The sequence below is a fragment of the Meriones unguiculatus genome, chromosome 5 (genome assembly GCF_030254825.1).
Source record: "Meriones unguiculatus strain TT.TT164.6M chromosome 5, Bangor_MerUng_6.1, whole genome shotgun sequence".
NCBI lineage: Eukaryota > Metazoa > Chordata > Mammalia > Rodentia > Muridae > Meriones > Meriones unguiculatus.
The window spans coordinates 13,597,459-13,733,278 of NC_083353.1; the positions used below are offsets into that span (position 1 = coordinate 13,597,459).

The 135,820-nt window shown below is 47.2% G+C and overlaps 1 protein-coding gene, 1 long non-coding RNA gene and 1 pseudogene across 10 annotated transcripts; 2 read left to right on the forward strand and 1 right to left on the reverse strand.

Annotated features, from left to right (window-relative positions):
• Positions 1-651: 651 nt before the first annotated feature.
• On the reverse strand, positions 652-59,803 carry St3gal5 (ST3 beta-galactoside alpha-2,3-sialyltransferase 5). Of its 8 annotated transcripts, none has more exons than XM_060383538.1 (7): positions 59,597-59,803; positions 22,970-23,093; positions 20,431-20,542; positions 12,379-12,722; positions 8,174-8,360; positions 6,478-6,636; positions 652-1,829 (listed from the first exon to the last, which is right to left on the reverse strand). In XM_060383538.1, the coding sequence occupies exons 2-7, from the start codon at positions 23,089-23,091 to the stop codon at positions 1,581-1,583; spliced, it is 1,173 nt and encodes a 390-aa protein (XP_060239521.1). In that variant the 5' UTR covers positions 23,092-23,093; positions 59,597-59,803; the 3' UTR covers positions 652-1,580. The 8 variants fall into 8 exon arrangements, with proteins under 8 accessions (XP_060239521.1, XP_060239520.1, XP_021509727.1 ...); XM_060383537.1 differs by lacking the exon at positions 59,597-59,803 and adding an exon at positions 48,253-48,442 and having other exon boundaries at positions 8,174-8,351; XM_021654052.2 differs by lacking the exon at positions 59,597-59,803 and adding an exon at positions 48,253-48,440.
• On the forward strand, positions 48,579-52,731 carry LOC132654190 (uncharacterized). 2 transcript variants are annotated; one of them, XR_009591828.1, is made up of 5 exons: positions 48,579-48,883; positions 49,392-49,496; positions 51,566-51,635; positions 52,029-52,153; positions 52,608-52,731. It is a non-coding gene; the product is annotated as an uncharacterized LOC132654190 (long non-coding RNA). The 2 variants fall into 2 exon arrangements; XR_009591827.1 differs by lacking the exon at positions 52,608-52,731 and having other exon boundaries at positions 52,029-52,442.
• Positions 59,804-105,060: 45,257 nt separating the features above from the next.
• Positions 105,061-105,285, forward strand: LOC110566114 (small ribosomal subunit protein eS27-like; annotated as a pseudogene).
• The last annotated feature ends 30,535 nt before the right edge of the window (positions 105,286-135,820 follow it).

Genomic DNA, 135,820 nt, shown 5'->3' on the forward strand with positions numbered 1-135,820 from the left:
ATTAGGAGCTGTGGCCTTGTTGGAGATGTGTCGCTTGGGGTAAGCTTTGAGGTTTCAAAAGCCCCCACTCCCAGTTAGCTCTGTCTGCCTCCTGCTTGTGAGCCATGAGGTCTCAGCAGCTGCTCCAGCACCAGGCCTGCCCGCCCGCTGCCATGCCTGCCCACTGCCCGCTGCCCTGCCTGCCCGCCTGCTGCCATGCCTGCCCGCCCACTGCCATGCCCACCCCGCTGTCATGCCCGCCCACTGCCTGCTGCCATGCCCACCTGCCCGCTGCCATGCCCACCTGCCCGCTGCCATGCCCACCTGCCCGCTGCCATGCCTACCTGCCCGCTGCCCTGCCTGCCGCCATGCCCACCTGCTGCCATGCCTCCCTGCCTGTGCCACGCTCCTTGTCATGGTGGCTACGGACTCACCCTCCGGAACCCTGAGCCCTGAATGAAATGCTTTCTTTTAGTAAGTTCCCCTGGACCTGGAATTTTGTCAGTGTTAAAGAGTAGGCACCCACCACCTCTCAGAGGGGCCTGGACTTGGGTCAAAGGCCAGGAATGAGGCACCCGACTCCCCCCTCACTATGCAGCATCCACGTGACGTCTCCACTTCGTGGAGAAGATTTCCCAGTGAAGGAATAAAGAAACAGTCACAACACCGAGGTCACAGGCCTCCTCAGAAGCTTTTATTTTCTTCCACTTTTTTTTTTTTTTTTTTGACATTGCTTGGTATACACTGTCAGCCATTTGAAAATCTTTTTATTAAGTTACGACAATGGGAGGATTTCAGTCCAGTGCTTCAGAAACGGGACCATCCCTGGAGAGGGATCACTCCTCATGGCTCTGGATGGCAAAGGCTTTGTCATAATTTTGACGCTCCCCACCTCTGACAAACGTCGCTGCACTGTGAGTAACCTGTAAGTGCTCTGGAAGGGCAGGAAAGAACACTCCTCCGGAAGTTCAGAAGTGCCCTGCGGGTGCGGGAAGAGTGCTCCCGCAGCCCAGCCGGGCAGTGCGGCCTGCAGCGGCTCGCCCGCCAGCAGCAGCCTCCGCGACAGCTGCCCTGGGTGAGTCCCGGAGGCTCCTGGCAAGGCGGCTGCGGCCCCAACTTCCTGCGCCTTCCAGCGGTGAGGCGGTGAGGCGGCGAGTTTCTCTGCCAGCAGCTCCACCACGGAGAGCAGCAGAACCAGGGCCATCCCATAGGGCAGCGGCAGCAGAACCCAGGGCCATCCCACAGGGCAGCGGCCCCGCCCACCTCATCACCGGCTACTCACTTGCGGAATACAAGAGTACAGTTTTTGCAAATTAAATTACTTCCTTAAAATACAATAAAGTATCATTCCATACAATTCTCTTTGAAAAGTCTTTCCAATCCCAGTCTTAGAATTAACTTATAAAAATGTGCAAAACCCAACACTGAATTCAAATAAATAGGACAAAGGGGGAGGGGCTAAATTTCTGTTGTTCTTTTTTTTTTTTTAATTAATATTAAAAACTCCAGCTGCGCGTCAAAGCAGCCTCGGGGCGAAATGCGCGTGGAGGCTGTTGGCTCATCCCGGCTCCCGCCGCATCTCTCCGTGAGGTTTGCCGGGCTCAGAAGGCACGATGGATGCCCCCGCTGAGGTCCGTCACCACGCCCTCCAGGATCAGCTTGTGGAGGAAGCTGGTCTCTGTGGCCACGTTGTGCATGGCCTGCAAGTTCATGGCGCCCATGCACTGACTGTCATAGTAGTGCAGAGGGGTCCGGGGCTGGCGGAGGTCATAGCCAAAGCCTACCAGGCTGACTTCATCACACAGGTGTGTGGCCAGGACTACGGCAATGACTCCCATGGTGGGCACGTTCTGCAAAAACACAGACACATTTAGTCAATTTACTAATTTCTTTAAGAAAAAACTTTCTCTTTCTTTCTTTTTTTTTTTTTTTTACTTTTTTCGTTTTTGAGATTATAATATAGTTACATTTCCCCCTTCTGTTTCTTCCCTCCAAGTCACCCTACATACCTCTCCCGGCAATCCTACAAATTCATGGCTTCTTTTTTCACTAACTGTTATTGCACGCACGTGTGTGTGTGTGTGTGTGTGTGTGTACACGTGTACATTCCTAAATAAAACCTGCTCGGTCTGGACGTTACCTAGATGTCTGTGATAAGGGTCTATCAACTCCACTTCAGGGAGGACCCTCACTGGTGCTCCCCAGGCCCTGTTTCTGGAGCCCACCCCCTGTGGGCACCCTCTTCCTACTTGCTGACAGCGTCCCACTTACAGCTGCCACTGGCTGGTCTCAGACCATTCTCCTGTTTGTGGTTGTAAGCTCATCTCTCCAGCCCCTCAGGCCACTTTCACACGCCCAGCAGCTAAAGCAGACCTGAATTAAGGGCGTGAACATGCTTTGATCTTTAAATTTCAATTAACTAACTTGACTGTCTTTTGGTACTTTTAAGATATGTGTGCGCATGTGTGCACGTGTCACTGGGTGTGCTTGGAGGACAGTGGACAACTTTCGGAAGTTTGCTCTCTCCTTCCACCACATGGGTCTGGGACTGAACTTGTACGTTACCCGGCAGGTGACACACTCATCCCTTTTGGTTTTGTTTTTTATTCTGAGACAGGGTCTTGCCATGTAATCCAAGCTGGCTTCTACCCCCTGAGGGCTGGGTTACAGGCGTGAGTCACTCTGCCTGGCTACATTTACTCCTTTCAAAACAGATTCAATTACCTTTGGCCTTGGAGGCCCATTTAGCTTCCCACTGCTGACACGCCACACCCTCTGTCTGCCTGGCATCTTGCCATGGCTCCTGGGATGTGCAACCCTGGCACAAAGCTCTCTGGATCTTCGTTAAGTTTTGGGTAAAAGCAGCACCATAAGACAAGTCCAGAAAGCCTGTGGTTGACAGCCCTCCCTGAGGGGTGGCACTTGTCCTGAGGCAGGCTATTTCCTGCATCTGGAATTCGCGGGTCCGAGTTTCAGGAATTTCTTCGGTACTTGTGTATGCTCAGTAGGACATCTTGGGAATAAGACCCCATGCACTGATACTCTGTTGAATATCACATATGCCCTACACTACAATTTCATATGGTATTTTTAGCATGTTCACACTTTCATTATGACCTATCACATGAACTGAAGTGTGGAATTTTCCATTTATGACATCATGGTAGCTATCAGAGAGTTTTTGATTTTCACATTCAGGACGTGTTTCTGGGCAGCTTTTGACCTGCAGATGTTTCTCTCATTTTAGTGAAGGCTGTAGCTTCCATAAACACCCCTTTTCCGTAAAAAGGATGAGAGTCGCCCAGAGCTCAAAGGTTCTGGATCGGGAATGCTCCCAGGAGCTTGTCATTCATTTTCGGCTGCTTCCTGCTCCATGGGCACTCACTTCGAAAAGCCAACCTGACTGCTTAAAACCCCTGCCACAGCCAGTCTGCATGCCCGTACACAGAGGCCAAGGGGGATGGCTGCCAAGGACGCCTCCATGCGATGGCTGCGGTGCTGTCTTGTGCCCTCCAGCAAGTGACACACAGGACAAGCAGCACACAGGGAATCCACATCCTGTGCCTGGGCCATTGTGCGTCAGATCAGCTGTTCGTGGGAGCAGTGATGGGGAGAGATGGGAGAGGACTGCAGGAGGCCAAGATGGTTTAGCAGGCAAAGGTGTCTGCAGCCAAGCCTGATGACCCGAGTTCAATCCCCAGGACCAACAAGGTGGAAGGAGAGAACTACAGCTGCAAGTTGTCCTCTGACCCTCACAAACACACAAACAAAAACAGAAACAAATAAATAAATGTATCAAACAGCCCTAAGACCAGTGGCCCACAAAACTTCCGCACCTGACGGAAGCGCGTGCACGAGGAGCCTCTGACACGAGGGTTTTCAGAGCTGACCCAGGCTGGCCTTGAACTTGCCACGAAGTAGAGGAAGGAAGCCCTTAAATTCTCGGCACTCCTGCCACTGCCTCCGGGGTGCTGCAAGTGCAGACATACCTGGCTTGTGCGGTTTCGGGGATCAAATCCAGGGACTGGTTAATGTGGACAGCACTCTATCAACTGAACCACGTTCCCAGCTCTAAAAACGCGTTCTTATGATAAATATTTAGGCTATGTTTCATTCAGCATTTTGCTACTGATGCCATGGTGAACATTTTTAACTGCCTGATAGTGAAGATTCCTCTATTTTTTTTTTTTTTTTTTATAATAAAGGTTTTAGAATAACATTGCTGGATAAAAGGAAATTCATTCTGTTTGAGGCAAGGTTTCACTCTGCAGCTAAGTGTGGCCTTGAATCTGCCTTAACTTCCTGAGCACAGGGATGATGAGTATGGCACAATACCTGACCAAGATAATTCTTACTTTAGAAGTTAAAAAGATTTTATCTTTATTATTTGTGTGTATGTGTGTCTGAATGTAATGTGTACGTATGGTGTGTGTGTGTGTGTGTATGGTGTGTGTGTGGTATGTGTGTGTGTGTGTGTGGTATGTGTGTGTGTGGTGTGTGTGTTCAAGTGTGTACCCGAGGAGGCCAGAGGAAGGTATCAGCTGCTCTGGAACTGGAGTTCCAGACAGCTGGGAGCCACCTGATGCGGGGGCTGGGAACTGAAATCAGGTCCTCTGAAAGAACAATGCATACTCGTAACTGCCACCTCTCTATCCCTGACCATCTGTATTTTAAGTTAAAGTGTGCCACTAGTACAGGGAAAAGGCCAATTTATTCTTCATACATACTGCATACGAAGAGCTTGCCAAGCCTTTAAACTCTGCTAAGAAGGTGAGCAAAACACCAGGCAGGTGTGGTGGTGCCTGTGTGCAATTTCTGCACCAGAGGCAGAGGCAGGAGAGTGAGGGAATGTTGAGGCCAGTCAGCTCTGCACATTGAGTTCTTGGCCAACCAGTGTCACTTCGTGAGATCCTATTTCAAAAACAAACTAAACCACAAGAAAGTGAGAGCCTCTGTGGCTCTAAATGCTTCTACTTACTGGGACTAAATAGTTTATTACGCATTTTTGTTTATTTTCTTCTTTTGTCAAATGTATTGCCTGTATGAATGTTTTGCCTTCATGTACACAAGTATATCATACACATGCCCTCTGAGTCCAGAGGAGGCGCTGGGGCCCCTGAACCTGGAGTTACAGACAGTGATGACCTGCTCTGTGAGTGCCGGGAACAGAGCTCAGAGCCTCTGAAGTGCAGCCAGTGCTCTGAACTGTTGGTAAGTGCTGAGCTGTGTCTCCTGCTCCACCCTGCCTGCCTGCCTGCCTGCCTGCCTGCCTGTCTGCTTCCTGTCTGCCTGCCTGCCTGTCTGTCTGTCTGTCTGCCTGCCTGTCTGTCTGCCTGCCTGCCTACCTGTCTGTCTGTCTGTCTGCCTGTCTGCTTGTCTGCCTGCCTGCCTGTCTGCTTGCCTGTCTGTCTGCCTGCCTGCCTGCCTGCCTGTCTGCTTGTCCATCTTCTTTTTGTTATAGCTCTAGGAAGAATTTGTATTTTGGGCATTGTTATTTGGTCATACATGTGCTAAATCTTGTTTAAGAAGGATTTCCAAGCCAGGTGTAGTGGCACATGCCTTTAGTCCCAGCCCTGGAGGCAGAGGCAGGTAGAGCTACATGAGTTTGACACTCGCCTGGTCTACAAAGCAAGTTCCATGACAGACAGTGCTATACAGAAAACCTTGTCACAAAACAAACAACCAACCCCAAACCCAACCCCCCCAAAGGTAATAAAAGCATTCTCCATGCCACCCCCTTCCAGTGGCACATGTTAACTGCAGGTTAACAACTTACTCAGTGGACAACCTAGAACAATAAGGTTTTCACATCAGGATCAAAGCACACCATCTGGGTAATTTTGAAAATCCCCACATGAGGATCACAACACTGACCAATGAAGTCTGAATGTCTGAGATGGGGTCAGACTCCAAAGTGCTGGCTTAGAGGGCAGACTTCATTTACCACCATCTGTGAAGTGCTGCCAAGTTCCAACTCTCAGTGTCTCGCAGATACAAAGTAGACGGAACCTTTTCAGATGAACAGAGTGCCTGTAATACGGCCGTGGGGCAAAGATGCCTCAACCGACACCTCAGTAACTAGGCGTCGCCATACAGGCCAGGGTAAGGGACCCCCAGGAGGAAGGCGAATTCAGAGAAGACCACACGTGGACTTCTCTGGTCGATGAGCGGGTTTCCCTTCTACAGGGCAGTGGTCCTCAACCTTGCTAACGCTGTGACTCTCTAATACAGTTCCTGGTGTTGTGCTGACCCCAACGGTAAGACTATTTCAGTGCTACTTCAGAACTCTAACTTTGCCACTGTTACCAATCACACTGTGAGTATCTGATATGCAGGAACCTGATATTTGACCCCTGCGGAAGGGCCGTTTGGCCTCTAAAGGGGTTGCACCTACAGGCTGCGAGCCGCTGCTCTAGGGGTACAGATGTGCCCCCACAAAACGTGAAAACGTCCCTTCCTGTCCGCAGAGAACAGTCCGCTGAGTAGTGACAAAAATACCTTGTCTTGGCCCCAGAGCCTCGCACGAGGCTCGGCGTACTGAAGGATGTCGAAGGCGGTTTCTTTGATGATAACTGGGTTCAGGATCCTGAAGTGCTTCGGCTGGAGAGGGATTTTCTCTGCCACCCGCTTCCAGAAGAAGAGCCGTACCCAAAACGGCTGAGGAAAGAACGAGAGCAGCCATTAGGGACGCTGTCAGAGAGGCGGAGGAGACGCTGTCCAGCTGTCCCCCCGCTGACCTGAGCGCACTCAGCAAATGCATGGATGCCCAGCAACCTGGGAAGGTGGCACAGGCCTGAGGGCAGGGCAGGAGCCAGCCTGCGGGGATGGCCAACCACCGTGGTCCCAGAGAAGAGCAGCGACGGGAGGGAGCCACAGTGCTGTGACGAGGGCCTGTGACAGTCCTCACACCCATGCCACTTCCCAGTCACATCAAATCGCTTAGCACCTGCTGGAGGTCACTTCCTTCCCCAGCAGGGAGTCCAGAACATCGAAACGATCTGCAGACCCGGGCTCTGGGGCACGCACCTGCTCCACCACATAGTAGGCCCACTAACTTAACACATGTGCATTTCAACCAGAGTGTGTGTGTGTGTGTGTGTGTGTATGACTGTGAGAGTGTGTGTATGAGTGTGAGTGTAGGTGAGTATATGTGTGAGAGTGTGTGTATGAGTGAGTACGTGTATATGAGTGTGTGTGCATATATGTGTATGAGTGAGTGTGTATGTGAGAGTGTGAGTATGAATGTGTGTGTATATGTGAGAGTATGTGTATAAATGTGAGTGTATGAGTGTGTGAGAGTGTGAGTGTGTATGTGTATGACTGTGTGTGTACTTGAGAGTGTGTGTGTGTGTGTGTGAGAGTGTTCGTGAGTGCGTGTTGCCCAGCCCCTGTGTGTTGGCAGAGGACGGTGCCTGGGCCTCCCCTCTGCCGTGCAGCTCGCCGGGGCTGAACTTGGTGGCCGTGGCCTCTGCCCCCGCTGAGCCTCGTATTGAGACTGCTGTGAGTGCCGGGCATGCGGCGGCGGGCGTGGCCGCTGGGGCCTCTGCCTTCCCGGAAGGCCTGGGTTTACTCCAGGGGAGGCAGCGCTGCTGCGAGCACACACAGTCCCAGCTGGTTAACTGCACCCAGGCAAAGCTCGCTTCGTGAGCGAAACGCCACGCAGGTGCACTCTGGAGGACGAGGTGCCGGCCTCAGGACAGCAGTGTGGCCCCAAAGTGGACACGCCCTTGTAGCAGTGAAGACCACAGAAAAGCCTCCTCGCTCGGGGCATCGGATTTGCTTCTTTCTAAGCCAGGGCCGCAGGTCTCCCAGGCTGGCCTCAACTCCATGGAGCTGAGGGCGACCCAGAGCCAATCCTCCTGCCTGCGCCTCGAAAGTGCTGAGGTTATAGGTGTGCACCCCTCCACCCGGTTCTAGTGGTGCTAGGAATTCAACCCCGGCCTTTTGTTCGCCAGGCAAGCACTCTACAAACTGAGCTGCAGTTTCAGGTCCATGTGCCAATTCATAACCAGGTTCTGAAAGCATTTTGCAGCTGGAGTCCTGAGGGGTTTCTACAAAGAGGGAGAATATAATTTGGAAGACAACACAAAAGTATGTATTCTACTGTGTCTAAAAAGAAAAGCCCATAGTTGCAATCCCAGGTGCCCTCACTTTTTCACCAATGTCTGACTGCCAGGAGAATTTCGGTTCTTACCAGGGATTCGTTTCTTAGCATTGCTTGAAGCCACTTGAAATCAACACTCTTAAACAGAACGGTGACGAACAAGTCATTGGCGTAGTATTCAGCATCCGACAGCGGCGCGCCCTCTGGGTAAGTCATTCTTATAGTGGTTTTATTTCCAACGTGCTGAGAATAACCCTCGACCGGAGCACTGTTTAACCTCATCAAATTAAAAAAAAAAAAGAGGAACAACTGACAAAGGAAGCCATCAACCATCACACCATGGACACCCCAACATCCTCCGCCATGTCCTCCATGAATGGGGACACTGTTGGAGTAGGCTTCCCTCCCAGAGGCCTCGGTGCGCTCCTCAGCACTGTCCTCCAGGTTCCGGCTGAACGCAGGCTGCCGCCCACGGCAGAACACCAGCAGAAAAGCCTAGACGGTCAACCTCAGCCGTTCTGCCAGCTGAAGCTAGCCCAATCATATAACATCTGGGGCTTTCCTGGGTAGGATTTTCTTTGAAAATCTCCTGTTTACTCACATAATTAAGAGTTGTTGCCTGAGTTCTAGAGTCTCCTGAGTACTTGGGGTTACAGGGGTGTGCCCCTGTGCCCAGCTGGTTAATGGTCTTCTGAAACCTCATCAAAGCATCTGCCACACAGCTGTCTGACCTTTCTACCTCACGGCTACTTCCTCTTCCAGGTCTTAAACACCTAATCCCGTGGTTATTAAATTAAGCTACCCAAGAGGACACCTAAATGCCAAAGCACGCCACTGGCCAGATTGCTTTCTTTCTTCTGATGTGAAAACAAAAGGCATTGTTTATATACACAGTTAAATGTGAGTAAAGTCTGCAGATTAGGTCCGTAAGCATTAATGTAGGGATACAATTTATTAACTGTATATAATAGCTTTCTGATCCTGAGTATCGTGTCCCTGTTCTCAGGAAAGTCACACTCAAGGTTTTAGGGCTTGTTACTTGCAACGTTCATAAAGGGGTCAGCAGAGGGGACTGGTACAGATGCCTCTGACTTTCAAGTGGCCAATGTAACATCTTTCACCTCCAGGAAGGTCCAAAGCAACGTGCATTTGATAAAAACCCAATTTTGAACTTTGGATCGTGGTTGTTTCCTGGGCTGTGGACATACGTTTTTATGATGCCACAGGGTAACAGACACGTGGATCACCAGGGGAAATGATTGGCATCCTTCACTTTGCTTTATGACCCAGTAGGGTTGCCCAGTAGGCTACACAGTCAATGTATCTCACTCCTCCCCTCCTATGCACGAATGGGCTGACATGGGGAGCTTCCTCAATGGCTCTCCACCTTATTGATGGAAGTGAGTGTGACTAGGCCAGCCAGCTGCCTCGGGATGCCCTGCTTCTCTCTGCCTCCTGAGCCTGGAATTACAGAGCATGAAATTTACGGCTGGGCTGCCATGCCTGTGGCATGTACTCAGACACTGGGGACCCAAACACCAGTCCTGCAGCAGGGACCTTCTGCATCGAGCTACCATCCTTGCCCCGAGATGCATTTTCGATGGAAATGTTTGCTGGGAGTGCAGGCGGGAGCCTCTTTGTGAGCTCAGGAGCATCTGCATAGAAGTCAGCCAACGCATGAAGTGTGGGCAACCAGGGAGCCGGGAGAAGGCAGATGGGAGCTATCCTCACTATCTCCACAAGACTGTGAAAACAAAGATCCTTCTTAACCAATCTTCCACCTCCTAAAAGGACATCGAGCCCCATTTCTGCCCCTCCCAGCTGTCCCGGTCCTGTCCCCACACCAGCGAGGGTCCCTCACTCCGCCATCCCACCCGACCCCTCTCAGGGAAGAAAGGACACTCTGTCCTTTAAGGCAGCTGGTGTGCAGCCTCCTCTAGCCACCCGTCCTGGAGCTGGAAGCCTGCACTGTCTGCGCCAGGTCTGCCTTCCTCCCCTTGGCCTAACCGTGCGCGGCTGGCTAGGATGGGCCGGGGTTCCTGGCCCTGTCTTGCACAGTGCTACTGACACACAGGCATTACTTCCTCTGCTCAAATGGGGCCAGGTGCAAGGTTTAGAAGCCTCAAGACCTTGTACTTCAGCAGGTAGGCACTGATACCTTGTGTCTTCTGTGACACCAGCTACTCAGGACGTCATTTCTGAGAAGAAAGCACTTAACACTGCTGGGCAACAAGAAGCACGAATGGATGACAGCTGTCACATGCGACAGACCCCTGCAAGCCCTAGCCCACTTGGCTCGGCTCTCAGTAGCCTGCGGCTCCCTTCTGCTTCCTCCTAGCTTTTTCCTTGTCCCTCTGAACACCCAGTCTTTCCTAAGAGGCCTTTGACCCAGCACGCCCTGTGCCGGCCCTCTGCTTTCTATGCGCTCCTGAAGTAGCTGCGGCGCTGAGAAGCCTACCACTCACTGCTTAGTACTTTATACCCATTCATGCATCCTGTCTCCACAGAGGACGAACCCTTCTGCTTCTGGGCTACAGATGAGGAGACTGAGGCATCATGGAGTGGCTGACCAAATAACAGACGTCCCATGTGAACATTATCGCTTTGGGGATCAAAATGGCTAGAGTGTGTTTCGTCAGGTCCCCCGATAACCAGTTCTTTCCACTTCTGGGTGTCTGATAGCAGTTCAGCTAAGGCCTTAGACCCCTGGACTAGAAATCTTGCTATCACTTGACATTAGTTTTCAAACCATTAAAAGGGGCTGTCAATTACTTTTCAGTATGACCCCCAGATTGTCTTCTGAAATGCTTCCACTCTCTGCGTGTCACTCCCAGCCAGATATGTCACACCCTCATCTCTAGGCTCTGCTACATTCTCCTGTCTTCCATCTGCCCGTGTATCACCGCAGGATACACAGACCGAACGAGGACCTCGCTCTTGTGGCTAATTTACTGCGGTGTACCCAGGGTTGGGAAAACAGACCCCAGGCCCCGAAGACACCAATTCAACTTGTCTAAGGACCTCATCAGGACTGGACAGAAAGACACGTGCATAAATACACAAGTAGTTTCATAATAAAAATGAAATATCCTAAAGTATGGCAAAAGAGTCACCAAAAAAATTATCTTCTACAAGCATTCTAAGATACTAAGGACCTCAGATACTATTCGTAAAATATAAGTTCAAAACACTTCACAAAGATACAAAATGCAGGGCTGGAGAGGTGGCCCGGGGTGGGCAATGCTGGCTGTTCGTCCAGAGGACCACGGTTTAGTTCCTGGCAGCCCCGCTGGGCGGCATCCAATGGCCTGTAACTTCACTCAGGAGACTGTGACGCTCTCTTCTGGTCTCCGTGGCCACCCGCATGCATGTGTACGCATACACACAGACACACAAATGAAAACCCAAAACCAATCTTTAGAGAGAGATAGAAACACAGAGGCCCATGTCCAGAGCAGGAGTGAAAAGCAGCACAACAAATCAGCAGTGCTGGGTACGCGTGCTAGGGGTCGCTGATGTTTTCTTCCTAAGAAAGGGTATATTTTAAGTTTATAATTGGAAAACCTTTTTTTCTCTCCTGCGCTACCACTAAATGGAGGGCCTTGTGCCTGTAAGCAAGCATTCTACCATTCATCTATCCCCTAACCTACAGAAATAACTTTTAAGTACCTTGCCAGTGGCACATGCCTTTAATCCTAGCACTCGGGAGTCCCAGGCCAACCTGGTCTACATAGTGAGTTCCAGGACAGTCAGAGCTATGAAGACAGACCTATCTCATAAACCAAACAAACAAAAAATCCAAAAATCCAACCAACCAACCAACCAAAAACCAACAAAAGACCCACAAAACAAGCAAACAACAATCCAGTTAGCAAACAAACAAAGCCCCATTTAAAGAGTTAGGCAAGTCAAAAGCCCAGGATGGCTGCCTACTGCTTGTATTGAGGTCTAGCTGCCCCTCAGTGCTGACCCCAGGTCCCACTACCCCAAACTCCACTCCCAAAGCCAGGTGTTCCCAGCGACCTCCCAGCCCACATCACCTAACAGTACTGTTAGCAAGACCCTCCTCCCCCATCCTTCCAAACCTCCCTCTTCTGAAAGGCCTGGCAAGTGACTCCAGCCACAGCACACTGAATCTAGGATAACCACTGCGTAGTTTGGGAACCTGACCATTTGTGGTTTTATGTCAACACCCCAAGAGTCGACCCAGGGCTGCTGAAGAGCTGCCAGTGTTCTTAGTGCACTGAAGTACAGGACCCAGTTCTAGAGCAGAGAGGCTGGTTTTGAGTAGGTACCTTATTACCACATCGAACTGGTTGAGGGCGTGGCCCAGCTCTAGTCCACGCAGGATGCCCCCGTTCCCAATAACCACGCAGCGCTTGCAGTCCTTGGCTCTCAGGTGCTCAGGGAAGTCATGCTCAGGCAGCATATCCAAGAGGGTCTGGACTTTACTGGAGAACTCCCGGAATCCAAAAGGAGGGTCATACTTGAGCTCGGCTTCGCTGGCCCTGGGGACCTTCTGCACAAAAGGCTCCAAGTCCATGTTGTACCTGTGCTCAAATAACTGAGCCATGGTCATCTTCGCGAACCTGGGCCGGCATTTCTTCTGTATGACTTGCCAAGCATGTCTCTGAGCTCTCTGGAGGGGAGAGCAACGTAGGCGTTAAAACCTCTCCAACATCAGAAACAGCACCGTCTGACACTCCTATGATGGCTGGACTCACTCCCTTGTTGATCATCATTGGGCAACACAGGACTTTTTGGGCTAATTTTTTGCTCAGGAGCAGGAAGGAACCGGGGGTTCCTTGACAGGAAGAGAAACTCTCTGGAGGTGTTAGTTATGCCAATGAGACAAACCTGTCTTAAGAAGATGGGCACTAAGATGACTGCACTTCCCTGCAGTGTGCAAAGTGATCAGATTCACAGACGCCAAGGAGAACGGTGGGACCAGGCACCGAGGAGGAGCGGCAACGAATGTGTCTAACATGGGGTTTGGGTTTTGCAAATTGAAAGGTTCTGGAGGTCCAGCAAGATGGCTCAGTGGGTAAAGGTACCAGTTGCCAAGCCTGGTGTCTGAGTTTAATCTCTAGGGCCCATAGGATGGAAGGTGAGGGCTGACTCCCAAAGGTGGTCGCCTGACTTCTATACTATGTGATCCACCCATGCGCGCACACACACAATAAAGAGGAAGCTCTAGAGGTCTATGAGCTTAGTGGTATGTTTGCCTGGCAAACTGCAAAGTTCTGGTTTGGTTCTCAGTACCCCAAATGGTTACAACGGTAAACTGAGTTATGTGGGTTTTGTCTTTTACTGCAATAACGGAGAGCTTCATAATTTCCACCCAGCAGGCTAAGAAGCAGTCTTGTTTATCAGTAGGGTTAATTGGCTTTGGTCTGGAAGACAAATGCCCTTCAGCGTTATCAGGGAACAAGTGTCCTGAGCACAGGGAACCTGCTGGTTCGTGCGCATTTCCCTAGTGCTGATGGCTCCTATCAGCAAAGACCAGCTGCTGAAGGCCACGTCAGGAAACTGCCCACACGTGGCTCCTGTGTCTTCTTGCTTTCTGTTTAACAGCCTGCCTGCTCACATGCTGGCTCCCAGGCAGCTTCCTCCTGTGCACACACGAGTACATGCAAAGGTGTGGCATGAGGTCCTCTATTTCCCAGGAACTGGTCTTTAAACCTGTCAGTGTACCATGAAGATTCCTACTGCTGTAGTTTTAAACATTACCTCAGCTGTTTTTCCTCAGTCTTATTACTATTTTTACTCCATTTCTTATTACACTTCATTCTGTGTGCAAGTGTGTGGGTGTGGATGCATGTGCCTTTGTGTGCAAGGATGTGTGTGCGGGTGTCTGGGGACAGTTTATGGGAATCAGCTTTCTCCTTCCCTGACCTGGGATTAAGGGGTGGACCGGTTGTCAGTCCTGGCGGGAGGTGCTTTCCGCACATGGCTCTACCTCACCAGCCATTATCTAATTTTTGTAGAATATGTTTTTAAGGGGAACATACTTCCCTCATTTCAGTAGAAAGCCTTTGAAAAGGGCTTGAAAGTACAGCCTTGAAAAGTTACTTAGTGTCTGTAAAGGGCATAGCATGTGCATTTTGGGGATTGGCATCACTTTGGAATGGGGGACTGACTGATAGTCTCACTGATAGATTCACACCCCTTGTGGCACTCTAAAATAAGGTCAGTACTAGTGAGCATCCTTTGTGGTTTCAAGGCGGCACCCGCAGCAGAAGGAATGGCTGAGCTGGGCTGCCCACTGCCAAGGCCTGAAACAGCAGCTTCTACACCTACAGGAAAGAAATGACATTCCAGACTTGCATTTTCCCTGAGCAGTCAGTCAGAAAGCCAAGCAAGGAATCTCTCATGACCCTGTGTCCTCACAAACACTAAGCACATGAGGCTCCATCCATCCTTAATGCCAAAGTTGGGGAGGTGAAACAAACAGAAAGACTCCTGCTACAGTCTTCATATACCCTATAGATTTCAGGCCTGGCGGTCAAAGACAGACATTTCCGGAGTTCCAAAGGCCCAATTCACCCCAAGGATTCCTGCCCAGCGCATGGTTTCCCGGGTCACCTAGGACGCAAAGGAACATCTGCAAATTGTCAAAGGAGACCCGGGAAGCGTCTTGCTACCTGGACAGGAGGGGGTTGTAAGCAAGCGGGAAGTGTGCGCCCGGCTCTCTCTGCTGCCATATCTTTTCTGTACAAGTCTCCTTTGGAGAGGAGTGAGATTCCACTCCACCCCGTCCTGGAAAGGCACTCAGTTTCAGGCTTCAAGTTTACTCTCTCATATTGAGAGCAAAGCCCAAGACCCAGCTGTCACCCTCCCCTTCGGTGCCCGCCACAGCCCGGCCAGGAAACCAGAGGGCGCAGGCAGGCCCAGCTCAATGGCACTGCTGATGTCAGAACCCCCGCCCGTCCCTCCCCACTTGTTTCCACTTGTTTAAACACGGGCTGCTCTGAAGGTGTCAGCAATCATGTGGGATAACTTTTCTAACTACAATGTACTTCGCTGTCTCTCTCTCTCCTCTTTCCCCTGCTAATGGGCTTCACAGCTTAAACAAACAAACAAAAATAAAAAATGGAACAGCTCACTTTAAGGAGCTGGGGTACTTAGAATGGGTAGTGGTTCCTGAACACGGCAGCCGAAAAGAAAAAGGGGGGGGGGCTGACTGGAAGGCGCCATCTAGGCGGCCCTGGGATGCAGAAAACCATGACACTGTGTCAAAACTTGGGATGGAGATGAAGGCTCTGGTTCTTCAAAGCCATCTGAGCCACACTTTCAGTGTGTCCAAGCCTCCTTTCAGAGGCTTCTATTGGTCTTGTTAACAACTGGCATGTTAATGGACACGAAAAACAAACAAACACAACATAAGCTCCACAACTGGGCAGCTGCTCTCCCTCCCCTGCAGAATGAATGGCGGTTGGGCCCAGTGCAACCGGGAATACCGACAGGGCTGGGCAGGGTGCCACTCCTGCTTCCAGATGCTGGACACAACCACCGAAGCCAGCAGGGCTCACTCTGCTGAGCCAACACACGTATAGTCATTGAAATCCACCCTCACGTAGGCCAGGTGTCTGGTGCACATCTGCAGTCCAAGTCCACTGTGCACAACAAATAACAGATGGGTGCCTGGCTGCTGCGGCTTGGGACTTCCTGTCTGTCCCACTTCCCATCTCTTTTCCTGCTGTGCCCCACCCCAAGCCCTCCATGACGCGCTGCACACACCAGAAGGGGGCCATCTTGTCAAGACCTTTCTGAAAAGTGGGGCCATCTGAAAGGGTTAGAATGGTTTTGATGTTGCTGCTGTCTTGTGTCTCCAGGAGGGTGGGAGCAGTGAGCGGGCCGAGCAGGTAAATGTGCTCCACAGGCCGACACCCCGAGTTCGGTCCCTGGAACCCACATGGTAGAAGGGGAGAAGACCTCTTGTAAGTTGTCCCATGGCCTGTACGTGTGTGCTGTGGCAAGCGTGAGTCCACACACACAAATAAAGACATGTTTTTAGAGTTCACAGTGAGCCCGAGCCACATGTGACCTGCCTTTGAAAACGTCTCAGGTAGTCGAACAAAGGCAAACAGAACTTGCCTCCAGCTTCACCATGGCTTTCGAGGGTTAAGTACACAAAACAGTCCCCTACTCTCTTCCCCAGTGGAAAACTACAGCAAACTTTCTCTTATTCTTTCCTGTGTTATTTGAAATTTGAGGATTTTGCTGTTGCTTAGTTTTAGAACCAGGGTCTGACTACACAGCTACATGGCTCCAATCCCAGCTCCAGCCTCTTGAGTGCTGGGATCACCACCATGGGCTACTATGTTCAGCTCCTGTGTCCAGTTACTATGTTAGTTTTCAATTGGAAAGATGAACACAGTATGCTAAGTGCAAAAAGCCAGCAACAAAAGGCGGTGGGCTGTGTTTACATCAAACAGGAAACAGCCCTAGAGCAGAAAGGGATTCTTGGTTGCCTGGACCAGGGAGCGAGCTAACAGTCCTGCAGTTTCTTTAGGGGATGATGAAAAGGCTCTGTACACACATCACCAGGCAGCACAGATCTGTAAATATGTAGAAGGCCCATGCCATACGCTTTAAGCGCTGAATTTTATGATGTGTGAATTGTATCTCAATAAAGTGGTTAGAGAGAGAGGCTGAGAGGGAACAAGGGAGCAGCTGCACCCTGTGCGCCAACGGAGGCCACGCTGGGATGCTGCAAGGGGGAGGTAGCGCTGGGATGCCTCAAGGGGAAGCCGGTGAGGGGCCATGCAGTCACACGGGGATGGAGGTGTCGCCATGTACTCCTGAAGGTAATGAGACTTCTGGGGGAGGTGACACTGCAGGTTCAGTGTTTAGAAATCCTACTGTCCAATGACAGGGCACACCCAAGGCAGAGACAAAACAGAGACAAGAGATGGGAACACAGAACCCCTAAGAGCCACCTTGGCATGCAGGCCTTCCCGAGACTCTCAGGAATCGTGTGACCTCAACCTACTTGCAAATACTGCACAGTTCAGACACACTGAGAATATACTCACATGAAGCAACATGAGGGGGGTGACGAACGGCAGGAGACCTCAAGCCCTTCCCCTGCAGTATGTAGCCAGTCCAATATGCCTGTCATTAAAGCCACCGAGGCAGTCCCACCATTTGCCCGAAAGCAGATCTTTCAGGCCGTGTAAGTGTTCCCACCTTTTCTCTGATGCCTCAGAGATGCATCCTCGGTCTGTTTTTGGTCTTTATCTAAAGTCTCTGAAGAACGTTAAAGAGCAATAGCTCCCGCCATCACGGCTCAGTCGTTAAGCTGAGCTGTTAAGCTGTCCTTCCAGAGGACCTGGGTTAGATGTCCAGCATTCATCTGGAGGCTCACAACCATCTGTAATTACAATTCTAGGTGCTCCAATGTCCTTTTCTGGCCTCTGTGGGTACTGCACACTTATGATATACAGACAGACATGCAGGCAAACATCTAGCTGGGTGTGGTAGGGCACACCTTTAATCCCAGCACTTGGAAGGCAGAGGTAGAGTTCGAGGTCAGCCTGGTCTACAGAGCGAGTTCCAGGACTACACAGAGAAACAGAGAAACTGTCTCCAAAACCCAAAACAGAACAACAAAAACAAAAACCTAGATACATTTTTTTTTTAATTAAAAAAAAAAAAAAAAAGAGTAACAGCTACCACAATCAGAGCAGGAGCCGGGTGATGGCTGAGTGTCAAAGAACTTGCTGCACGGGTTGAGGACACAGGCCTGGTGGCATGTGCACACACATTCACATGAAGGCAGCTGTCTGACCTCTAAAAGGACAAGGAGACCCACCCCAGGCTATTCCTGTAGTTTTGGGGGAGATAATGCTCACGGGCAGCCAGGCCTCTATGTCTGCCAGGTGGGCTCCACGTGAGGCCTTATGGAAACTCATCCGATCTGTGCCCGAGCACCGAGCACCTCCTCACAGACTCCAGAGCCATCATCTGGCAGGCAGGCAGTCGTGGTACATGTGATTCAAAGAACAGGGAAATAAGATGCATGAGAAAGTGGGGAAGCTCGGCAAAGAGCAGGGCAGAAGAACCCAGAGTGACTCGGTAACCCATACTAAACCCATTATCTTAGGCCTTTCCCAGGGGACAGAAAACAATAGGACGTCAAACCCTGGTGCAGGAGTGCTGTGAAAGGCCTTGGAACTGAACGGGCTTCTGTCTGCAAGGCCAAACCAATCTGCAGAGGAGGAGGCTCCAGGCAGATGTGGAATCCTCACGAAACAAGAGGAGACAGGAAGCATCTGAGGAGGGAGGCATGCAGGAAGGCAAAAGCCTGTGACTAAGCCGCTGAGGCCAAGTGGCTTCCTTAGCTCGACCACAAAAACGGAAGCATCTGAAGAATACAGACTAAAAGAGGAATGAGAGAATCCAAATCCAGCAAGGAAGGAAGCATCTAGAAAGGAACAGACATGCACCATTCCTGATACTTCCCAGTTGAGAAAACTTGGGCCCAGTGTATTCAGTACCATTGGGTTTGGTTTGGTTTGGTTCGGTTAGGTGAGCAGGCCTTGAACTGGCAGCAATCTTCCTGCCTCTGTCTCCTAAGTGCTGGGACTACAGACTGGTCAGGACCCTGGCTTGATTGCTTCATCTCCAATCCCCAGTCGCCTCAGCTGTGACAGGGAGGATGACATGCTACATGCCAGGCGATCTTGAGGACTCTCTGAGCCGAGAACATGTTACAGCTGCAGCAGGACCCCTGACACATACCAAGCACAGAACAAGGGTAGCTACACTGGCTACTTGGGTGAGATGTCGGTGAGCAGGTCATACCCACAGGCCACTGTCTGTAGATAGACAAGAGGCTGGGATGATAAGGAAGAACGGCAGAGTGAGTCACAGTCCGTGTAACCGTCTGTTCCTACTGGAGCTCACTCCCACCTCACCACCCTGGTGCAATCACTTTTTTTTTTACCCTGGGCTGAACACTGCAAACCTAACCACTCACTACTTCACCTATCAAACAACTTAGAAACATCAACAAAAACTGAAAGAAAAACTGAATGCAATACTATGTGAAAATCTTTCAGGCTAAAACCTGTCTTTGTACTCACAGATACGCACCTGGAACACCAGGATTGTTGAACATGCAGTGTTGTCTCTTCAGTGGAAGAAATGCATCACCTGTTTCCCTCCCGGAAGGCTGGGAATGGAGGTTGCTAGTAGCCTAGGTGATCCTTGAGCTATCTGTATGGCCAGGGGCTCCCCCAAGCTCTTTCAACCAGGACTGGGGGTGCTAATAGCTAGATGACCTCTGTACCAGCTGTGTGAACAAGATGACACCAGAACCTCCCCATGACCCTTAGGATAACACATGCAGCCTGTCTTTATCTTCATGGAAGAAGTGACACGTACTTTGGGAAGAGTTTCAATGTAATCATGCCTCCTTGTGCACATGAGGAAACTTTTTCCCAAACTGGACTGTATTTAAATGTGCCTAAAGTAAACTGCCCAGTGTCAAGAGTTGAGACGTTTGAACCAACACCGGCTATGGAGTTGTGCTGAACCAGATTTCCTTCTTGCTCACACGGATCTTTCCTCTGCTGGTTGTGGTGTTTGCAGAGATCCCACAAAAACCGAAGCCCAGGAATGACACATCACATCAACAGAATCATCATGACGAATGAACTCCATGGAAGGTGCTTCAACATGTGTCCAGTAGAGTCCACTAGTAAATGGACACTAATTCTGCAGGATGGAAAGGCCGGGTGGTGGGTGGAAAAGGGGGGTGTCTGGTTTTGGAGTGCTAAGACAGAGTTTTCCTTTGTCCTAGCTTGCTTGAACTGTCAACAGGACTCAGCCTAGGGTCACCTGAGAAGGGAGTCTCACCTGAGGGACTGCCCAGGGCAGACTGGCCCATGAGCATGTCTTGACTGTTACTGGCGGTTTAGGGGCCTGCCCACCGTGAACAGTTCCATTCCCTGCGCAGGTGGTCCTGGGCTACATAAGGAAGTTAGCTGAGCACGAGCCTGTGCCAGCCAGCAGGCAGTACTCCTGCATGCTTGCTGACACACTGCCTTGGGTGTGAGCGAGTTCCCTGGTTACAGGGTAAATCTGAATGGAATGGCAAGCATACCTTAGCATTGGGCCTTGACTTCTCTCAATGATGGTCTGCAGTTATGTGACCTGAAAGAAAGCCTCCCTCCCCTAGGGTGCTTTTGGTGAGAGCACTTTGTCACAGACCACAACTATGAAAGTAGAATGCTTCTTGAGGTTTTCACTGGTATTTCTCTGGCATACAGCAGAGATGGGGTTGCAGCCAAGGTGTGTGTGTGGACACGTGTGACCTTAAACCACATACAGCAGCTCACCTCTTTGTGGTCAGGCTTCACCTCGTACATTCCTTTCATGTCACATTCTTCGACAGTGTAGTTTACCTTGAGGATGTACAGGAGCCACAATCCAAACCCAAGAAATGCACACCTGGATGGGCGGAATCAGGTTTAGTAATGCAGTCTGCGACACCCAGAGAGAAACATAAACTAAGGCAGTCCTAAGTCAAATGAAATAAAAGTAGATCTACGGCAGTGGTTCTCAACCGGTGGCTCACAACTCTTTTGGAGAGCTGTTCAGCCCTTTCACAGGGATCACAGATCAGAAATTCTGCAGCGCAGACATTTACATCACAGTTCATAACTGTAACAAAATTACAGCTATGAAATAGCAGCGAAATAATTTTATGGTTCAGAGTCACCACATGCACCCTGAAGAACTGTATTAAAGAGGTGTAGCATTAGGAAGGTTGAAACCACCGATCTACAGTTACCATACAGTGAAAGGAAGGTATCATTTCCTGATGAGATAAAGTAGTCATTTAAGAGTCTCTTTTTTATAAGTAAATATAGAATCACCATGCCCAATGCCTCTTTTTGCAGGGGCAGAAAATCCAGATAGTAAAATCTAAATCACAATGTTGATGATGGAACTGTAGTAGCAGTAGAACTACAGAATCTTTTTCTGCATCTTTAAATATTGTCAGGTGTTTAACAAAGAAACAGTCCAGGTGCAGGGGGAGGTGGAAAGCCTAGATGCAGTTTTTTTTTTTTTTTTATTAAATTGACAGCTGATTTTATTCTTTAGGAGAAAAATTATTCCATTTGTCTTGTTAGAAAGAACATTGCAACTGTACAAACAAAAAAGATGATGAAAGCTCTCAACACACAGTTCTCTAGTTAAGAATCTGATTTTCTTTTGCATGTTTGGAATCACCATATGCCACTCCAGCGAAACTGCTTTTTTTCTTTTTCTTTTTTATATTTAATTACAGTAGACTGGATGCAGTTCTAATGCACGAGGTTCTCACGGATTTTAAAGAAACAATCTCCCACGGGGCCAACCACCATCTGTAACTCCAGGCCTAGGGGATCCTCTCTGGCCTCTGGCACTGACACACGTGGTACAGACATTCTTGCAGACAAAACATTAAAAGAAAAAACCTACTAAGCTACTTGTACTTCTAGAGAATCCTACCAAGGAATGCGCGATTAGAGAACACCAACAGTTACCCCTAAGCACATCGAAGACTGTCTCTACAGCTCTCATAAATTCACACTTGCTTAGCATCATACCATGCACACATGAATGCACACACGAATGCACACAGACAAATGGACAGACACGCAGTTCCTGGAGGAAAGAGAGTGGTTAGTTTTGGCTCGAGTGTTTAGTTTTGTTTGGTTGGTTTTGTTTTTATGAGACAGGGCCTTTCTAATTAGTTCTGGCTGTCTTGCGGCTTCCTATCTAGGCAGACCAGGCTGATCTCTAGCTCACGAAGATCCTCCTGCCTCTGCTTTCCATGCACTGGGATTAAAACTGTACACCACAAGGCCCCGCCAAGACCTCTTTTCAGTAAGTCTCCAGCAACACTGATAAATGAAATGTCGAAATGTCTAAGCCACAATTTAAGAGCCACTGCTTTACATAACATTCTTAAGACCTATTTACTTGTATTTTATGTGTGTGAATATTTGCCTGCATGAATGTACATTCACCACATGTGTGCTCAGTCCCCAAGGAGGTTAGATGAAGGTGTGAGATCCCATGGAATTGGAGTTACAGGTGGTTATGAACCACTACACACACGATCAATATCAAACCCAGGCAGTGAAGGAAGCACTCCAATCTGCTCTTCTGAAAACAAAGGTAAAGAGTCATCTTTTGAGAAAAATAACGTATTTCCTTTTTTCTTTCTTTGTGCTTGCAATCTCAATGCATGTGAATACCCATATACATACTATGTAATTTAATTTAAAAAGAATGAGAAAAAAGAAGGAAGAAAAGAAAGGAAGGAAGGAAGAAAAAAGGAAGAAAAGAAAGGAAGGAAGAAAAGAAAGGAAGGAAGAAAAGGAAGGAAGGAAGGAAGGAAGGAAGGAAGGAAGGAAGGAAGGAGGAAAGAAAAAGTTTCAAGTTGGTTTGTCTGGTACCAAAGAAACCTGCCAAGTTCTTCCTTTGCTAATTTTCCTGGGTGCTGGGATGTAAGAGTCCCCTGGCTTAAACACCTGTCGTCTCCAGTGTTCAATATTTAGTGGCATTCAGGAGTCTTCTGGAGACGTTAATTTGCCAGTTTACATTATCGCACAATAGCTAAGCACACCTTTTGTTAGGCAATGGCACACTAAGTTACTCTCAGGCACCCAAGCTCAGAGACTGAGCAGCAGCTGGCAATGGTGCTCCCATCAAACCCATCTATCAAATACAAGCGGTGCATAAACTCATTCGTCTATGTACTGAGCTTTACCTGCTCCTTGGACCCAGTGTTCGCCTCTAACTTCGGGTACGAACCTCATTGAACACTTCTAACCTTATGCTGTTGACCTGGAGGTAGTCTTAGGGCCTGGGGCTTGTGCTTACTTGCGGATGTGTTTTAGTAACGAGCTGGGTCTTCTCATCTTGTGCTGGGTTCGGGTGTACCATTGCAGGGAGTTCCTTGAGCAATCACTTCTCAGCTTTACAGAGGTGAACTCACTTGGCATTGCTGGGAAGAGAGAGGAAATGGGGGAAGGGAGAAGTGTTAGATGGATGATACTTTAAGAGACTTTAAGTTGATACAGCCGAGATTGGAGGGCTACAACCACTGATAAAACAACTTGCGCCAAACTAGAGGGAGTGACGTTGAGATGAATGTTAAAGGGTCACACGCTGTATGAGACCTAACACTCTTCAGACAACAAAACCACAGAAGCAGAGAGCACAGCAATAGATGAAAGAAATTACTGGGAGGAGAGGGTGTGCTGGGACACACCTATAATCCCAGCTCTGGAGAGGCCGAGGCAGGAGGACGGTGAGTGCAAGAGCTATATACTCTGTCTCCGGGTGTGGCATCGTGGGGGACCCTGAAGTGACAGAAATGTTCTGGATCTTGACGTTTCCTGCTGCCATGCCTGTTGAGACACAGCTCTGTAGTTTTGCACAATGCCATGGTGGGGGAAAGGTATAGAGAATCTACAGATTGTCACACATGAATCTAAAACTACTCCAAAATTTAAAACTTAATATGGGTGGGAGCTGGCAAGATGGTGAAGTATGTAATTGCCAGCAATTCTGATGACCTGGTTTTGAAGTGCTTGGACACTTTCTGAAGTGCTGGAGGCTGTTGTTCATACAGAATAAAAAGCCCCGTGTTTTCACTTCCCTAAACAAGCCTGGTTGATTCCACTGCGCAGCCTGATGCGCCTGATCACACAGTGGAGGTGAAAAAGATGTAGTCAGGAAGTACTTCAGGATCTATCCCTTCCCTTGACTGGGCCTGCTGGAAAATATGTGGCCTTATGGGTTCTGCCTATATAAGCTACTGCAAAATGTGACTCGCTGCCGTTTTCTGTGAACCCCAGAACGGTCCTGGCCAGAGTCCATCATCTCAGCCAATATTTAATTAAAGCTTGCTTTAAATTTGGCTCAAAAATTTCTGGGAGTGGTCAACTTCTCGACCAGTGGGATTATACCCTTCCCATGCTGGAGTTCCTGCTATCCCTCCTGGACTTCAGGTTGAAACGAAAGAAGACACCTATTCAGACAACTGTTAGTTCAGTGCTATACCCTGAAGTTCCCAAGGAAAAGGCCACACAGCTGCACTGAAGACTCTAAACCAGCTGTGTGGTTTGAACTTTAAAACCTAGCAGAGCTGTAATGCTGCTGATCCAGAATCCAGATAATCTTGGGCTATCTTAATAACCCCCGTAGCCACTCAGTACCCATGTTCTGCACCTGATTTAGTGCGTCAGATGCAAGTCAACTTTCAACTACCAGGCAAAACCTTGGAACATATGAACTCACAAAAAGCTAATACTGTCATCGGACAGCACCTGAACCTGCAGCAGAGATGCCCCCACTCTGATGTGACCCACCTACCACGCGTTTGGTAAATCCCTTAACTCATGAGCTTCTTTTGTTCTGTATCTATAAAAAAAATCCACATAACTGTTTCCATGCTTCCTGAGCAATGACTGGCTGTTCCGCATTCTCTTTGAGGTGTGTCGCACTTACTTTCAGCTGTCAACAAGACACAAACTTAGTCATCTGGGAAGAGAAACATTAACTGAAGAACTGCCCCTCAGGGACTGGACATGTCTGAGAAACATTTTCTTAATTCTCAACTGATGTAAGAGGCCACCGTGGATGGTGCGATCCCTAGGCTGCTGAGAAAGCCACAGGGGGCAAGCCGGTAAGCAGCATTCTTCTGTGGCTTCTGCCTCAGTTCCTGCTGCCTGGTTCCTGCCTTGACCTCCTGTCCTGGCTTCCAATCGTGATGGGCAGCAAGACTAAGCAGACCTTTCCTCCCTAAGATGCTCATGGTGCTTATTACAGTAACAGTAAAATCAGAACAAGGTCAGAATGGTAGGTACCAATAAAGTAATAACCTATCTTGTATGGGCACCAGTTGCTATTATGATAAATTTACATATTTAGTAATATGTTTACCATATTTAGTGTTTCTGACTGAAAGGCTAAATATACTCAGTCTGTCCATTCTGTCCCCCACCCCGCCCCAACACCCATCTCCCTGGGGACTGAACCCAGGGCTTCAGGTGGCATGTGCCAGGTCTACTGAGCTACACATCCTAGCCCTCAAGTTGTATCTCATGCCTCTGATTACTTCCTTTGCAGACAGGATCTCACTGGGAAGCTCAGGCCCACCTTGAACTGGTAACCCTACGGCCTCACCCTCCCTAACACTGGGACTGAAGGCTGCACCACCACACCTGACTAGACTTTTGTCGTTTTCTTTGAGGAAAAAAACTTTTTATTTTTTTTTCCTGGTTTGTTTTGGTTCTGGTTTGGTTTTTGTGAGACACAGTTTCTTTGTGGAATTGACTATCCTAGACTCACTTTAGAATAGGCTGGCCTCGAACTCACAGGTATCTCCCTGCCTCTGCCTCCTTGAGTGCTGGAACTACAGGCGTTCGCTGCCACTGCTGAGCCCAGCTGAAAAACCTTTTATTATTTATTTATTTATTTATCTATTTATTTTTTAAATTATTTATTAATTACACTTTATTCACTTTGTATCCCCCCCTGTGGTTCCCTCCCTCCTCCTGTCCCAATCCCTCCCTTCTTCCACCCTCTGCATGCAGGCCCCTCTCCAAGTCTACTGAGAGGGGAGGTCTTCTTTTCCTTCCTTCTGATCCTAGTCAATTAGGTCTCATCAGGAGTGGCTGCATTGTCTTCTTCTGTGGCCTGGTAATGCTGCTTCCCCCTCAGGGGGAGGTAATTAAAGAGCAGGCCAATCAGTTCATGTCAGAGACAGTCCCTGTTCCCATTACTATGGAACCCACTTGGACACTGAACTGTTATGGGCTACATCTGTGCAGGGGTCCTAGGTTATTTCCATGTGTGCTACTTGTTTGGAGAATCAGTCTCAGGAAAGACCCCTGTGCTCAGATTTTTTGATTCTGTTACTCTCCTTATGGAGTTCCTGTCCTATCTAGATCTTACTGTTTCCCACTTGTTTCATAAAATTCCCTGCACTCTGCCCAAAGTTTGCCCTTAAGTCTCAGCATCTGCGTTGATAGTCTGAAGGGCAGAGCCTTTCAGAGGTCCTCTGTGTCAGGCCCCTGATTTATTCCCTCTTTTCTCCTTCTTCTGATGTCCATCCTCTTTGCCTTTCTGGATAGGAATTGAGTATTTTAGCAAGAGTCCTCCCTCTTGACTAGTTTCTTTAAATGTACAGATTTTAGTAGGTTTATCCTATTTTATATGTCTATATGAGTGAGTATATACCATGTGCATCTTTCTGCTTCTGGGATAGCTCACTCAGGATGATCTTTTCCAGATCCCACCATTTACCTGCAAATTTCATGATTTCCTTGTTTTTTATTGCTGAGTAATATTCCATTGTGTAGATGTACCACAATTTCTGTATCCATTCTTCAGTTGAGGGGCATCTGGGTTGTTTCCAGCTTCTAGCTATTACAAATAAGGCTGCTACAAACATGGTTGAGCAAAAGCTGTACTATAGAGCAACAATACTAAAAACTGCATGGTACTGGCATAGAAACAGATTGGTGGATCAATGGAATCGAATAGAAGATCCTGACATAAATCCACACACTTATGGACACCTGATTTTTGACAAAGGTGCCAAAACCATTCAATGGAAAAAAAGACAGAATCTTCAACAAATGGTGCTGGTCTAACTGGATGTCTACATGCAGAATAATGCAACTAGATCCATCCTTATCACCCTGCACTAAACTAAAGTCCAAGTGGATCAAAGACCTCAACATAAAACCAGACATGATAAACCGCTTAGAAGAAAAAGTGAGGAAGAGCCTTGAACTCATTGGCACAGGAGACAACTTCCTGAACAGCACAATTTCCTGAACATACCAACAGCACAGGCTCTAAGAGCAACAATCAATAAATGGGACCTCATGAAACTGAAAAGCTTCTGTAAAGCAAAGGAGACTGTCGTCAGAACAAAACGACTGCCTACAGATTGGGAAAGGATTTTCACCAACCCGATATCTGACAGAGAACTAATATCCAGTATATATAAAGAACTCAAGAAGTTAAACAGCAACAAATCAAGTAATCCAATTAAAAAATGGAGTATAGAGCTAAACAGAGAATTCTCAATAGAGGAATATCAAATGGCAGAGAAACACTTAAAGAAATGTTCAATGTCCTTAGTCATAAGGGAAATGCAAATCAAAATGACCCTGAGATTTTACCTTACACCCATCAGAATGGCTAAAATAAAAAACTCAAGAGACAACACATGCTGGAGAGGTTGTGGAGAAAGGGGAACCCTCCTCCACTGCTGGTGGGAATGTAAACTTGTACAACCACTCTGGAAAGCAATCTGGTGCTTTCTCAGACAACTAGGAATAGCACTTCCCCAAGATCCAGCTATACCACTCCTAGGCATATATCCAAAAGAGGCTCAAGTACAAAACAAGGACATTTGCTGAAAAACCTTTTTATCTTAAACTGACCTCGAATGTTAATCCCAGCACTCAGGAATCTGAGGGAGTAGGACCGTGAGATCAAGGCCAGGGTGTTACTGACCTACACAGTAACACCCTGTCTCAAACATAAGTAAACTGACCCTCGGTTATTTCAATTTTTCTTTTTCATTTCCCTGCTACTGTAGATAATCTTTCAACTGGAGGGTTGTAATCAGAGAGATACCAATTCTAGACTTAGAATATTTAATACCTCAGTGTATCATTCTACCATGTACGTTCAAAAAACAGTGCCAAAGACCTCATTAGGGAACTTTGCTGAAGCTAATGCTGAAGCCTTAGAGGAGATGTTACAGCAGAGACCCTGGCAGGTTTCAAACGCTACAGTATGTTCAGCCGGCGAGCAGAGGCGGGCAGCAAAGGCTGGCTTTAGGGGCTATTCCAGCGGAGTCTGGCTGACACAGGCACAATAAATACGAAGACAGTGGAGGCCTGGCTCAGGAGCTTGTGGAAGGGACAGAGGCAGGGGCCATAGGTGTGACGTTTCACCCAAGAATCTGGCTTTACTTATCCCATGTCCTGAGAATCTTGGAGAGAAGTTAAATTTAAAGATAACAGTCTAAGTTTTTGGCAGAACTTTCAAGGCAGAAAGGTGGTCTTCTGTGTTGAGATAAGCTCTTGTGTACTGTGTAAAGCTGTCCTGGTATTATTCAAAAGCTGAGCTCTGTGCCAGCAGAAAGCTGAGTACAGGCCAGACTTTGGCATTGGTATTTGGTATTGTTATTTCTTTAAAACATTTTTATTTATTTAACTTTATTTTATGTGCATTAGTGTGAAGGTGTCAGATCCCTTGGAATTACAAACAGTTGTGAGCTGCCATGTGGGTGCTGGGAATTGAACCCAGGTCCTTTGGAAGAGCAGGCAGTGTTCTTAACCACTGAACCATCTCTCCAGCCCCTGGTATTGCTATTCTTACTGCTGCATTGTATTTTGTAACACTCCCTCCAACACCTTCTGATTGGTTCAGTAAAGAACTGACAGCCAATATTCAAGCAGGAGAGAACAGGTGGGACTCTGGAAAGAGAAGGTCCTGGTGGGACCCAGACTCAGGCACCAGACAAGGAGGTAGAAACAGGTTCTGGTACTGAGGAGCCACGCAGCAGAACACAGATTAGTGGGAAGGGGCTAATTTAAGTTATAGGAGCCATTGAGAACAAGGTGGCCAAGCTTTCCTGTATTAGTAAAAAGTCTGTGTCAAGACTTGGGCAGCTGCCAGTGCAGGCAGTCCTGTGATAACTGGCACCCAACTGTTCTGGCTGTCGCCGAGCAACTGAAGCTGACAGATCAGCACTACTGCAGAGGCTGAGACGATATGGAAGTGTTTCTCAGGGTCAACACGTCTGGTACATCTGAGGTCCAACGGGGGCCTGCCCACACACCTCAAGCTGATATCAAAACTTGGCAGTGTCAAACCATCCTCCACATGGTTCCGGGGTTGAAAGGATAAAAGGATCCAAGACTGAGGAAGACGGAAAGCAACTGAGGCTAGGCACTCTAGGGCGGGCCTGAGGCGTTCCTACAGCGAGGCCAGGACACGTCAGAAACGTCATCGCATGAAGCTGTGAAGCCTTAGTTTCAGAGACCTAAGGATACTGAGGCTGTTAGGACGGTGGAACGTTAGTCAAGGAGAGCTACAGGCATGGAATGTAGCCAGCCTCAGGAAGAACCCATGTGCTGAGGTAGTAGAGCTGGAGCTTGACAGATTTCACCAGGAGCTCTAGATGGCGGACATGTTCCTGCAAGGTTTGGTGTTTTTCCTGGTGGATTTCAATTTTGTTTTGGTGGGACTGTTTTGTGCCATCCTTCCATTTTGAAATGAAAATGTTTGTTTTGTAGCAACATATAGCTTGATTTCTTTTTCTTTATAGAAGTCACAGTGAAGAGACTTTATATTTCTTAAAATGCCTCAATTTTTAAAGACACGGGGATTGTTCAAGCTGGCAAGTTTGCTATATTAACATGAGACTTTGTGGGTAAGGGGTGCCTTAAAAGCAAAGTGTCTTCAAGTCACACTGATGAGATTAGATCATGCTGGCATGTGGGCATGTCTGCGGGGATTAACTGGATTATGGTAACTGACGTGGAAAGGCCCCGTGGTGCTGGCACCGTTCGCTAGGCCAGGGTCCCTGGATCACCAGGAGAGCAGAATGCAGCTGAGCACAAGCATGCATGGACTTGTGTGCTTCTCTGCCTGCCTACAGATACACTGCGGTCTACGGTCCCGAGCCCCAGTCACTGTGACTTCTCTGCAAGAACAGGCTGTAGCCTGGAACTGTGGGCGTTAATGAACCCCTTCTGGGCTGATGAGATGGCGGGTAAAGGCTCTTGAGGCCAAGCTTGATGGCCTGGGTCCAATCCCGAGGATTCACATGGGAGAAGGAGATCGCTGACTCCCCAAAGTTGCCCACCGGCCTCTAACGTGGGCCATGGCATGTAGGCCCACCCCTGGAGGGGTAAGTGTAATACAAATACAGTAAAGTTTCCCCTTAGTTGCTTTTATCAAGAGCATTTTACCGCAGTAACAGAAACATAATTATGACACGAACAATTCAACTGCTAGCAGTCTGTTCAATTAGCAAATATAATGTGGAAATACTTGAGCTAGAATTACAGGCACTAGAGTTATGCTCCCACCTGCCTGCAGGAACTGCCCACACAGACACTGTCCTGCTCTGTGGGACATGCTGACATGCTTGTCAGACTTTTTTTTTTTTTTAATATAATTTGTCTGTGTCCCTTACTTGAACACAGTTTCTTCAGGACTAGCCCATTGTTCCTAGGCTAGTCCCTAGGCTAGGCTCCCTCCTGGTTTCCTACTCTTTCTCCTAAGTACTGGCTCCCCAGGGCATATCAATTTAACCCTATCCTTCCTCAGGCTACGGGGCCACAGCCTCTACTTTATAGTTTCACTAAGCACTTCACTTAGAAAAGGCTGATCTTTGAAGGCATTTTTCGGTTTGTACACAGTAATGGAGTTTTTTAGAGCTTATATGTTTAATAAGAAAATCCTTGTTAAAGCCCTGGTGAAGGAACATAGCAAAGAACACTGCTGCTCTTACAGGACCCCAGTTCAGTCCCCACCACCTAAGTCAGAGGGCTCCCAACTGCCTGCATCTTCAGCTCCAGGGGCTCTGACACTGTCTCCTGACCTCCTCAATCATGCAGACACACATGCACATGCGCACGCATGTGGGGGCGGAAAAGAGAAGTGGGGGGGGGGTAGAAATTAATCTTTAAAGGGGGGCACTCCTAGTTCCTATGTAGAATATTTTACCTTAAAGAAAATTTGGCCAGGCTGGAGAGATGGCTCAGTGATTAAGAGCACTGCTCTTCTGAAGGTCCTGAGTTCAATTCCCAACACTCACATGGCAGCTCACAACTGTCTGATGCCATCTTCTGGTGTGCGGATGTATATGCAGACAAAGTACCCACATACATTGAAGAAGTAAGTAAATAAATCTTTAAAAAAAAAATTAGCCAAACTTTACCAGGCCAACTATGTTTTATATATATATATATGTGTGTGTGTGTGTGTGTGTGTGTATGTGTATATATATATATAGATAGATAGATATACATATAGATATATATATATCACAAAAGGCAGTTGGAGACAGGCTATTTGGATGAGGGAGATAAAAGATCCTACATAAAATCCCAGTGTGGAAGAACAATGCTTAGCCTTTACTTGGAAAAAATCTACCTTGACGAAGTTGCGTGTGTGGGGGGGTATTAAGAAAAAAAAAATCTATGCAAGGTGTGGTAGCTCGTACTTGCAATCCCAGCAATCAAGAGGCAGAGGCAGGAGAATTACCATGAGTTACCTACTTGGGGTACAATGTGAGAATCTGTCACAAACAAAAGAAAGTGAAAGAGAAAATCTGTAGCTTTGTCAGGTTTAGATAACTCTGGAACTCTCATCATCTAAGCTGACTACTAGTTCCTGGACAAAATGTTCTTTGCATTGCTTAACCCAGGAGGAAGGGCCACCACAGAACCCCTGATGCCTCTACATGAAAGGGTAATTTGTCAGTTCCACTGGTCCTGCCAACACACAAGGCAAGGACGCAGAGACAAAACAGTGGCTGACTCCCTACTCTGGAAACCAACTGGCCAAGAGAGTAACATTATCTCAAGGACAGCTGTCAGGAGAGGGGACTGGCCGTCTGGCAGTGGTGTCTGCGCTGAGCAGAGCAGTCTAAGGCTGTCAGTGGCCAGGCAGGACTCCTTTTAGCAAGCAGGGGCTGGGCTGCAACAGGTGACAGTAAGTTCCAAATTAAACTCTTATATCCTCACCCCAAAGAGAGAGGCAGCTTTAGGTAATGATGGACAAAGATGCTTCCTGTCTGCTTCAACACGGAGGCCCAAGGGGAACACCATGCTGAGTGAAATAAACTGGACAAAGAAACCCAAGTCCCACATGAGCTTACTTACATGTACAACTAAAAACAAACACACACACACACACACACACACACACACATAAACTAAAAAATACAGACAGAATTCAACAGCAATTACTGTGGGCTGGGTCGGGGAAAAGAAACAACGCAGATGGAAGGACAAAGAATGAACAAGCACAGCTATCTAATGTGCTAGCTAGTAACGCTAGCTGCGTGTGGCGGCGCACGCCTGTAACCCCAGCACTGGGGAGGCTGGGACAGAAGGATTGTTGCAAGTATGACTCCGGCCTAGACTATACTTCACTGTGCCGAAGGCCAGCCTGAACCTGTCTCAAAAACCCAAATCAAAACGAACAATTTTTAGAAGTAGATAAAAATGAATGAGGGACTCTTGTTCAAAGTGTCCTTCAGCTGCTCTAATCACAGAAAAGTAACCGTGAGGTGACAGGTCCATTACTTAGTGTTACTGAGTGACTTTCCTCTGTTTATGTGTGGTAAAACACGTGGTAAACCTCACAGAGCCTCACTCGGGCACAGCAGCCCCGTGCCTTACCCATAACTTTCTTCTCATTCTAGACGCTGATCTACCCTTCCTTGCCCAAGTGAATTCCATCCCCAGCACAATCGAGGCAGCTAACCACAGGCTAGCTTTAGCAGTGTAACACACACAGCTTACTCAGAAGCCTCGCCTGTGAAGACAGAGACAAGGTATTCATTGGTCTTTCTCAGGTTTCATTTACCATTGGACGTTCAGCCAGATCTCCAAACCATCCCTCCTTCTGCTCCTTCTGTGTCAATCAAAAATGCCTCTGTGGGACTAGGGAGAAGTCTCCACTGAAGTTACCACTCTTTCAGAGGACCTGGGTTTGGTTCTCAGCACACGTAGGAGGCATCTCACAACCACCTGTGATTCCAGTTCCAGGTGATCCCATGTGCTCAGGCCTCCATGGGCACTGCACAAACATGACATACAAACTCACATGGGCAAACACACATACACACAAAATAAATAATCAATAACTAATCTTATTTTAAAATATCTCTTGGGCCAGCAGGAAGGTTCACTAGGTAAAGACACTTACTTCTAAGCTTGAAGTCCTGTGTTCAATCCCCAGGCCCACATGGTGGAAGAACAGCTCCCCGCAAGTTGTTCTTTGACCTCCAAACTCCTGCCATGGCATTCATGTGCACACATACACACACTGTTGTTAGTATAATGTTCTTGTGGAATGTATACACCTTACCCTTGTTCATTCAAATGCTGATTTCTCTCCCCAACTCTCTGGTTTCAATCCGGACATTGCATTGTGATATTTATTCTAAGCATCACCTGCCTCAGCTTTGTGTAAACATGCCAAAATAAAACAGCTAGCCACAATGTTGAGCAAGGGAAAGGAAGCAGGAAGAGAGGGAGGAGCCAGAGGACAGGAAGATGGAAGGCAGAGGGTGATAGAAAGGGGAAGAGGCTGGGAGAACAGAGGCAGGAGGAGAGAGATCTTAGAACAATGTGGAGAGATGGACTGGACCTAATATATCACTAAAAGCAAGTATAATGTGGGAAATCTAAATGTTAGGAGACTATGAGGGCTTGGAGGTTTAGGATGGAGTAACTATTGCCCAGCATTGTGTTCTAGGTTAATTAAATAAATCCTAGTCTTTGTGTGGTGATTTGGTTATACAGCTGTTTAGAACTAACAGCAGTATTAATAAAAGATAAACAATAGTAAATATTAATCGTCACCTACAACACACTGTTTCAAAAAATAAAATATAGTAATCTCTAAGTGTCCCTAGATGATGCCATATGTCCCTGGAGATAGAAGCACCCTGGCATTGTTGGGATAGTTATCACGCATATTAATCTGCCTCATTTGAAAGTCATGAAGGGTAATTAGACTTAAATGCAAGGCTGAAATCAAGAACTGAAACTAACAACACCCACATTTCAGTATCTAATCTGTGTTGAGACCAGTATGCACAATTTCAAGAGGTCTTGGTTTATCAACATGGCAGTCAGTGTGCACAGAGGTAGGCTAAACAAACAGGCCAACAGCAGTGTACGGCTGTGGGGGGAAGCACGCCCCCCAGATCCAAATGACTTACATTGGGTTCTTCACCTATCTCACTCCACACGCCCTTCCCTGCGGGGTGGGCAGGTCCTCATCTGACTTACACAAGTATGAAGTTTCCCCCATGGTATCAAAACCACAGGAAGTGTGGCTGAGGTTTCACCTAACAATTTCTGAGCCGAAATCTGTACACATAACCTCCCCTCCCTTTTATCTCAGCCAGGGCTTTGCAAGCTGACCATAAACAAGAACCATGAGGCAATAAAGCACGAAAATTCCTACACTTCATGCCCAGAACCTGCCACCTGGCAGGATTAGATAAGGTTGCCCATTTTCAAGCAAGTTCCCTCATATAGTATGGGCGCAGCTCTTTAAAAAGAAATCCTCCTTTTCAGCAAGCTTTTCGGCAGAAATAAACTCATGGGGGGAACAGGTTTCAGCCTGAAGGCTGCCAGGATTCTACAAACTGAGCCAAGATGTAAGGGTCTGTCTTCAATGAAGAACAAAACCATTGTTCTGGAAATCAGTGCCCTACTTGTTCAGGCTGATTAACCCTTCCTGATCCTGGGGGAAGTCTTTAAATCCACACCAGCAGAGATTCCTCTGAGGTCAGGGTGGCATCATGACCATCACTCAACTCCCTGTTCTTTACAACTTTAAAATATTACGAATTCTGAATGCTTGAAATAGTCTCTAAAAACATTTATTCTCCAAAACAAAAAGGGAACTGACAGCACAGACAGTGCCTCTCCAGGATTTTGCCTAGAACAGTTACTCCCTCGGGGCCTGGCTTTCCTGCCTTCTCATGTTTACCAAAGGCCCTTGATAAACAGCTTTTCAGCCCACAACCTGCTCATCTGCTCTACTGCTTGGCTTCCCTGCAGTGGAGAGACTGCCACTGAGAAACATCAGTCTATTTGCCTACTCCCCACACTAACATAGGGAATTCCTGAGTGAGGGTTCTGTCCAGTTTGTTCACTGTTTTAACTCAGGATCCTAAGCCCGCCAGTGTGAGAAAGGCACTCACCAAGCATTGGTTGGTTGAAGGGACTGACGAATGCACTGACCACCAGCTTGCAATTGGATCACACTGAAAGTGCACCCAAAGTCACCTGTAATCATCCAAATAAAACCACCACTGAATGTCTCTTTCCTATTTGTTATTTATTTTTGCTATTTTAGTTTTTTTTTTTTTTTTTGGTCGTCTTTGTTTTTTCAAGACAGAATTTCTCTGTGTAGCGCTGGAACTTGTGCTGTAAACCAGTCTGGCCGCAACTCAAAGATCTGGTAGCCTCTGCCTCCCAAATGCTGGGATTAAAAGTGTGTGCCACCACCACCCAGCGGCATTTTTATGTTTTTCAAGACAGGGTTTCTTTGTGTAGCCTTGGCTGTCCTGGAACTCACAATGTAGACCAGGCTAGCCTCTCAATTTAGAGATCTAGTGCCTCTGCCTCCCAAGTGCTGGGAGTAAGGGCGTGTGCTATTACTCCCACTCACTGGATGTTTAAGTGTCCAGATTGTACAACTAAAACCCCTTAAATGTCAGTTGCCGGCGGGGTAGGCAAACAGATCGGTGACTACCCCACACGCCAGTGGGGGTTTGCCTGTGACAAAAAGCAACCGTATCTGGTGATGCCACACCTTCCTAAGAAAACAGGGAAGAGTTAAAGTGCTCAACTATTTGTCAGTTTGATGTGGGCCAAGTCAGGGCTGAAGTTCAGTTTACTAATCTGCCAAAAACGGGGTTCGGCAAAAACTTTCTATGATTTTCTAACTTCCTGGGCCATTGGAATCCTCACTCATCTAACTTTCCAAAGAACAGCACATAGCTTGGCTGGCTGGATAGGACCTAAATTGCTGGCATCTGCCGGGAAAGAAAGAAAACAAGAATAAACAGAAATTAGATTAAAGACCCCCAAAAAGGAAAGAGTCGGGTTTACTACGGGCTGGGCTTGAGGGCAGACAGCCCTGAAGGTAGGGAAGGAAAAGGTTCTGGCAAGTGAACACTGGGAAGGAAAGGTAGAAAAGAGGAACAAAAATGCCAATCACAGTCTTCCTTCCCCTGCCCACTGGAGCTCTGCAGTTTGAGAGGAACACTACAGAGAGAGGCATGCACCAACGCACCCACAAACTGTTATAAGCCCCAACATGGAGATTCTTCTTTCAATCCAAGATCTGGGCCCCACCACTACCTTCCCACAGAGGAACCCAGCTGGAAATACACACGGTTCTTTAAAGTGGATTTTAAAAGGTTGGGGGTGGGGACAGCATAAACTGGAATCAGTCTGGAGGGGGTGAAGGATGGGAGAAGCTTTGGGGATGTTGATGAATATTAATAATTAATATTCAGTCATATCCTTAGTAAATCCTTATTTATCCATTAATGAATAATTTCCCCATATAACCACACATTGTGACTCCGATACATTCAAAGCTAAGCACAGAAGTAAACATAACTAATCTATTTTCCCACTATCAATCTATCTTCTTCCTATCCAAGGTCCCAAGCACTTGCGTTACTATGTTGTCTGGAATCTGTCCATTCTTCCCTCCTGCACCTCTCTCTCCTCTTCCCCCTGACCTCAGGGCTCAGAACCTCAAACTCTGCTTCCCTCTCTTCTGCCAAATCCCAAATCTCTATTAGCCAAATTTTTATTGGCCAATGAACTTTTAAATTAGGTGGGGCAAGGCTTACACAACGGGGACAGATGTGCACGAGAATGTGCTCCTCTCGGCAGGGACCAGATCTTGGGGGCCAGTAACTACCATCAGAATACAGAGCACCAGGCCAACCCCCAACCGGGGGAGGGATTGGGGGCATTATCAAAGTACACTGTATGCATTATGAAGTTTCCAAAAATTAATAAAAATATTCTACTTTCAGAAGTGTGTGATTTCTAGTATGATGTACAACTCAAAGGTTCTCTCAAGGCATTTGAGGGTGGCTACTTTTTTGCTTTGTAGGTCTTGTTTTGAGACAGTAATCTTCCCTAGTAGTCCAGACTGACCTCAGATTCGGGATTCTCCTGCTCAGGCTCCTGAATGCTGGGATTACAAGTGTATGCCACAAAGCGAACACACCCATCTTTAATAGGCAGATGCTGGGGCTTGTAGCTGATCTGCTGTTGAGGGCTGGACCACAGCATTTTACAGTGTACAGATGTGCATTTGGGTTTAACGCCACTTCAAGGTTTGCAGGGGAAACGTCTCTGGCAGCACTGTGGTAGGTCTAGTTTAATCCGGACATGGGAAGAGGGGTACTCAGGGCTGGGTGAGCAGATGCTCCTGAGGACAGCCACAAACCAGGAAGCCTCTTTCAACAGCAGCAATGATGGGCAGAGCAGAAAGAACTCTGAAGCCAGCAGAGACTAGGTCTTGATTCTGGTCTCTGCAGAGGTCAGGAGGGACAGCTGATGAGGAACATTCAACAATACAGGAAATGAGCAGGAATGCCCACAGAAGATGCAGCCATGTCACAGCTTCTGCTGTCACCGGGTCACAGCACCGCAACTTGGAGGCACAGAGACATCCATGTTGCTTTCTGAAACAGTTTTGCTCTTAGAGAGAGACTGCAAGGACAATAAAAGAACTCTCATCTACCCTTCACCTGGATATCCCACCCCATGGTTAACGTATGTGCTGCCATTTTGTTAGTGTATGACTTGCAAAATTTAGTTAAACACCTGGAAGCAAGGTGGAGGCACAGCGATACCCTGAATATTGTTTTCCTAGAAACAAAGTCATTTCTTACACAAGCATAGTATAATGATCAATGTGAGGGCATGAACACTGATTCAAAATGAGAATCTAATAAAAGGCCTCAAGAAGATTCCTCCAGTAGTTCCAGGTGATGACTTTTGAACAAAAACAGCAACAACAACAAAAAATGTTTTTTCCCCTTGCCAGGACACAGTCCAGGGTCACACATGAGGCCCAAAGTCATGTATCTTTGGCTTCCTTTAATCTGAAGGAGTTCTGGTATCTCTGCTGACCTTGACTTTTTAAAGTACAGGCCAAGCGTTTTGCAGAATTCTGGCCAGTTGAGACCGACGCTTCTTCACAATCAGTCTGCAGTTCTGCACTGGGGCCAGAGTTGCACGGCAGGAGGCTGTACTTTCCGCTCAGCAGAGTGTCAGGAGGTACATGGTGCTGGCCTGGGCTTGCCTGGCACTGGTGACATCTCATGTGAAGTTGCTTATGTCATGGTATAAGTCAGTTGTTCTCTTCTCTTTGTGAATTAACTGGCGGCTTGATGGGGGACACCTAGTTCCTTGGTTACTTTTCTATTGCTGTGAAGAGGCAACAGAGCACGACACCTTAATGTTAAAAAGCATTTAACTGCTTACAGTTTCAGAAGGTGAGACCATGACTGTCACACAGGAAGCATGGCAGCCGGCAGGCAGGCCCAGTGCTGGAGCAGCAGCTTACATCCTGATCCTCAAGTTGAAAGCAGAGAGAGAAACTGGGCCTGGCATGGGCCTACCCCTGGTGATTCACCCCCTCTAGCAACGCCATGTCTCCCAGTCCTTCCTAAACAGTTCTACCCCCTGGGGACTAAGAAATCATCCAAATATATGAGCCTGTGGAGACAATCCTCAGTCACACCACCACATCTAGGAATGACGCGGTTTTTCGACAAATCTGCTTGTTTCTAGCCACTGGTAGAGAAAAGGATAAATTGTCTGTCAGGTAAGGCTGCGTTCACACCTCAGAAATAAGACTTGTCAGACCAGGGCTGGTGAAGGTGAATTAGCACCTGGGTCTCCTCCAGGTTTACTTCAAGAAACCTCAATTCAGGCTCACTGTTGTCTAGTAAGGAAACTAGATAGGAACTAACTGGAAAGATGACTTTCCAGTTGACTCAGTGGTTAACAGCACTTGTTGCTCTCCTAGAGGACTCTGGCCGCACCCACACGGCAAATCACGACCGTCTGCAACTGTGGTTCCAGGAGATCTGAGGTCCTCTTCTGGCTTCCGTGAGGACCAGGCATGCCCCTGGTACACATACATACATGCAGTCAAACACTTGTACACAAAATACAGAATTTAAAAATCTACAAAAGAAAGAAAACTATAGGCCCCTAGATAGACCCCGAGACTATACTAGTAGCTCTGTGTCTATTAGAGACTTCCTGAGAAACCCAGAAGCAAGAAGAGATGCGGGACCCAGAGTGCTGACATCCAGTCACACCAATGCATGTGTTTGTCTTCTGTTGGTTGGTTTGTTTGTTTGTTTTAATGAGCAACACTGAGGGGCTCAACTCTGTGATTCTGTCTCCTCCTCTGGCATGATGGTGGTTAGGATTCTAATTTGCTTTACCCAGGAAGTAGTTTTCGTTCTTGAAAAAGTACTATTTTCCTGTTCTGCACACGTGTGCAGGCACACACATGCAGGCACACACATACAGGCTCTCAAGAGGCCAGAGGAAGACAGAAGGTGTCTATTGTTCTATTATTCTAATGTTGTCTGTCTTATGCTTTCTAGTTTGTTAGCCAGCCTCCTGCCATGACCCAACCACAACACTGAGGTAACAAGACTGCAGCTACAGTCGGCAGTTTTTATGTGGTGCTCAGTTTCTGAACTCAGGCCCTAACAGTTGCACAGCAAGCTCTCTTCCCCACTGGGCCATCTCCCCAGCCTCGAACTCCTATTTTTACAAAGTTAGAAACTTCAGAGAATATTTGACAGTGGAAATAAGATTGGAAAGACATTGTCCTACAGCCCACCGTGCCCATGCTAACGTTCTTATTTATATTTCGTCAGCCTCTGAACAAGGTTAGAGGCTGTACAAGGTTAGGCTGTCTCCATTAACTTTCTTTGATCTAAATTCCACTGAGGATGAAGGCCCGTAACAAAGGACTGGGATTTCATCAATTATTCCAAAGATGGCCAACAACTAGGACCATTCCAGAAGCGAAGGAGAGAAGGGAATTATTACACAGGCTGCCTTTGGATATTAGGTCCTAAATTTCGGGTACAGCCTTGGTTGGGAAGGACTGGTCAGCACTGGTAGGGCATTTGCTTCGTTCTCCTAACAATTCTCCTTACCCCTCAGTTCTGTTTTCTTTTAACTAAATTGCCTTAAATCCAATGTGATTCTCCTGCCTTAGGCTCCTTGGGTTACAAGCGTGAGCCACCATGCCCAGATTTATATCCTTTAAATAAATATTTAATAGGCAAATGTTACATACCAGGAACTGAAGACTAGGAAAATAAATAGGGCATAATTGCTTTCCTCTTTCAATGAATATGACCAGGAACCCCCAGATACTCAAAGAACCAACAATGAGATAGAAGGAGCCACAGGTTCATCAGAGGCAATAAAGGGAGGCCTTCCAGAGAACATGATGAGTGAGTGTGTGCTCCAAGCATGAGAAGGATTCCTGAGGACCCACGGCAATCGCCCAGAGGTGTGCTGAGGCGGGATACCAGGAGACCTAAGGGACAGTGATCGTAAGATTCAACTAAGAAGACGCCAGAACATCCACTCAGCAATTCTGAGCAGGACAGTGGTGAGAGCAACCTGGGCAGGGCAAGGCCAAGGAACTGTGTGCTCAAGAAGTCACTGAGCTCATGCCGATGGCTGAATTGCTTAATCAAAGCCAGGAGGGCAAGTTGGGGGCCACGCAGGAGATAACAGGGCGTAAGATGCCTTGGACCTTGGTGGCTGAGCTGGAAGGAGCAGTTCTTGTAGTAATAGAGCAATGAAAGGATTCTGAGGCTGGCTACAGCTCTCAAGACAATTTAGTGGTGTAAGCGGGGCTGCTCTTCAAAGGAAAGAGGACAGAGAAAGCAAGAGAGGATGCTAGGGGGAAAACTATCCACAGGACTTCTTCCTTGAGGGCCCCTAACAAAGGTTTTTAAGATGGTAAAATAAGCCCATAACATCACCACACAGGACCCTAGCTACACTCCCTGGGGAGCCAGGCTGATGGGAGTGGGTGCTGGGGGTTTTCTAGATAGCTCTGACATTAACCCCTGACAATAGAAGCCCTGCTTGTCCTACAGGTGCAGAGAACAAGTTAGAGGCCCAGTCAGGAAGCAGCAGTGAAGAGGCAGGCACAGTGCCAGCCTGACAGAACCCAGCAACTGAAGAACAGAAGGAGATGAAGACAAAAGGAGGAACCCGCTCAGGCCTGCTCAACTCAGAACAAGCCAAGCATGCTCCTTCTTCTGAAGCCAGCAATGCATGCTGAAGTCTGTGAGAGGAATGAGCAGTACACAGCAACTCACACCCCAATAATGCACCCTTTTTTTCATTTACATATTTTATCTTTTGTTTTTTGAGGCATGTCTCTGTACATAGCAATGGCTGTTCTGGAAATCACTACATAGACCAGGCTGGTCTCAAACTCACAGAAATCTGCTTGCTTCTGTCTCCAGAGTGCTGGGATTAAAGGCATGCACCACCATGCATGGCAAGAATCCTTTTAACTTCAACAAAAAAATTACTTTTTTTTTTTTTTTACAGAATTTTCTTTGTTTCTTTTTCTTTCATGTTTTTTGTTTGTTTTGTTTTGTACAAAACTTTCTTATTGTGGTGACTTGAATGAAAATGGCCCCCACAGACTCAGGGAGTGGCATTATTGGAGGTGTGGCCTTGTTGAAGTAGGTGTGGCCTTGTCAGAAGTTGTATATCCCTGGGAGTGAGCTTTGAGGTTTCAGATGCTCATGCCAGGCCCTGCTGCCTGCCAATCCAGATGTAGTGCTCTTGGCTCCTCCTCTAGCACCGCGTTTGCCTACACACCACCATGTCTGTCTGCATGCTGCCATGCTTCCCACGGTGACAATAAGGGACTAGACCTCTGAAACTGTGAGCCAGCCCCAGGTAAAGGTTTTCCTTTTTAAGAGTTCATAATAATGTCTTTACAGCAATACAGCAATAGAAATCCCAACTCAGACACTTATTTTTGACAGTTTCATACATTTATGTAAGGAGTTTTAGTCATTTTAATGCCTGTTTTCCTCCCTCTCCCACTGAAGCCCTTCTTGATGAATGTCCCCCGGGCCTGCATGTCCTGTTCTGTGTGTGGTCCACTGGGTGTGATCAGTGTTTCTTGCCCCAGCAAAGTCAGCTTACCAGTAGCTATGCCACTGAGGAAAATGACACCCCTTCTCCAGCAGCCTTTAATTACCCATAGTCCCTCAGGGAGGGAATTATGAAATGGTGAGGGGCCCAATCTTGTTTGGCAAAAGATTTTAAGCCAGTATTTGGGCAGACTCCCAAAAAGACATAACAGGTTTCAGTCATACATTGAGCACATATGTGGACATACAGCAAGAAGCAGCACAGACCCAACCTTTCCTTCAAAGGTCTTACAAGCCCACCTTAAAATGAATGAATGAACGAACGAATGAAGGCACAGAAACAGACCAGCACATCTGCCACCAGTGCAGTTATCTCCAGGTCTTTGCTTCTGCACTGTGTGCTAGACACTAGGGGGAAGTGTGACAAGCGTTTGTTTTTTTCGGGGGGGGGGGAGGGTTGGGGCACAGACCCTTTAAAAATGCTCCCCTCAAGAAGGAATGCTTCTCTGTCGCTGTCTGAATATGAACTGCAGCAAGGTGGGGTGGCAGAAGTCACCACTGGTGGGGAAGCTGAGGGCACTGTGTCTGAAGGGTCCAGCCCAGAGGGACAGTGCTCTGAGGCTCACAGAGAAATGGCCTGCCCCTGCCATGGGTGCTGAAATTATCCCGGAGGAATACGTGGCATTTTCTAGGTGAAAGTGGACGTCGCAGAAACCTCTCTTAAACCTGGACTAGAGATAGAGACATCCCCTCATGAGGCAGGACGAGATAGAAGACCACTGAGCCCCAGGGAACAATGACGCAGCCCCAGGAGGTGCCTAAACTGGACAGAACCTCCTCGGCCACCTCAGAGCAACGGCAGCAGTTCTGACGGTATGGGAATACATTATTGGCTGCAAAGACATGGAAACAGTGGCCTCATCTACTACCTCCAAGCCTGGGTCTGAATCCTAGCCCTGCCCTCTGGAACGTCTTAAGTCTTTTTTCAGTTCAGTAACCTCCTTTACAAAGTGGCAGGGATAACCGTACCCAACTCGGGGGCTACGGCGAAATCAAGTAAGCTGATCTACACAACAGTTCTACAGTGAGTGAGAACAGAACGAGAAAACCATTTCTCATGTTTCACAGTACAGGGACCGGGGGGCAGGCTTTGAAGACTCAGTATGGCTAACAGACTATCAAGTATTCATAACTGCATCACCTCCGGTTGGCCACTGAGGCACTAGGTGCGTGGGAGTTCTGAAGTCTGTACCTTCCAAACTTGATGGAAGAAATGGAAACTTGAATCCACCTGTTTATTTTTAATTTTTAAAAGATTTATTGTTATTATTGTTGTTGTTTTTATTTTATTTTATTTTTATTGTGAGTGTGTGTCTCTGTGTGTGGGTGAGTGTATGTGTGGGACGCATATGCCATGGTGTGCAAGCGGAGGTCACACACGTGGAGAGCTTTTTGTGATTCTCTCCTTCCAGCATGCAGGTCCTGGGGCTCAAACTCAGCCTTGGCAGCAAAGGCCTCCACCCACTGAGCCACTCGCCAGCCCCTTATTTTTGGTCTTCACTTTGTACGTATGCACACATGTGGCCATGGGCATGCGAGCACATGTGTCCATAGGGGCAGGAAGTGGGCACTGCATTGCCCGCAGCTGGAGCTGCAGGCAGTGCTGGGCTGCCTGACGTGGGTGCTGGAAATAGAAGACCAGTTCTCTGTAAGAACAGCAAGCTCTCGTTCTACTAGGATACCTCTCTAGTTCCTGCCAGTTTCTCTTTACCTTTACAGGTAGGCTGCTAGGAAATGTAAATGACATTCATGGCTCAGGTTAGCTCCACTGGAGAGCAGGAGACAGGAGGAAGATAAAGGGGCAGCCGTGCAGCTGATACACCGCAGCTGATGCAGATCACGATTACAGAAAGTGGCTAACAGAGAGGGGAAGACCAGAAGCCACTCCGTCCTCTCCAACTGCTGCCTGCCAGTCTAGATAAAGAGAGGGAAAGCACAAAAGGGGCGAATAACAAGATAGAAGAGGACGAAATAGCAGAGGTTGAAGCGGAGAAAAGATAGCCAGGAAGGAGACATTCTCTGTGTCCAACAGAAACTCTGTCTCTGCTTGGTTTTATACACATAAATGTATAGGTAGGTATGTATGTATGTATGTATGTATGTAAACACACACACACACACACACACAAACACTTGCCTGCCATTACGAAAATGACAGTCTTACAACAACCTAACCAAGTATGGTAGTACATGGCTGTAATCTCAGCACTTAACAGGGAAGGCAGGAGCCAAAATTCAAGGTCAGACTGGATTTTATGAGCCCTTACCTGAAAACAAACAAACAAAAACTAAACTAAAAACATAAGTAAATACATAAATAATTTTAAAAGTGGCCTCAATGTTTTAAAAAAATGCTCTTCCTAAAGAAGACCTTTTCAGTGCTGCTGGTTGAGCCTACCAAACCCAACCATACCATACTAAACTATCACAATCCCAGGTGTTATTAAGTCAGAAGAGGAAAAAGAGAATGCACAGGTATAGGAGTAGGTTCATGATCCAAAAATTGACTCCTGGGTATTTTCCCTGCTGTAAATGAAGTGTAAAAATGCTTTGTATGGCTCAAAGACTCAGGTAAGCCTTTCATACAGGTAAGTCAAATAGAAGCATCGTGGCTAGGTGGAGGTTTGTTTGCAGTAAGATGGGTGGAGACTAAGATCAAACTGAGCAGTTTGACTAGAGGCACTCTTAACTTCAAGAGGATCTTGAAGCTCAGAGCTTGACTTAGCTCAGTCTGCCTTGTGCTCAGACCCAAGGGCAGCCTAGAGCCTGCAGGCCCGCTCATCCTGAGGCCATACAGAGCAGGGGCAGGCAAATACTTACACTACTGTAAAAGCAACGCAAGCACCATCATCTGGAAACTGTCGTCCTCATTAGTTAATTCTAAGACTAGAATAAAACAGCCTTGCCTGGGGCTCCCCAAAGTGAATAACAAACCCATAATAAGCCCACAACCCAGTAAGCCTACTGCTCAGTACAGACTCCCAGAACTGCATGCACACTTTACCAAAACTAGGCGCTAGGGCAGTTACAGCAGCACTGTCTGGGGCAGACAAACACTGGACGCTGCCTCATCGTCCACAGCTGACCACAGATAAGCTGCACTAACCACACCATTGGCGACAACAGTGACCATGCTCCAACTACAGGGGCCCGGGGAGGCCTCTCTCACTTAGTGCTTACAAAAGAAGGCACACAGCGTGGGTTTCCATTTATGCACAGTGTAAGAGAAGCGAGCCAGGCCAGGGTTAGTGCTAGGAAAGGCAGTGACTGGAGACAAAGGTTCTGGTGTGTTCTGTTCCTTGACCTGAGTGTGGCACATGTATAATAGGAAATCTGTTTGGTAATACGCTTTAGGTACCTCAATTTTCCCTGAATGTACACACATTTCTAAATGTGGAGGTTTTTTGGCTTCCTCCACAGGGGGCTGTGAATCTCCACCCCTCCAGGGGAGGCCTCTGCTAACTCACACCACCCACACCGATCCTTGGAGCATCCTCAGCAGTTATGGTTTGTATTCAGAGTCGTTTCCCTGCCAAACCTTCCCCGCTAGACCAGCACCATGGAGCACGTTGTTAGAGGGGGGTGACCATCCTCCTGGCTGCACAGACAGCGCAGAATAAAACCTTCCTCTGGAGCTGGATGGGTGTGGACGGGGACCATCTTTCTACTTCCCACATCTCTTGGTTAGTGTTTCTATTGCTAAATACCATGACCAAAAAGCAACTGGGAAGAAAGGGTTTGATTTCAGCTTACAGTTTCACACCCAAGTCCATCACTGGGGGAAATCAGGGCAGGAAGCGAAACACAGCAGTAACCGGAAGGCAGGAGCTGACACAGAGGCCGAGGTGGACCACTGCTAGCCGGCTGGTCTCCACAGCTTGCTCACCCTGCTTTTCAAGACGGGGTTTCTCTGCCCTGGCTGTCCTAGGCACACTTTGGAGACCAGGCCAGCCTCGAACACAGAGATCCACCTGCCTCTGCCTCCCCAGAGCTGGGATTACAGGCCTGCGCCCCCACTCCCAGCTTCAGCCTGCTTTCTTATACAACCTACAATGAGCAGGGCCCTCCCCCCATCGGTCACTGATTAAGAAAATGTCTCAAAGGCTTGCCTGCAGGGCGATCTGGTAGAAGCGTTCGTCTTTAAATTGATGTTCTCTTTTCCCAAATGACTCCAACTTGTATCAAGTTGACATTAAAAACTACCCAGCACAGCATTAATGACTCAAGGGGTAGCTGTCAATTCACCGCTGCTGTGGTGGCCCCGTGTGGGAGCAGAAGCGGAGGCGGCAAATCAAGCACAGGTGTTCCTAGGTAGTCCCCACCCGTTCACCACTTACCCCATTAATGACGTGGGGCAATTAGCAGGGTATGTCAAACTGAATGACCTTTCAGAGTCATCATAAACGTGCTTTTAGAATTTCCTGCCCGCCCCCAGCACCCCATCTTCCAGAAGCCTCATCACGCCTTCTCATCCTACTCTGTTAAGACAGGCATGTTGGCACTGGATCAGTGGATCAGTGGATCACTGTTCCAGTGGATTAGTGTTCAAAGCCAGCTTCAGCCGCACAGTGAATACAAGGCCAACTTGAGTTACGTGATATCCCATGTCAAAACTCAAACCAAACCAATCAACCAACAGGCAAAAAAAAAAAAAAAGAAAAGAAAAAAAGAAAAGAAAAAAAGCCATCAAAACCGCCAATCATTGCCTTCATTTCTTTTCAAGTCTCAAGGAAAACACTATCACACCCTAAGAATCTCCACCTGCCAGGTACAGAAATGGCATCAACCACAGAGCAGACATGGGTCAAGACACCCGGCTCTGGTTACAGTGCTCTGTAAGGTCCTATTAACTCTCTTGTCCACACACTCGGAAGTCAGATGATTCCCAGCTCTGCAGCTAGAAAGACACCGGCTCTGAGCTGCCAGGATGTGGAATTACACAAATGAAACCAAAATCTGTCCTTTCCGGTCCTTTCATTCAACAAAGATCGCTCTTCCCAGCTCCAGCATGCCTGCCTGCCTGCAGATAGAAGAGTATTTACAGTCATAAACCAAGGGAAGGCTTGGCTAGACACCAGAGGGCAGAGATGAGTGTGAGTCTCCTTCCTTTGTGAGTCTAAAAGCCAGCACAGCCCCTGGCTGAAGGAACCTGCAACCTATCAGAGCCATAAAAAGCACAATACCCCCCCCCACACACACACACCTGCTTTTTCCTCCTTTTAAGTAAATGACACCTAATTTTGCAAAGGCCATATATATGAACTAAGATTGAATTAAGACAAAGGTATAAAATTTTCATTTCAAAGTCAGCTAGTGATTTTGCAGATTTCTTTTATATGGTTAGTTACAACCGCAAACCCGTTGGCCTGAAAGGGACCTCAGCCATCAGCAGATTAAGCTTTCCACTACAGACCAGGAGAGCGAGCCCACCACAGGAGATCAGTGTCTGCCAAGGTCATCCAACTGGTGTCGGGTAGGGACCGGAGCTCGCTTCGATTCACTGGGGTTCTACCAAATGTTCTCTAACCCCCACCCCCGCAAAACAAAAAGAAAAACAAACAAGTGCACAAAGAACGCAACCCCTCATCAGGCCACAGCTGAAAATTTCCAAGGAACCAAACAGTCCCCCCAACGCGTCTCCTCCGCAGGACTGGCCGCAGAGAGGGGGCGGGGAAGGTCACCCGCAAATTTCTAGCGGCAGAAATCTACCCACTCTCACACCGCACGCCTACCTACATGGATGCACCGGGAAGGTTCGCAAGCCTCCAGTGACCCAGCAGAAGGTTCCCAAGACGGTCACGGGCGACACGGAGTCATTTCGGCTCTGTCGGCTCAGAAGGTTCCAGCAATGAATTAAAAACCCAGAACTGAGCGGCATGGAAGAAGGCTACCCCGGCTGGACCTGCCACTCGTCCTCACCAGCCACGCGCGTCCACACCTGCGCCGGCCGCAGGGGGCCCCGGGCCGCGACCATCCGCCCGCGTCCCCTCGCGGGCGCGCCTGGGGTCGCACGCTGGGGAAGAGCCGCTCGGCCTGGGATGTGCGTGGGCAAAGGCCAGTGCCTGGGTTCCCCGGGGTCCGCTACGCCGACAGGGGCTGCGCCACGTACCTCGGCAGGCAGGTGCCGCTGCTTGCCTTCGCGGCTTCTGCGGCCTCCGCTCCGCGCCGCCCGCAGCCTCCGTGCGCATGCTAGGGAGCGAGCGCTGGCCAGCCGCCAGCCCCGGGCCCCGCGCCCCAGCCCTCCCCCCGCGCGGCGATCGCGCCCATTCAGCCCCGGGACTGTCCGCTCCCCCGCGCCACTGCGGAGGAGGGGGCGGGGTGGGGGCGGAGGCGGGGTCGCGCGTCACGAGGACGCGGGAGGCCAATCAGGACGCGCGGAGCCGCACAGAGGCCCCGCCTCCGAGCGGGCAGCCCCCTCCGTCCACAAGTGCGAAGGGGAGCGGGGCGTCTCCAGCCGGTGTGCGGCGCGGGCGCGAGGCGGCCTGGGACGTGGGTGCCCCGCGCCTCGGGCCCTCCCCAGCTCTCTCCAAGCTCGCGCCTGATGAGGTGGTGGAAGGCGCTCCGGGGACGCAAAGAAGCTCTGGACCGGTTGGAGGCTTTTGACTGAGCATCCAGTTAGGAATCGCACAGCCAGGGAATGAAGGGGTTCACGTAGTCACGTGCTTTATTCGCCAGCAGCCCACTGGTCTTCAGTTACTGGTCCTGGGTTCCTGAGTCCCACGAGGCAAACCCAAGAACAGGTTAGGCCAGCGGTTCTCAACCTGGGGTGAAACTATCCTTTCACAGTAGTCTAAGACCACTGGAAGACACAGATATTTACATTATGAAATGTAGCAAAATTACAGTTATAAAGTAGCAATGAAAATATTCTCATGGTTGGGAGTCAGCACAACATGAGGAACTGTATTAAAAGGTCACAGCGTTAGGAAGGTTGAGGACCACTGGGCTAGATAAATGTCACAGTGCTAGTTACTCAAGCCAACCAACTTCTTTTAACAGAAGGGGGAAATGAAATCTGGGATGGGGTGGGGGTGACAGCTTTTAAGTCAATTGGGGGCATTCGGTGGCAGAAGCTGGATCAGAACCTGGGCTTGGAGCACTCAAATCCATTTGTCTGAAAACTACTGATCCCCTCGCCTCCCCCACCTTATTCTGAAAAGGAAACGTCATGCAATTCACAAAAAACACAGTAAATCTCAAATTGGGGCCGTTAAAGATGCCAAAAACTGGACTGGATCTCCCTTTTAGGGTATTTCTTCCCATGATCCTCTAAAAAAGCCGACAAGAAGGGAATCCAAACCACAAAGTAAATGGCATTATAATGAAGCCAAGTTCTGAGGATGCGGACCCTTGGTAAGTGCACGTGTGTGTTGGGAAATGCCCTGGTGCCTTAGTCTCTGTTGTACTGGAACCGCTGGCCTTCAGCCTCAAGAACATTTAACCACAAAGGGGCGTTCTGAAGTCAGGAGGCGTTTCCAAGATACAGCTCTGGCTTTCTTGGTTATTGCATATCAAACTCCTTTTTGAGGCTGCTCAGGGTCCCATGATAGATCTTACGGCTTTGTGTCAGCTGAGAAAATTGAAGCTTTACAGGGAGAGTTGGGCCAGGGTTTTACCACAGCTAGTCAGGCTGCACAAGCAGGAAGGGGTTAGAATTCCTTTCTCCCCGCTCCACTGAGCATGGTGTCTATCAAACAAACAAACAAACAAAAAACACCCTCTCATTTTTGAGAGGAACATCCTAGACTGAGGCTTTTTTTTTTTTTTTTTTCAACAGCTCGGCTCAGAGCAATTGATACATCTTTGTTCTTTCCCCAGGGTGGAGAGTAGGGAAGGGAAGCCTCGGGGTATGAGGGGTGCCTTCTGTATAGTCAACGCCAAGAGTAAAACCATAGGCAAGAATAGGGCAGGCGGATTCTACTTTCATGGCCATCCAAAAAGTAAATCTGGATGATTTTAAAGTGAGGACACTGGGAATATTCTAGAAGGGGAAGAAAAATGGAAGAAAGCTTGACATATGGCAGCCTAAAAGCCAGTGGGTTGGCCGAGGCTGGTCAGACAGAGCAGCTGGCAAGAGTGGCAGCAGCTGCAAAGAGAATGTGGCGCACTGCACCCCCTTCTGCTGGGGCCTGCCTGTGTGATCAGATGCTCCTGACATCTTTGGTCTCTCCCACATCTCCCTGCATGGAGCCCCACCCTCTTAGCAATAATGACTGCCCTGGGAGCTGGGCAAACCTTGACCTGCAAAGATAGGTATAAGTTGGGTGCAACAAATGATAAGATTGAACTCTGCCTCTTAGCCTCACTGGACATCTGGTTAAGCATTCATGAGCTCACTCACCTGGTTCACGCTTGGTGGAGGAAGATAACGAAGTCTGCCAAAGTCCACAGATAACACAGTAGAATCAGCCACTAACTAGATCTCAGAGGGTTACTGGCTGGCATCAGAGACCCTTCCGACTTTGGACAGCACACAGGAGGACTATTAACAAATCAAAGACAGCTACCACAGCCTCCTAAACTCACTTTTACCATATGCTCACTACTTTAGTTAATCTGAGGAGAGGAATTATGGGTGTTATGGCAGCCTCCCACTCTCCCCTTGTGTGTGGCAAAAGCCCGTGTATTTAAGTTTGTCTCACTTTCGGTTCTATAAGTGGGTTCTCTTTTATTTATTCATATATATTCACATAGAGAGAGAGAGAGTAAGAGAGAGAGATAGTTGGTCTGTGGCCTCCTGAGTGTCTCTGGGACCCTTCTAGAGAATCAAAACTATCATGTAATAACCTCATGATACAAAAGGTAAACAAAACTGCCCATCACTAATCAAAATAACATAGCCAGTTGAGGGGGTGGTGCATGAATGGAACCCCAGCATTCTGAAGTGGAGGCAAAAGGATCAGAAGTTCAAGGTCATCTTCAGCTACACAACCAGTGTGAGGACACAAGACCCTGCTACAACAAAACAAATCACAGCACCAAATTATCAAGATCCCTTGAGGGTCTGTGGCTGTGTAACTCCAGGTCTAGGGATCCAGTACCCTCTTCTGGCCTCTTGGTCACTATATGCATGTGGTACTCAGACATGCATTCAGACAAAACACTCAGACAAACAAAATAAAATCGGTTTTGTTTTAAAGATCCTTGAGTATAAGCTGGGTGTGGTGGCACACGCCTTTAAGCCCAGCACTCAGGAGGCAGAGGCAAGCAGATCTCTGTGAGTTTGAGGCCAGCCTGGCCAGCTGTTTGACTGCTGAGCTATGTCTTCAGCAGGAAAAAAACATTTTAAAAAATTCCTTTAATAGTGTGTTTGTTGTGGGCATGTATACAGACCCACAAGTGTGCCCAGAGAAGCTCTCACTCCCATCTTACCTGTTTTAGGCAGGATCTCTTAAACAAATTGGAATTTTGCTATTTTTCAGGTAAATCTCTGGCCACCAAGTCCCAGCAGTCTCCCTGTCAGGTGCCCAGCAATTACTAGTGAACTTCACAGTAAGTACCCTTCCTGCCTGAGCCATCCCCTACCTCCCCGGAGCACCACTCATTACTGAGAAAGGCAGCTGACCACAGCACTCTGGCTAAAGTAATTGAAAGTTACCTTCTTGAAAATAAGCTAAGTAATGCTATATCTTTAAGGAAAATCATTAACCATGTGTTGTCAATAAAAAGCGAATCTCTATGAGTGTAATGGGGTTTTGTTGTTGTTGTTTTAGCATGTAAGGTTTCTTTTTTTTCTGCTGAGATTAACAGTACTATTAATGAACACAGCATCTGGGTGATGTATCATGACCTGCAACCTTGAAAGACCTGTGTTTGCTCAGTGCGTCACGAAGACAATGGGCTGAACAATACGACAAGTTCAGGGTTTCCGATTCCATCTTGCAGCACATCCATAAGAAACTGCCTCGTGGCCCGGCGAGATGGCTCCGAGCTTAAGAGGATGCCCCGTTCTTGCCGAGGAACTTTAGGGTTCCCAGCACTCCCGATGGACAGCTTACCGCTCCCGCCCGGTAACTTATCCTTCAGCTCCAGGGGATCTGACCTGCTCCTCCAGTCTCAGGCACCTGCACAGGCTTGCACAGAGTAGCACACACTACACACAATAAATCTTTTTTAAAAGTAAACATTTCATGCAGTTTTGTAGTATATGCATTTTATAGATATGTATCAGAGAATCTTCATTAACTATCTTAAAATGTACTAAAATGCTCTAGTTACACATCAGCATGAGGTTCAATTTTTTTATGAAGATCAACTGGACAATATGCAAGACATTAAAGATAGGAGCAGGTGTATTTGACTAAGGAACACCTAAAATTAGATTTGCAAAAAAATGTTTTACAGAAAACAAAACAAACAAAAAAAGTGAGTAGTACTGTGGGGGTAGATCTGGAGAACAGGGAGGATGAATATAATCTATTGTATAACATTCTCAAAAAAATTATTTTTGGTTTTTTGAAACAGGGTTTCACTGTGTAGCATAGGCTGTTCTGGTACTCACGCTGTAAACCAGGCTGGCCTTGAACTCAGAGAAATCTGCCTGTCCTTCCTCTCAAGTGCTGGGATTAAAGGCGCATACCAACATGGCTCAAAAAATTAATAACAGTATTGCTTTAAAAAGAAATGAATGCTGGGTCAAAAAGAAGGAAAGAAAAGAAAAAAAAAAGAAGTGTTTTGTTGTTAGTATATTTTATAGCTGTTATCACATGATGGCCTTATTTTATTTAATCTCTGCATGTATGTGTTCTCTAAGGGTATGTGTGTGTGTTTTCTGTGTTGGTGTATGTGTTTTCTCTCCCTCTCTCTGTGTGTGTATGTGTTCTGTGTGTGTGTTGGAATCTTGTATGTATACATTCTTCAGCACATGCAATTCTCTGCGTACATATAAAGGTCAGAATGGGACACAGGGTGTTTCTGTCGCTCTCCACTTTATTGCCCCAAGGTAGCATTTCTCAGTGAACCTGTAGCCAGGCTATCCAGTAAGCTCCTGGGGTCAGCCCTTCTCCCACCGCAACAGTGGTGGCATTGCACAGCTTTCATGTGGGCGTTGGGGGTTTGAACCCAGGTCTTTATAGTTACTCAGCAAGTACTGAGCCACGTCCTCAGTCCCTATTTAATCTATTTTTAACTATTTTTCCTGTGCTGGAAATCCAGGACCCTATCTGATTAGACAAGCACTTGCCACTGAGCAATACCCCAGGCCTATGTTTATTATTTTAAACAAAGTGTTGAACATTATTTTGGTTTTGGAAGGAAGGTTGTTTTAGATTTGTGTTTAAACAGGGTCTCATCCTGGCTGGCCAAGAACATCCATGTAAACCAGGGTAGCCTTAAACTCACAGAGCTCTGCTTGTCTCTGCATCCTGAAGGCTCACTTAAAGTTGTATTCTACCACACCTGATGTCATAAATATTTTAAAATACCTTCAGTTTTAATTTCTCTTTCTTTCTTTGTTTTTCACTTTTTGGGTTTTTGTTTTTGTTTGTTTTGGTTTTTGAGACAGGGTTTCTGTAGTCTTGGCTGTTGTGGACTATGCTCAGCAAACCAGGCTGGCCTGGAACTCAGAGATCCATCCGCCTCTGCCTCCCAAGTGCTAAGACAAAAGGCATATGTCACCACCTCCAGGCCACTTTTAATTTCTAATTGGGCAACAAACATGAGGTAAAGTCTATATTTAGAAAGTTTTTGGTAGTCTCCGTAATTTCTAGAAATAGAAAGGAGTCCTACCACAGGCCACAGGAACCAGAATGACCTAAGGGAAATCTACAGAAATGCTTCCACTTCCTGCTAGCAGGGAGCAGCCTCAGAGGAAGTGAAAGAAATAGCCATCTGGACTGTAAGAAAAGTAGACCTGAAGAAGAAAATAATGCTGTAGAACACAGAGTACAAAGATTAGAAAGAAAACATTTCCTTTTTGGCATTTTTGACTTATTAGATTAAGCCAGTCCTGGAACCCTCCCTGCCTCCCTACATTCTAGTTATATGAGGCTATGGGTTCCTCTGTGGATTGAACTATCTACCCTCAAGTTCCCCAAGGGATAGTCTGTGTGTATTTGTTTGTGCATATTTTTAACTAAACAAGTGCCCAGGACCTCAACTCGTTCTCCTAGAATTCCTTTCATTCTGCCATCATTCATGTGATACAAGTCAGCTCTGGAATGAACTGGAGAGGTGCGGGGCAGAATGTGGGAGAAAAGAGACCTGGAAAAGAAATGGGGTTGACACGGTGGCAAATAAGGCTGACGGCAACGTTGTCTCTGTATGTAACCCTGACTGGAACTCACTGTGGAGCCCAGGGAGAGGGAAAGAGGGGACAGAAGGTTCCTCAAACTCCTGGCAATACCCCTGCCTCAAGCACCCTGGGTGCTAGGATTACAGGGTCTGCACCACCATAACCAGCATATAACATTTTAAAATTTTTCTTTGGCTTTTCTGTATTTTTAAAAAATTTTTACATAAAATCAAAATTGCTTTGACTCAGAGGAACAAATCAAACATATAGTACCACTTTTTCAAAAGCGCCAGACCGAGGGCACAGCCTCCGAGGGCAGCTTGGGCTCAGGACAGGACAAGTGGACTCTCCGCATTGTTAGCAGAAAAGAAAGAAGAGCTTCTCTGTGATGCAGATGGCCCAGAAAACAAACTCCCTTTCTCTCACAGCTTTGCCAGGACCCAGCCTCAAAGATGGCAGCCGTGAGCAAGAATGCTCCAGGGATAAGGGATCATTAATTATGCCTGAATCCACACGGCTGGGATATTTGCAGTTCAAAGGACAAACACACACAAACAATAGAGACCAATGTGAAGACTGTATGCTAAGACTAGAAGGAGATCTAAAGAGAGTCTTAAATGCTAAATTTAAAAACAGGAGCTGGGCATGTAGCCCAGTTGCTTGTCTAGGATATATGAAGCTGTGAATTCAGTCCCCAGCATGGCCTAGACTAGGCATGGTGGGACCTAGCTATCATCCCCTTCAGTACGGAGGGACATGAGGATTGGTTGAAAGCCATTTTTTTCCCCTACATATAGAGTTCAAGCCAGCCTGAGATACACAGTATCCTGCCTAAAAGCACATAAATAAATAAACAGGATATGCTGGGTGTGGTGGCCCAAGCCTTTATTCCCTGCAATAGGGAGGCGGAGACTTCTGTCAGTTCAAAGCCAACCTGGTCTACATAGTCACTCTGTCTCAAAAAAGAAAAGGAGAGAAGAGAAGAGAAAAGAAAAGAAAAAAAGAAAAGGAAAGGAAAGAAAAGAAAGACAGACACAGATTTCATGCAGCTAACTTTGTAGCCAAAACCCAGAAGAGACTGAAAAAAATTAAACACTGTGGATGTCAGGGCTCAGTGTTTGATCCCTTTAAACAATTCTATTTAATGTTATGTTATTGTTGTTGTTTGCAATAAACAAAAGCTCAGAGAGGCGTCGGGACAGTTTGCTGAGGTCTCCGGCTTCTCCAGATGGCCTGCCAAAGGCTCCCAGGAAAGAAGCGGGGCTTCCCCTGAGGCCTCTGCCTTCAAAGCTGTTAGGACAGCTGCTGGTGGGACCATTCTGTAAGAAGCAGAAGGAAAAGGGGACGGAATGTGCCCCAGCCCAGACTGAGGGTGTGTCCCTGTAGGGGTGTAAGGAATCCCTTAACCTCTGACTCTACCTTATCCTGGGATCCCGGGCTAGGTTCATTTTACTGAAGCAGCAACATTATGGGGTCAATTGATCCCAACTGAGTTCCCTATTTCTTCCTCAGGCTCTCAGGGACAGGAGTTCTGTGACAGCCAATACTGTCTGCTCTCCCTGAGCACAAAAGAAGTTGATCCCTTGAGGTTTTTCTAGGAATGTTTTCTCTGAGCAGTCACCAGAGAAGGGAGCCAAATAAACAAAGGGAGGGAAAAGAACTTGAATAAAACTCCATGGAAAAGCTGCCAGTGGGCAGAGGGAAGCAAGGATGGACGAAACGCCCCCACAGGGACCCAGTCACGTGGCAAGTGTGAGACCCAGGAGGTTAGGTTCAGGCACAACCAGGCAGGTGTTGAAGCCCTCTGTCTGTCCTTCCCTCACCTGGGCAATCTTCACACTCCTTTGTAGAGTATCCGTCATGCACCAACCACTATGCAAAGTCCCTTCTTCCACAACCGGCTTCAGTCTGTCTTCATGGCTCTGTTTTGAGGTACAGCCTTCCTTCCCCTGTACTCTAGGGGTATTTAGGTCAATGAAAGAAATTGCTGGTGTTTGCCTGTTTAAGAAGAAGCAAAGCCAAGATCTGAACCCTGGGAATTTGGCTCAATTGTCCAAATGTTGCCAGGCAAGCGTGAGCATTTGACTTTAAGCCACAGGACCACGTGGAAAGGGAAAGGCCATGTCTGGTGATGGCTGCTTGGACTTCCCGTGCTGGGGAAGTAGAGACAGAGGGATCCCTGAGGCTCATTTTTCAGCCAGCTGAACCTAACTGGTGAGTCCCAGGCCACAATGAGAGAATGCATCCAAAAACAAACAAACAAACAAACAAAAACCCCAAACACCCAAGGCAGATGGCTCCCAAAGAATGCATGCGGTTGACCTCTGGTTTCCACATGTCCATGCATATATGCCTACACACAACCATATACAACATGCATACCTACACACAGATTTGAAACCATAAGATTTAAGCCTACCCGAGTCACAGTCCTGAAGGACCAAAGGGGCTAACTGAAGAGAAAGACATTCCCAAACAAGGGCACAAGCAAGCACGACCTATTAACTGAGAGCCTCGGTGGCACTGAGGCCTGAGCTGCATCTCAGAGCTGAGGGACAGCTGTTGGGCTGTTCGAGACCAGCAAGCTCTCCGGGTGTGAAATCATCTGCAGACTTGGAGACGAAGGGAAGAATCTTTAATGGTGCTTCTGAGGCCCAGGAAAGAGCCGCCTGGAAAAGGAGATCTCACTAACTCACACACAAACGTCCGACACTTCTGCCTTCCACGTACACGGTCATCCTTAGGCCTCCTTCAGGCCTTGGCTCCAGGGCTCACTTTGAACAATTTAAGCAGAGACAGGAGACTGCGAGTCTGAGCACTTGGGCAGTTATTGCCAAAATTCTTTCTTTTCTTTTTAAACTTTTTATTGATTCTTTGTGTATTCCACATCATGCACCCCAATCACACTCACTTCCCTGTCCCTCCATATCCGCCTCCTGCCCTTATACTGTCGCCTCATAAAAGAATGCAAAAAATAAAAATAAAAGCAAAAAAGAGAAAAAAAACAACATTAAAAGTATCTCGGTGTGTCACACAGTATAACCTGTTGCTCAAACAGCGTTACCTGCAAATGTTCGTCGCCAGGAGTCATTGGTGTGGTCTGAGACCTCTGGCCTCTGCGCCTTCAACACTGAATCCTCACTGGGCTCCTCTCGGATATTCTGTTGTTGGCCTGTGTCATGGAGATCCTTCAGCTTTGGTTCTGCAGGACTGGCCCTTCCTGCACTTCAGCAGTCCATAAATGGGGTAGATGTTGGGTTGGGCCAACTCAAAGCCCTGGATCCTGCCAGCTGGGCCAGCTCTACCTCACTGCCAAGGCAAGGAGGCTGTGCCAGCTCTCTGGCCTGCCATAGGCAGCAAAGGGGTGTGGTTATATCCTACACCTATGATACCAATGGGGGGAACAGGGGACACTCTCCCATCTTCACACCCTCGGGGCCAGTTCTCCAGAGCCTCCACCTCCAGGGCCAACTTTACCGTGCTGCCCTGGTGAGGTGTGAGGCCCACTCTCCCGGGTGCTGCAGCCAGCGAGGGGCAGAACAGAATTATTTCTTAAATACATCAGTGTTGTTCTTTTCAAATAGTTGTTACCTAGGTTCATCTTGTCCACTTGGCAGAATTATTCTTTTCCTGATAAGAGCACATGAGACTTAACGGCAGACAAGGACTTGATGGTAGCTGTGACCCTGTGCTGTCCCTCAAGCTGCCTGTTAGAGGCACGTTCTTGGAGATGAACCCAATAGCTGGTCGATCCTGGAGAGAATTTACATCCTAGTGTGGTAAAATCTTGCTTATCTCTAACAGGCCTGGTTAGCATAACTTATCTTTTGGGTGTTTTGGAGGAGGTACTCCGGTACCTAAAATCTACTTTGTGTGATTAAATGCGCCCTATGCAAATCTGTTAACAAGTCCTTTATACCATCAGTTCTCTTAGTTTGAGTTTCTTTTACATCAGGACCAGTGAAATTTGAATCTGGCTTTCAAGAATATGACAGGCATTTTTTTTTCTATTGCTATGTAACAAATGACCACAAATTGACATTAAAACAACAAAAATCTAAGTCCGAGGAGATGGCCCAGTGTTTAAGAGCACTTCCTGCTCTTCTAGAGGACCCATATTCAGTTCTTAGCACTGACATAGTAGCTCATAACTGTCTGTAACTCCAGTTCCAGGGGATTCAATCCCCTCTCCTGGCCTCTGTAGGCATGCTCATGTATGTGGTGCTCATTTAAATGTAGGCAAACACATTCATACGCATAAAATAAAAGTAAATAAATACTTCTTTAAAATCACATCTTACTGTCTCATGGCTTAAGTCTGGGTATGGTGGAAATGGCCTTTCTGGATCTCACGTGCCTAAAACCAAAGTGGTGGCTGGGACTTTAGTTCCTAACTTGGACTCAGAGTCATCCAAGTTCACGGGTTTAGAAATAATATATTTCATGGCAGTTACACATTGAGGTGGCCTAGCTTTCTCCAAGACTGATAAAGGTTGAGGACGTACACACAGACACAGTGAAAACAAACTCACTGCAGAGGCTAGCCCGAAGCCTCTGATGTCACCTTAAACAACTTTCGGTTTGGTTCGTGTGTTAACGCCAGGGATGCTCTTATACTCCCAACTGGGATGTCAGGTCTTTAGAGATAGGAACTCCATGTTTCCCAATCATTCCGCAGGGCAGAGGACATCACTGCCTTTCAGTAGATAGCACTGATACGTTGCTCCTTCCTTCAGTCCCCAGAAGAGTGTGGTTTCCCTTGACTGAAGTAGAGTCAGGTGAGCAGTATTGGAGAGGCCAAGTCCGCTGAGATCCACACTGGGAAAGTCTGTGCATGTTCAGGTACTGATTACTAAATGCTAAAGGACCTGTGGGCAAGCCTATGGCAAAACCATTCATAGTGAAGGCTACTCCATCGCTCCTGGACTAGTGGTTGTCCAAAAAGACCAATCATACCGAGACACTAACTACAATCAAGGAGAAGGTCCTCTGAACCACTTACCTGCCACTAGACAAGGCTAGAGGTTAGCATGGAGTCTTCTAGTCAGCCAGATGGATCCGGGCTTAGCAAACTGTATTTAACAATAAGAACTCCATTGATATCCATTATGTGGGCATCTGTGAAGCCTATGTGGATGGCAGGCACTCCATCAGGAGCACGTTACTTGGATAAATGGGGAAAATGACAGTCACAGAATCACAGGCTGATATTTCTGCTTACCTCCTTCACTGATGGACAGATCTTGGAAACAGTCTATAAGCGATGCCCCCTGCCATCCACATCAGTTTGTCTGTGTCCCGTGGAGGACCTGCTATGTAAGCAGGGACCACGAATCAGGTTGCAGGTACCATGAAGCATGAGTTGGCTCCGTATTGTGAGGTTGCTGCTTTTGCACAGTTTGCCTCCAATCTTGCTGCTGCTGCTGCACTCAACAGCTCTAAAGCTGTGGTGAGCATCTGCCTAATGAGTCAAAGCAAAGAGAGCGTCTTTCTGTGGCTACTGACGTACAGGCGGCTGTTATCTCTTGACTGCAGGGGGGTGTCTTGAGAAATGAGAGTCCTGTAAGATGATAACATTGGAGAATGCTTTCCTGTCTCATGTTATCAGCCAGCACCAATCCCTGGTGGGCAATATCAGGGCTGATGGGAAAAATCTCTGAACAATTGGAAATTGGATGAAAAGCCGAAAGAGACTGAAACAAACCTCTCTGCTGGATTTAAAGCGTAACCACCCCGCTGGAGCTACCTTAGACACTTCTTTGGTTTCGTCATTTCTTCTAATAAAGTTAGTCTCGGGGGCTAGAGAGATAGCTTAGCAGTCAAGAACACGTGCTGGCTGCTCTCCAAGAGGACGGAGGTTCAAGTTAAGAACACACATGGTGCTTACAATAGTCTGTTACTCCAATCCCTGGGGACATGACACTCTTGTCTGGCCTCTGTGGTTACTGCACAAACATGATACATACGTGCACATGCAGGGAAAACGCCCTTACACATGAAATAAATAGCAATTCATTTCAAAAATGGGTTCCATTTGTAAAGGATTACTCCCATACTCCTGATATACGGAAATTACATATGTAAGAGTTTCATATTGTAAAAAAATAAACATTTGAATTGAAATAAGGGCTGGAGAAATGGCTCAGTGGTCGAAGTACGTGATACATCAGTATGAGGACCTGAGTGCAGATTCCCAGAGCTCTCTCAGAAGCTGGGCAGACACGGCAGCCTCCCAGAATCCCAGCACTCAGGAGACAGAGGCAGGAATCCCTGGGACAAGCTGGCTAGGGACCCTGCCTCAATAAACAAAGTGGCAACAAAGACACTTAGCCTCCACGTTCTTGTACTTACATATACAAGTATGCACACCAATTAGATAGACAAACAGATAGATAGACAAACAGACAGACAGATAGAAAAATATTCAAATATAATAGTGCTCAAAAATTGTGAGGAATTGCCAGTGAACAGATGATGTGGCCACTCAAGTCAAGTCACACCACACAGAGCAGCTTTTCTGAAAAGACCCTGTGTGTCTGTGGCTCCTTCTGGCCGCCAGCCTCGTTCTCCTCTTAGCTTGAGCCAGTCTTCTGTCACCCCGTAGATTAGCTTACTCTACTCAGACTTTGACTAAGGAAACCCCTACAGTAGACAACCTTGTGCCCGGTTCTCTTATAAGAGGTCATTGCGTCTGTGGCGCTTACCTAGGATGCTGAATGAAGCTTATATTTGCTTATTTTTGTGTTTATTTATTATATTTTATAAAATATGTTTATCATATTTGCATTTATATTCTTTCTTTTCTTCTCTCTTCATTGCTGGCAGTTGAACCGAGGCCTCACACCTTCTGGGCAAGCACCCTACCACTGGCTCACACTCCATTTATTCATCTTCCTTGCTGCACGGCAGGAAAGGAAAATCCCATTGGTAGGCATTTGGGCTGTTTTAAGGTGATCGTGAATAAGGCCACTACGATGCTCTGCTCCTGTCTTTGCTGCTCACAATGGGTAGTGTTGCTAGCTCAGCACAAGCTGAGCCACCTTGGGGAAAGGCACTGCCCAGATGGGTTGGCCTGTGAGGACTCCTCTCATTGGGTTAACAGGGTGGGAAAGACGTCCCGGAATGTGGGCAGCACTGTCTCAGGGTAGCTCCTGGGCCAGATGGAAAGGTGTCTGCTGAGCAGCCAGCACGCAGCCATCCTGTCTCTGCTTCTGACTGCAGATCGTGTGACTAGCCATTCATGACCCTGCCGTTTTGACTTCACCATGATGACCTCTGACCTGGCCCTGTGAGCTAAAATAACCCTGTCTTCCCAAAGTTGCTTTTTTTGTTGGTCAGGGAATTTTTATCACAGTAGCAGAAAGGAAAGTAGAAGAGTAGCCTGTGCCGCTTTTAGCCTTCAAGGGTGAAGTACAGTACAGGCATTGAATAGCCAGAAATCCTATGATCATCTCACTGTATGACTTGTATCACGGCAGCTGACACTGAAAAAAAAAAAATGGTTCCGGGCATTTGTCACATACTCAGAGCAGCTACATGGAGACACTCACTTAGCAGAACTGCAGCCTAGAATCACCCAAACTTTAGATGCACAAAGGCTGTCATTGTCATTTTCACCCTATCCCCAAACCACTCAGTCCCTTACTTACTAAATATTTTTCTTCAAATTGCCCAACATATTATCATTTAAATATCTGCTTTAAGGCCAGCCAAATAGCTCAGCAGGGAAGGGTGCTTGGCACCAAGGCTGAAGGCCTGTGTTTGATCCTAGAGACCACAAGGTAGATGGAGAGAATGGACTCCCCCCTGCAAGCTGTCCTCTGACCTCCACACATACGCTGAGGCAGGCTCGTGCACACTTGTAAACACGCACACACACACAAGTCTCTCAGAGTCATACACACGCATGTACATACTGAAGTGAGCACATGTACATGCATGAACACACAGACAAATTTTTTTTTAAATCTGCTTTAGTCTTGTCCTAACCAGTACCAGCTGCGGACTTAGACTTTACAATGCTACAAACATTCTTTTCATTATACAAGAAAACAATCATAATTGTCTATTCCAATAAAATGGTCAACCTGTGTGAGGGGACCCCCACTGGCCTCTTCTGGTCCATCCCATGTCTGGGAAGCTGAGGTCGCCGTGTGCTCTCAAACAGCTGCCTTGTCCTTTAGATGTGGGACCTGCAGCTAAGAGGCAAAAAGCAGTAGCTACAGGGCGGGGTACTTATTACCACTGCCTCCTCACCTCTAGCAAAGGCAGCGCCTCTCTTACAGCTAATGGCTGCCATCATTGTTCCTCCAAGTCAAAGACTGATAAGGGTTTCCAGCTATTGGGAACCACCCCAAGCAAATTCCCTATCACTTCCTGGCTCCCTAACAACGCCAATCGCCACTCCTAACCAACATTCCCTTTAAAGGCATCCCGACTTCCTTCCGTGGGGCCACCTGTCTTCTGCTGGCCAACAAGCAAACAAGAAACACCAAGTATTTTACGCTTTCTTTGCACCTAAGCAGATCTTACCTGAGACCAAGGAAGAAATTTATCCAGGCTCTCTCAGCCTGAGAGACCCAGAGCTAGGACTGCCTTCCCTGGTCAAGAGTGCTTCACCGTGGTTGCTACCCCACGAGAGAAGCCAGTCAGTTTGTTGTTGCTGTTGTTTTGTTTGGGGAGGAGAGATGACTTTTTTGATACAGTATCTCAAGATGTAGCTCAGGCTGGCCCTGAACTTGTGATTGACCTACCTCAGCCTCCAGAGTGCTGGGATTGCACATGGCAACCTGGCTAGTTAGAATTCAAGAAAACAAAGTCCATTTACTAAACTCTGTCCTGCACTCCCTCCCCTCCAGCTTCTGCAGCTGCTCTAACGGCCAGTCTCCAGACTCCTGGAGGTCACTCACGAACTTCATGAGTTTTCCCTGACTCATCTGATTTTCCTCCTCTCTCCTTTGATACCAGGGAAGATCCAAAGCCCAACCCAACTTCCTTCCCTTGATAAACTTCTGCTTACTGTACCCTTTCTCTTCCAGAAGAGTCCTTTGCCTCTCCATTCTCCTGAGTCTAATTTAGCCCTGGCTGGCTCGGCAGCTAGTTGTATTTTCTTGACTGTATCATGAACCCTCTGAGCACACAAAATTCCTGTCAGTAGCATCACATTCAGCCCAAGTCTGACTCCAGGAGGCCATCATTGTGTTCTATTGTATGAGTTTCATTCTTTAACCATTGAGAACATAAGAGCAGCTGGGCCTGGTGACACAGGCCCATAATCCCAGCTACCCAGAAGGCTGGGGAAGGAGGTTCAAAAGTTCAAAGCCTGCCTGCTCCTCTTAGCAAGCCAATAAATAAGTAAGTAAGTAAATAAATAAATAAATAAATAAAATTAAGGTAGGGGTGAGGTTGGCTGAGAGTGTGGGTCAGTAGTAGAGGGCCTGTCTGGCATTTCCTATGCACAAGGCCTGAGTTTAATTCATAGCAGTGGCCTCCTCACCGCCAACCTCAGGTAGAATAGGAAAGATATTCTAATTAGCCACAGATGAATGCCCAGCCCAGTAATTTTCTGACCATTTTGTTTCCATTTTTGATACACTGCCTCCTTCTATAGCCTTGGTGGTCTGAAATTCACCATGCAGGCCAAGCTGGCCTTGACCTCTGTCAATCCTCCTGCCTCTACCTCCCAAATCCTGGGATTACTGTCATGTGCCATCACACCCAATTCAACAAGTATTCTCTGTGTGTGTGTGTACACATTGGGTACCCTGTACATGCAGAATCCAGAGACCAACTTCAAATACTATTCCTTGGGTGCCACTCAGCTTGTTGTTTTGTTGAAAAAGGCTTTCACTGACCTAGAACTAGCCTTCAAGTATGGTAGGCTGGCCAGTGAGTCCCAGGGATCTATCTGTCTCTGTCTTCTATTGCTGGGACTACAGATGTGTGCCACACACCTCGCTTTTGTTCACACGGGTTCTGGTGAGCAATCTCAGGTCTTTGTGCTTTGCTAGAGCAAGCACGAACGGAACTGTCACTCCAGCACCGAATTATGATGTTTTTAATTACAGTACACGCTGGACTAGTGATCTAAGTCCAGGACGGGGCAGTCATAGTTTCTCCCCGACTCTTTCATTGGTCTCCAGAGGAGCCATCATGCAGTCTGACTCTGGGTCATTGTCCTTCAGCAGAGGTCCTTACACGGCAGCTTTAGAGCCGTACCACCACTAATGACTTATAAACCCTGTCCTAGTTTGCTTTCTTTGCCGGGTTAAACACCACGATCAAAAGCAATAAATGGGGAATAAACTGGCTTATTCAGCTTCTACTTCAGGCAACAGCCCGTCACCGAGGGAAGTCAGGCCAGTGACTCAAGTAGGAGCAGAGCAGGAAGCATGGAGGCAGGCTACTTACTGGGTCACTCTCCTAGGCCTTTCCAGAGGAGCTGTGGAGTGAGATGGAATTACCACTCACAGTTTCTGTTTTTCTATTTTACCCGGAGCTGACAGAAATGGCGTCTGGGAGATGCCACATACACCTGCTCACCCCAGACAGGGAGATGGTAACAGACCAAAGTACAGATCTCACCGAAGTCCAACTTGGTTAACAATGAGTTTTATTGGGGTTACTTATGGCGGTCTAGGTGAGGGGTTCCTGCAGGAGCAGAGATGACCCAAAGAGAGCCGCATCACCAAAGTCCATCGAACCACCCTTCCTTCTTTTTTTATTTTAATTCCCCTGCCTTGTGTGTGTCTGTGTCTGTGTGTGTAGGCTAGAGCACACCCGCCTCCTTTGAGACAAAGTTTTTCATCAGTGTGGAACTTACTGATTAGACTAGACCAGCTGGCCAAGGAGCCCCAGGGAGCCTCCATGTCTGCGACTGACCAGTTCTGGGATCACAAGTATGCATCACATGGCAGGTATTTTTCTATGGGTTCTGGGGATCAAACGCACATCTTCACGCTTTTGAGACAAGCACTTCACTGGCTGAGCTTGGACTGTCTCCATCAGTGGGAAGACTGCTGTTCAAGGACTCAGTAACTCGATTGATGGTGTTACTGATGTTATCATCATCCTCATAGCCCAGGTCCTGGCAGTGCTGAAATCTAGGGTGCTTTGACAGGAGCTGGGCACCTTTATGAGTTCTTGCTTCCTAGGCTCTGGGACAGATATTCCCAACAGCTATGTCTGCAAGACACCAGCTGTGCCATCAGTCACCACAATAACTGTCTCAAAGTTACTGGCCAGGCCATCCTGAGTATTGAGTTCCTTGGGTATAAGAGGAAGAAAATACTCCAAGAGGCTCATGGGAAATGCCACAGGACCAAAATAATGTGTGTAAAAGTCTTCAATGTACCTTCAAAGTGTGGTTCATATTTATTATTCCTTATCTCAGAGCCCCACCTTTCTTTGGGCCCTGTGAAATGAATTGGTGTTGGTTGCCAGTAATGAACCTTTGCTTCCCTTTCAAGAACATTATTTGCACTGGAAACCAGACTTTTGTTTATAGATAAGAGTAGAGGAAGAGGGAACATGAGATAGCCCATCAATTAAAAGAACTGGCTACCCTTCAAAGGACCTGGGTTCAGTTCCCAGCACCCACATACAGCAGCTCACAACACCCTGTAAATGTAGTTCTTGGGGATCTGATGCCTCTTCTATGCTCTGTAGGCACCAGCATGTACAGGGTGCACTTACCTACACTCAGGCACAGGCACACACACACAGATAGAAAATAAAAGTAAATAATGTTTAAAATGATTAGTGTACAAATGGGTTGTGCTGGCTCATCTTTGTAACCTAGTACTTGGGAGGCTGAGACAGGAGGACTGCTGTGAGTTTGAGGTTAGCCTGTGCTACAGTGTGGACCCTATAAAGAAATTAGTTTTAAATTTACACACTGAACTGCCATGGGCTACATCTGTGCAGGGGTTCCAGGCCGTCTCCATGAATGGTACTTGGCTGGAGTATCAGTTTCAGAAAAGACCCCTGTGCCCAGACTTTTTGGATCTGTTGCTGTCACTGTAGAGCAACTGTCCTCTCCAGGTCTTACTATCTCTTACTTCTTTCATAAGATTCCCTGCACTCTGCCCAAAGTTTGGCTATGAGTCTCAGCATCTGCCTCAATACCTTGCAGGGTAGAGCCTTTCAGAGGCCCACTGTGATAGGCTCCTGTCCTGTTCCCTGTTTTCTCCCTCCTCCAATGTCCATCCTCTTTGCCTTTCTGAATGGGGATTGAGCATCTTCGCCAGAGTCCTCCTTCCTGATTAACTTCCTTAGGTGTACAGATTTTAGTATGTTTAGCCTATATTTTATATCTAATATCCACTTATGAGTAAGTATATATCCTGTGTGTCTTTCTGCTTCTGGGATACCTCACTCAGGATGAGCTTTTCCAGTTCCCACCATTTACCTGCAAATTTTGTGATTTCCTTGTTTTTTATCGATGAGTAATAGTCTATTGTGTAGATGTACCACAATTTGTAATGGGGACAGGGACTGTCTCTGCCAGGAAATGATTGGTCTGCTCTTTGATTACCTTCCTCTGAGTGGGGAGCAGCCTTACCAGGCCACAGAAGAAGACAATGCAGCCACTCCTGATGAGAACTGATAGACTAGGATCAGAGGGAAGGGGAGGAGGACATCCCTTATCAGTGGACTGGGAGAGGGACATGGGTGGGGAAGAGGGAAGGTGGGTTTGGGAAGGGAGGAGGGAGGGAGGTACAGGTGGGATACAAAATGAATAAACTGTAATTAAATAAAAATAAAAATAATTTAAAAATATGACAACACTACATAAAAAAATTTACACGCTGACTGTGGGGGTGTTAACTCCTGGGCTTGCTTCAATTTCCTCCCCAGGATGCTTTGCTGGTGGAGCCATCTCTCTCCTTAAAGGGATGGGCTTTGTACTGGTCAGAAACATGAGCTTGCTCCAATTTCCTTCCCAGGAAGCTTTGCTGGTGATGCCTCTCTCTCCTTAAAGGGATGGGCTTTGTTACCACTCAGAAACAGTCTGTGCAGAAGGCTGAGGAGAAAGAGTTTCCAAAGATAAGTCCCTGTCCAGGGGACCCATCCTGGGCAGCCCCTGGCTGGTGGGTGTGTCATCAGGCTTTCAGCAGCAGGAGGGAAAGAGTTCTTCCCTCTGGTTGAAGGAGAGCACTCTGCCAACGTGTTCATTGACATCTGAAGCCCCCAGCTGCGTCTGCTTGCTCGCTTCTGCTCATGCAGGTTGCAGCTGCTTTCTCTCTCATTTGATCACCAACCCTGTGTCCCATCCAAGTTCTTATTTCCTAGCCAAAGCACTTGCTTCCTGTTTCCTAGCCGCCCACTGCTGCCTCGGCTACTAAGTGCAGACGCCAAATAAGCAGTGTACTGCAAAGGGCTTCTCAGTTAGCTTTGGCGCAGCCCAGCATCACCTCTCAGAGCATCTGGCTCATAAATTAATTTGTCCTTAGATCGAACGCAATTGCACACATCACCCCCTCTCCCCAAAGTCTCACGATTAGCTCCCGAATTAATTCCCATCAGCCGAGCCAAGCCTTCGACGCCTTCCTCCATCTGGTTCCTCAGGGCTGCAGCTAGCAGAGCCAGGCCAGACTCTCAACAGTTCTGCCGGCAGATGCAGCCTCCGGCAACAGTGATGCTTAGAAGAGAACGGGACTCGGGAGTGAGTCCCACTGGGCCCTGGTACCTGGTTCTTTTATCAGGTGCCCTCATTTAGCCTTGCCACCCTCATCACCTGCTCTCAATTTTCCCACCTCATCTCCGCTTCACTGTTATGCCCACAGTTTGCCTTACAGGCATCACACCATTCTGGTCTCTGAACATTTGTCATGCTGTCCCTTCTACCTTAATTATGTTTAATTATGTTTATGTGTGTGGCATGTATGCATGCGTGCTTGTGTGTGTGTGTGTGTGTGTGTGTGTGTGTGTGTGTGTGTGTGTTTGCATGTGTGTGAGTACAGGTGCCTGGGCATATGAGTGTGTGGTCACTGAGATAGAGTTTCTTAAGTGAACCCACAGCTCTCTGACATAGCTAGTCTCGCTGCCCAGCTTGCTCTGGGGATCCCGTGCCCAACTTCTGAGTGCTAGAATCCCCGGCAGGCTGGGCTGCCCTGTCTACCCAGCATTTACGAGGGTGCTGAGGATCTGAGGTCCCCATAGTTGTATGGCAAGTGAGCCATCTCCCCAGCCCCACACCCCATAATCATTTACTTTCCTTTTCCAAACCCCCAAGTCATTTTCAGATGTCAGGATAGAATCTGACCATATCTTAGGGGCAGTCCCCTGCAGCCGTGTCTCTAGGTTTCTGCTCGATCTCCCCAGAGAGAGAAGGTCTTCTGGGCTCCCGCCTGAAAAGTGAGGATCAGGCTTCCAGCACGTTCCCACCTCCAGCAATGAAAGGGCTAGAAGCTGCTGAGGATGGTAATCAATGTCTTCGATCCCTCCCTGCAACTTAGATTCCACTGTCTTCCTGTCCAAGCCTGCGCTGTCAGACTCCTCAAGGGTGGAGTTCTGACTCCTGCTGATGAGGCAGGTCTCCAGGGGAAGGAAGAGGAAGCCAGAGCACCATAGCACAAGTCCAGCAGTCCTCCACGGCGCCCACCAAGTGCTCAAAGTAACACACGGCCGCCCTTACCTCCGAGCCAGCCCTCGCCCCAGTCTCCGCCATTTCACCTACCCATCAGCAGCCTGCCGTGTTCCAAAGTCCCTGCAGCTCCCTCTTTTATCTCTCTGTGTTCGTGCATGTGGCCATGTGGGCAATGACCACAGAGCAAACTCCAGTGTTGATCCTCAGGGGCCATCCATCTTTATAGGTGGGTTTTATTGTGGAGATTTGGGGGCTGGAGTTTTTGTTGTTTTCTCTCTCTCTCACTGGCCTGGACTTCACCAGTCAGGATAGGCCCGTCGGCCAGCAAGCTCCAGGGATCCTTCTGCCTCTAGCTTCCTAGAGCTGAGATCACAAGTGTGTGGCACCATACCAGGCTGTTTTACATGCATTCTGGGCTCAGAACGCAGATCCTCACACTTGCAAGGCAAACATTTTCTTGACTGAGCCATCTCTTTAGCCCCTCCTTCATCTTTGAAGAGCCTGTGGCTAGGGTTTAGTTTTTATTATTTTCTTGGGAGTTCCTCCTTTACTTGCTTTTCTGTTTCCAAAATGCTATTGCTATTATCTTCTCATAAAATCTTTTCCCATGAAGCATCTCTTTAGGCTATATTAGTGGGTGAGGGAGTGGAGGATTATCTACAGGGTTGTTTATAGAGAGGGTTATAGACAGGATGTGCTGCCTCAGTTTACTCTCACCTGACGTCTGCCCGAGGCTATGCTAAGAGTGGGTATATGTGGAATGATAAGTCAATGGGGTTTGATGAATGCTCAGTCTCACTCAAAACCTATTCTTGCAGCAAGAAATGTTTAGTAACAAAGACTAAGACAAATGGATGGCCTAAAGCTTGGGAATCTGGACAGCCAAGAATAGAGTCTCTAACTTTTACACACTAACCATTTGCCTCCCGATCCTTTTGCTGCTCCTCTGTGGCATTGATCCTGCCATTTTGGAAGCTAAGCCTAAGCTGGTTTTAACCATTTCTTCTATTCACCATGGTAACCAGACCCTGCAGGTTTCCCCTTATTGTCTCTCCTTGGATCCCCATGTGTGGCGTTTGCCTCAACCTGTCACGGTCAAGGCTCTGAAGAACAGTAAACATGCAGAGGTTTGTACCCCAAATCCCCGCACTGCTCCCCAAGCTTTGCTAGGCTTATCTAGACAGCTTCACTAGTCTTTGAGAAAATTAAGGAAAGACAGTGCTTGGAATTCCTACAGCACACAAAACTCCAATGTCAATAAAGAGACGGTGTCCTCTTCAGTATGGGCCATGTGCTCAGCACACGTGGCAGCCTTAGGTCCACAGCTGGTATGGCCACGGGGTCTCTCTGAGTCTTTCATCTGAATCCACGGCTAAATCTGGACTTTCTTCCTTTCTCTTCCTTTCCTTATCTTAGTCAGGAGAGGGCTCAGTGGAACGAGCCCCAGCTGACAATGGAGGCAAGAATGACTGTGTTTTCTCAAGTGTATCCTTTTTAAAATTTCTCCTAATGGAATTTTGTAAGGAACAGTTTTAGATTGCAGAAAAACTGAGCAGGAAATACTAGATAATCCCATCATCCCCTCTAATTAGTGCGTTGGGCTAGTAGGATGCACAGACTCTTGCTAGCAAGCCAATACTGATATGTTATGATTGAGAGTCTGTGATTTGCGGGAGGGTTCAGTGTTAGTGCTGTTCTCTCCACAGGATATGATAAGTGTGCAGTGCCGTGTGTCTGCCATACGGTGCCACAGGGAATAGCTTCATTTCCCTAAGAACGTTTTGCTTTCCTTCCCTTCTCCCTCCCCTGCCCCTGCCCGTATGAACTTTTTAACCCTGTATGTTTTGTCCCATCAAACCTGACTGCGTCAGTGCCCCCCTTCCCAAGGTGGAGGAGGAGGGATGGTATGGTGATTAATCCTTACTATCAGTTTGACTGGATTTAGGCACACTGTGGGTGTGGACAGCAGCATTCCACGGGTTAGGACTCCCCTGAATGAGCAGGAGGAAGAGGGGAAAGCGAGCTAAGCCTAGCCTCATTGCCCTCTGCCTCCTGACTGTCCATCATGCTCCTCTGTGTCATGCTGCCATCCATGCTTTTCCCACCGCGCTGGACCAGATCCCTAAAGTGCTCAGCTGAAACAAGCCCTCCTTTCTGAGGTTGCCTTTGTCAGGTGTGTTGTCAGGGCAACGAGTGGAGTATCTGGTAACTGAGAAGGGTGTTTGCAGGCCCGAGGCAGTCCTCGGTGGCCTGCGATTCTCCTCTAATCCCCTACTGGAAGGAGCCCAGCAGAAAAGTGAAACCAACTACCCCTTTCCTTCCCCTCCTCCCTGCTGCCCTATCCAATCCTAAAACTGAGAAAGGCCATCCCTTGAAAACAGAAGTCCTTTACTCCGTGGTGACGCATTAGAGTATGTTTATAAATACACACTTTACTATTTTACTAGAATGTTGGTAGACAGCGCGTTTCGCCGTGCCAGTCAAAGACATCTGCTAAAAATAAAGTCCACGAGGATTGTTTTGCCTAGTACAATTCTGAGAAAGAGTTTCCACTGACAGAGTCCAGCCCCGTTCCTTCCAAAAAACTGACTCTGGTCGTCCCTGGGTGGACCACAGGCTCCAACCAAGTGGGCACCACCACAGGCAAAAGAACAGAATCTGTAGGATGAGTAGTCCTCCTCCTCCCGTAGTGAATTATGCTGCTGTGAGCGTCAGCAAATGTGGCCAAATGTCAGCTGAAGACAACTGGCTTCTTGATTGTCCACCCCCCTATGGCCATACGCCCGGGAGTCGTGTTCTGCTACCTACTATTAATCAGAAGGGTTCTGTTAATCAGAGGCCCCTGTCAGTAGGCCGGAAGACTGAAATGGCCTGCGACTTTTGCAGCTGCGTGGTATCTACGATCAAATACTCTGACAGAACCACCGTCAGGGAGGAAGGGTTTATTTCAACCCATGTGTTATAGTCCGAATTGGTGGGGAAGCCGGGGGTTGGGGAGCAGCAGCTGGTGGCAGCTGCTTGCTTTGCAGAGCTAAGAAAACAGAGGGAGGATAAAGGTGGATTTATCCCTTTCACCACAGCCCAAGATCCCAGCCTAGAGAGCCCTTCTCTCACCCCTCAGTGGTGATCCTTCTCACCTCAATTAACCTAGTCAAGACAACCTCCCATAGGCATTCCCAGGGCTTATCTCCTGGGTAATTCTAGGTCTCGTTAAGCCGACGATCGAGATTGACCATCACAGGCTCTACGAGTTAGGAGTTCATCATCATGTAGAGTTGGCTGAATGGTATGCTCTCGCCAGCCTCAAACTCATTAGGTCCTTAAGGATGACCTTGAACTTCTGGTCTCCTGCTTTCACCTCCTGAGGGCTGAGATTCCAGCCATGCACCATTAGGATTGGCTCATATGGCTCAGGGGGTTGAAGGCAGGGTTTTCATGCATGCCAGGCAAGCGCTGTATAACCTGACTTACATTCCTAGCCCCTTATTTATTTTTTAAAAAGGAACCGTGTGTTTTTACTTTGCACTGGGCTCAGTGAATTTCTCTGCGTAGCCATGCTGATCCAGGGGTGGGGAATGCCCGAATGACAGGACAGTCTGAGACTGGGAGCAGTAAGGGCTGAACACCACAAGGCATTCTACTAATCTTTTAACAATTGGTAGTGACTAGAATGAGCCAGCTGGATCTCTATCCTGCATGTGTGTGTCTTGATGTGAGAGTCCAGGCCCGCATTAACTGAGGCAAGGCTTTGGAGAAGGAACTCCTGCGCTTCGGGAACAGAGGGCTGATCTGAGCCACTCTGGTGAGCCACTGAGATGCCCTCCATCTCTACCTGTATCTCCCTTCTTAGTCTAGATCTTAGTCCGAAGAGGAAGCAGAGAAGCGCCTCTTTTGTGTGCAGCACAGCATCCGTACATTAGGACCAGAGCTAAAGCCTTCGTTTGTAGAGTGTGACTGTTTTCATGACTGTTTTATTAGAAGATTGTGTTCCCCTTAAGAAATAATCCCAGCTGATGAGCTGGCTCAGTGGGTAAAAGCACTTGCTGCTAAACCTGATGTTCTGAGTTTGATCCCCAGGACTGAGAACTGACCCTGCAGATTGTCCTCTGACCTCCACATGTGACCCTGTGGCACATGTGCCCCCTCCCAAATAAATAAATGTAATAAAAAATAAGACACAATCCTTAGACCTGGCGCAGAATGTGAATGTGTTGGCTGTCTTCAACAGCTCTTGGGTCATGGCTCTCAGGAACAGTTAGCCACTCTACTTCTTCTAGCAGACCCCAGCTGTAGCCTCCTGAGCATTCTGAGCAGCCACTAAGGTCACAGTAGGTCAAGCCTATGGATACAGACCTACAGCCATGGCAACACCAGTCAGTTGTGTTAAAAGTCGTAAAGAAGCAGGAGGCAACCGATATTCTCTGGGAGAGATTTATTAGGAGGGTAAGGAGGGAGTGGGAAGCAGGACATGGTGGGGAGAGAGAAAGGGAAAGGAAGGGGGGAGGGGGCACAGAGAGAGAGAGAGAGAGAGAGAGAAAGTAAGAGAGGGACCACGTGTCGGTATTGGCCCTTTTAAGGGGCACGACAACCACACCTTCCAGATGTGGCCACCTGGCTGGCGACCTATGATGACATCATAGGTTGCTGGGTAACACAGGAGCAGGTTGTGTTCCAAAATACTAACAAGTTGTCTGGTCCAGCTGAACCGTTTCATCCAGTCTGCGGGACTTTGTATTAAAAAAGAGAAAGAAAGAATTTGTCTGGTTTTTGTCTTAGATTCCTGGGGCAGAACTTCTAAACCCTTGGAATTTCCTAAGTGCTAGGAATGTCTTTGTAGTCGTGGTGGGCCCTGGATCGCTCTGGATTTAAACTAACACGGTGACCATTGGAGGCTGCTGTGTATGGGCTAGACACATATTCGGTTTTGAGTGGATGAGTTTATTAAGCATAAAGAAAACCAAAGTGAAAGGATAAATAGAAGAGATAGATAGGATTGATAGTAAACATCAAATCAGATGCTCAGAACATCCAGCAAAAATCCAACTAGGGGCCCTCATTGAGACAGCCTGGGGTGTGTGGTGAGTATCAGACAGAGCAGAGGGTCCGCTCCGGTGAGGCTTCCTAGTAAAAGAACAAAGGACAGAAATGTAACACCATGAAAGGGGCTTTGCAGACAGCCAGCAGAAATGAACTGGTCAGGCCCTAAACAGGCAGCCAACTGGAGTTCTAATAAAGAAAGCCCTGGTCAGATCAGTGTCCCCTTGGATGAGACCTCCTAGTAAAAAATCAAATAGTGACAGGCACAGATATCAAATCGGGGACTTAGAAACACGCAGCAGAAACTGACTAAAGAAGTTAAGGCAGCCAGCTGGGGTTTCTAGCAAGCTTTCTCTCCATGAATGAGTTTCCCATGGCTGAACTTCCGGCTTCCCTTTCCCAATTCAGGCACTTTTATATCATGAGATAAACTGTTGGGAACAAGCAAAAGAAACTTATTCGAAGTACTGCCATTTCGTTTTCAGACTCCATTTTATCATTGGGAGGAACTAAGGTCAAGGTCCTAGGCCCTGGGGAAGCTGTGAACTTTCCAATAGCTGAATAGCTCCTTTGTAAGGAAACAGTTTTCTTAATCTAGACTTTGAGAGACCAAAAGATTAAAAATTAGCAGCTATTATTAATTAAGGCCTGAAATAGGTGGATGGAGAAGTCTAGTAATGCCCTGAGGGGAAGGACCGCCTTACTGCATTCTTTCCCCACACACTAGAGATAACAGTTGCTAGGAAACTGGCCCATCCCCCTAGGGAGGGACACCAGGTCATTATGGTCTGGGGACCTTCCTATAGCCAATTCAAAATGTAGCATTTTGACCAATAGATGCTTGCCAGGCAGGAATCGCCCACCCCTGCCTTGGGCATACTGGGATGGGCCAGAATCTTTAAATCACACAACTAACCTGAGCGCCGGGCTCTGGGCTCCCACCACTTTGGCAGTGGTGGGTGTGGGCCCAAGCTGCAGCTTGTAATTTACAATAAAAAGAACCTCATGTATTTACAGCGGAGTCTGTTTATTTCTGGTCTTTTGGAGTTTGTGACCTGGGCAGAACAACATCTCAGGGATAACTTAGAAAACAGTTGTCTTAGTCACACATCTCAAGGACAACTTCTCCTTCTTGCTGGTAGGGTCAAACTAAGTTCATGTTCTCAGGCCCAGGAACCTACTCCTCACCTGACCGATGGAAACTCCCTTGCTCAACCATTTATGTCAAAATGTGACTGGACAGTGCTACAGCTCAGCCCACTCCCCCTTACTTTATGGTTTCGTCCTTTAAATATGCAGAACAATATCCCTTCAGAATTGCTGTTCAGTTCCCAAGTCCGTGTGGCCATGATCAATCAGTAGCTGCTTGATTAAAACTAAATTTGTCATTTGCGTTGACCTGGTGTTTGAGTTATGTTGGATTTAAATAGACCCCACAAGAAATTAAGAGCAACACCTGTTGCAAACAGTTCGCCTTCCAGCTGCTTTCGAGGGTGTAGTGTTTTTAACTCTTTGGCTGCTTTGCTGTCCACCCCCTGTAGCAGAGTTAGCGAGACCAGCCGGTTCCCAGACAAAGGATCCTACAGACCACTTGACATAAGCATGCTTGGGGCTGAGGTTGGAAGGGGGACCCTGCTTCCAGAGATAGTTTCTCAAGTAGCTCAAAGAGCACATGATGATTTACCAATACAATGAACATGACAGCAACCCATCTGTGTCTGCAGGATGAAGCTAGCTTGTTCTCTGATGGGATTAGAAGGTTAGGGCTTTGAGTCGTGTGATACTGTGTGAAAAGGACAGAGAGCTGAGGATGGTGTTCAATCTATCACTCCATGTTCGTGAAGCCCCAGTAAAAACTCTGGCTACTAGGGCCCAGGCGCTGTGCTGTGGGGTAAGACCTCCTGCTTGTGTGTGGAAGACGCAGAAGCCTCGCACTGGGGACCCTCAGTCCTAGTGGTTCTGAACCTTCCTAATGCTTCCACCCTTTACTACAGTTCCTCATGTCGCTACTTCATAACTGTAATGCTTCTGCTGTTAGGAATCATAGCATAAGTCTCCGATATGCAGGATATATAATATGTGATCCCATGAAAGAGGGTCATGGCCCACCAGTTGGGAAATCCAGCACCCTCTTTTGACCTCTTTAGGAAGCCACTCAAACATGGCATACAGTCACACATACACATAAATAAAAATAAATCTTTTTAAACCCCGCTGAAATCACATCTGTAATGAGTGATGGTATTTTGTTTTGTTTGACTCTGAGAGTTGTTCTAGAGAAGTATCGAAGAGAGGGGGAGAAGGAGACATCCTGCATTTTTAGCAGCCCAGAAACCCCAAAGATTGTAACTAACATCAGACGTGATGGTAGTCTTTTGGGGAGCTGTGTCCTCAACCTGTGCAACCTGCTTTTGCTGTGAGTAGCTGGTGTCAGGACTGCAGCTCAACTCAACAGACATGAAATCTGAAGAGGAAAGCACCTTCCCACAGCAGTCAGAGCGGGCAGAACAACAAGGGTATCTCTGAGGCAGTGAGTCTGAGGACCCCACCTGCTTGTCCAAAGAAGGACATTCTCCCTCCACTGTAGCCTCAGAGAGGTAAGGCTCTGGGAACGCTGTGAGCTGTGTTTCCCCAGGCACAAATATGTGAGAATGAGGTCACATTCATGACCTTACTTCACAAATTCTTTCCTGTGCTGGCTCCCACAGTGGTTTCTACGTCCCAACCTTCGGTAAGAGGCTCACATGTCATAACAGCATAGCCTACCGTGTGCCCTGTTGGATGCTACTGCTTTCTTTGCATTCCACAGTGTTGGACAGAGCTCGCTTGCCTTTAACTATGGTTGGACAGACCCGGCTTGCCTACAGCCATGGTTGGACAGAACCAGCTTGCTTCTAGCTATGGTCAGCTTCCTAGACCTGGCTTGCTCCTTGCTATGGCTGAATAAATCCAGCTTGCTCCTTGTTATTGTTGGACAGTTTGCCCTCTCAAAAATTCACAAAGAAACTTAATCACCATTGACAGCTGCATTAACAGATGGACGTTTGTAGTGGCATGTGATTATGATCCCAGCATTCAGGAGGCAGAGGCAAGAGGACCATGGATTCTGGCCATCGGGAGCTCTGAGAGGCATCCAGGAGTGGACAGACAGCCCTGCCATTACCACACGAGTGGATTTTTCTCTAAGCTCCGTGCATCTCTGTGTCTCCATCTCCTGCCCTTCTGATTTCCACCCACTGTGTTTTTGTAGCTAGAGACCTTCGCTAGTTGCTAGTACGTACCTTAATCTTATACTTCTCCAATTCTGGAACTAGGAACCAATCACATTAATTTATTTATTTACTTATTTATTTAAAAAGAACCGTTTCATTCTAAGACATGACTAGGGCTGTAGTCTTCTCTCACAACACCATGACATAGACTTGTTACTCCCAACAGATTCTCACTCCTCCCACATACTCCCAGGCTACGCCAGCACCCTCTACACAGTGCTAGGAGCCCCATCCTGCCCTGTTGAAGCATAGCTGACCTGGCTTGAGGCCTCCATACCCCTATGGCTGTCTAAGATGGCCACTCCTCCTCTTCTGCTGCACTCTGTGAGGACCCTGACTGCCAAGGTTGCTTCTGTTAAGAGTACCAGGCCTGATGGTGCATCTCAAAGGAGTGGTGCTAAGAGTGCAGGAGCTGAGCATTGGGGCCCTGGCACAGGGCACAACCACTGAATGGGGGCACTGGGTCTGCCACGAACTGAAAGGGTTAGGCTAACTTTGTAACCTGTATTCTTCTAAAGCCTATAGTTTTGAGTTTTAGGTCCAGATTAAGCTAAAGCCTCTTAGTACCTTTCCAGAGAATGGAGAAATGTGACCCTATCTGTGAGAACAGATAGAAAAAAAAGCAAGCAATGACCTTCACTCAGCAAAAAGAAGAACCAGACCTTTGTCTTCAAGATAGTGTTTCTTAGCAACGAACCCAGATGGTCTCAATCCTTCTTCTGAGTAGCTCCTGACCTCCAGCCAAAAGTCCGCAGCCCCTAATCTTCAAGGATGAGCTAACCACCCCACCTTCAATTGCAGCTGCATCCACACTTGGCAGGACTGGCCAAGCTTGAGCACCTAAGACTAACCAATTATCTTTTAGCTTCCTCATCCAATCCTAAATTGCCAAAACGGCAATTTCAAATTTCCTGCAATTTTTCTTTTAAAAACCTAAAGCCTTTGTCTCCTGGGGCCACTCTTTGCTGACTGGCAGGGGTGACCCCATTGCGCAATGGTTAAATTAAACCTCTTGCTTTTGCAATGAGTTGCGTGGTCTATGAGAGTTCCTGGGAAGGGTGCGATCTTAAACTCCTGAGCTGTGAGACCCCAGGTCTTACAGAACAACCGTGAGTTCAGGGACCTGTTACTCTTGTTTAGATTTCATTTCCTTTACCTGTCTCATAAAAATTAGACTCCTTCCAAGAATGTTCAAAATGTTAATAAACAGGTAAATGGACAAAAAAAAATGTGGAATACATGCATGCCTTAAGGAAGAACGAACTTAGATCATTTACAGGAAAATGCATAGATCTGGAGATCATCACGGTAAATGAAGTAAGCCGTACTTCAAAAGATAAATATTATGCTTTTCTATCTTGTATGGAATATAGATTTTAATGTATTTGTGTCTATATTTCCCTTTCTACTTTAATATCACACATACACATGTGTAATGAAGGTAGAAAGGAAAGGAGCTAAGTGTCAGGGAATAAGACTAGGTATTGTGTAACAAAATTCTTCCTGGGGAGACACAACACACACATCTGCTCACCCCAAATAAGGAGCCCATGACAGACCAAAAGTTGGATACCACCAAAGTTAACTTGGTGAACCCTGTGTTTTATTGGGGATACTTAAGGAGTATGTGAGTATGTGAGGGTTACTGACAGGAGCAGAAATGACTTGAAGACAGCTGCCAAAGCCCCCTCAGCATGGGTGACAGCTTACAAAAAAGCTGGAAGCCCAAAACACACTTTACAGCCTGCAGGCAGCTCAACAGTTTAAAGAGTGTCCCTTCCAAGTGAGTCAGTTGGTGTAAACCTCTTCCAAGCAGCTGGGATGGTTTCTGTTTCTCCCAGGCAGCTCGGTTGGTCCCAGGGTGTTCTTCGCAGCTTGTCTTGTCTGAGAGTGACTCTCAACTGTCTCTATTACTTACTCTGGGAGGGAGGGTGCCAGTGAATCTGGTCAGTTTCCGGGACTTCCTGAAGTTATTTTGAGTTGTTTACCTTTCTGCTTAAGGAGCTTTTGTGCAGGATGGGATGTTTCCATTCTGGAGGAAACAGTTACACATTAAGTAATTGGGGGCTGAATATGCAAATACATTCTATACATGTATGAAATGTCATTATAAAACTTCTCATTTTGTACATTATATATATGCCTATAATAATAATAGTTTTCTCATTTTATGCAATTAAAAAAGTTTTATTTCCACTGTTTTTAAAACTGGAAAATAATTGGATGTGAAGATTTTCTTGGACCAACACTTTTTAAAACTTATTTTATTACGTTTTATTTATTGTGAGTGTGTGTGTGGGCACAAACATACTATAGCATATATGTGGGACTCTCAAGATATCCAGGAGTCAATGACATCTTTACACCATTTGGGTCCCAGAGAGCAACTGGGGCCATCAAGCCTAACAGCACCTTTATCTGCCTTGACCCACAGAGGCATCTCACCGGCCCTAGGCCAATCTGTGAGCACAAAATCAACTTGTCTTCCTCGCCCCTGTGCCAGGGAGGCTGTGGTTCCAAGAATTAATGGAAAGCGGATGAGAGGCCTGTGTCCTGCCAGGCCTCCCACACAGTACATTTGGTTTGCTCTCCCAGCCATCCTCCAGCACCTCCTCACTTCCGTTTGCCTCTGCCACTGCTCCTGGGAGACCAAAAGAAAGGGAAATTTTAAATCAGTTGATTAAAATGCAATCCAGCCCCACAAACAAAAACATGGGAAGGGGGGACAACAAAGGAGCATCTCAACAAATTGGCGTGGCCTCTACAAATCCACTGCTGGAGTTTTGCACAGGCCTGGCCCGCAGCTGGGAGGCTGGCAGCCTTCAGGACTTCACCCCAGATATTTAGTACTGGACAGAATTACAGAGTGGCAGTTCATAGTTTGAGCTCTGGAATTAGTGGGTATAGGTTCATATCCCACTGTCGCCGCTTACTAATGGGATGATTTTGAAAAAACCTAATCACCCCAGTGCGTGGCTTCTAGCCTGCCAGTAGCTCTTGATGCCTCCAAGGAGGTGGATCAAAACTGTAAGACCTGGGGTCTCACAGCTCAGGAGTTTAAGATGGCGCCCTTCCCAGAAACTCCCCCAGACCAAGACTCGTTGCAAAAGCAAGAGGTTTATTAACCATTGCGCAATGGGGTCACCCCTGCCAGTCAGCAAAGAGTGGCACCGGGAGACAAAGGCCTTTAGGTTTTTAAAAGAAAAATTGCGGGAGATTTGAAGTTGCAGTTTTGGCAATTTAGGATTGGATGAGGAAGCTATAAAGTAAGATAATTGGTTAGTCTTAGGTGCTCAAGCTTGGCCAGTCCTGCCAAATGTGGATGCAGCTGCAATTTAAGGTGGGGGTGGTTAGCTCATCCTTGAAGATTAGGGGCTGCGGACTTTTGGCTGGAGGTCAAAAGCTACTCAGAAGAAGTCTGGGTTTGTTGCTAAGAAACACTATCTGTCTCACAGATAGGGTCACATTTCTCCATTCTCTGGAAAGGTACTAAGAAGCTTTAGCTTAACCTAAACCTAAAACTCAAAACTACAGGCTCTAGAAGACATACAGGTTACAAAGTTAGTCTAACCCTTTCAAAACCTTTCTTCTTTTCTTTTTAAAAATTTATTTTTATTGTTGTTATTATTTTATTCTATGTGTCTGGTTGCCCTGCCTGCGGTGTGTGTCTGAACACCACCTTTGTGCCTAGTTCTCTTGGAGGACAGCGGACAGTCAGGTCTTCTGGAACTGGAGTTACAGATGAGTTGCTGGGACCTGAACCCAGATCCTCCGCAAGAGCGAGTGTTCTTATCCACTGAGCCATGGCTCCGGCTCCAGCTCCCTTTCTGGCTTTTCTGCCCGGTCTGCACCTGTAGGAGGCAACTGCAAGTCCCGAAAGGTGATGGGCATTTGCTACAAATACCAGCTATATAAAAGAAGTCCCGGTGGGAGGGCATGGAAATGAGGGAAGTTTCTTTTTCTGTTCCACGTCCAAGCAGTGCCAGCTCAGAGCAGTAGCCCCCCTCCCTTCTGGGAATTGAAGCCCTTTCCTGCTGCACATGTGCGCTTCGGTGAGGGTGAGGTTTCAGGTTGATTCATAAGTTTTACTGAAGGGGGTGGAGGCCCTGGGGCAAGCTGGCAGAGGCTGGCTTTCTCTTGCTTGTTTTCAGTGGCTTCTGGAGCCCCTCACCCACACAGACAGAGTTTGCTCTCGTGGGGATGTGGGTGATAAACCACACGCACACACACACACACACACGCGCACACACACACACACACACACACACGCAATAAGAAAAAAGGCTATGTAGCTCAGAAGTAGGAGGCCTGGCTGGGAGAACGGGCTCGCTCACCTCTGCTTCTGAAGCTGTGGGTGGATGGCCTGTCCCCAGTGTCAGTTTTCTTTTCTGTAAATCTGGCTTAATGGTCGTCTTAGTCGGCAGGCTGCTGGGAGGTTTAAGTGAGAACACATCACAGCATCCAACAGTCACAGGTTCATAGGACAGTCCCACAGATATGCGGTGCTGTCCCCACTGGGGACAGGCTCCCAAAAGGAGAGCTACCCCCTACCTCTAGCCACCCTGTGTGAAGGGAGCATTTGAGAGTTGGGGCTCATGCCAACAAAATAAAAACTGCTTACAGCTATATTGTGGGCTATCAGCCAGAAAGCCTTTAACGGAGATCTCTGGAATTGAATTCACATCTTCAGTCTTGGTGGCAGTGTAAGACCTGGGGTCTCACAGCTCAGGAGTTCAATCGCGCCCTTCCCAGAAACTCCCCCAGACCAAGACTCGTTGCAAAAGCAAGAGGTTTATTAACCATTGTACAACGGGGTCACCCTTGCTGGTCAGCAAAGAGTGGCACCGGGAGACAAAGGCCTTTAGGTTTTTAAAAGAAAAATTGCGGGAAATTTGAAGTTTTAGTTTTGGCAATTTAGGATTGGATGAGGAAGCTATAAAGTAAGATAATTGGTTAGTCTTAGGTGCTCAAGCTTGGCCAGTCCTGCCAAGTGTGGATGCAGCTGCACTTTAAGGTGGGGGTGGTTAGCTCATCCTTGAAGATTAGGGCTGCGGGCTCTTGGCCGGAGGTCAAAAGCTACTCGGAAGAAGTCTAGGTTCGTTGCTAAAAAACGCTATCTCAAGGACAAGGGTCTGGTTCTTCTTTTGCTGAGTGAAGGTCATTGCTTGCTTGCCCCTTTTTTTATATCTGTCTTCACAGATAGGGTCACATTCCTTTACTCTCTGGAAAGGTACTAAGAGGCTTTAGCTTAACCTGGACCTAAAACTCAAAACTATAGGCTTTAGAAGACATATAGGTTACAAAGTTAGTCTAACCCTTTCAGCGGGAGCCTCTTCCTATGAGCTGTCTCACCAGCCCTTAAACAACTTTTACTATGCTTTTAAAGCTGCTTTTGTCGGGTATTCTGTCGTGGCAGTGAGGCAGACTTGAAAAGGGTTGTGTTCTTGCGCTTCAACGGTTCAGTCCACCCTAGTGGGGAGATCACAACCACACAGTGTGAGGCAGCTGGCCACACTGTCCACAGTCAGGAAGCAAAAAGAAAAGAATGCGTTCACAGAATTATTCAGACCACCTCAGAACATTTTGTAACACCCAAAAGAAAATACACATCTTGAGTGATGGCTGAGAGGTTAAGGGCTCTCAGCGCTCTATCAGAGCACGGGAGTTCAGGTCCCAACAAATCGTTCTCAAACACCTATCACTCTAGCTTCAAGGGACCCAAAGCCCCTTTCTAGCCTCTATAGGCACACACACACACACACACACACACACACACACACACACACTTTGAAGAAGAAGCCACACACCTCATCATTGACTCATTTTTCTTCAAGTGCTAACTCTTAAATGTTGGTTGCTGTGAGTGACAGCTGGCCATTACCGCATGCCAATCCATAGTCTAACCGGGCGTAACAATGCTATAATTTTTCTGGTGTGGTGCAAAGTGGCTTGATAACCGTGTCAAGGGTAAGCTCAGCAGGGAATGTAAGAAGCTCACAGAATGTCTCCCTCTCCAGATTATACAGGCAGCTTGAGGTGGCTCCCAGTCCTTACCTGGTACACACAGGATCCAATATGCCAACCAGAGTTCTGGCCATCAAATCCTCTTTCCAGACAGGAATAAGGAACGAGTGAAAGCTGCTTGCCATTGGCTTTGGGGGGAAGTGTAAGTGACTTCTAAAAAACACATCTACTGATATCTCATTGACCTAACTGCCTGCGTCGTCACCCCTACCTGCAGTGAAGGCTGGGGAATTTAGCCTTAGCTAAGTCAGCCATGATAGTTCACATGAGTACACAAAGGGAGACTCAAGTTTGTGACCAATGGACGTTAAAGCTCATTAGGGCAGCTGGCAATATTCACTCTTTTGCAGAACAGTGCATCATTATTTTCCATGAGTATCCACTTCCTGTGTTCAAATTTTATGTGCAGGCCCGTAGCCATGTGATTTCGGAATGCGATGTATGGAAGTGAATATTTTATCCCTACTGATTTTGGAGCATCGTGCAGCAGAGAATGCTCAGGGGTACAGCCCAGCAAAACACCCTGAAAATGAGCAATGAGACCACCCAGCTTGGGTGAGTTGAGAAGCTTTGAGTTCAGCAACAGGCTTGACAGGTTTAGTTAGATTTGGCTTGAAGCTGGTTCCTGTCTGTCCGGCTCGGCATTTCCCCATGGCCAGCCCTGCTAGCGTGTGTTCCTTTCCAGGCAAATGGTAGGTACAAGAAATAGGTCAAAGTTACGTGATGCCTCTAGAAGCCTCTTCAGTGACTCCTTCCCATACCCTGTTGACCAAAGCCAGATGCAGGCCAAGTTAACATCAAGGCCAAGAGGGATACTCTGTTCACTTTGATACATAAGAACTCACACTGAAAAGGGCCTGCACGACGGCTGGAAATAATCAAACTAAGGGCTGAAATCAATCAACTAGAAACAAATAAAACTATCCAAAGAATCAATGAAACAAAAAGCTGGTTCTTTGAGAAAATCAACAAGATAGACAAACCCTTAGCCAAACTAACTAAAAAGCAGAGAGAAACTATCCAGATCAGCAAAATCAGAAATGAAAATGGGGACATAACCACAGACATTGAGGAAATCCAAACAATTATTAGGTCATACTACAAAAGCCTATATGCCACAAAATTTGAGAATCTAAATGAAATGGATAATTTTCTTGAAAGATTCCATCTACCAAAACTAAGTCAAGATCAGGTAGAAAGACTGAATAGCCCTATATCTCCCAAGGAAATCGAAGCAGTCATTAACAGTCTCCCCTCCAAAAAAAGCCCTGGACCAGATGGCTTCAGCGCAGAATTCTACAAGACCTTCAAAGAAGTGCTAACTCCAATTCTCCTCAAGCTATTCCACAAAATAGAAACAGAAGGAACACTACCAAACTCATTCTATGAAGCCACAGTCACCTTAATACCTAAACCACACAAAGACCCAACAAAAAAAGAGAACTTTAGGCCTATCTCTCTTATGAACATTGACGCAAAAATACTCAATAAAATACTTGCAAACCGAATCCAAGAACACATCAAAGATATCATCCACCATGACCAAGTAGGCTTCATCCCAGGCATGCAAGGGTGGTTCAACATACGGAAATCCATCAATGTAATCCACTACATAAACAAACTGAAGGAGAAAAACCACATGATCATCTCCTTAGATGCCGAAAAAGCATTTGACAAAGTCCAACACCCATTCATGTTTAAAGTCTTGGAGAGATCAGGGATACAAGGCACATACCTAAACATAGTAAAGGCAATATATAGCAAGCCTATAGCTAACATCAAACTCAATGGAGAGAAACTTAAATCAATCCCACTGAAATCAGGGACAAGACAAGGCTGTCCATTGTCCCCATATCTCTTCAACATAGTACTTGAAGTCCTAGCCAGAGCAATAAGACAACTAAAGGAGATCAAGGGGATACAAATCGGAAAGGAAGAGGTCAAAGTGTCATTATTTGCAGATGATATGATAGTATACATGAGCGACCCCAAAAATTCAACCAGAGAACTCCTTCAGCTGATAAACACCTTCAGCAAAGTGGCAGGATACAAAATCAACTCAAAAAAATCAGAAGCCCTCCTATATACCAAAGACAAAAAGGCTGAGAAAGAAATTAGGGAAACAACACCCTTCACAATAGCCACTAATAACATAAAGTACCTTGGTGTGACCCTAACCAAGCAAGTGAAAGACCTGTTTGAGAAAAACTTCAAGTCTCTGAAGAAAGAAATCGAAGAAGATATCAGAAGATGGAAAGATCTCCCGTGCTCATGGATTGGTAGGATTAACATTGTGAAAATGGCCATACTGCCAAAAGCAATCTACAGATTCAATGCAATTCCCATCAAAATACCAACTCAATTCTTTACAGACCTTGAAAAAAAGATTCTCAGCTTCATATGGAGAAACAAAAAACCCAGAATCTCCAAAACGATCCTGTACAACAACAGATCATCTGGAGGTATCTCCATTCCTGATCTCAAGCTGTACTACAGGGCAACAGTAATAAAAACTGCATGGTACTGGCATAGAAACAGAAAGGAGGATCAATGGAACCGCATAGAAGACCCAGAAATAAATCCACACACCTATGAATACTTGATATTCGACAAAGAAGCCAATTCCATTCAATGGAAAAAAGACAGCATCTTCAACAAATGGTGCTGGACCAACTGGATGTCTACATGCAGAAAAATGAAAATAGATCCATATTTATCACCCTGCACAAAACTAAAGTCAAAGTGGATCAAGGACCTCAACATAAAACCAGATACCCTAAATCAATTGGAAAAAAAAGTGGGGAACAGCCTAGAACTCATTGGCACAGGAGACAACTTCCTGAACAGAACACCAACAGCACAGGCTCTAAGAGCAACAATCAATAAATGGGACCTCATGAAACTGAAAAGTTTCTGTAAAGCAAAGGATACCGTCATCAAAACAAAACGACTGCCTACAGATTGGGAAAGAATCTTCACTAACCCTTTATCTGACAGAGGACTAATATCCAGTATATACAAAGAACTAAAGAAGCTGAAAAGCAGCAATCCAAGTAATCCAATTAAAAAATGGGGAACAGAGCTAAACAGAGAATTCTCGACAGAGGAATATCAAATGGCAGAAAAACACTTAAAGAAATGCTCATCCTCATTAGCCATCAGGGAAATGCAAATCAAAACGACCCTGAGATATCACCTTACACCCATCAGAATGGCCAAGATAAAAAACTCAAGCGATAACACATGCTGGAGAGGTTGTGGAGAAAGGGGAACCCTGCTCCACTGCTGGTGGGAATGTAAACTGGTACAACCACTCTGGAAAGCTATCTGGCGCTTTCTAAGACAAATAGGAATAGTGCTTCCTCCAGACCCAGCTATACCACTGCTAGGTATATACCCAAAGTTTGTTCAAGTACACAAAAAGGACACTTGCTCAACCATGTTTATAGCAGCTCTATTTGTAATAGCCAGAACCTGGAAACAACCCAGATGTCCATCAACGGTGGAATGGGTACAGAAATTGTGGTATTTTTATACAATGGAATACTACTCAGCAATCAAAAAGGAGGAAATCATGAAATTTGCAGGCAAATGGTGGGATCTAGAAAAGATCATTCTGAGTGAAATATCCCAGAAGGAGAAAGACAAACATGGGATATACTCACTTATATAGACCTATAAGATATGATAAACATAATGAAATCTATACACCTAAAAAAGATAATCAATTGAGCGGACATGGGGTAAGATGATCAATCCTCGTTTAGAAAGACAGATGGGATATGCATTGAATGTATGACAGGAGTCTACTGAGCGCATCTGAAAGACTCTAACTAGCAGTGTTTTCAAAGCAAAGACTCATGACCAAACCTTTGGCAGAGTACAGGGAATCATAAGAAAGAAGGGGAGTTAGTCTGATGGGGAAAGGATAGGAGCTCCACAAGGACCAAATATATCTGGGCACAGGGTCTTTTCTGAGACTGACATTCAACCAAGGACCATGTATGGATATAACCTAGAACCTCCACTCAGATGTAGCCTGTGGTAGCTCAGTAACCAATTGGTTTCCCAAAGTGAGGGGAACAGGGACTATTTCTAACAGGAACTCGATGACTGGCTCTTTGGTCTCCCCACCCCCGAAGGGAGGAGCAGTCCTGTTAGGCCACAGAGGAGGGCTTTGCAGCCAGTCCTGAAGATACCTGATAAAACAGGATCAGATGAATGGGGAGGAGGTCCCCCCCATCAGTGGACTTGGAAAGGGGCACGGTGGAGATGAGGGAGGGCGGGAGGGAGGGAGGGAGGGACTGGGAGGGAATGAGGGATCGGGACACGGCTGGGATACAGAGTTAATAAAATGTAACTGATAAAAAAAAATACAAAAAAAAAAAAAAAAAAAAAAAAAAAAAGAAAAGGGCCTGCACATAGAATTTGAACATAGTAAGTGCATGAGCACAGAGAATAGTGATGCATTGTTCCACAAGAGAGTGACTATTACCAGGCATCCTAATTAGCTCTACGGTCCATTGGGCACAATCTTGAGTCACCCGATAGGGGAATCTCAGTTGAGGGACTGTGTGCATGTCTGGGAGAGGGATTCTTGATTATTAATTGCTATGTGAGTGGCACAGCTCCCCAGGTAGGAGCACTGGCCTAGCCAGCTACAAGCATGGGTGCGTAGAGCCACAGCAGTTCTGCCATGCTCTCTGCTCCGTGTTCCTAGCTGAGGCCTTGCCTGATTCCCTCAGTGATGGACTGTGCCATGAAGCATAAGCCTTTCCTCGTCCAGTTTGCTTTTGCTGAGAGGTTTTATCATGGCAACAGAAAGACAGCCAGAACACATTAACCCTAGAACCAGGCGATGTCCTCTGCGGCTCCCCGGGAACAGCTGCCTCTTGCTGTGGCTGGGATTTTGCTCCCCGGGAACAGCTGCCTCTTGCTGTGGCTGGGATTTTGCTCCTGGTCTGACTTCTTGGTAGATACACCTTGATGATCCATTGTTCGGGGCTAAGCTAGTCCTGCCTCTCGAAGAAGGGCTTCAAACAACAATCTTTATTTCCTGTCCCACTAGCCGCCTCAGCTTCCTCTTGCCTAGAGATAGGCCTCTAAGATTTCTCCAGGGTGACCAGAAATTGTTTTTGTTTCCGCTCTCAAAGGTCCAACAAGGACCAGAGCCCTTTCTGCATCCCTCCCTCCCAAAAGAAAGGTTTCTCTTGTCACTTTTTGTGGCAGCACTTTAATGATCCTTTGTGAGGCAGTGAGAGTCTGGTTGTCTTTGAACCCTAGAAAATCGATTTTATCTTTGCTGGATTAAAACGGGTTTGTAGAGGCGGGAGACCAAACTGGAAGAGAGCCTGTGGCTCAAGCCTGAGGCCTTGAGTTCCCGTCCCCAGCACACACAGCCAAACCTGGCGACTAGAGAGATGGCTCAGTAGTTAGCACAATGGCTGCTCTTGCAGAAACCCCAGGTTCAATTCCCAGGAGGCCAGGCTCACAGCCCTTTGTGTCCTTTCCAGGAAATCTGATGCCCCTTTTCTGCCCCCGCCCCCTTCACTGCACACAGGCAGTGCACACACATATCTGCAGACATAGCACTCATACACATAAAATAATTAATAATAATAATAATGTTTAAAAAGCCAGACCTGGTATACCTCTGTAATTCTAGCACTAGAGAGGCAGCGACAGGCAGATTCCTGGAACTTGCTGCCCAGCCAGCTAGCTTGGTAAAATTGGTGCGCTCCATCCACATCAGTGAGAACTCAGGAAATAAGGTGACGAAGATGTGTGCTCTGTCTGGCTTACACACACACACACACACACACACATATACACACACAAAGCAAAACAAAACTGGTTTTTATAACAGTGAAAATTCAGAATTTAGCTTGGCTTCCCCTTTTCATAGTTTACATTCTCAGTAGGTCACCCTGATAAATGCTAATTGCTTGTGCTTCAGCCAAAATTCTGAAAGGCTTTAGTCAACCTTTCTGAAATAAATAACCTTCAGTGTACCTCGCTAATGTTAGTGAGTTCATTCATTGCTGTCATAAAAATACCATTCAGTCTATTGTCAAACAGTAAAACAATACTATTCAGTTCAGGGCCAGTAGCCATAAAATGGTGCTACTGACATTCAGAGTAGATTTCCCTCAGTTAATCTCTGCAAATGCTTTCGCAGACACACCCAGAAACTGTTTCCCAGGAGATTCTCAATCCAGGCAAATTGAAGAAAACTAACCGAGAGAAAAGTTTACATAGAAACTTCAAAGTTAGCACCAATTGTGAAAACTGCTAAGCACCTAGTTATTCAATAAAGGACAGTCATCTGTCAGACTAGTGCCATCCCTTCCCACACAGGCGGCTTTCATGTGATCTTCGCTCAGTTTAGGGTTTCAAACTGGTTTCTTACATCTTTTCAGGAAGCTGACACACAAAAGAACAAGCCACAGATTCCTTCCCTAAAAAGTAAATCATCCATCCAGGTAGACGCACACCTTTAAATCCCAGCCCTCAGGCGCTAAGGCAGGAGGATCTCTGTGAGTTCCAGGACAGCCTGGTTTACATAGTGAGTTCTAAGATAGTCAGGACTATGCATAGAGACCCTGTCTCAAAAAAATTATTTTATTATTCGACAATTTCATATGTGTAAAAAAAACCTGTATCTCTGTCGTATCCACTCCCAACTCCCTGCACTCCTGTCACTTCCGTTGGGTACTCCAAACTTGTTCTTCTCCCCCTTCACACCCTCTCTGTTGGAGGTTGGTCTGATGCATGTTACTGGCCCTCAAGATCTGGTTACACCTGTCCTTATTTTGTAAACCTGCCTAAGACATACCTGACTGGTTGGTTAAATGACCTATATCTGGGCAAGGCAGAATGGGGTAGGTGTGGCTAAGGTTCCCAGGTTTTTTGGTTCAAGAGGGAATCACAGGAATCAGACCGACCGATGATGGGAAGAGAGGAAGAAGGAGGATGCCACAGTGGGTTAGTGTGGAGAAGAAACCATGTGGTGAGGAGAAAAGACTCCAATAATGGCGTGGAATGGCCCAGATGAAAAATAAAAGCAAGTATTTATAAGATTATGGATGGAAGATAGTTCAGATGAGGATGATTAAGGCAGATGGCATTAGATGGGGGCTGGGAGATGGATGGTGAGGATATTGAGGCAGTGTAAGTGAAATATCTGCCTGGCCAAGGTAAATAAGGCAATTATAAATCTTACAGGTGTCTGTGTCTTATTATTTGTGATAGCAGGTTAGATAATACCACTGTGATAATCTTAGGGCTAATAATAATACATAGCACAACACCATTTTTTAATTTATAACATCTATCTATCTATCTATCTATCTATCTATCTTCCTCATCATCCACTGAGTCTAGTTAACACTGCCTGTTGAATCGATGGCTTGACCTTGTCCAGGTAATCATAGCTGCAGTGAGACCATGAGCGTAATGGCCACAGCATGTCCAGAGACAGAGCTCCTCCCCATCCTCCGGCTCTTTCATTCTTTCCCCCCTGCTGCTGCAATGTTCCCTAAGCCTTAGAGGTTTAGTGGTTGAGACAGATGTTCCATTTAGGGCTGAGCACAGTGCACAATAGTTACATATTTTCAGCACTTTGACTTTTGAGTGTCTCTGTGTTACTGCCACCCATTGCACAAAGAAGCTTCTGGCTTGGTTGAAAGCAGCACTAACCCATGTGCTGCCCTAGGGTACCGGAGAAAACCACCGGCCTTCTCTTACCAGCGATCGATGAGGTTGAGGCTCTCCAGGATGGGGCTCTGCCTTTCCAATAACTGGTACTGACCACTCAACCCATCTGGGCCCTGCCAACACTCAATAGCCACAGAGAAGCGATGGTATGTGACCCCCCCCCCCCAGCAAGGCCTTCCTGAGACCAGGGCCTCTTAAAACAGGATGTTTGTTATGAGGCTGCCTCTCCTTCCAAGCCCTGTGCCACTGTCCCTGCCAGGAAGCGTGAGGAGTTCCGTTGGCCTGCAGGGCTTGCTTTGTTTGATGTGGCCTAGGACTGACCCAAATCATAGGTTACCCCAACATCCTCAATCAGATAAATAAGTTCAGCAGAGAGCAAACGAAAATAGCACCGGGGCTTCAGGGGAAGCTGGAGAGCCTGTTTCTTTTATGTCTAAATTCTGTTTTTAAAGCTTTTGCTTTCATTCTTTTTAAATATGTGTGTCTGTGGGGCGGGTGTCTGGTGTGTGTGCAGGTGCCCACGGAAGTTGGCTGCCCCTGGTGCTGGGGCTACATGCACTTGTAGGTCACCAACGTGATGCTGGGTCCTCCAGCAGAGCAGAAAATGCCCTTAACCCCTGAGCCACCTCTCCAGCAGACCCTCCCAGTTTATAAAGATTTTATATCTTTGTAAAATTTCCCGTCTTTAGGATATGGTTCCTTCCCACAATGCAGAGCAGGAAGCCACCTGGTGGGAATGTGGCTGGCGGCTCTGGCTTCCTCTGTGAGGTTCCTCCGCTCCTATAAAGTCACTCTAACCATTTGCATGATCACATACAAGGAAGACGTAGCTAAACAGGACCCCTTCACTCTTTCCTCTTCTTATAGTCTCGTAATTCTCACCTGAACACCTTCATAACAAACACACACACGCGTACACAGCCACACACTGCATCCATCATATGTCATAGATAACACAGCACACACACACACACACACACACACATCACCCCATAAATATCACACACACACACACACACACACACTATTGTTTGGAACATGAATACAGCGGGTACCAGACTGTATTCTTTCTCAGGCTAGAACATTTCCCAGACCCCGGGTCAAAGGGAAATGCCCCTGGGGAAGGAAGAGAGGCTGACCGGTCTCCTTATCTCACTATGAGTAAGTTCCTAGTTCCAGCCAAAGACGCTTTATTTTTTTCTTCTTCTTCAGCAACGGACAGCAAATCTGTCTTCCCCTCCATTGAGCCCATTCCAGTTCTGTGGCATTTCACCACTGACCACTATCTCCAGTCAGTCAGGAAAGTCACTGGAAAATAAATAGGTCCACCACCAGAACACACCATCTCACTAAGAAAGACAGAAGATTGGAAGCTCTGCTGTCCCGAGCCTCGTGAGGGACATGTTCTGTGCTTACAGAGCCTCCCCAGGATCCAGCCACTAGAGCGGAGGAGGGAATGGGGAGGGTGGACCAGCTGTGCAGGTGGCCTTTCGGTCATCCCTCCTCTGGCAGTGAACGAACCCTGCACTGACTTCTTGGGTCGGAGCAGTAGCAGCAGCGTCACAGTCCTCAGGACAGGGATGAGAACCCAAGCTGTGAGCTACACAGGGAATGGCTGCTTTACACGGGAGCCTGCCATCCCAGGACGTGAGACACTGAAGCAGGACTGTTCAAGGTTGTCCTCCGGCCACATGTCAAGTAGGAGGCCAGCCTGGGTCGCATAGGACCAAACCCAAACACTTCCCAGAAGGCCTGAGGTTGGAGCTGAGGACTAAACCCTAGAACAATTGTTCAAGTGAGGGTGGGGAATGTGTCCTAGAAGAAGAGATGGTATGTGCAAAGGCCAGAGGAAAGAGACAAACAGATGTGTTCAAAGAACAGAAAAGCAATTGGATCTGGATTTTCAGAGATCAAGTAGGAAAGGCAGAACCAGCTTCAGAGTGGTCCTGCAGCAGGACTGAGACCATTAAGATCAGGGTGTCCTGTCTCACACACAGGGGGGCCGGATGCTGGGCACACAGGATAGACAGCTGCCATGTCATGGGCAGCATCTGGCCCAGCTTTGCGCAAGCCGGGAGACACAGGACACCCAGGGAAGCAAGATGCCTTTCCACAGGCTCCACCCATCACTCCAGTGGGCGTGGGAAGTAAGGGTGGTAACTACTCTGGACAGCCTTAGCTTGGGTAATGAAAGGCTCTTACAACATTGGAGAATCCCTCATGATATAGAATTAGGGCCTGCGACTGAGAGGAGCAGCCTGTCTGCAGTCTGTTCTGGAGGCAAACACACAGAGCGCTAGCAGAGAGGCTGAGCACACTTCGGGAAGGCCAGGGCTCCTGGAGGGTTTATTTTATTATTTGTTTGTTTGTTTGTTTCATCTGTGTGTACATGTGGAAGTCAGAGAAAAGCCTCTAGCGATCTGGTTTGTTGTTGTTGTTTGTTGTTTCCTTCCCCCATGGACATCCTGGGGAGAAAACCAGATTAACCGCAAGTGTCTTTTTTCTTTTGTTTTGTTTAATTTTCTTTTTTTTTTTAAAGATGTATTTATTTATTATATATACAATGTTCTATCTGCATGTACACCTATACACTGGAAGAGGGCACCAGCTCTCATTACAGATGGTTGTGAGCCACCATGTAGTTGCTGGGAATTGAACTCAGGACCTTTAGGAAGAACAGCCAATGCTCTTATCCTTTGAGCCATCTCTCTAGCCCTAACAGCAAGGTATTTTTACCCACTGAGCCATTTTGCCAGCCTCTGTTTTTTTTTTTTTTTTTTTTTTGGCCTTGAAAAGAAATGGACAGGAGAAATGGCGCTCTGAGGCTAGGAACACTGCCGCTCTTCTGGAGGACCTGAGTTAGTTTCCCAGCACCCACGTGGCCACTCACAACTGTCTATAACTCCATTTCCAGGGTATCTGATACCCTCTTCAGACCTCTACAGACACTGCATGCGTGTGGTGCACAGACATAGTTGCAGCCAAAACACCCACAAAAAACAACAAAAACTTTAAATTAAAAAAGGAGGAGTAAGTAAAACAAAAGGAATACTTGCTGTGGATATAAACATAGTTTGGTTTTGGTCCCAGGTGTGGGATGTGGGACTGACTCAGGTTGTCCACAGCAGCAGACTCTTTGCCTTGGCTGGGCTCTGAGAGGAGCTCTTTGCCAGCTCCAGAGAGTTTAAGTCTGAGGACTCTGGAGAGAGAATAAATGCCAGAGACCAGAGAGTGGAGATGGAGAAAGAACAAGACTTCTCCTGGTTTCTGCTGTGAAACAAGAAGTTGGAGATCTCCTGAAACAAGGATTGGACTGGCTCCAAGGAACCCGACGACTCTGACCAACAGGAAGCAGCTAAGAGAACTGCGTCCTTCTCCCACTAACCCTTTCTCTTTCCTATCTGGTGTTGGGGTGCTGGAAGGAATTGAGGTGGAACAAAAACCAGTCTTGTTATAAATAATGATGAAAATCCTAACCTTTCTATTTTACCAATAAGGACTCAGAAGCTAGATGCTGGTGTAAAAACCTACTAGTTCAGAGAGGCAGAGAAATAACCAGTTAACCCTCCTTTTCAGCTCAGGTCCAGATGGAAAAAATCTAAAAGCCTCGCTAGCTCAGCTGACAGCCCAGAAGCAAAGGCTAACAAAGTCCCAAAGTGGAAGGCTTGAAGGTCAAAGCCGGAAAATCCGGGGAGCGGAGGAGCTGAAACCTAAGCTAAAGCCAGATCTTGAGCTAATCCCTTTCTTCTTCTCCACGCTGTCTTAAATATCCCTCAACCAGAAGTCCCTCCTGCTCTTTAATCCCTGTCAGCTGGTTTCTAGCTCCTCCTCTTGAGCTAGGCTTAACTTTATTAGATCCTCTATACAGAGAGCGCTCAGATTAAAGGTATGTGCTGGGCTGGGTGAGCCACACCACAATCACCTGTTTACAAGAAACAGAAAGTTCTTAGATTAAAGGTGTGTGATAGGGCTCAACCACACCAAAGAAACAGGGTTTTACAGTTCACAATTTTGGGGATCACAGTGGGATCAAATATCCTGCAGCAAATATTAAAATGTATTACTTTGTTTTTCTGTGATTGTGTGTTTTGTGTGCAAGTATATCTGTGTACCTGGGAGGCCAGAGGAACTCATCAGATCCCCTAGAACTGGAATTACAGTTGATTGTGAATCACCATGTGAGTTCTGGGAGACAAACTTGGGTTCTCTGAAAGAGCAGCTACCGATTTCCAATATCCAACTTCCAATTTCCAAAATACTGATTTCCAGTATCTTTTTCTTTTAAAAAATCTTATAACAAACATGTATTGACTGATTTGTATTTGTGTGTATGTGTGGAAGTAAGTGTGCCTCAGCGTGTGTGAGCACGTGTGTGGGGGTCAGAGAGCAGCTGGCCGTAGTCGGTTCTTTCTTTCTGACGTGTGGACCCAGAGCTCAGGTTGTCAGGTTTTGTGGCAAGGGCCTTTACCTGTTGAGCAGTTTTAATGTCCCAGAGCTTTTCCTAGTGCTGGAGATTTAATCATCAGACCTAAGACCTAGTTGCATGTTAGAGTGGGAGGAAGTGAGGAAATACATAATATCAAACTGCGTCATGTGCCTGTATGAAATCCACACCAAATTAGTAAAGCCATTACTCTAAGGTGTACAAAAAAAAAAAAAAAAGTATTGAGTATTGGTGAGAGTGTAAGCTTAAGTGATGAGTCAACAATACTCCATTCAAATCAGCAGCTCTCCTAAAGGATGGGTAAAGACTTAGAGGAACACACATTCAGTGTCAGCATGCTGTGGACACAGATCATGCAGCATAAAAATGCAGCAATGTTGCTGCTAGCTCCCTGGAATCTAGGGGAAGCGTCCAATCTAGGCGCTGTGTGAATAATGAACAAAAGCAGGAAGATATTTGTATATGTGTGTGAATGCAATATCCTCCAGAGACGGAAAAGCTCACTTTTAAATGGTGCACCTCCTGTCTTAGTCAGGGCTGCCAATGCTACGATAAAACACCATGACCAAAAGCAGCTTGGGAAAGAATAGGTTTATTTGGCTTCCATTTTCATATCACTGTTCATCAACAAAGGAAATCAGGGCAGAATCTAAAACACGGCAGGAACCTGGAGACAGGCGCCAATGCAGAGGCCATGGCGGGGTGCTGCTTACTGGCTTGCTCCTCACGGCTTGCCCAGGAAGGATAGAACCCACCACTAGCCCAGGATTGGCACCTTGGTGAGCTGGGCGCTGCTACCTGAATAACTTTTAAGTGCCCCCCAGGTTGGCCCACAGCCTGATCGGATGGAGGCATTTTCTCAACTGCGGTTCCTCCTCTCAGGTGACTCTAGACGCTATCAAGCTGACCTAAAACCAGCCAGCACTTTTACTTTTTCTTTCTGAGCCATCCTGCTGGCCCTGGACTTGCATTGTTAATTTCATAATAAAAAGCCAGTTTTTCCCTCTTTGACTTTCCTTCCTTCCCCCCCCCCCCTTATTTTCTTGAGACAAGGTCTCTCTGTGTAGCCCTGGCTGCCCTGAAGCTCTCTGTGTAGACCAGACTGGCCTCAGATTCATAGAGATACTCCTATCTCTGCCTCCCAAATGCTGGGATTAAGGGTGTGTGTCACCATGCCTGGCCCTTATCTTTGTTTTCTTGGTATGTATGTGTGGTGTGTTCATGTTTGTGTGTGCACGTATGTATATGGGCATAAATGAATGTGTGTGTATATACACGTGAAGGCTAAAGTTTGGCATTAGGTGTCTTCAATCACATGCTGCTTTAATTTTTGAGACAGCATCCATCACTAAATGGAGCGTTGTGATTAGCTACATGGCCAGCAAGCCTCCCTCCTCTGCCTCCCCAGCCCTAGGGTTACAGTGTATCATCAAGCCTTGGGGACTCATGCCTGCATCTCCCTTATGTAGGGGGGGCTCAAGACAGGGGTGTTTGTGTGTATGTGTGTGTGTGATTATTCTCAGGTGTCTTAGAACTCTATCTGTAGACCAAGCTGGCATCAAGCTGACAAAGATGCCCCTGCCTCTGTCTCCCAAGTGCTGGGATAAAGGCATGAACTGCCACTGCCCGCTGCCATCTCCTACTTCACTATCAGTTTTAAATGTATCTTTTTATTGGAAAAGTTTTGGATTTGCAGACACTTTTTTTTTTTTGGAAGTGCTGGGGATTGAACCCCAGGTGTTGCATCTGCTAGGCAAGCACTCTGCCGTTGAGCTCCAACCTCTGTCTTCCTGAAACAGTGCAGAACGCCACACCCAGTTTTTCCTACTCTTTGCATCTTTTCTAACAAGGCACACTTGTGGCAACGAAGAAACCCACATTGGGGCCTTATAACTAAGATGCTCGCTTTATTCAAATGCCCTTAGCTGTACGTAATGCCCTTTGTTCTAAGAGTCCGCCCAGGACGCTGGCTCCCGTGGACGTTCCAGCTCCTTTTTGGTTCTTGTCCTTGTTTATTTATTTGTCATGGTCTTGACAGTTTGAGGGACACTGGTTTGTAGTTATCCCTCAGCTGGGACTTCGCTGAAGCTTTTCTTGGCTTCTCCTGAGGTGCAGGTCTCTGGGAGGAGGGCCACGGGGGTAAAGGCTGTTTCCCTCACACTATTGACACAACTTATCACTTCGCCTTAATTTTGATTGCTTGGCTGAGGTTTCTTGCTGAGTTTCTCCACTCTGAAATTAAGATTTTTTTTTTTTCTCTCCCTCTTCTATTCTGTTGTTTGGAAGGAAGTCACTGTAAATCCACACTGAAGGAGTGCAAAGAACAGAGCAGACTTAGCTCTGTCTCCTCACAGCCTGAATGACTTACTTGTTCTTGATGAGGGTTGTTTTTTTTTTTCTCTCCTCTTAAGTTTTTATTCTATCATGTATTGTCTTAGAGTTTCTACAGCTGTGAATAAAAACGCAATGACCAAAATTAACTTGGGGAGGAAATGGCTTATTTAATTTTATAGCCTTTGGTCCATCGCCAAAGGATGTGAGGGCAGGAACTCAGGGCAGGAACCTAGAGGCAGGAACTGATGTAGGAGCCGTGGAGAGATGATGCTCACTAGCATTCTCCTTGGAGCTTGCTCAGCCTGCTTTCCTATAACACCCAAGACCACCTGCCCAGAGGTGACACTGCCCACGGTGAGCTGGGCCCTCCCAGGTTAATCATCAATTAAAAACGTCCTGCAGGCTCACCACAGGCCAGCCTGGTGGGGGTATTTCCTCGATTGAGGTTCCTTCTTCCCAGATGGCTCTAGCCTGTGTCAAGCTGACATAAACTAGCTAGCATGTTTACCTGTTCCTAACCACGCTCCGTCCTCAGGGTCAAAGCTGGTGTTTGCTGGACGTTTTAGATGCAACCCCTATTGCTTTGTGTTGTTGCTTAGTTCTCTCCTGCTTTGGCTGGTGGGAGTGCCTTCTGCTTTTTCATCCCTCTGTCCCTCTCACATCTCCACATGCTGTGGCATCTTCTCAGCGTGTGTATGTGCTTGCATGTGTATGTGAGCACATGCTTGGGAGCGCTTCCGTGTATGTGAGCCCACGCTTGGGAACACTTCTGTGCATGAGAGCACCTCCTTCCTTGTTGGCACTATAGGATGCTCCAGGATCTCCTCAGTGGGGTCTTTTTCCAGACAGAATCAGTTCTTCCTCCAAGGAACCCTGGATCCTCTTATTAGAAAATGGTATTAGAAACCAGGATCTAAACCAGGAGATGGTGGCACATGCCTTCAAGCCCAGTACTCAGAAGGCAGAGGCAGACAGATCTCAAAGATCATGATGTCTTGAAGTGGACGTTTCTGGCTTCTTTGAAGATTCAGTTGTGTCATGTGATATTTTGCTGTGAGCTGCCCCATGCCCTGAAAACATCCATGGATGGATGGACTCTAGGGAGAGGAGATATACAGACAGTGGGAGAATGCTTTTTGGATCAATATCACTTCATTGGTCTTCGTTGTTCAACACTTCACTTTGCAAAGAGAAATGTTCTAGAGAACTCAGAGCAATCCAACTGAGTCTTGAGGCTTTCACTGACTTGTCCAAGTCATCGGAGTCTTGCTGCCTCTGCTGAGTCAAACTCGTTCATGTTGCTGCTTGGTGTTGGCGTTTGGACTTGACTGCTGGTGTCCGGACAATGAACAGTGGACTCACCCCAAGGAACACATCTAAAAAGGTCTACAACCCCCTTTTCCTAATGACCTTCTTTCTCCCCTACGTCTGATCAACGGGTTGAAAGGGACATAGAGGCATTTAAGAACCCTAAATAAAGTATATTTGTTGAAAAATACCTAAGCCTACAGTATCTCTTCACAGAACAACAATTAAGAAGTTGGTACCAGGACTTGAGTGCTGGTGTGTTAGGCCTGTTGTCTGGAGAAGTGTAGAAAAGTTTGGGATTTTGGACCAGAAAAGCAGTTAAATGTTTTATGTGGTACTTAATGGGCCGTCTTGGTAGGAGCTTGAAAGCCAGTAGTGCTGAGAGCAATGTAGGTGTGGGTCAAGGGGGCTGAACAAGCAAATGCCCTACAGAGCATTTTTGTGATATTTTGACAAAGACCGTGGCTGCTTTGTGCCTTTGCCCTGAAAAAACAAATCTGTCTGAGGCCAAATTAAAGAGTTTTGGGTTAATGGCACTGGCAGAGAAGATTACAAGATAGTCTACTGTTTACTGTGTCACGTGGTTATTGGTGGCCAATTTTATGCAGATCTATATTTAAAAAAAGGAAGCAGGGCAAAAACAAATTGTAAAATGTACAGTTTGAGATGAAAATGAGCACCAGGAAGTGTAATGTTGCAGCCAAGTCCTATGCTCGGGGGAGAAAATGTGTAAATAAAACTTTATAAGGGAGTGATAACCTCAGCGCAAGACACCACCCAGATAAGCCTACAGCCTGTGAGAGGAGAAACCTCAGGGATTTTCATGGCTTGGAAACCAACAAGTCAAAGCTGCCACAAATGCAGGTCATCAAGAGGGCCGACTTTCAGCCTAAGCAAGCAGGAGGACTCGGCAGCTTCCCTTTGTGCTTCTGGCTTACAAGTCCAGGATACAATACAGGAAGGGGGGTTGTTGAATCTTCCTCCATGGGTAAGCTGCTTCGGTAAGGCGTTTGGCAGGGAAATTGCTGCATGGGGGCCCAGAGAGGCCATTTCTCAAAGCTCTGATGGTAAAACCTGGATTGCACTGGAATCGTCAAGATGTCGGAGGTCCCAGAGCACTGGGATACTTGCTGAGGAGAGCTGTGGACCAGGTGTGAAACCTGCCCAGGAAGAGAAGTGTATTTCAGTTAACAAAACTAAAAGTAGTTGAAGATCTGAAGAGTTCTTTGACATCAGACATGGAAATTAAAAGTTGGAGTTTGTACTGCTGAATTTTGGTCTTGCTTAGGTCTGGAATTTCCTCACTATACTCCCTTTCCTCCCTTTGGGATGAGAAGAAATGTATATTCTGTGCCATTGTGTGTTGGAAGAATGTAATTGATTTTGGTTTTCACAAGGATTTACAATTAAGGAATCAAGTTGATGACCAGCATAGGTGGCACACACCTTTAATCCCAGCACTCAGGATGCAGAGGCAGTTGGATCTCTGGAGTTTGAGGCCAGCCTGGTCTACAGATTGAGTTCCAGGATAGCCAGGGCTATGCAGAAAAACCCTGTCTCCAGAAACAAAAGAAAACAAGCAAATAAACAAAAGAAGGAGTTGAGTTCAGAAGAGACTTTGGACTTTTAAACAGGGTTAAGACTGTTGAAGACTTTTGAAGTTGAACTGAATGCATTTTTTGCCTTATGATCTGACTACAAACCTCTGGTGTCCAGGGGGTGGAAGGTGATGGTTTGAATGATGATGGCCTCCATAGGCTCAGATATGTGCACTCAGTGCCCAGTTGATAACTGTTTGAAAGGATTAGGAGGTTGGGCTTTGTTGGAGGAGGTGTGTCACTAGGGTAGGCTTGGAGGTTTCCGAAACCCACAGCAGGCTCAATCTCTCCTTCTCTAGCTTTCGCTCTCTTGCTCTCTCAAATGCACTCTTTGATTCTTTCTCGCTCTCTTTATCTGTCTGCTGCCTGTGGATGGAGATGCCAAGATCTCAGCTTCTTCTCTAGCCCCACATCTGCCTCCCTGCTACCCCACTCCTGCCATAATGATAACGGACTTGCCCTCTGAAACTGTGAGCAAACACCCAGTTAAATACTTTCTTTCAGAAGACTCACCTTGGTCAGAAGTGTCTCTTCACAGCAGAAGAACAGCAACTAAGACATAAGGTGTGACGATATGCACTGTTAGTCCCAGCACCAAAGAAGCAGAGGCAGAAAGATCAGTAGTTCAAAACCAGCCTCAGTTACATAGTTTTAGGGGTTGGTCTGTTGCACTTTGTGTTCAGGCACTGATTTCTGTGCCTGGAGATCTGGTTACAGTCTGGACATGGGCGTTATCATTTTTATGCAGAATCTTCTGTATCGATGTTGTGTAAACGTTGTTCCTCAGTTATCTCTGATTGTTTTGAAAAAAGAAACTGAGAGCCAACGACTGGACAGAGGAGCCAGAGAGGTCCCAGTCGTGGGGTCTCAGGTAGGGACCACAAGGTTGGGGAGAAGAAAGAGGGAGAGGGAGAGAAAAGATGAGAACTGACCCGATGGAGCAGAAGCAGCCCAGGCAGGACCAATACGGCAAGTAATTCAGGGTGCATGGCTGGGAGTAGCCAGACTAGCATAAAGTTTTAGAATAGATGAATTAGCTGCCCACCTCTAGTACCTTAAAGCTTGTTGAATGGATCTAATAGGTCTCCATTCCTTTATCTGGGAGCTAGAGTGGGTGATTATAAAAGGTATTATGAAATTATACCCTATAATTTCAACATAGAAAGTTCAAGGTTAGCCTGGACTACATGGATCCTGTTTTAAAAAGGGTTGGGGGCAATGGTTACTACTATGTCCTTGACATAGTGTTCTATTGAATGATAGAAGAAGGCATTGGCACGAGGGCCTGTTTCCACCCGTGTGGGCCCAGGCTAAGGCACAGTCTCGGCTCTGAACTCCTCGTTGGAAGCCTTTTATATCTTTTTGCATTCTGATGGTTCTCCTTACCTTACTCAACTCTGCTCTCTTTCCTTTTACTTCACAGTTTTTTTCTGCAAAGCATCTCTCATACCTCAAACTTTGCCTTAATCTGTACTTTGTAGAGAACTCAAACCGGTTCAGCTTTAGACAGAATATACAAAGAGAGTCCCCCCTCCAAAAAAAAGTCAATAATCTGAATGGCTGATAACCAAAAATATTCTAAAAATAGACATAGGGGACTGCAGAGATGGATCAATTAGTAATATATTGCTGTACAAGCATGAGGGCCTGAATCTGGGCCTCTAGTACCCTGAAGAACAAGGCATGGCAGCACATTTGTGACCCAGCATTGGTGAGGCAAAGACAAGAGGATCCCCGGGAATTTCTGTCCAGACAGCCTAGGTAAACTGTGGTGCTCCGCATAGAGTGAAAGACTCTTCCTCAAAAACCAAGGTGGATAGCGACTGAGGAAGCCATCTGACCTTGACCACACACACACACACACACACACACACACACACACTGCCTCTGTGCAAAATTACTAATTAAAAAGAAACTGAAGTAAAAATCAATCAACAGAAATATAGTCTCCCAAAGTTTTTTTTTAATTTTTGTTTATTTATTACAATTTATTCACTTTGTATCCTAGCTGTAGCCTCCTCCCTCATCTCCTCCCAACCCCTACCCTTCCCTCTTCTCCTCCCATGCCCCTCCGCAAGTCCACTGATAGGGGAGGTCCTCCTCCCCTTCCAGCTGACCCGAACTTATCAGGTCTCATCAGAGCTGGCTGCATTGTCTTCCTCTGTGTCCTGACAAGGTGGCCTCACCAGGGGCAAGTGATCAAAGAGCCTGCCTCTGAGATCATGCCAGAGACAGCCCCTGCTCCCCTTACTAGGGAACCCACTTGGACACTGAGTCTATGGGCTACATCTGAGCAGGGGTTTTAGATCTTCTCCATGCATAGTCCTTGGTTGGGGTATCAGTCTATGGATACTTTATTTTTGATAAAGAAGCCAAAACAATACAATGAAAAAAAGACAGCATCTTCAACAAATGGTGCTGGTCTAACTGGATGTCTATATGTAGAAAAATGCAAATAGATCCATATTTATCACTCTGCACAAAACTAAAGTCCAAGTGAATCAAAGACCTCCACATAAAACCAGACACACTAAACCTGTTAGAAGAAAGGGTGGGGAAGAGCCTAGAACTCATTGATACAGGAGACAACTTCCTGAACAGAACACCAACAGCACAAGCTCTAAGATCAACAATCAATAAATTGAACCTCATGAAACTGAAAAACTTCTGTAAAGGAAAGGGCACTGTTGTTAGAACAAAATGACAGCCTACAGACTGGGAAAGTATCTTCACCAATCCTATATCTGACAGAGGGCTGATATCCAGAACATATAAAGAACTTAAGAAGTCTCCCAAAGTTTTGAAAGCAGGAAGTCTGAAATCAAGCTATTGGCAGGGCCATGCTCTGTGGAGGAAATGAATGTCTTTTCCTGGGGTTTCTAGATCCTGGTGGCTTTTGGCATTTGTCTGCATTCCAAGAAAAAACAATCTTAGCCTCTATCACCAGTCCCCTAACATTCTGTTTGTGTGCTGATATTCCTCCTTCTTTTTTGAGGACACTACTAAAGACATTTAGAACCGACCAGATAGTGCATCTCCTGATCTCAACACCCATAACTGAATCATGTTTGCCAACATTACAGTGTAATGTAGTATTCACACCTGCTAATTTTCAGAAGCTGGATTAGGCCAGTTCCCCTTATATCATCAGTTAGTGGCAAGGTGGAACTGAAATGCAAATGACTATCACAATGTGCTGTCACTCTGTCACCAGAAGAGCTAATGTGCAGAAGGAAACATGGAGAGTTGACAGAAACATGAGCCAACCAGGACTCTCATACAGTGCTCATGGGAAAACAAGATGCTGGTTGTAATTAGCGTGTATGTTGACTGGTAGTTGACTAAAGTGGAGTGTAAGCAGACTCTGTGATCCTATGTCTGTGATCATTTTGAAACATGACTATAAATGCTTTAACATGTCTTTTGTCAAGAGGTGGGAACTCTATTCAATGTCTTTCAATCATGAAGTGTTTCTAATGTTTCCAGCTGGAAGAATGTGACTGAACCATAAGACATGAAGCTGGTTGTGAAAGGCCTTACATATTCCATTTTTCTTGCTTGAAGATGTTGAATCTTCAGGAAAGACATCTGACTATGTGGCTGCCATTGTGAAGAAGCTTAAGCCTTGTTAAATAGGCCAACAAGTCTTTTTACTTATATTTATTTATTTTTTTGACAGGAGCTCACATAGCTCAGGCTGGCCTCCAACTCCTTACATGGCTGAGGATGACCTTGAACTTCTAATTCTCCTGCTTTCACTCCATGGGTGCTAGGATTACAAGTGTGTGCCACCACTCCTGTTCATATATTTGGTGCTGGGGATGGAAGCCCTGGCTTTGTGCAATGAGAAAAAAGGAAAAGGATGGACATGGCCTCGGGATGCTCCATCTCCACAGGGCAGGAGGTGGGACAGCCCTGAGTAGGCTGATGTTCCAACAAGTATCTTGGAACATCATCCCACAGTAGCTTAGGTGTTGGGGACCCTATAACCAAGGTTGCAGTCCTTCATGGCTGGAAAGCCCCGAGCCTCCAAAATGAAGGACTCCCTTCATCAGCGGGGCTCCCTCTTCTAAACCTAATCTGGGGAGCCCAGATCCCCACACCCTCTACCTGAGGAATGTCACATAGACCTTAGGGATATTACAGGTCCAACTCCCTTTCTCCCCATAGAACCTGCTCAGCATCTTCATGCTAATGAGGTATCTCAGTACCTTAGTCCTCCAGCCAATGACATTTGCCCACCCTGAATTTCCCCACCATCTCCCTAAAGTTCTCTATCACCCTCCTTTGCCCACTCACAAAATCTGTGAGTGTAACAAAAATGAAAGCTGCGGGAGCGGCCACGCTCTCGGAGCCATCACCATGCCTCTGGCTAGAGATCTGTTACACCCTTCCTTGGAACAGGAAAAGAAAAAAAACATAAAAAGAAGTAGATGTGAAATGTCCAGGATGCTACAAGATTACTACAGTCTTCAGCCATGCTCAGACAGTGGTTCTCTGTGTAGGCTGTTCAACAGCGCTGTGCCTCCCATAGGAGGAAAAGCCAGGCCCACAGAGGACTGTTCCCTTAGAAGAGAGCAGCACTAATCAGCTATACAAGATCCTGAATCTGCGCTTTTCACAGAAAGCTTTATCAAGTTCAGCTACTCTACCAAGACAATGGAATTACATTTGATTTTACAAAGTATACAACAGTGACCTCCTATTTTGCTGTCAGCTTTTCAATAAAGTTTTAATTATGGACAAAAAAAAAAATGAATGCTGCTTGATGGCGCTATGTTTTGGGGACACTTTGTTATACAGCAGTAGGTAACAGAGACAATACCCCGTGGTGACTGTTAATCTTGTTGTTGTTGTTGTTGTTGTTTGTTTGTTTGAGAATAAAATTAATCTGCCTCCCCGAAGCTGATGCCAGAAGGTATTTCTGTTCATGCTCACAGCCACCAAATCCCCAGTGGCACACTTCCTCTAACAAACTTTCACATCCTCCTCATTCTCAAATAGTGCCACTCCCTGATGACTAAGCATTCAAATATATGAGCCTATGGGGTCATTCTTATTCAAACCACCACACAGGGTTGTGGCCAGATCCTAGTGCATTCAGTTCAATTTCAAAAGTCTCCATAATCTATTGTGATGACTCTTCATGGTTATCAACTAACTACACCTAAAATTAACCAAAAGAGAGCCTAGGTACACCTGTGAGGGACCTTTTTTCTTAATTAAATCATTTGAAGTGAGAAGACCCACTTTTAATCTGGGTCTTTTGAGGAGAGAAGGTACCCCTTTAATTCGAGTCAAATCTTCTGCTGGCAGTCTACTGGACTGGAAGAAGGCCACGCCTCCTAACCCTCTAATCCTATCAAAGAGTCCCACTCCCTGGTGGCTAAGCATTCAAATATATGATCTTATGGGGGCTGTTCTTGTACATATTGCTGTACCAAGTGACTCTAGGTGTGTCAAATTGTCAAAATCTGTGAGTGTAATAAAAATGAATGTTGCCTGATGTCACTGCTTTAGGAACACTTTGGTATACAGCAATAGGTAAATGAGACAATACCCCATTGTGCTTGTTAATCTTTTTGTTGTTGTCTGTTTGTCTGTGTGAGACAAGGTCTCTCTCTATAGTCCTGGCTATCCTGGAGCTTTCTATATAGATCAAGCTGGCCTCAAATTCACAGAGCTGCATCTGCCTCTGTCTCCCACGTGTTGGGATTAAAGGTGTGAGCCACCACAGCCGGCCGGTGACGGTGGATATTGATTGTCAGTTTGATTGTATTGGAGCATGCCTAAATTAGTAAATAATATCTCAGAAACATTCAGGACACGAGGTCTCCACCGTAATAAAGGTCTTTACCATAATTAATCTACTGATGGACTAAGAATGTCAACAAGCAAGAGGTGATGAAGATGGTGAAACCCGGGGCCTAGCTGGAGGAAGTACATAGGGTCACCGAAGGTCATCCTGTTACAACTGCGCTCTGCTTCCTGTTCTCAAGATGTAAGTGACCCCAACCTGCCTCTTCCACCATGATGAATGGAACCCTTCAACAAGTCCTTTCTCCCGAACCTTATTGATGTCAGCTGTGAGGTCTGACATACTGTGTTGCTACTTTTCCTCATTGCTGGGGCAAAACGACAGAACAAACGTAAGGCTCACGTGTTGAGCTGTCAGATCCGCACGGCTGGGAAGGCGGGACAGCTGAAGGGCATGCCCCACGGTGGCGGGAGCTCGCGGCACAGCTTGCTAAATATTGGAGGGTTGAAAGCACAGAGCGCGGGCTAGAAAGCAAACTTGACTAGAACTTTTAAAGACCCAGCCCCGGTGACTCTACTCTGTCACACATATGTCCCGCCCCAAGGTTTTCAGAGCCTGTCAAAGCAGTCCCACCAGCTGAAGACCAAGTCCAGACACAGGAGCCTGCGGAGGGAGGTTTCAGAGTCAAGCCAGTACACACACCCAGGGGAAGAGGTAGAAATGAGCCAAAGGAGGGACCGAAGAACATTCACATCAGCACTGTTCCTTCCAAACCTGTTCACCGTGTCCCTGAACGTCATCAGACGGGAGCGTGGATCACGTTCAGGATGCTCACTTGACAGAATACTATACAGAAATAAGAAGAATCAAATCGTAGCCGCATGTAAGAACATGAATGACTCACAGAGCATTCAACTACAGAGTCTTTGATTTTTCTGTTTACATAACTTTAAAACAGGCAAAACGACTCTGTAGTGTTGGAGGCTGGGTGATGAGCACACGACCCCGGTAAAAGCAGCGACTGGAAGATTTAGGTTATGGATAAAGTTCTAGTTCTTGGTTGGGGGGGTCACATCTGTGTGTCACTCTGAAAATTTACAGAGTGGCACACTATGCTATCATTTGTTCACTTTTATGTGAATATGCTATAGTTATACTTCGATTAAACACCGCAAAAAGGCATGGCTTGGAAGTACCGAGTCAGAATGTGCCAATGGCCAGAGCAGATAATGACCTCTGAGCAATCTTTGTCCCAAGGGATCAGAAGCTTAAAGTCTTTTTACTTATGTTTATTTATTTTTTTGACAGGAGCTCACATAGCTCAGGCTGGCCTCCAACTCCTTACATGGCTGAGGATGACCTTGAACTTCTAATTCTCCTGCTTTCACTCCATGGGTGCTAGGATTACAAGTGTGTGCCACCACTCCTGTTCATATATTTGGTGCTGGGGATGGAAGCCCTGGCTTTGTGCAATGAGAAAAAAGGAGAAGGATGGACATGGCCTCGGGATGCTCCATCTCCACAGGGCAGGAGGTGGGACAGCCCTGAGTAGGCTGAGGTCTCGGTCAGCACCTGAAGGTCCTCACCCCTTTCTTACTAACTGCAAGAATGCCACTGTCCAAGGTTTACCGTGACTGCTTGTGAAAAAGGTGCCTCCACTTCCGCCATAACTGAAGGACTGAGTACTTTAACAATAACAGCCCAATGGTGTCTCTTACCGTTCGCTGGCAATAGCTTCCTTATATCCCAGTGAACTCTGGAGGGTGCCCTGCTCTGTTTGCTCTTTACAGAGCTGTTAACTAGTAACTAAGTCCCGGCATCAGTATCTGCTCAAAGACCTTGAACTGTACTTGCCTTTGGGGTGATGGACTCTAATCTTTGCATCAGCTTTCTGCTTCCCTGGAGCACTTCCTTGGGTTTGAAAAGGCAGACAGGGAAGATGGGGTCCCTCCATCTGGCTGGCGCACCCATGCACATGCTGAGGGTCCTGCAACCCAGGTGTGGGTGTCGAGAGTTGTCACCAGACTGGAGCAAGGACTGTGCGGGGCGCTGCCTGAGGGAGGCAGAGGCACACAGGCAACGGCATTTGTGCCAGATCTGAGAGAATGAATAATGCTTTATTTCTAGTAGAGCCTTGGTATTTGCAAACATGGCGTTATCAGAAACTGGCAGTGGGGTGTGGCCAGGAGATAGATTGAAGGAGCAATGGAGGCCTCTGAGAAGTTTGTCAGAGCAGAACAAATGGTGTTCAGGGTTCAGAAGATAACAGTAAGATCAGACATAGGGAGAGCTCTGAGAAGTGAGAGGTTTTTGTCTGTTTTTAGTTTTTTAGACACTCTTCCTAGGCAGTGCAGGCTGGCCCAAAATTTGAGGTCCTTTTGCCTCCACTTTCTTCCCAAGTGCTGGAATTAAATCTGTGTTTTGAACAATTCTGGCCAACTTGGGGGAGGGGGATGATGGCAGAGTTAGGAGGATGGGCAAAGTGCTGTTGTCTAGGAAGTTCCCACTCAGATCTCATTGTTCCTGGACCCACATGTGCTGAGCTACAGGAAGGTCCCTGGACCACTCAGTCTCTCCCTGCTGCAGCTGACCCTGTCTGTGAAGGCCTCAAGATCAAGAGAGACCCTACTGTCTAAGTGAGGTCTCCACTCTCCCGTATGGGGAACGAGCATGTCATGTGACCCTGAACTTGGCTAGAAAACCACGGGAGAGTTGAATGAGTCATCTTCTGGCCTATGCACCTCTTCTGAGGAAACAGCCTTGCCAGGAGGCAGCACCCGTGCTATGAAAAGATCCAGAGTCCCACTGCAGCAGGGAGAGCAAGAGACTAGCACCTTTTCCCAGAATGCTAAAGAGAACTGTTAGCTAAGCCAAAGGTCAGCCTCAGACAGGAGTGTGTACCTGCTCTGGCCCATCAGGAGAAACCCACGTGTGACAAGCACATGGTGTGACCTGTGTGACGACCACAGGATGTTGAAGGCGAGAACGGTGGAAGGGATTGGGTTTTGCTTTACTTTCTTTTGTTTGAGACTTGCAGTGCACATTAGCTTCTTCAAGGTCTCAAGACGTTGTGCTGCTTGCAAATAGTCCAGGAAAATGTTACTAAGTCAGAGGAAGAAAAGAGGAGGAAGAAGGATGTCCCACGCCCTGAGGAACACCTCTCATGGGCAGCACCCTGCCCCGGGAGCCTCTAACTCATCTGACCTAGAAAGCACCCTGATCTTATGTTTCTTCCTGTCAAGGAACCTGATCCTGGAGGCTCTCTGCACAGTGCAGCATCCACGCCAGTTAGCCCCCGCCCTGCTGTCACCCAGGTTGTCTCTCCTGGGTACTGGCTATCAGTCAGACCCTGACGGCGGCCCCGAGCAGCCTACAGTATCTGAGGGGATTCTGTTCAAGTACAGCTGTTTAGTCTAAGCAGCCGGTGGCGGCGGATCCTGTCTGCCTTTTGATTTGTTTTGTTCCCAAAGCACGAAGGACAGTCAGGCAGATAGGAACTGCCTCACAATGTAATCTGAGTAGCTATGATTGCCTTGGAGGACTGCAGGTTGAATACCCTAGTCCTTGATGCTCCCAAATCAGAAAGCTTTTGAGTGCTGGCATGACACCATCATAGGAAATCCCACTGTCGACTTCCTGTTCGTCTCTGGAGGTCACAGTCAAAACACGGGTGCATTAGATCATTGTACAGGGCTGGTGAGGTGCTCCGTGGGAAAGGTGCCAAGTCTGATGTGCCACAGGCCAGAAGAAGAGAGCCTGCTCATGAGAGCTGTCCTCTGACCCCCACTTATCTGGATGCCCACGCATTTGAACTTACATATAACAATAAATTAACATAATTTAAAAAAATATTCTCTTAGCTATTTCCAAGCTACGGTAAATACAAATGTGTAGAAAACATAAATGAATTTTATGTTTTGACTTAGTTCACATTTGTATTTAGGTCTGATCACCAAGCTATCTCCCTCTGCATATACAAATATTCTCAAATATAAAATATGTCAGCTTATTTTTTGAGATAGGATATTACTATGTAGCTCTTGATATCCTGGAACTTACTACATAGACCAGGCTGATCTTGAACTAAGAGAGATCCACCAACCTCTGCCTCTAAGTGCTGGGACTAAAGGTGTACAATACCGCATCCAAATAGCATTTTGAATCAGGATACTAGCCAGTGTTTTTACCAAAGTCCTTGCCTCTCACTAGGAGCCCACAGCTAGAGGTCAAGGGTCAAGAGGTGGAATGTAGCCATTTGGTAGTGGTCAGGCTCTGATGCCAGGTCTGGTTGAGTCTCTGAACATGACAAGGAGCTAGTAAGAGGAGAAGGGACTCTCCTGCTTCCTTCCTTCCTTCCTCTATTCCTTACCCTCCCATGATCCTCTTTCCCGGTTCATACATGCCTCTGGGATTTTCTGCGTGACACATCACTTCTTCCTCTGGCTGCAGACAAGGAACTCCAGATGTCTGTGGCAGCTTCATTTTAGATCTCCAACAGAAAAACCCAATCTGAAGATCTATAAAATACCCATAGGTCCTTACCCTTGCTTTTTTGTGCCTGGTACTGTTTCTTTTTCAGATGTTTTGGTTTTATTTCTTGGATATGAATTACCGTTGGTAGCCCCTTCTTTCGATCATTTACTTATTCTGGGTATATCATCATGTGATGTCTGTGCTGTCTCAGGACTCTGCCAGCATGAAAGCCATTCCAAGAGCCCCTCTCAAACTTGTGCCAGAACCGTTAAATGCAATGGCACTGTTCTTTTTTATTTATTTTTGAATTTACTTAATCCATGGCCATTTGGTTTTAGCCACAGAAAACAAACACATACATGAAAAGTCTTGCATTTGCACTGAGCGTTGAAAGCTATCATCACCTAAGCCAAATGTAGCCTTTGAGTATACCACCCACCCCTTTAGACTGCTGTTGCAACATGCTCGTGGTCAAACATTCTATTTGAGGAGCTGGATGGTTCCCCTCTTGCTGCACTAAAGATCTTTTCATGCTTTGAGTTTCAACATTTTTACTACAGTATGTCTGTTTGTGGATGGCTGTGAATTTATCTTTACTTGTAACTACTTTAACCTCCTAAGTGGGCAGGCATAAGACCTGGAGCTTTCAGTCATTATTAGAACAAAAATCGTTGGCTTCTTTCTCCCTCTGTGCACTTCCTATTGGGTACACAGACCGTGTGACTCGTCTTCAAGGGTAGATGGGTTATAAAGACACGGACCTGTCAGAACAAGCTTCGTGAGGCTCTGTCATGAGAGCCTGGTGGTTTCCCTCAGAAGGCAACTCTGCCAGATTCGAAGGATGAAGCAATTTTTGGAAGAGGCCCAAGGGTTGCCCAATACCATGGTCAAGGATGACTTTGTGTTCCTGGTTCAATGGCTATGTGAGGGCCATCAGGGGGAGCCACGATGCTCTCTCAACAGGGTCCCCATCTCCTTCCCTCTTAGGTAGCAGAGCACCCATATGCACCCGTATTTGTGCATGTTTCCGTGGACTTGACTTAGTGGAAACCTGAGGCTACCACTGTGCGTGCTGTCCTCCTCCACCCTATGGAAGGGCTCTGGTCAGGCACGAGGCCTTTGACATCTTGGCCCACCGCAAACTGGAGCAAGCGGTTGGTAGTGGCTGGTGCCCTGGCCTTGCCGGGCACTGTAAAGCTCTGGCTCTGTAGTGTTTCCTACGCGCTTGAAATCACCAGGCACACAGTTGTCTCATTCATACCCCAGTGAGAACTCGATGTATGGGGGAGGGAGAGGGAGAATGTGGTTTCCAACATAGTTCCAGTCTCAAATGCAATTGCAACCCTCACTAGCACTTAATCTCTGCCTGAAGCAGGGAGAAGCTGTTAGGACCCAAATGAGCCTGCCTTTCTGATAGCCTGTCCATCACAAAAGGGAGGTAGTGCCATGGGGTTCCACAGAGAACCCCATGCTGAGTTGGCATTCAAAATGAGTCCTCTACACTGTTGAATATATGTAACCATGCATCATTTTATTTTAAGAATTGTGTGTGCGTGTGTGTGTGTGTGTGTGTGTGTGTGTGTGTGTGTGTTGGCACCTGTGTAGAGATCAGAGTCCATTCTTTCCTTCCACCTTTATGTGAGTATTCTGGGCATCAAACTCAGGCTGCCAGATTTGAGTGGCAAACACATTTACCTTGTCTTGACGGCTCCCATCTTCTTCTTTTTTTTAAATTTTAGTGCATGTGTGATGGTGTGTGCAGGTTAGAGGACCACTGGTGGGCATCTCCTCTTCCCACTATGCACGTGCTGAGGGTCCATCCTAGGCTGTCAAGACTTGGGCAGCGAGCACCTCTAACTGAACTAACTGGACAGCCCCATCTTCTTTTTTTCTTTTTTTTTTAAGGTTTTTTTTTTTTCTTTTAAGACATAGTTACACTATGATCTGAAAAAAAAAAAAAATCTAGACACACATTGGCAGAACTCTTATGGACCATTCCAGGGCCTGGGGAGACGGCTCAGTGGGTAAAATGCTGCTGAGCAATTATGAGGACCCAGTTTGGATGCCCAGCACCCACATAAAAGCTGGGCATGGTAACTTGACTTTTCACAACACTGGACTGTAACCTGGGCCTGTAAGCCAAATAAACCCTTCCTTCTCTAAGTTGTTTTTTGTCAGGGTATTTTAGCACAACAATAGAAATGAAACCAGAACAAGTGAGCCCCAGGTGCAGTGAGAGACCCTGTCTCAAAAAGTAAGGACAGTGACAGGGTAGACACTGAAATCTATCTCCTTCCATCTGTGCGTGTAGCACACCAACACACACACACAGCTACCCACACCAAATAAACACACACATGACCCTACCCCAGCTCAAACGATGGATTGTTATCAGAAGGCCACTATACCAAAGACATCGAAGACTGAAGAAGTTTCTAACAGGCCAACCTGAGATCTGGTACTGCCTCAGCTCTTTTTTTTTTTTTTTTTTTTTTTTTTTTTTAACAACATTCTGCTTATATCTAACAATATTTTCTATTTCTCTCTGTTCATGTGAATCCCAAATTCCACGGCCGGAAGCCCCCGGAGTTCTAAGCACCGCCGGGAAGACATTCTAGAATGCTCGCATGTGGTAGTGGACAGCCTGCCTCTTAAGCACACTCAGTCCCTGGCAAGGAGAATGTCATTCCCAGCCTCCTGCATGAGAATAGGCTGGCAAAAGCCTAAGTTACAAAGCGACAGAACCACATTTAATTAAAGCCACGGAGCTTCTGAACACATGGTGGAAGTGGGGAGAGCAGGGTAAATGTGACCAGGCAGAGGGGTTCTGGAGTCCTGGGAGATGATCTCTAAGGACCAGGGACTGGAAGTTCTAAAGTTCTGGAGGATCTTTGCTTGGCCAGAAGTCCAATTCATTCCACAAACATTCCTTTGCTTTTAGTCAAAGAGAGAGGTGGCTGAAGGAAGCAGACGTTTGCTCCTGAATCTTACACCCCCGCAAAAGACAGATTTCAAGTATTTCACATTGAAAATCACTTCCTTCCTTTGGCCTTCCCTCCTACTCCTCTCCTTTTACTTTTTCTCTTCTTTTCCTTCATTCCCTCCTCCTGTTATTACTAGTATACATTTTTTGGTGATCAAATTCTTCTGTGTGCTAGGCAAGCAGTCTACAACCGAGCTACAATCCCCACATTACCCAACCCCTTCCCTCCCTCCCCACAGGGTCTCACTATGTAGTCCTGTAGCTCTCCATGAAGAACTGGCTCTCCTTGAAATGCACAGGGCTCTGCCCGCATCTGCCTTCTGAATGCTGGGACCACAGGCATGCACCACTGCGCTTGCCCTGCTTCTATTTACCACTTAGAAATGACGAGTGCCACAGAAGATGCCTTTCCATTGATGCTCCTTTATATGTTCAGAAAGGTCACCTGATGACAACAGTGGAGAAAGCAGAGAAAGATTTGAACACAGGTTTAGTAAGTCCCCTAGGGATATGGCCTTGGGGAGAGAACAGCTGTATGTTTTTGCAAACAAAACTTTTAAAGATTGGTTTAAAATGCAAGCTCTGGGGATACATATATAACCCACTGGGAAGCAAACTGTGCTAATGAGGGTAATTGTGGTTTGGGATCAGCATCACATGTGGGTTTTAAAAGTGCTATTTCAGAAGCAACTGAGTCAGCAGTGAAAATGTGTCTAGGAGACAACCCAGGAATTGAAAGTGCTGCTGGTGGTCAGGGGAGATGGTTTAGCTCCAAAAGTCCTTGCGTGGCAACCTGAGCTCAATCCCCGGAACCCACAAGAAAGCCGTTTGTGGCACATCTCTAATCCTAGTGCTCATCCCTTGAGGCAAGAGGTGGAGACAGGAGCTTTCTAGGCCACACCCCTTGGAGTGCTTGCCACAGCAGCGGAAACAAGGGAGACCCTGTCTTACGCGTGGATGGTGAGAACTGACTCCCAAAACACATCCTGTGACCTCCACCCAGGTGTCAGAGCACAAGTGCTGCACCATGAATAAACAAACAACAGTTAACCAATGCTGGAGACACGCACCTCCCTTCCCTGCAGCCCCTGGAGAGGGGGCCGGCAGGTGCTGGAGGTTCTTCAGCCTTCCTCCATCCCAGTTTGGGTGGGGCAGGGTGAGGCGGTAAGCCAGCATCTCTTCCATCTTCCTTTTCCCCATTAGCCTCTTCTTTCTTGCTTGAAATATACGGGGTTGAATCTCTTCACACTATAGTCTCAACCCTTCCCTGTCAGGCTCCCGCTAACCTTAGCTACTTCTGAAATTCCTAGACTTCATCATATATGACAACCTGCAGCATCCTTTGCCTCCTGACACACTGATTTGTACATATTCTCTCCCTACATCCTCAGCAGTGGTTCCTTCTCCCCCTCTTCAACTGTAAACACTGGAATGTCCTGTGGTCAGGCACTGGACCTGTCCTTTGTTGTTTCTTCCTGACTTTACCTCAAGCACTGAATGACTCTTGGTTTAGACTTCCAGCCCAGCACACTACCCCAGATTTCAAAGCTAAACATCCAACTTCTAACCAGACCTCTCCACAGATGACCAGTGGGCATCCTATCTCTTGTCCTTCCAATATCCTTTCTCCCCTCTCTCATGGACTCTAACCCTCTAAAATCTTGAGCCCCAGATTAAACTTTCTTTCATGAGTTGTCCTGGTCACAGTGTTTTCTCACAACATTTGAAAATTTATTAAGACACTGGTATTGTTAGGGTTGTTTTTATAAAATTGCGTTTGTTTTTCAGTTTCTCTCTTAACCTAGCTATCACCCAAATAATTGAGAAACTATTCCATTATTTTAACAAGCTTCACAACACAATAACTGAGCAGTAACTCTATTCTTATCCCTCTAAGCTAGTCTGGCTCCTCCAGTGTACATTCCTGAGATACTTGCACTTTGTAGCTTTCTTGCCCCGGCTCCTCTCTCCTGATGTCTCCTGAACCTCTGTGGCTCAATCTCTTACTTCATCTCCTAGCTCCTCCTCCCCTGCCTGGCAGAAAGTTTAGCCCTATTCTCTCACATCTCAGAGATTGGCTGTAAGCCAATTTTGGCATATCAGGGGGAAATTGGGGAGCAGTGTTTACACAACATTGAGACAGGAGATTCTCAAAGCAAGGATTGCAACCAGGAATGGGGAGGAGGTACAGACATCAACATCTGAATTACATGTTAACCTTATGCCCATAGGTATAAAACACCAAATCTCCCCTGTATCCTTTGAGTCTTTCTCTACAGCCACAGCACCATGTGACAATAACCACTATGTGTCCTGAGGGAGTCTCAATCCCAGCTTGCGCTGCTCACCCACACCCATTGTGTATATTCTCCATACCTTCTGCCTTTGAGACAGCTCTCACTTCCTGCTGTCTGCCCCAAGCTAGCTGGTGTTTGTGCTTCTGGGAATTCTCTCATCCTACCACAGGAAATGCTGGTATCGCAGAGGCGCACTGCCAAGTCTGGCTTCACTCAGGCCCTCACTCCTGTACAGTCAGTGCTTCAACCACTGAGCTGTCTGTCCACCCTGCTTTTTCTTTTGACAAAGTATTTCCTCTGATTCAGAAGTTTATACAAAAATATATCACCTTTGTTACATATATCATTATCCTTGGCTTTCTTAAAATTTAGAATATTTAAAATGTTTGTTAATGAAAAAATTGTGAAATCAAGCAAAAATACTCTTATTTGTATGAGCCCTTTAAATAGGCATACTCTTCTGCATTTGAGAGAAATAACCACTTCTTGTTTGGTCCAGAAACAGCTGTATACCACTTTTCAAAAGGAATTTTTTTGTTCTTATTTAGTTAAGTTTTACATTAACATATACTAATCATATATAATAATGGGTGGGTCTTGTTATGACATTTTCATAAATGTATTTATTTTAATCATATTTATTCCATTGCCCTTTGGGGAGGTTAACTATTTCTCTTCACTGCAGATAAAGAGGCCTACAACTGACTAAAGAAAATATTTGTGATGGCTATTCTTGGTTTTAAACTTGACTACAATTTTGGAATGAACTACAATCCAGAAATGGAGGGCACACTTGTGAGAGGTTATTTTTCCTTGACTTGAAGTGGGTGAATCCACTTCTAGTGTGGACCTTTAAGGTATAAACACACACACCCTTGATCTGGATCTTGAAGTGGAAAGATACACCTTTAATCTGGGTTACATCTTCTGCTGGAAGCCTATATAGGACAGAGAAGAAGGAAGCATTTGCTCTTTACCTGCATTCCCTCTTCTTGCTAGTACATCCTTCGTTGGCATTAAAGCCAACAACTTTAGGATTCCAGCATATACTGAAGTCCTGCTGAGACATCCAGCCTTGTGGACTGAGCAACTGCTGGATTCTTGAACTTTCAGTTACAGCAAACCATTGTTGAATTAGCTGGACTGCATCCTGTAAACCATTCCAACAAATATAGATGATAGATAGATAGATAGATAGATAGATAGATAGATAGATAGATAGATAGGTGTTAGATAGATGATCACTACCTAGCTATAGATAGATAGATAGATAGATAGATAGATAGATAGATAGATAGATAGATAGATATGTAGAGAGACATATATAAAGACAGAGACAAAAACAAAGACAGAGGTTTATTCTATAGGTTCTGTGACTCTAGGGAACCGTGCTTGGTGAGCCAGTGAGTTTACTGAGTTACTCACAGGAACATTGCTGAAAAGCCTCACCCAGCAAGGGCGACAGCTCATGAAAGCTGCACGACTAGAGTGAGCTGCTAAATTTGCAGGCAGCTCCATGGAGAGTCTCCTCTCGCCCACCAATTTCTTATAGAGCCTATAGGGAGGGGCTCTCCTGAGTCTTGTAAGGTTCATGGCTTTCTAAGGCTTATGAGCCTTTCTCCTCCTCCAGCAGGAACGCTTCAGTGCAGAAGAAACAGCCACAGAACAAATGCTTATCTCAGAAGGCATTTGGTTTTTAGGCACCAAAACGACTGCCATCATTTTTGGGGTAGATGCTTTCACACAGAATATTTCTTTTTTTGTTTGTTTGTTTGTTTGTTTTGAGACAGGGTATCTTGATGCAGCCCTGGCTATTCTGAAACTCTCTATGTAGTCCAAACTGGTTGTGGTGGTTGAACAGGAATGGCCCCCGTAGGATCATAGATTTGAATGCTTAGTTACCAGGGAGTGGCACTATTAGGAAGTGTGGCCTTATTGGAGGAAGTATGTCACTGGAGGTGGGCTCTGAGGTTTCAGATACTCAAGCCAGGCCAGTCTCTTCCTTTCTCTCTCTCTCTCTCTCCCTCCCTCCCTCCCTCCCTCCCTCTCTCTCTCTCTCTCCCTCCCTCCCTCTCTCTCTCTCTTTCTCTCCATCCTTTCCTCCCTCCCCCCTCTCTGCCTGCAAACCCAGATATAAGATATAGAGCTTTCAGCTACTCTCAGCACCATCTCTGCTTACATGTCACCATGCTCCCCAAATGATAATGAACTAACCTCTAAAATTGTAAGCAAGTCCCAATTAACCAACTCCCAGCTTCTGGGACTGAAGGGCTGAGCCGCTATGCCTGGCTTAGGTTTTAATTTCACAAGAATACCTAATGATAGAAACTCAGCCATAACTGTTTGCAGACAGGGACAGCTGAGTTAACACGAAGCTCCCTGCCTGGGGCAATCCCCTGACCCGCAGGCAAGCTTCTCTGTGAACTCTTCCACGTTCGCTGATTTCACTTAGCCCTTCATGAGCTGTAAAAGAGAAGGATGGAATCCCTAAGATTTCCCCAGCGGCAAAGCCTGGGCTCCAAACACTGCCATACTGGGACCAACAATCAGATGGAAGACTAGACGGGTGTGGAGGGCAGGATCCAGCACAAACATGCTAACCTGTGTTGGCCTTCCTCTCCCCTAGTCCTGGAGCCATCAGCTTGAGCATTTAGTCATTTGTCAAGGGTTTTCAAGGTTGCCTTTAATATGGGACATGGGAAATAAGATTTCTGTGGTTAGAAGAGTCATGTCCACAGAGCTGGGTTGTAGGAAGAGCCAGCAGGGGAACCCACAGGAGTAGTGAGCAAAGGCAGTTCCTCCAGGAGAGCCCAGGCTGCATCCCACACAGAGGAGGCCGGACTTCCTACAAGCTGGGCCGAAGGCAGAAGGGCCCTATTACATCCCTAAAAAGAGAGATGCAGAGAGAGCCAGCAGCCTGGAGGTCAGGGGGGTGTAGGGAGCAGCAGGTGGCAGCCCTCTGTCACAGACTCACTTCCGCATGAGATGCCCTGCACCAGCGAGGCTTTGAACTCAGACTCACAGGCACTGTCCATGGGAGCCTGTCAGCATCTGGGAGGAGAGTCTGGATTCTAACGTTAACTAGCTCTTATGTGTAGATGTGCCTATACAGATTTATGATGTAAACAGAAATTTTGACTGTTACTTAAACTAAAGATGTTGTCTGAGTTAGGGATTCTGTTGCTGTCATAAACAGCATGACCAAAACACATCATGGAAGGGTCAGGACAGGAACTCAAACAGGGCAGGAACCTGGAGACAGAACTGAGGCAGAGACCATGGAGAATATTTCTTACTGGCTTGCTCCTCATGCTTCCCTATAGAACTCAGGAGTGTCTGCCCAGGGGTGGCCTCACCCTCAATGGGCTGGATCCACCCACAGTAATTACTGAGAAAATGCTCTACAGACATGCCCACAGGCAATTCTTACGGAGACTTTTTTTCAGTTGAGAGTCCCTCTTCCCAAATGGCTCTTTCTGGTCAGTCCATTCCCTTCTGCTGAGCGTCAGTTCACTGGCTGTTTAAGGGCTGGCTAGAAGGGCCTGGCTTTTCCCCCTGGGACCTCAGTTTCAGTTCACCTCTCAACAATCAACTGTTCTAGTTTCATTCTATTGGTGCAATAAAAACACTGATTAAAAGCAATTTCGGAGAGAGTAAAAGGGTTTATGTCAGTTTACAGGTCACAGTCTTTCCTGAAAATGAAGTCAGGGAAGGAATTCAAATAGCCTGGAGAGAGGCCCTAGGGGACTGCTGCTTGCGCTGGCTCTTGGGCTCTTGGGTCCATGCTCAGGTAGCTTTCTCATACAGTCCAGGTCTACCTACCCAGAAAATGGTGCTGCCCCTGCATGAACTCAAAATCAAGACATTTCGCCACAGACCAATCTGATCTGGGCAGTTCCTCAATTAAGTTCCTGTTCATGGAACTTAATGACTCTAGGCTGGGTCAAGTTGGAAGGCTGAAGACTAGTAGGAAACTACCCAATTGTAAATGATCTGAGGTTTCCCGTCTAGAATTCTAGGATTCTAGTTAGAAAAGCCAGGGTTGACTAGTAATGCCTGCCAAGGCCTCCAAGGAGGGACCAGAACATGCAAGCTTATACAGTTCTACCCCTGACATAAATCAGCTCTGATGGTTAATCTTTATCTCCAATTTGACTGGATTAAGTTCACCATGAAAATATAACCAAGGGCATATCTGTGAGAGACTTTCTAGATCACATTAATTGAAGGAGAAAGACGTGCTTTAATGTAGGTATTATCATCCCATGGGCGAGGATCCCAGAGTCCATAAGAAGGAGAGAGCTGAGTATAAACACTTTCTGTTTTCTGTTTCTGGACGATGGAGTTAGTGTCGCTAACTCCCTTGAGCTCCTGGTGCCTGGCCTTTTCTCACTGTGGTGGACTGTGTTCCCTTGAACTATAAACTGAAATTCACACTTCCTCCCTTAAATTGTGTTTTGTTAGAACACCGGAATCATAAAAGTAACTGCTGCTGCTCCCTTCCCAGATGTGGTCTCCTTAGACTGGCTTCTCCGGAAGATGCCAACAAGGGTAGGCGTGTGCAAGTACCCCACCTGAGAAGAGACCCAAGAGTGAGAGGGACGACCAAGATGGTGAAGGGAAGCCAGTCCAAAGCATGCTAATGCTTGCATCACTAACAACAACCCCTGAGATTCAGCCAGGCTCGCGGATGGGAGGCGGCTGGACAGGCACCCTGGAGCTGGGACTCAGGAAAGCAGGGCACTCGAGACTTGAGCTCCGAGGCAGAGGTCCCCTGAGTGCTGGAGGATGCTCTTGGCATGCATGCGTGGGTGCCAATGTGTCTGCCCTAAGTTCCAGTCTCACCTGGTCCCGCTCTGACAGTGCCAGCAATGCAGCCCTGCAGAAAAAGCTGGCCTGACCTCAGGCCGATGCGGGGAGGTTGTGTGGCCCTGATGGACAAATAAGGTATGTCTAGTTAGCCATGTCTAGCTTTGCATCTTGGCTCTAGCTGTGTGACCCTGGGTAGGTTTCTGGACTTTTCTGTGTCCCCTTATTAACCCGGAGGACACAGAACTAAGGCTAACCTCAGTTCCTACCGGCTGTGTCATTGTGAGGATTTTGACGAGTCTCCACTTCCCTGACTTTGAACTTATCCAGCATTTACTAAGCGCCACCCCCCCCCCCCACATCTGCACAGCTGCACACACATCCTGAGCTATTGCAGGCAACACATAAATGTGTACCCCACCCTGACCCTGGGCATATTGCCCATCTGGTGGTCTCTGGTGGGCTAAGGTGTAGATGCACTACAGCCAGGAAGAGGCTGGGGCATTTCTTTCTTACGCTGTTGCTATTGTTGTCTTGATAAGAGTTCTGACTCTTGGGCTGAACACACCAACAGACGTGTTAATGCGGAAGAGAGAATTACAGGCAACTAGGGGATGCTGAAAGCTGGAAAAACCGTATTCGCCAGGTGAGCCCATAATTGGCTTCATGATGCAAATCGGTCAGCTCTGGTCACGCAGGGGAGCGACACAAGGTGGGCCAATCAGGTGTGTTTCTACATTTATGCATACGTATATGGGACAAAACAAGAGAGAGCAAGGGGGGAGTCTGGGAGGGGTCGGAGGGAGAAGAGGGAAGAGAGAAGTCATGTGGTTGTATTTTAATTAAAAACAAAACAACATAGACAACAACGGAAGTGTCACCCATGGCACACTGTTGGGAGTACGGCTTCGTGAAATGGAGGAGAGGGAGGAGCACACACTCAAGGTTGCAGACTGGCCAGAGCCCCCCCGGCCTTGCTGGACTGTGCCAGCTGACGTTTAGTCTGTGCGCTGAATCATCGTAGGATCTGTTTGTATCTACTCACGCATATAGATGTATAATATAGGATAAACCTACTAAAATCTGTACACCTAAAGAAACTAATCAAGAGGGAGGACTCTTGCCTAATGCTCAATTCCTATCCAGAAAGGCAAAGAGGATGGACATCAGAAGAAGGAGAAAACAGGGAACAAGTCAGGAGCCTGACACAGAGGGCCTCTGAAAGGCTCTGCCCTGCAGACTATCAATGCAGATGCTGAGACTTATGGGCAACCTTTGGGCAGATTTCAGGGAATCTTAGGAAAGAAGTGGGAAACAGTAAGATTCGAAAGGACAGGAACTCCATAAGGAGAGCAACAGAACCAAAAAATCTGAGCACAGGGGTCTTTCCTGAGACTGATACTCCAACCAAGGACTATGCATGGAGATAACCTAAGACCCCTGCACAGATGTAGCCCATGGCAGTTCAGTATCCAAGTGGGTTCCATTGTGATAGGAACAGGGACTGTCTCTGACATGAACTGATTGGCCTGCTCTTTAATTACCTCCCCCTGAGGGGGAAGCAGCATTACCAGGCCACAGAAGAAGACAATGCAGCCACTCCTGATGACTAGACCTAATTGACTAGGATCAGAAGGAAGGTAAAGAAGACCTCCCCTATCAGTGGACTTGGGGAGGGGCATGCAGGCAGAGGGTGGAGGAAGGGAGGAATTGGGATGGGAGGAGGGAGGGAACCACAGGGGGGATACAAAGTGAGTAAAGTGTAATTAATAAAGAAAAAAAAATAATTGAAAAAAAGAATATATTTAAAAAAAAGATCTGTTTGCATCGCTTACTGTGCACTTAACAGATGACTAACATGATGCGTGTGTGAGTGAGTGTGTGGTGCGTGTGTATGTGTGTGTAAGTGGTGTATGTGTGAGCGAGTAGGATATGTCTATGTGGTGTTTAGTTCCTAAACAATACAATCTAACAATTGTTTACACGGCACTTAGGTATTGGCTGGTAGGAGTCATCCACAGATGTGTGGAGGCTCCGTGAAGATACATACATACCATGTGTATGTATGGTGTATGTGTGTGTGGTAGTGTGTGTGTGTGTGTGTGGTATATGCGTGTGTGTTTGTGGTGTATGTGTGAGTGAGTGGTGTATGTGTGTGTGGTGTAGGTGTGTGTGTATGGTGTGTGTGTGTGTGCGGTGTGTGTGTGTGCAGATGCATGCCTGTGTGTGTCCTTACATACACTATTCTGAATGTCACCACTTGCTGTGTTTTGAGATCTGCTTTTTTCTTTTCACAATACCTAGATATCTTTTCAGTTTGGTTCAGGTCTATCACATGAGCAAACTTTTAATTTCTGTCTATCATGTATTTATTATCTATCTGTCTATCTATCTATCTATCTATCATCTATCTATCATCTGTCTATCTATTTATCTGTTCTTGCGTATGAGCGTGTGATGTGCATGCACATATGTGGTACATGTATGTGTGGGCACACATGTAAGGAGGCCTGAGGTGGATGCTGCACCTTCCTTGATTGCTTCTTCCGAGTATTCTGAGGCAGGACCCTTCAGGTAGAGCCGAAGCTTGCACACTGGCTGGGTGAGCTGCCAGCGTGCCCAGTGTCGCTGCCTCTGGAATCACAGCTGCGCACGCTCCGCACAGATGCTCTGGCATTTATTGGGTTCTGTAGCACAGATACCAATAATGACCCTTAAACAAAAACTGCACAATCAACGTGAATAAATTTTTAATTAAATGCCTCCAAATAGAACATGATGTCCACTTGGTTAACTAATACACTCTAAGTATGTTGAGAAATTTCATTATGTTTGCAAAAGGAACGGAAAGTAACATTCCTCTTTTCTCATGCCCTTGAGGGGCACCTAGGGACTGCCAAGAAAGAGCATCCTATCATTTAAAAAGAGAAAATTGTAAAATTCATTTCTAAGTACTTTTAAACATAAAAAAATTGGCACACACAGAGCCCTTTATAGCCACAGCTTTCACATTGCAGATTCAACTATCTGTGGATTAAAATGTTTGGAAGAAATTTGCATTTGTGCCAAACAACCATAGAGTTGTTTTCTGCATGTCATCAGTTCCTAAACAATACAATCTAACAATTGTTTACACGGCACTTAGGTATTGGCTGGTAGGAGTCATCCACAGATGTGTGGAGGCTCCGTGAAGATACCGGGGCATTTACACAAGAGCAGAGCGGCCTCCAGACACTTGGGGTTTCTGAACCCTTTCCCTCGGAGAACATTAGAGAATGCCTGTATGATCTATATATGCTAGTCAGCATAGTCACATGTATGTGGTTCATGCTTATTACATATGCTTCCATATGGGTTGCTCCTGGGGCATGGCTGGAGTGGAGCCTCTGTGTGTGTGTATGTGTGTGTGTGTGTGTGTGTGTGTGTGTGCTCGCGCGTGTGCACAAGCGCACAGTGGCCAGAGGATAACCTTTTGTATCCTTCCTCAGGAACACCCCCTACCCTTTAGTTTTGAGGCAGGGACCCTCATTAGCCCAGCACTTGCCAAGTAGGCTAGCTGACTGGCCAACTGGCTCCGGGACCCACCTGTCTCTACGTCTTCAGGCAGGGATTACAAAGACCATGCCATCATCTACAGCATTTTGCACATAGGTTCTGGGGATGGACTCAGGTCTCACGCTTATAAGATATGCAAGTGCTTTATCTGCTGACGCATCTACCCAGCCAGAAGCAGAGCTTTTAAAGTAAGCACTGGGGCCTGGGGAGATAGGAGGTAACGTGCCTGCTGCCGAGCTAATAGCCTGAGCTCAGAGTCCCTGTGACCCTCCCGTGTCCTTTGACCCACACCTATGCATGCCCACCACAGCCTATTCACACTGACACACATACACTCTCTCACACACAAATAAATGAATACATAAACATAAGGAAAAGGGTGTTTTATTAAAAAAAAAAAAAAACAAACCCAAAGGGCTCAGGGGTGCAGCCTCACACCTTGTTAAAGTCCTAGCCCCTGGGACTGGTACCCCCTCTACCAATACAGAATCCTCTTCTAGAAACAGAAGACAGGCCTCAGGTTGACTCAAGAGACGTTTTCCCGAGTAATCTCTGAAAAGAGTCCTAAGAGGCACTCAAGAGACCCCTCCCCTAGCTGAGGGCCAGTGGCCACCAATAGCTGCTAGGAGAGGGAGAGTACAGTTTGGGTGGGGTGGCCAGTGGTAGGCTGCCCAAGCTCCAGGGGGTTATAGAAATAATAAAAAATAAACAAGAGGATATGAAGTTGGGAAGGGGACAATAATGGGGGGCAGTCCAGGGAGAATTGGAGGAGAATTGGTGGTAGGTATGATCAAAATATACTGTAAACATGTATGCAAATCTCACTAAATAAAAATATTAAAAAATAAAAAGAAGCCAAAATAGTCCCCAACATGCAGGGTAAGATGTCGGTGGTCTGGAGCTCAGAATCAGATATGGAGCTGGAAGAGCAGAGCAAAATGGAACCTGCAGAGTTTCTCCAAGGAAGCCCTTGTCCTTCTAGAAATGTCCAGGAGCCAGTGCCTTCATAGCCTATAGCTTCAAAAAGATGCAAATAACCTCAGAGAGACACAACACTGTTTTCTTTAAAACAAATACTTTACACGGCCCTTGAAGAGCAAGGAGCATGCATGTTAGGTGTACAGCTCAGTGATTTGGCACAGGCTAGCAGCACCCAGACAGAGCTGGACCGTCCCGTCACCTCTGCTCCCTCCTGACGACATCGTCCTCGGAGGCTACTGACATTCTGATTCCTATCTCACAGTTTCTGCGTGCTTGTCTGAGCCCCGAAGAAATGGGCGTTTGTGTGCCTTCTCCTGCAATGCCACACCTGCGAGACACCCATTACCTACAGGAAGAAAGCCCGTGGGGCCTTTCAGGGGGCTGGAGAGATGATTCAGTAGTTAAGAGTACTGGCTGAGTTTTAAATTCAGTTTTTGATATTTCCCACTCTTACTCCGCTGACCCCTTCTTCCCAGCTACCCAACCGGTCTGACTTGTGTGTCTTTTAGTTTAAGGTTGTGTGTGTGTGTGTGTGTGTGTGTGTGTGTGTGTGTGTGTTGATGTGTGCCTAGTGCACATCACTGCAGCTGTTGTGTGTCGTGGTTATGCTGGCCCCATCACATCTGGAAGAGAGTGAGTACTTCCCAGCACTTCCGGCTTCTGCCTCTTAGGATCTTTCCACCCTCTCTTCCTTGGTGTGCCCTGTGCCTTGGAGAGGGCGGCACTGCAACCCACTGAGGGCTGGGCAGCAGCCGACATGCTACCCTCAGTCCTCTGACCAGTTGGAAGTCTTTAACTGACCACTTAAACTGTCGCTCTGCAAAAAGAAGCTTCTCTGGCCAACTGTAGTCAGTGGCTTAGATATCAATATTTACAGGTTAGTGTGGCTACAATGGGAGGGTTCTGTCTTATACGGCTGATTATATATGCCAGTCCCAGGGGCCCATTCATGACCATTGACCTAGATAGCCTGGCTTGAGAAGTTAGTCAGGTGTGTCCCATTCTCTCCTAGATAAAGTAATGCATCCTCTGAGATTCAGAGAAGCTGTGCTTGGCAGAGATGTTGGCCTCCTGGGACTGCGCTCATCCCCAGTTGCCTTCTGTCCCGGAGCGTCTCAACCCTCTCCCCAGGGCAGTCCACCCCCATTGGTCAATCCAGGCTTGCTTTGAGCTCTTCCAGGATTTGGAGGACTGCACTGAAGCCCGTTTCCCCACTGCTCTCTCCTACCTCTTCCTTCATCCCCGTCCTCCCCCTACCTCACATTCCCTCTAGCGCAGGTGTACAGGTGTCCGAGGGAGCTGACTGTCATGTGGAGCTCAGAAAAGATGACCTGTACATTCAGGCATGGCTCACACTTCTTCTCTTGGCCCCACACAGTCCCAGTGGATGTCGGGTAATGGTGCCTTCTTTCCCCTGACCCTCGAACTATGCAGGTCTGCTCTGGAAGGCTGTTTGCTCAGCATTCAGGGCCTCCAGAGGGAAAAGTCAAATGAGTGGAGAGATGTAAAGTATGAGCTCTCTGGGCCTCAGTCTCTTTACCTGTGAATGGGCTAAACCCCCTGCTCCATAGGACTCGGGCAAAGATCTAGACAGAGTGGGTAAAGCTACTGGGTTTAGGCTCTCTCTCTACCAAGTCTGAAGTTGGTCACTGACAGGCTACAGAAAGGGGAGACAGTTGGAGGGAGGTAGTCTTCAGGTCCCAGTGACTCTCAGACAAAGGGCCACCTGCTTCATAATTTCTCCTAGGGGACTCAAACACTACGGGGACTCTCTAGATAGATGGGAAGGCCCGCCGAGCCCTCCTAGCCCTCATCCTCACTGTGTCCCTCAGATTATAAAGAACTAGAGTGCAAAGAGGTCGGGTGACCTACTCAGTGTCACAATTAGGGTACTTGATTTTTCTGTGGGGGGGGTTGGCACCACCCATCTCACATCTTTGTTTCTGCAAGTGAGCGAAGAGAACCTTTGATTGGTGACCAAGGAGCAGGAACTAGGCTTCACGGGGTACAAGGAAAGGAAGGATTTAACCAAATTCCAGACATTCTCTGACGTCTCAAAAGTTCACTTGGCGGGGAGCTACAGCAATGTTTGGAGCCAGCTGCCGAGAGCAGTCCGAACCAGACCCTTCCCACTTCTGCACGGGGCACCTTCAGCGTCAACCACAGAAGCATCTTCACGCCATTCAAAGATGCTAACTGCTGCCAAGTTGGAACTGTTTATGTTCCAACTGATCATGGAAAGCTCGGGGTGGCCCCCCATATGCTCTAAGTAGACCTCTGTATCGTCTTCTTTATGCCTTTCCCAAGGCCTCACCACCCTGACTGCCCCCACTCACCTCTTTCTTTTTCTCTCCCCCTCCATTTTTCCTGTGCTGTGGGTCTGTCTGTCTGTATGTATATATGTATATGTACATGTATATTTTCATGTGTGTGGGTAGCCCCTATTCATGTGTGTGGAAGCCCAAAGGTTGTTTCAGTTGTTTTTTTTTTTTTTCACTGAGACAAGGTCTTTCAATTAAATGTAGAACTCATCAACATAGCTAGCCTTCCTAGCCATTCCTCTCAGGTGATCTGGATCTATGTCTCTGCCTTCAGGGGTGGGCCCCCCGGTGGGCCCCCCCCCCCCGGCATCTACAAGGATTTCTAGGAATCTAGTATGATGCCTGAGTAGCAAGCACTTGATTTTAACTGCAGAGCCAGCTTTCAGCCCTCAGCCCCTCTTCCTGTCTTCCTGATCCATCCTCCCCTTGTCACTTCATTCTTCACGCCATAGTTCCCCCGGTGGCACTCGCCCAGTGCTGTTCTAGACCAGGGTGCCTCTTCCTCATCCAGTGACACTCTCCTGGGATGTGGGGACATGAAGACGACTCTCCTCATGCTCAATCACTTTGTGAGTTGTCACTCTGGGTCCCAGCCCCCTGCAGACCAAGCGTTCTGAAGCTTCTTTCGCTATCCTGGCTCCAATTCTATGCCTCAACTGGCCCGGCCACTGCCTGGAAGCCCTCTTCTCACTGCCCAGAGCTCTTCAGCACCCCCCTTCAGCCAGGACACTGCCAGAACACTTTTGTTGGCAGCTCTGTCACTGCATTTGGTGTCGGCTGCCTAGTCAAGGTTCACTGGTTAACTGGTTACCATGCCACTTTGGCGAAAAGTGAGCTGTGTGTTCCTGAGGTTTGCTAACTTACAAATGGTCTCCTATTTCTCCAAATTTGGCGCCCAAACCTGCAGTTTCTGTGCATGAGTCAGTGGAGGGAGAGCTGATTTATTGGCTCAGGGTTGGAGAAAGTACACAAAAGGGGCATTTCTCAGCTTTCTGTCCTCTCCAGCAATGAACACCCCCAAGATGGAAAGAAGGAATGGCTATATGCTTCAGCCCTAGCCCCAAGGAGTCCTGTCTTGGGCACCCCTCCACACACAGCTGCACCCTTGTCTGCAGTGGGAAGGGTCCCATCCCCTGCCTGCTGCCCCACAGCATGGTGCCAGGGGATATTTGTGGGGCCAGAGAGCAGGGCTCCCTTCACCCCCACTGTCTTTCCACCGCAGGGGAGAGGCTGGACCCAATGACTCCCACACAATGTGACCATTGACATTTGTGGGTGCCATGGAAACATCTCTTGGGAACAGAGTCCTCCCACACTAAACCCATTGTCCCCTGAGCCAGCCTTTCTCTGAGAGCTCCTTCTTCTTAGCCCTTTCACAGCCTGAGGCTCCTCCTGATGACTCAGGTAGGGAGCCAAAACCCGGTTTGCTTGTGACTGGCTCCACTACCCTGGGTCTTGTCATCCCAGGCCAAATCGGCCCCAGAAGCAGAGCACTGCAGCCCTGACAGCACCAGGACAGACACCGGAACTGGCCCCTTCCCTGCCTGTTTGCCTTGGAAAGCTGGCAGGCAGAAACTGCCCCCGTGGGGTGGCCTCCTGCTGTGGGCCACCCTCGTGCCAGGCCGGGCTCTGTCTAGGCCTCTGGACATCATCCATCCTGGCCACCTGGTCCAGGTTCTCTTTGCAGGGCTCCGCTCCTGCATTTCTCTTTTAAGTTCTGGAAACTTCTCTAGCAGTCACCCTCCTGCCTGGCTCCCTAACCTCCCTGACATTGGCTTGAGCCAAAGTCGAGCTGTAGAAATCCAGATACAGGGTAAAGCCAGAGAATGTCAGGGCCACAGGAGGCTTGAGCCATGTGTGCCTTTCCTCCCTCTCTCCTCAAAGAAAAAGATGGTGTTATTTAGAAAAGAGACTGTGCAGAAAAAAGGGGCAGTGGGTGCTGGCCAAGATCAAGGCCAGGCCCAGCACACAGGGCCTGCTATCTCCCTGACACTATTTCCCTGTGCTAGCTACTCCTTTCTCTAAGCCCCTCAGTGATTAGAGATAGGAGGTCAGCAGATCCCTGAAAGCAGCAGAGACCACAGGGACTTGAAGCCTTCTTGTGGGTTTCAACAGCTAGAAAGACCTTGTGACTACAACCCCATCTTTCATCAGCAGCCGTGTGCCTCTGCCCCAAACCACTCTCTTCACAGATACCAGTGTGGACTTCAATACCACAGAGGCAGTGACTCAGGGCAAGGGTCTTGATGTTCTGTGGGCCATGAGTGGGAAGGGCTTGCTGATGGACAACCAAGTTCAGAACAGAACTCTAGCTGCGCAAGGGACAAGTTATGTAACCATCCTTTGCCTTGGTTGTACCAAGGTAGAAAGAGGAATAAATCTGCTTTGTTAGAATGCTGGAAGGATCTGACAAGCAGGGAAGAGAGAGGTTAGCACAACAGGAGGCTCACTGGAACACATGGGGTAATTCACCATGCTATTGGTATTGTGAATCCTGGACATAAAGCCAGGTACATGGATAAAGGGTTCTCAGGCTAAGAATGGCTGCAAATGACTCCCACAGTGAGCATGGCTCTGTCACAAAGCAGGAGGTCCTGGCCTGAGGGAGGAGAGAGCAATCGGTGAGTCCTAGGCAGCTGAGGGCCCGTCAGCAAGGGGTGCTCTGAGCTCTGAGAGTTCCTGCCGGGCTTTCGCATGGGGTGGCCAGTCTGTTCCTGGAATGTCCAAGAAAAACAAACTGGTTATTCTGAGTGAAAATGCAGCCTGGCGGCAGGCTGGGTCTACTCTAAGTTAAACACAGCATTTCTTGGATTCTTTTCATCTTCTTGCCATGGTGGGGTTCCAGAGACATTACCTCACTTCACCTTCCTGCTCTGAGGAGGGGAGAGTGACGAGTGTGGGGCTGGGGACCCTGGGAGGGAAGGCTGGAGAGCCTCCCCAGGGCTAGGGCTGGCAGAGCCAGCCTCCGTCCCCTGGCTCAGCCTCCCACTGGAAGCAGGGGCTGTGCCAAGAACAGAGAGCACCACCAGCTGACCTTGGTGTTTAGCAAAGGATTGCAACATTTTCAAAGCACCCCCACCCCCACCCCGCCAGGAGTGCTCTGAGGGAATTGACTGTGGCTTTAGGAATCTAAAGGTTGGTTCCTCTCTTGGCCACTGTGTAATATTTAGGCTTAAGATAGCCATGCAGGCCAGCTCCTCAGCTGGCAGAGAGGCCCATTTCCCTGCTGGACACTTTCATTTAGGGTGGAGTTCTTTCTGGTTTTTGAAATTCCTTTTAGCCAGCTTAGGAAGTCCTAGAGAATTCCACAGTGTTGGAGTTCAGCAGCCGGGCTGGGAATGCCAGCTCCCTCTGGGAAGAGAGACTTCTGCATCTGCCTTAGATCCTGAATCGTTTTACTCACATATTTTTATTTTTATTAAGTGTGTGTGTGTGTGTGTGTGTGTGTGTGTGTAGACCAGAGGACAACTTCCAAGGGTCTTTCCTTCTACCACGTGGGGTCCAGGGATAGAACTTGGGTCCTCGGCTTTGGCTGCAAGTGCCTTTAGCTGCTGAGCCATTTCATTGACCCTTGTTTTCACTTGCACTTGTATGTGAAGTGGCAGGGGTGGGTGTCTCATTGTGTAATAAAGGCTGGTCTCAAACTCCAGATCCCCCTGCCTTGGGCCTCCTAAGTACTGTGTTTATAGGTGAACACTGCCTAAGCCTCACCTTTAAGAAGGTGGAAGTGTGCCCCCCAAAGTTTCTGTAAAGTTTCTGAGCTATAGGAAACAGCAGCTTCCCAGGCAGTCTTCCACAACAGGGGATTGTTGGTGTTAGTTTTCTGGGATTTTTATGAAGGTAAGCTAGTACATGGCTTCTGGAAACCTGGGGCAGGAAGCAGAGAGCTTGTTGGTCTCTCCTTTTGTTCTATGTCAGCAGGTTCTGCTCAGAGCAAAACCTCATACCTAGTGCTGGGTTCACATTAGAGCCTAGGGCGCCAGACCAGTGCTTTTATGATCAGTAGTACCTGTCCTCGAAGGCCCCCCTGTTCTCTCTGCATCGCTTTGCTCTGTCCCAGGGGACTAACTTGTAGGAGCCATGTCCACTAAGTCCTTACTTTCTGGGTTCCTCCGCTGTGAGCCCCAGCAGGAAACAGAAGGTACAGCCTGTGGCAGGGAAGTCCCAGAAGGCATAACCTGTGGCAGGGAAGTCCCAGAAGGCACAGCCTGTGGCAGGGAAGTCCCAGAAGGTCTAGCCTGTGGCAGGGAAGTCCCAGAAGGTCTAGCCTGTGGCAGGGAAGTCCCAGAAGACACAGCCTGTGGCAGGGAAGTCCCAGAAGACACAGCCTGTGGCAGGGAAGTCCCAGAAGACACAGCCTATGGCAGGTAGGTAGACGGCAGGCAGTCATACTCCTCCACTGAAGGCCGCCCGGCCACTCCCTCCTCCAGCTGTAGCTATCTCTGGCTGCCTGTCACCACTTCGTCCCTCACTTAGAGTGGTAAAAGCTCTCCATTGTCACCATTCCAGAACTGCTGCCCCATCCCTTGGTGTCCTACACCTTGCCCACATCTTTACAAAGAGTTCATTCATTGTACTCTCACCAGAAACCTTTGAATTGCTGTCTTTCTTCTACCCTAAGGACACCACAGAGGGTGACAGCTTTGTCCTTCTGCCCCACCCCTACTCTGCACCTGAAGGGTATGGATGAAAAGTTAGGAGCTCCAATCCACACTCAGAAGGGCAAACAGGATGGACATTGGAAGAGGGAGAAAACAGGAAACAGGACAGAAGCTTGCCACAGAGGGCCTCTGAAAGGCCTTTGATACCCAGCAGGGTATCAAAGCAGGTGCTGAGACTCATAGCCAAACTTTGGGCAGAGTCCAGGGAATCTTATGAAAGAAGGGGGAGATAGAAAGACCTGGAGGGGACAGAAGCTCCACAAGGAGAGCAACAGAACCAAGAAATCTGAGCCCAGAGTCTTTTCTGAGACTGGTACTCCAACCAAGGGCCATGCATGGAGATAACCTAGAACCCCTGCTCAGATGTAGCCCATGGCAGCTCAGTGTCTAAGTGGGTTCCCTAGTAAGGGGAACAGGGACTGTCTCTGACATGAACTCAGTGGCTGGCTCTTTGATCACCTCCTCCTGAGAGGGGGCAGCCTTCCAGGCCACAGAAGAAGACAATGCAGCCAGTCCTGATAGGCTAGGGTCAGATGGAAGGAGAGGAGATCCTCCCCTATCAGTGGACTAGGGGAGGGGCATGGGAGGAGAAGGGAGGGATGGTGGGATTGGGAGGGGATGAGGGAGGGGGCTACAGCTGGGATACAAAGTAAATAAATTGTAATGAAGAAAAACAAAGAAAAGTTAGGAGCTCTAAAGATAAATATGGGAAATAAGAAAGCCACTGAGATAAGAAGAAAGAAAATAAGAAAGATACCTAGAAGGTATCCAGATAATTACTGCCACAACTATTTTTAAATTTTTAAAATGTAGTTTGAATATATCTCTGTATGTGTGTTTGAGTGTGTGTGTGTGTGTGTGTGTGTGTGTGTGTGTGTGTGTGCCACATGTGTGTACAGGAGACCAGTAGAACATTGGATGCCCTGCTAAAGGCAGCTGTAAGCTGCTCTTCTTGGGGACTGGCAATGGAACTCAGGTCTTGTCAGTAAACAGCTAAGCCATTTCTCCAGCCCCACACATTTACTTCTTTTATAAGAGATGCTCCATTTTCCTGGGAGATTAGGACCATATGTGAAATGTCCTCAACTCTCCTCTTTGGGACATGGTGTCTAAAAGCCAAGTATCAGATGGGTGTGGACAGAGGTACAGTTTGTTTGTTTGTATTTTGTTTTTGATGTTGGGGGGGTTGTTTGTTCGATTTGGAGACAGGGTCTGAAGTCTAGGCTGGCCTCAAATTCATGGCTATCTTCCTGCCTCAGCTTTACCAGTGTTTGCAGTAGATTACAGGCATGAACCACCATGCCCAGGCAGAGGATATAACTGAATTTCCCCCACCCTCATTCATAGGATTAGGCATCAGAATTCCTGTCTTTTCTTTCCATTCCTTTTTCTAGTTTGACTCCTGTATGTTTTGCTTTTGGCTCTGATGTGCTTTAGCCTAAGAGTGTGTCTCTGGCCTTTTGTTCTGTCTGATCTACAGCCCTTTGCCAAATTCATCAAGGCTTGCCCAAGACCTGAGCAGGTCAGGCCCCACTACCAAAGCTTTTTCAGCTTCCTGTGAAGATGACTCAACAATTCACCCTGATATTCAAGGTCTTTGCAGAGTTCCCAGCTCAACTTTCCAGAAACTCCCCTTTCCTGACATCAGATTCTCAGTGGACTGATGGATAGACAGATGCCCCTCTCACACTATCATTTCCGTTCCCACCTCGAAAGGAGCGAGCCTCAGTTGAGAAAATGCCTCCATGAGATTGAGGTGTAGGCAAGCCTGTAGGACATTTTCTTGATTAGTGATTCATCCAGGAGGGTCCAGCCCCTTGTTAGTGGGCCTGCCCTGGGCTAGTGGTCCTGTGCTCTATAAGGAGATCCATCATGGCAGTTGAGCACCACCATATGTGGGTTCTAGGAATTGAATTCATGCCCTCTGGAAGAGCAGCAAGTTCTCTTAACCCCGGAGCCATCTCTCCAGTCCTAACTGGGAATATTTTAAAAGGAGAAAAACTATACATCTCATTGAAAGCCAACTTATTTTTCCTAAGTATAACCACACTGAACAAATCTTCTTTCCTTTTTTCTAAGAGCCAGAGATCTCAGGTGAACTGCACTGATTCCCACAGGAGTGTGAGGAAGCCTCCCACAGGAGCTGGACAGTCATTTGTCCTGGACACAGACCTGCATTTCTCTCATCCCAAGCAGAGCGGCACTTTCTCGCTCTCTTTGCAGGAAAGGAGATGTTATTGTGCAGACTACTTTGGCCAACAGAATGTGAGTGGAAGGACACTCTATAAGAATGCATCAAGGTACCCGTTAGCTCTTGGATGAACTCACAGAGTTGGCCAGTTCACATCTGTGGATGATGGATTGTGTTTAACATCTGGATAGTGTTACTAGCCACTTGTAAGGGCAGACTAAGACAAAGGACTCTTCAAAGTCAAAGATGGTAGTGACTGTGGAGATAAGAGAGTAAACAGAAGGTGCTCAGAGTGAGCAGCAGCCTGCTAAGTGAGACTGGGGACCCCAGGGAACAGGGGTCCGCAGTGCTGAGCCTGAGCTCCAACCCCAGAGCCCCAGCAGTGAGCTGAGGGAGAGCACGGGGGCTGTTGGCTGAGAAGTGGCCCGGAACCTCTGGGCCTCCCTGTCCTGCACATGGTTGGGGGATTGATGGAGAGCAAAGGGGGCAGGTGTAAGGACAGTTAGAGAAAAATTTGCCAACAACTTTTGCATGTCTGTGGACCTTGAACGTCTCCTTGGAGAAGGTTTTGATTGTCCTTTCCTTTGAGCCTCAGTGGTCGCTCTGAATTGTGCAAAACCAAGATAGCAAGAGCAGGAGCTTTAGCAGCAGCCAAAGTCGGTGGCACCCGGAACCCTCTGTGTGTAGAAATGGCTGACTGGGGTCAAGGAGGGTCCTGGGAAAGCAGGGTTAAGACTCCACTACTTCTTCCCTTGTGAATGTCAATGTGACCAGGACCTTCTGTTACCAAACTTGGGGTCATAATCTGTGAAGCCCAAGTCTGGCTACTGGTCCTAAAGATGCCAATGAAAACAGTCAAATTAATAGCAAAAGGCAGAAAAGGATTTATTCAACGTGGCTATTTGGGGAAGGGAGACAAAGAGATCCAGTGATGCCCACCTCTAGTCCATATTTAGGACCCTGAAGTGATAATAAAGTTTAAATAGTGGGCTGGGACATGCAATCTAAGCAGTGTAAGCTAAGATGTGGTCTTGTCCACCCTGACTCATCACTGCCTGGGCTTCAGCCTTATCCTGATGGTCTGACAACTTAG

Coding starts and splice junctions, on each gene's coding strand:
- St3gal5 (XM_021654051.2), bottom strand. CDS start 48,021: ATGCCGCTCAGTTCTGGGTTTTTAATTCATTGCTGGAACCTTCTGAGC. Junction 23,094..47,879: donor AACCTTCCCGGTGCATCCAT/GTAGGTAGGCGT, acceptor CTCTCTTCCCAG/CAATGCCAAGTGAGTTCACC. Junction 20,543..22,969: donor TTACTAAAACACATCCGCAA/GTAAGCACAAGC, acceptor CCGCCCATCCAG/GTGTGCATTTCTTGGGTTTG.